Here is a 121,947-nt window from a genome sequence, read left to right on the forward strand (position 1 = left end):
GTCTTAGACCTCAAGTCCGGGTACTATCAGATTGAGGTAGAGGAAGCTGACAAGCCGAAAACCGCCTTTGTTTGTCCCATGGGATTCTGGGAATTTAATAGGATGCCCCAGGGGGTCACAAACGCACCCAGCACGTTCCAGCGACTAATGGAGCGCTGCATGGGGGACATTAATCTAAAAGAGGTTCTAGTATTTATAGATGATCTCATAGTCTTTTCTGCAACATTAGAAGAGCATGAGAAAAGGCTTCTGCGAGTTCTTCAGCGTCTGAAAGACTATGGTCTCAAGTTGTCACCAGAAAAATGTAAATTTTTTCAGACCTCGGTGAGATACCTTGGGCACATTGTGTCTGCAGATGGTGTTGAGACAGATCCTGACAAGATCAAGGCACTAAAAACCTGGCCAAGTCCGACAAACTTGAAGGAACTCAGGTCTTTCCTTGGATTCGCAGGGTATTACAGGAGATTTATCAAAGACTTCTCCAAAATAGTGAAACCTCTAAACAATCTTACCTCTGGATACCCTCCGCTTCGAAAAATGAAGAACACCCAAGACACAAAAGGTCAATACCTGAATCCTAGAGAGCCATTCAAACAACGTTGGACAGCTACTTGCCAGCAAGCTTTTGATGAAATCATTGACAAGCTTACCTCGGCTCCTATCTTGGGGTTTGCAGATCCTAAATTGCCGTACATCTTACACACGGATGCAAGCACCACAGGTTTAGGAGCTGCATTATACCAGGAGCAGGCAGGAAGCATGAAGCCGATTGCTTTTGCAAATAGGGGTTTGTCACTCAGCGAGCGTCGCTATCCAGCGCACAAACTGGAATTCCTCGCTTTAAAGTGGGCTGTGACTGAAAAGTTCCACGATTATCTTTATGGTAGTAAATTCACAGCCGTCACAGACAGTAACCCGCTTACATATGTCCTAACTACTGCGAAGTTGGACGCAGCCAGCTATCGCTGGTTATCTGCTCTTTCTACTTACTCTTTCTCCTTGAAGTATCGGGCAGGGAAACTTAACCTTGATGCGGATGGCTTATCTACGCGTCCTCATGAAGTAACTGCTGACCTTGTCTCAAAAAAGGAACAAGAGAGGATTGATAAGTTCCTAACCTTATATCTTGAGAATCCAGGAACAACAAGCCTTTCACGGGATGAGGTTGAAGCCATCTGTGACAAGCATATGATCTGCTCTGTGCCTGGAGATGTTACGGAAGGTGCAAATGATCAAACAGTGTTAGTTCAGTCTCTTGCTATGAGTTCTAGTGCTGTGCCAAGCAGCTATGAGGAAGAAAAGCATGAAATCTCACTCATACCTCATCTGTCAGTTCAGGATCTCATTGATAGGCAAAGCGCTGACTCAACCATCTCTCAGCTTATTACTCACCTGAAAACCGGAGAGAAACCTTCACCCACTTTGAGATCTGAGCTCCCGGAGCTTTCTCTTATGATGAGGGAGTGGAATCGTTTTGTGTTCCTAGATGGGGTGTTGTACAGAAAGAGACAGGATGGAGAAGTTCTGACTTATCAGTTGGTTTTACCCAAAGAGTTCAGAGCAAATGTCCTGACCAGCCTCCATGATGAGATGGGCCACATGGGGATGGACCGGACCATTGATCTAGTAAGGTCCCGGTTTTACTGGCCAAAAATGGCTTTTGATGTTGAACAAAAGATCAAAACTTGTAATCGTTGTGTGATTCACAGAGCCCACCCAGAGAAAGCAGCTCCGCTTGTCAACATACGAACAACTCGACCCCTAGAGCTACTGTGTATTGACTTCCTTTCTTTGGAGCCGGATCGCAGTAATACCAAAGACATACTTGTGATAACAGATCATTTTACTAAGTATGCAATGGCCATACCAACGGCCAATCAGAAGGCTCGAACCGTCGCCAAAGCTCTATGGGACAATTTCATCGTCCACTATGGGTTCCCAGAAAGGTTACATAGTGACCAGGGTCCCGATTTTGAGTCACACACTATTAAAGAGCTCTGTGCCATCTCCGGGATTAAAAAGGGAAGGACCACACCCTATCATCCACGTGGTAATCCTGTGGAGAGATTTAACAGAACACTTTTGAATATGCTAGGTAGCATGAGTGACGTACAGAAAACTCACTGGCATGACTTTGTTAAACCTCTCGTCCACGCGTACAATTGTACGAAGAATGATGTCACAGGATTCACCCCTTACGAACTGATGTTTGGGAGGCAGCCCCGACTACCCATTGATCTAGCTTTTGGCCTACCCATCACCTCCAAGCAACTGTCACACTCCCAATATGTGTCAAACCTTAAAAAGCACCTTGAGGAGAGTTATCAAATTGCTACTCGCAATGCACTCAAGAATGCTGATAGGAACAAGATGAGGTTCGACAAGCATGTTGTTGAGTCTACCTTGGAAATTGGTGATAGAGTCTTAGTGCGACAAGTCCGTTTGCGAGGAAAACACAAACTAGCTGATAAATGGGAACCATCTGCTTACATTGTAGTACGTCGGGCTGGTGAACTTCCAGTATACACAGTAAGACCTGAAGGAAAAGAAGGATCAGTGCGTACCTTGCATCGAGATCTTCTGCTTCCCTGTGGATTTCTCCCTGTGGCAAGTGAAATGGTGTCTAATTCACCAAAACCTGTTTCAAAGCCTAGAACACGTCAACAGTCCAGAGATGAAAATTCTGATGAGAATGGTGCAGAAGAAAACACTGAGTCAATGGAAGATGAAGTTCCAGAGTATTGGCTGACAATCCCTACCGTTGAAAAGTCTCATGGAGAAGCATCGGCTACTTTAACACCTACTTTGCATCTTCCCGTAGGATGTGATCCTCAAGTACCTTCAATAGCTCCTGGTGATGAGCATCTTCCAGTGGTGATGGATCCTGCTGGACATGAGGCATGCTTGGATAATTCACACACTCAAATGCCTGATATTATGAATCAGTTGACTGAATCAGATAAAATGCTAGAAGAAGATGAATTGTCAGAGAATCAGCTAAGTGGAAACTTACCTGAAAGTCCAGCTGAGGAAGAGCAAAATGGTAATGAAGTGGAAATCGGAGAGGAAACTGAAATACCAGTGGATAGTTCGTCCAACGCTAAAAGGATTGAACTGTCTCAAGAGCCAGAATGTTTAATAAGACGTTCACAAAGGCAAAGAGAAAAGCCCGAAAGACTGCAGTATAGAGAATTGGGAAACCCGCTAGTATCTGTTGCCCAAGCACTTTTCCATGGCCTAACCACTGCCTTTACAAACTCTCTAAATGGGCTTAACCTTGCTGAAGCACCCTTACCCCCAACATTTGATGTGCCAATTACATCCCAGCCAATAAGAGCTAATGCAACGGGACGTGCATAGATTCTGGAAGGGAGGGTGTAGCACAGGTGATTTAGCTACATAGTGACAAGAGATACAATACATAATGCACAATAGTGATTTAATTCATTTATGTTGATTTTATTAAAATCTCATAATTTGTTTGATTACAAAAACAAGCAAAAGAAACATTTCTGAAAGAAAGAAGTGAAAAGAAATTGTTTTTCTATGTGTTTTAATTTATTTTTGAGCTTTTCATTTGGTTTTGTCATGTATGTGAAAATAGAGTACTGCCCCTTTAAGCCTGCTCTTTCTAGAACATGCTCTCAGGCAGAGGGAGAATTGAATCCTCCATTTTGAGAAGTGTTAGAGCAGAGGTCCTGTGGCTGTTTTTGTTTGAACATCGGTATTTTGAGCCCAAATATTTGAAGTTATAGAAGTTATCACTAAACAAGGATTTGGTGAGTGTTAATGTTTTTTGTATGTATATGGTTGAAATGAGATCAGCGATCAGTAAATGTGTTTACATGTGACATTAACTGTGTGACGAAATCATAGAAAGCATGTGTTTTAAGTGTAGTCTTGAGTTTATTTAAATGTATATATGGTTTAATTTGAGTTTTATCTTGACTTCCTTTATGTGAATGTTATATATGTAATTTTATTTGGGTTATTATTGCTATAACGAGACAATAATGCAGCTCTCCGCTGTCTTAATATTGTTATTTCTCTCAGAAGTAAGAAGATTGAAATCAAAATAATTGTATTATCATTTTGACCTAAAATACAGGTCAGGTTTTTTGTTCCTGTTGAAACATTTCTGGATATTCCCTTTGATGGCGAGCCCCCATGGATCTGGACCCTAGACCATCTGATTGAGTAGGCCTAAGCCCTATATCGTGAACTCTATTTTCTTCCAATTTGAGGTGGGATCTTCACTCACACTTTCTCCATTTTTCCTATCACTTGAGACTGAGTGATTAAAATCTTCCTGGATTGAGTTTAAAGGGCTATTTTTCCCTTATTCTTTTCTTGCGCTTTCACGCAACAAGACTGGACTTTGTTTTTTCCCCCAGTGAACTGTTTTCCTTAACTGTTTTTTTGAGGAGAGACAAAACTAACATTTATTGGAAGGAAAACTCAGGACTGTTGAGCTCAAATTTCATTGACTTTGAGAATTTTTTCTGATACACATTCTGATTTTTGTACTCATACCAAACTATTGAATGAATGTGAACAGAATTTAATTGACATACAAATAAGTGTGTGTTATTTACAAAGGTGCACCTATAGTTTTTTTTTAGATCTAACTTTTGTATATTTTTTCATACCGGTATATTGTTCATTTCATTTGTTATTTTTCTTGTAATTGTTCTCATTGACTGTTTACAACAAATTTATTTCTTTATCTTTACATTTCAAATAGTAAATAGTCGGCTGACATCAAAAGAAGTTCTGATTCATCTTATCTGTACATATTTCTAAATCACAGTTAACTCAGGCTCCCTAGTCGAACCTAGTGGCCCACACGACAAAAAATAAATAAATCTGCCTACCGCAATTAACTATTGCGGGTGCTACACTATCATCATGGCTTACGGAATGTCGTTAACAAGGCGGAGTTGACTGAGTTTTGAATTGAAGATGTTGATAATACCATCATAAACTTCCCTTGGCATACAACCTGCCATTTCTAATGCAGTTGGCCTATGCTTATTTACATTTCAGCATTACTTGCTCACACATGCAAATATTGCATAACTTATCCATGATGCAACAACTTACCTTACCTTGTAGGCTATCATTCATGGGTTAAGCCTATGTCGTTAACAAGGCGGAGTTGGCTGAGTTTTGAACTGAAGATGTTGATAATACCATCATAATCATCTGTTAGTTGACGTTCAAACTAAGTGTTGTGGAGTCTTAGGTGTCATAGACTTTTGTCAAGACGAGCTTATTTTATAAATGGCAGTTTAGCCATTTTTTAATAACAAAAAGGGTGCAGTTATTAGCATATTTCTATTAAAGGTCCTGTTCTTCGCGATTCCATCTTTCAAACTTTAGTTAGCGTGAAATGTTGCTGTTGGAGCATAAATAATACCTGTAAAATTATAAAGCTCAAAGTTAAATGCCAAGCGAGATATTTTATTTAACAGAAGTTCCCTTTCAAAGCAGCGAATGGCCAGACTAACTTACTACGGTTTGGACTACACCTCTACACTTCCTTGCTTGAATGACCTCACTAGAACCGTTTGTTGACTAACCCTCCGCCCACAAGAACACAAAATAGGGGGCGTGGTCTTGTTGCTCTCCCACGTGGAGAAGAGCACGCATTCAGCACTTGCATCTCCCCATTATGGTAAGAGGCGTAATACGGAGTGATTTTTGTGCCATAATTAAACAAACAAATCCAGCATTTTGCAAACAAACACGATCTGCTTTGCAAAGGAAAACTCAACTCGCAAACAAACAGAAAGCGATGTTTTCGCACTGAATCGAATGATAAATGTATCGCACTGCAGGGTCGTAACCACCATAGACATTGAAGGGGAAAAGTCCCCCCCAATAATTAGAAAGGGCCAAATGACCCCCGCAGAGGCTCTGTATGTTGTTGTTGGGATGACAAAAAAGTTTAAAAGTAACATTTTAGTCTGTTTTGCCTCAGGTCTAACTGCGCTTGTCACAATGTCAAAATGATTGAGATGGCCAATCAAATCAAAGTAGGCGGGGTTTGCGTTCTCTTTTGGCTTGTGCATGCAGCCTTCACACACAGACGAGCCAATCTATCGCTTAATGCCGTTGCGGAGAGAGACACTCTATTCCCTGTGTCCCTGCTCTTAATATACAATCATTGAATATCTTTTTTTAATGATTTTAATGAAGAAGAAAAGAAAAAAAACTACATAAGAGCGGATTAGAACCAGAAACCTTTGACACGGTTAAAATAAATTCTACCACCAGACCAGCAAGGTATATAAGCCGCTCGATGTATTTATTCACTAAGGCGAAGAATCTCGGGACTAATATTATATTTAACACAAATTAATGCAAATATTGTTTGTGAATAGTCCCAAAAGGCTTATCCCCTCCCCCCAAAAAATGAGTGAATTATTACATGCCTGAAATCTGCTGTTTTGGAAGAGAATTGCATTTGTGAGAAAATCTACACAAAGTGCATTTGTGAGAAAATCAGCCTGAACTGCATTTGTGAGAAAAGCTGCTCGAACTGGATTTGCATATCGCTCTCTGTTTGTTTGCAAGTCGTGTTTTCCTTTGCAAAGCAGATCGTGTTTGTTTGCAAAATGATGGATTTATTTGTTTAATTATGGCACAAAATTCATTCCTTAGCGGGACCTTTCCGGGCAAAGTGCACTAAGCTGCTGTCCAATCACAACACGGGAAGTGCTGGCCCAATCAGAACTCGTTACGTGTTTCTAAAGGAGGGACTTCATAGAACAAGGAAACCATCAGGTCGTTTTTAGGACAGAGGAAACAGCGCTGTACAGATAAGTAAATTGTGTAAAAAAATACTGTTTTTTTACACGCGAAACATGAACTCATGTTATATCGCACACTGTAAACATAATCAAAGCTTCGAAAACACGCAAAGAACGGGACCTTTAATATTAGAATAGTTCTAAATCATTAAAATAAGTATTAAAGAATTGTAAAATGTTAGAAAATTGTATTTATTTATAAATTAAATATATATATATATATATATATATATATATATATATATATATATATATATATATATATATATATATTCGGCCAACAACCGAAAATGTTCCAAACGAAGCAGTCTGCAACACACAACAGCGGTGTTTCCTTCCTGAATTAATCTGGTTGCATCCAGAATCACATGGCCTCTTTTGAGTAACAATTAGGTAGGCTACTTATAAGTAAAAACATACAAGCAGCCTTTCCTCGGCTAGTCCTTCTAACTTTTGCCGCTGGCCCTGATGTTTCTTTAGTGGTTAAACATGAGATCAAATTTGTTTTGTAAAGATCTAACAGGTGATTTTTGGTCTCATGAATCTATAATTTGTTCCCTGGCAAATCATTTGACTGAGTTGCGTACATTTATTTTTTAGAATATTTAACTTTACTTAACTTTTTGTTTTTTTGTTTACAGTGTGGCTATCAATGTTTTAAAAAAAATTAAAAGAGGCAGAGTGATGTTTTATGACATATTCCGTTTTATTGTAGCCTAAAATTTAAATAAACGGAGTAGCCAGAGAGCGAGCTGAGTGACACTATAGCGGTGCTGATCCAATAGCAGAGTTTCCCGTCCTCAGGAGTTGGCTCTCCTGAGTCGAATTTGGTAAGTCTGAACTACCAAGTACGCAAGTCAGAAGTTGGCGTGGCCTACTTGTATTGAGAAACGGCCACTGACTCACTCATACAGACAGCCAATGTCGCCACCTATCGACGTCACAATGTATCTGCTAAAAGAGTCACTGAAATCTCCACCACTAATAAATACACAGACTGGAGCTCTCTTAATTTATACAATGCATGGAACTAACTATAGGCCTATAGCCTCTATAATGGCTATAGCATTAATTCTCTGTCACAACAGATTGTTCTGCTCTTGGCTTGTCCTGTCTTTTGTGTCCCCTGCAAGGTAGGGCCCCAGGATGGAGGTTAAGCCATATTCACTGCTTCCCATGTCTTTGCCCTGACTGTTCTGTTTGCTCACTGACATTTGTGTGAGGATCTTTTTAGAGGTTTAGTATCAGCTGTACCCCTGGCTAATATCCAGATGTGGCTTGTGCCCAACTCTCTTTTTCGCTCGCTCTTTCTCCAGGCTGAATAGTTTGTTCCCCGCTTCCATTCTCTCTCTCTCTCTCTCTCTCTCTCTCTCTCTCTCTCTCTCTCTCTCTCTCTCTCTCTCTCTCTCTCTCTCTCTCTTTCTCTCTCTCTCTCTCTCTCTCTCTCTCTCTCTCTCTCTCTCTCTCTCTCTCTCTCTCTCTCTCTCTCTCTCTCTCTCTCTCCATGTATTATTTTTCTACAACTCTTTGCATGTACCCTGAGGCTCCACCCACAGATGCTGGTTTTCTGCTATTGTAGCAGATTAACGCACTTGTCACCGCAGATTATACCGTCAAACAGCCATTTTTTTAGCAGCAGGAGTCTGACACAGCAGTGAATGAAGAAACTGCAGCGTCGTCATCTCTTGTAGAAATCAATAACGTGTGATCACCGGAGGAGAACGCCGCTGCAGCAGCGTGGTGACACTTGAGTTCCGCAGCAGCCAGACCAGGAAATCTCGATTCAGCTCCACTTATATTCTAAAACTATCAGTCTAATCAGATTTGCTCCCTGGGCATTCTGGAATTTAAGTTTTAAAAGTGTCTGACAATTGTGAAGGCCATTATATTTAACAAGAGTTCAAATGGGGCCAAGAACTTTCTCATTAGGGCCCGAGCACCAATGGTGTGAGGACCGTATTGGAATTGTTCCATTTACTGGTTGTTGTAACTCTCTTAAAAAACGTTTAACACTCTCACTATTTGTCAATTAAAATGTCCAACAGTGTATAATTATGCATCACAGGAGATTTGTGTTATTTTTGCAATTTTTTTTCCTAAAAGTCCCAACACAGTCATTTCCACTACAAATTAAATTATATATTGTTTAATATCTGAAGTGGAAATTATATGCCAGTGAAAATTTTTGGAAATGGCTGACTCTTGTCTTATTAAAACATCTCATGTATATATTTACTCAGCATAAATACTAGTGCTGTCAAATCAATGAATCACATCTAAAATAAAAGTTTGTGTGTACATAATGCACACTATATATATATATATATATATATATATATATATATATATATATATATATATATATATATATATATATAATATACACTAACCTAAAGGATTATAAGGAACACCTGTTAAATTTCTCATTAATGCAATTATCTAATGGCAGTTGCTTCGGAGTGTGGTCCTGGTCAAGACAATCTCCTGAATGTCAGAATAGGAAAGAAAGGTGATTTAAACAATTTTGAGCATGGCATGGTTGTTGGTGCCAGACTGGCCGGTCTGAGTATTTCACATCTGCTCAGTTACTGGGATTTTCACGCACAACCATTTCAGGGTTTACAAAGAATGGTGTGAAAAGGGAAAAACACCCAGTACTTGGCTAGCCTGGATGCCAGCCTAACTTAGCCCCGCCCACAATTGTTTTAGGTCGGGTGGTTCAGTCTGGCCTCGATCCATAGAGGAATAATTATCTCCGAACAGAAACTGTTCGGACCAATGAAATCATCAGGGCGGGCTTTAGATGATGATGGACAGATGATAAACAGTAACGTAATCATACATGTCATCAAAGGCGCTTGGATTATATTCGTACGAACAGGGGCGTGGGACTGGGGGGGATAAAGGGTACTGAGTAACCAGGGCCCAAGGCAGGGAAGTCCGTTTTCTATACATACACATACATGGTACGGGGGCCCAGCAAGATGGTTTGTACCCAGGGCCCAAAATTTGGTGCTACGCCCCTGCGTACGAATCCTAAACGGAGAGCTTGTTTGTATATGCATTCACCTTCACAATTTCTCTCAAAAATTATGATCATGTTGGGTAAGTACTCTGTGTATCATTAAATTATTTTATTTTTTTACAACACCGGCTAAAATCGTTTATTCCAGCGCGTGTGCAGACAGGGTTGCCAAGTTTTTACAACAAAATCCGCCAACTACTAGCCCTAAACAATAGCTTCTCGCGGGGTGGGGTGGGGGTGAGACAGAAACAGAATGAGAACATGGACCCATCATGCCTTGTTACCACTGTGCAGGCTATATATATATATATATATATATATATATATATATATATATATATACACTCACACACACACACACACACATGCAAATATTTCTTGCAAACAAACTTTTATTTTGGATGCAATTAATCATGGTCTAGTGTACACTTATTTTTGAAAAAGCTAATTTATATAATTGTAATTAAAAAAATAAAGAGATATTCTATTTTTATATAATTATAAATATGGTTTTTGTTAAAATATGAAAAGTCACCAGAAACTGAACCTTAAAAAGGTCTAAACAGACTATGTAGGCTACAGTAATCCAGAAAAAAAAGAAGAAGAAGAAAACTAAAAGTGTCTTAGTTGTGCAGTGCAGAAAGAGGTTTCGTCCAGTAAGGGACGGGGTCCAGATATGTGCTTTCCTCCCGGCTGGCTTATTAAGATCTTACATTGCTATTGTTCCATTTAACTATTTTTTCCTGTTATCTTCTCTTTATCTGTTCTTTAATAATTGAAAAGACCTATTGCACAGATATCTATTTCTGTTTAATTCTGACACATGCTCCCAAACGAGAGTTCACATTCAATCATTTGGAAAAATTACAAATTACTATTGTCAGTGTTTTCTGTCCATTCCACCTGCTGCGGTTCAGAAGGGCTGTGAGTCAGAGCACCGTGCACTTTGTACTTAGAACTAGACGTACAGACAGCAAACTTCAAAGGTCTGTGTCTTTCAGCAGCGGTCCAGCTCAGCCCAACCCAGCAGAGTACTGTGAATTAGTCAAATCTCCTTTTGGAAAACCTTGACCGTTATCACATGACTCAATTTCACAGTAGTGAAGGCTGCTGACGTACATAATTACCATTCTGGGGATTATCCATGCGTTTGCACTTGAACAGTGTTGACCTGCGTTAACACCACAGTCTATGGTTAACACACACACACACACACACACACACACACACACACACACACACACACACACACACACACACACACACACACACACAAACGTATCAGAATAAAAGTAAAAAAATATGGACAAAAGAAAGGACTTTCAAAGCGGCTGATGAATTATTGTCTAAATTGTTCTGACCGAGCATGTGTTCTTGTGTGATTGGGCATTTCAATGACAATCTAAGACTGCCATGTAAAAATATTTTTAACAGAAAATGATCTACATATGTAATATAAATATTTCATGTAATGTAAATATTTTACAATGTGTATTCTGCACTTTGAGATTCTTCAGAATGAAAAGTGCATTATAAATAAAATCTATTATTATTATTATTATTATTATTATTATTATTACAATGTCTACCAAAATCGAATTCTTTTTAACACAGTAACAGTGAAATTTTAATTGTATAAGATGGTAATATACTGTAAAATGCATGTTTAAAAAAAAAGTAAAAGGTGTGAATTACCTTATAGTTTACACTGAAAATATGTATTAGTCAGTAAGATCATGCATGTTGTATGACTTTTACAGTAAAAAAACAAAAACAAAAAAAAGTCAAGTGAAAAGTGTCATCTTACGATTTTTCAAGATGTCCATGGATGGTGCATTACAGTTTATAAGGATACATTTTAAATGGTGAATATATTTCTATTAAATATTTTATATTTAAAAAAGAAATTTTAACCTGTTTTTTTTTTCCATTCACCCCTCCCCTGCAGCCCAATGTTTACGGAACATGCTGGAACCTTGCGTTTTCTCTCAGTTCTCTCAGAGAATTAAACACTAAATCAATACACCTGCACACAGACATCATTCGGTTTTCAATTACAACGACCTTGTGGATTACTTTCCTCAATGATTCTGGCAAACGCACACATAACACCTGTGAGGCTTTTCTCAGCTTGATAGTCAAGAAGCAAAACAACATTTTTTATATTTAGTGTCATGAGATGGACAATAAAAGCATCGGCTTCAAAACATCAGCCCACTGCTGGCCGGGATTCCAGTGCAAGAAATCCATCGACTGCGAAACAGGAAGACAAAAAAAACCCTCTCCAGATGAAAGTCTTTCCGGAACTCTTTGTGGCGTGTATGGCTGTCAGCGAGGCGAGTGTAGAGTTTTTACGTGCTGTTTGTTTCCGAGTGAGAGGGAGGCATAGGAACAGAGAGCCAGCAGCGAGGAGCCTCTTCAGCTGCCAGTGTAAAGAGAGCCTTTGATAACACCGACACGCTCAGTACCAGCTACACTGACTACACTGAGCCACTAGACACCGAGACACACGTGCCGTCACTGAAAGACACACAATCCTGTCATACTGTAGATATGGTCCAACCTCATCTCCATAGAGACGCTGGTAATGCGCTTGAGTGCCGTTCAGTGGGCCTGTCCTCATGCGGGCGTTTCGCTTCAGTTTTGAGTTTTATCCCTGTCAATGTTCGTCTTAATCATTCCGAAGTCTGACCTCTGTCGCGTCTTTACAGTCAGCCACACAAATCCCCTCTCTTCTCATCATGTCACTTTGCAGTTTTGCTCCTTTAGAGTGCTGATTCTCCATATGTGCATATCTGTCACACATCTCTCTGGGTGGCACCACATCACACCACACCCTGCTGATGCGGCAAGATGAACACAAAGACGTGTTTAATGTTCGTTCTTCTTCTCCCGCTGAAAATGTATACAAGCGATATCAATTAATTGTTACCAAACCACGCTCTTTCACACACACTTGGTGTCGCATTTACTCATTCTCCTATACAAGCTGACAGTCTTTTTGTGCACATTCAGGAAATGTAGCTCTCAGCATAAACATGCGAAACCAATTTTGTTTCCAACGAATGCAGTTTAGTGTTCAAAGGGAGCTCTATCCCAATGGCAATAATTGGAGAATTTACAAATCCTGACCTCCTGTGGTGTTTTTGTCTTTTTTTTTTCTCCAACTAACACTCAGTCTAGGTTACACCTCATTCGCATTGTTGATGCAAAGTCCTTAACTTTACTTGTACTATAGTGGCTGAAAAAGATGGGTTCTTCTTACTCGTCAAAAAGTCAGTCAGAATCCGTAAACCAGTGGGAGTTTAATAATCAAACACAAAAAATACAAAAATGTACAAATCCTATTGTTTCCTGTATCCTATGACACTTGTCAAACCCTATCTTGTATTACCTTAAACGTTTAAACACAAGATTTATCCATAATTGACAAGATCGACGAGACGGTAAGAAAACTGTTTCTCCCTTCTTTCTTCCTAAACTCAATCTTCTGCGCACGCGAAGTGGGCATAAACCATTAAAGAAACAGAACAAAATTATACATTATAAACATAGGAAATAATATTGAAATATATAAACCACAGGAAATATCAGAATTGCTTCTCAAAGAACGTTACATAATACTTTCAGTTATTAATGGCAAAAAATCTGCAATAATAATATAAACTTTATTGCTATGTTAAATTGGCTCTTACATACCAGCCCCTAATTGTCTTTGTGTTCAACAAAACAATTACCAATCTATTTACTAAAGAGCCAAGTAAATTAAAGATGCAAAAATATTCTTCACTAAATTGGAGTAAAAATGTTCCAATAAGACCTGAATTAACGCATCGGACTCATACCAGATACTACATACAGGATTATGTGTACGTGATTATAAATCTGCCTCTAAAAGTAAACAAAGCTTAGTAACAGGCCGTAAAAGAGTGCTCGTGTTGGTTTTCACTTGGGCTTGCCGCACAAGACCCTTGTTGTCTGTGAATGTTTGTAGCACACGTCCCATAACCCAAGAGTTTCGTGGTGCAGAATTGTCTGCAACCAATACAATGTCCCCAGGCTTGAGATTTTTCTTTAGGCTTTGCCACTTTTGTCTTTCTTGCAGGTCTGGTAAGTACTCTTTGATCCAGCGCTTCCAGAATAGGTCAGCCATATACTGAACTTGGCGCCACCTACGTCTGGAATACAGGTCTTTTTCGTCAAATACCCCAGGAGGCATGGACGGCTTTACTTTGAGCAGCAGCAAATGATTTGGAGTGAGGGCCTCTAAGTCATTTGGGTCATTGGAGACCTTAGTGATGGGACGACTATTGATTATTGCCTCCACCTCACATAAGAGCGTTTGAAGACTTTCTTCATCGAGAGACTGCTGTTTTACAGTGGAGTTCAGAATTTTTCTGACAGTCCGTATTTGTCGTTCCCAAACTCCTCCATGGTGGGATGCAGTTGGGGGGTTGAAAATCCACTGTACACCTTTTGCAAGCAATGTGGTTTGAATCCTGTCATTATTCAAACTTTGTATGGCTGTTCGCAACTCCCTTTCTGCCCCAATGAAATTTGTTCCATTGTCAGACCTGATTGTTTGAACCTGACCCCTTCTAGAAATAAATCTTCTTAGTGCATGAATGCACGAGTCCGTATCCAAAGAGCTAGCAATCTCAACGTGAACAGCTCTTAAGGTCAGGCAAGTAAAGATTACCCCATATCTTTTAATCAATGTCCTTCCTCTTTTGATTTCAAATGGGCCAAAATAATCAATGCCCACATTTGTGAATGGGGGTTCATCTGGCAAAAGTCTGTCACGGGGAAGATCAGCCATGTATTGTGTGCTTGTAATGCCGTGCTGACGTTTACAAACTGTGCATTGAGACAGAATTTTTCTGATGGCTGTTTGCGATTTTGGAATCCAATATTTTTCTCGCAACTTTGACAACATGTGATTACGGCCGCTATGACCTACATCTACATGAATTGATCTTAAAATCAGATGTGCAACATGATGGTCCTTTGCTAAGATAGCAGGATGCTTCGACTCCTCAGGCATAGCTGATCTGCTTAGTCTGCCACCTACTCTTAGGATTTTATCTTGCAAAACTGGTGACAACCTGTAAAGAGGGCTACTGCGTTTCACATTTTTACCTTGCTGGAGGGTTTTTATTTCCCCGGGAAACATGACTGTTTGGCTGTAGCGAATGATCTCTTTCTCAGCTTTTTCAACATCACTTACAGTCAATGTACCACCTGACAGTGAAGCTTTGAAGGTTTCCATTTCCATTTCAAGATCAGAATTCACTCTTAGACTGTGGGACAGCTCTTTTCTTTTTTCTACCAGTGCCTTCAGAATGGTTTTTAATTTAAGGAACCATGCAATGGCTCTTCTTAACCTGTACCACTCTGAGTAGTGTGAAAAGAACTGAGAAGTATAGTCATAATTATCTGCACACACTGCATTGACAGAGACTTCCTTAACTTCCAGATCATTGCCAGTTATCTTAAGAGTGTGATTTGGCATTTTTGGCCATTCCGATTCTGGCTTAGTCAGAAAGGATGGACCTGTGAGCCATGAATTTGCTTTAAGGAAAGCATCTACAGTGACTCCTCTTGAGGCAATGTCGGCTGGGTTGTCAGAAGATTTCACATACCTCCATTGCGACACCTTTGAGAGCTCCCTGATGGCAGTTACCCTGTTGGCCACAAAAGTACGGAACCGTGTGCTTTCATTGTTGAGATACTTCAGGACTGAAGTACTATCTGTCCAAAATACAGACTCCTGAAGAATCAAGTCCAATTCAGATATCAGCATATTGTCCATTCTAGAAGCCATTGTAGCTGCTGTGAGCTCAAGACGTGGCACAGTAACTGACTTTACTGGAGCAACCCTTGCTTTACCCATTACAAAGGCACAATGTTGATCACCTCTGCAGTTCTCCATGAGCAAGTAAGACACCGTGCCATAACCCAGTTCACTGGCGTCTGCAAAATGGTGCAGCTGTGCTGAGGTGACTTCTCCAAAGTCAAGTGGCTTCATGCATCTCTCAACCTGAAAGTCATTTAAGTTCTGAAGACTAGCCAACCACAGGTTCCACTGATGTCTGAGCGGTTCTGGAATACTGTCATCCCATTCATGTTTTGTTCTACAAAGCTCTTGCAGTATTTGTTTTGCAGGAAGAATGACTGGAGAAAGTATTCCAAGGGGATCATAAATTGAGCTGACCATGGACAAGATTCCTCTCCTTGTAAGAGGCTTTTCCTGTAGAGTTACTTTGAACTGCAAAGTGTCTGTCTCTACACACCACTGAACCCCTAGGGCTCTTTCCAATGGTAACTTTTCTTTCTCCAGATCCAAGTCTTTCACTGTCTTTGCTTTGCTGTCTTCACTTATGGATGCAAGAACAGTCCGACTGTTGGACATCCACTTGGTCAAGTTAAATCCTCCTGATGCACACACCTCCCTTAATTCATGCAATAGAGCAATACCCTGCTGTTCCGTAGCCACAGACGTCAAACAGTCGTCCACATAGAAATTTCTAAGGACTGTCTGAGTTACCTCTGATCTGTGATGTGCACTATTGTCTTTTGCACACCTTTGCAGAGCGTAGATTGCACAACTTGGGGAGGATGTAGCACCAAATAAGTGCACAGTCATTCTGTATTCCTCCATTTCCTGCGCAGTGTCTCCTTTTGGCCACCAAAGGAATCTTAACAGGTCTTTGTCTTTATCAGGAACTCTGACCTGATGAAACATTCCTTCTACATCTGCTGCGAGGGCAATCGGCTCATGTCTGAACCTTGTCAGCACACCAATGAGAGAACTATTTAAGTTGGGTCCTTGTAACAGTTGAGAGTTAAGTGATTTTCCTTGGTAGGTTGCTGCGCAGTCAAACACCACTCGAAGTTTGTGTTTCTGCGGGTGATACACCCCGTGGTGTGGAATGTACCAGATTCTGCCAGAGTTTCCTTCAGTTTCACATGCAGGGATTTTCTCAGCATGACCTTTGACTAACATGTCATCCATGAAACTACAGTAGTCATTGTGGAAAGCTGAATTTCTTTTGAATTTCCTTTTCAGAAATTGAGCACGCAGAGATGCAACAACATAGTTGTTTGGAAACACTACATCATTTTTTCTCAAAGGAAGGCCAATGCAGTAATGTCCATCAACAAGCTCTACTGACTGTGATACAGACTCCATAAACTGTCTATCCTCTATAGACATTTCCAAATTTTCAGCTTGCTTACATTCAGGAAAATCATAACTCATTTGCTGTTGAATTAGGTTCTCCAAGCTTACCACTGAAATCCTGTTTGCCATCACCTGTGGCCATCCTGTGCTTCTGTCAGTTTGGATGTTCTCTCTTTCCAAAGGTCCATTTACAATCCAGCCCAGGATGGTCTTGACAGCATAAGGCCCATTTCCTCTGCTGTTGATAACTTTCCATGGCTCAAGAATCTTGGGTACATTTGTTCCTATTAGTAAGCCAATACCTGAATTGATCTGAGGAAGATGCACCTCTTCAAGGTACTTCCATTTCTTAACATCCTTCTGTTGCGGAATGTTTTCTCTTTTAACTGGAATCTCTTTTTGTGAGAACACCTGAGGGAGACCCACAAAACTGTTTTCATTCAGTCCACTTACTTCCAGTTCGGTGAAAACGTGTGTACTAACAGACCTTTCCTGTCCCATAGTACGCAGTAGGATGTTTGTTTTCCTACCAGTTAGCTTTAACTCCTTCATTAGTTGTTCTGTGCAAAATGTTGCAGAACTTCCTGGGTCCAAGAAGGCGTAGGTCGTTACCTCATGATTACTTTTTTGGGATTTAACTCTGACTGGTACAATGGCCAAAGAGCACACAAACCCACCAGCCCCCGTACAGCCGCAAGTTTCGCTGGTTGTGGTACATGATTCAGTGACAGTTGTGGAACTGTCTCCATTTTGTGATCCTGGAAGCGCTGGCTTTTCCGGAAGATGAAGAATGGTTGGATGCTTTAGTGAGCATTTTTGACAAACAAGTCTTTGCACACAACCTTTACTCATGTGACCTGGTAATAAGCAACCATAGCACAAGCCCTTAGCTTTCAGAAAGTCCAGCTTTTCCTTGTGTGGCTTGTGCTTCAAAGCGTTGCAAACGTCCAATCCATGCTCTTTATTACAGTATAAGCAGTGAGTTCCATGCCTTGCCTTTGCTCCTTCTTTTACCATAATTCTTTGTTTATTGAGCTCTGGAACAGGTGTCACACTTGTGGCAAATGTTGTTTTCCTTTCTTTCACTTGTAAGTTACTTGATTTGTTTGGTTTAAATCTGAGATTGTCTTTACCCATTTTGTTATCCTGGATATTGCCAAACAGTGGATGTGAAACAATTCTTGCCTGTTTGTCTACAAAACTAACCAAGTCGGAAAATCTTGCTCTCAAGCCAGTCCTTTCCTGAAGCTCACAGGCAACTACTCTCCACTTTTCTCTCAGTTTAAAAGGAAGCTTGGTAACAATAGCACGCATGTTGCTTGGACTGTCCATCTCCTCAACATATTCCACACTGTCAACAGTATTGCGACAACCAGTAAGGAAAAGAGCAAAATCTGTTAAGGCTTTGTTATCCTCAGGCTTTAAATCTGGCCAGTTCAGTGCTTTTTCTGTATAGGCAGTGGCAATTGTGTACTCATTGCCAAAATGTTGGTAGAGTAGTCTCTTAGCCTCATTGTAGCCCTTTTCAGAAAGCATTTGTTGACAGCTGCGTACCAGCACCTTTGGTTGCCCTGTGGTGAACTGCTCTAAGAAGTACAATCTGTCTCTGTTATTTGTGGTCTTATTCTCTACTCCATGCTCAAATGCTCGAATGAAGAATGTGAATTCTAGCGGGTCTCCACTAAATACTGGAATGTCCATTGGAGGGAGAGTAGATAAAGACTGCTGTTTTATGAAAATCTCAGCAATGTCATTTTGACGTTGCATGATGTTGAACAAGCTCCCTGTTTCAACATGTGAAGGAATGCTCACATCTGTTCTTGGTGGCTGTGATTTAGCAAAATCCTGTTGCACATCGCTGACTCTTGGTACGTCATCAGTATCAGGTGCTAACTCACGGAAAAATGTTTTTGGCCTTACTGCTTTGTCAGATGTAGCTTTAAGATTCTCTTTAGTTGTGGCGGCTCTTGCTGCACTACCAGATGCATCAGAAACGCTACGCGATGGTTCATACATTGAAAAAACCTTCAGTTTGGCTTCAGCCGCAGCAATAGCAGTTTGGAGCTCTAAATTTTCCTTTTTTGCTTTGAGCTCAGCTTCTTCCCTCTCAAGATCTTGTTTCTGCTTCAAAGTATTAGCACGTGCCAACAGTTCTGCCCTTTCAGCTTCAATTTTCAGCCTAGAAGAAGCTGTAGATGAAACCCCTGAGGCCACCTGACTACCAGATTTTTTTTGAAAGAGAGGCAGTTGTGAAGAAGAAATAACCATTGAGGCACTGTCAGTACATTCGACCTCTGCATCACATTGCTCTGCCTCTTTAGATTGGAGATTAACTCTTTCAATCCAATCTTTGACCTTGTCTACAAAGTGCTTAAATGCTTGAGACTTGGGTTCAAACCAATGTATCTGATCTAAATATGCCTCATCAACGGACATAAGTTCTCTGGTTTCATTATTAATGTCTTGAAATGCAATAAAGGACTGTGCAAACTCACCATTTATGCATTCATTTACAGTGTCAACATTACCAGAGTCCTCAAGCAAAGTTTCAATTTCTCTCATTTGCCTTGTTAAATGTCCCAGTTTGGCTCTTCTACTTCCCATCAACTGGTTAAGCCGTTCCTCTTGTGCTTTAACAGTCATCTTCGGCACTCGTTTAGAGGTCGCGTTCAATTCCTCTGTTTCCATAGTAATCAATGTTCGTGTTCAAAGCGCGCATTGCATTCATCACGAAAGCAGATGAGATCGCCCTCTTGCGACATTGTTTGACGGAGCGCACATGGCGAGTCCATGACGCAGCACAATTCAACCATATCCAAAGTCCAATAATATCCCTAAACGTCCAAACTATTGCCAAAGTTCACCAAAGTCCGATCAGCCAAATCCGTTGTGTGTGTAATCCCAAATGCCATCGGAGAATCTCAGCCGCGATGGTGCATTAAATCCAAGTATAGTCCGATGATGGTCTCTGATGATGCGCGAATCACTCGACAATCCTCTTGTTAAAAACAAAAATATTGCTCATCCAATTCGGACGAAAAGAGAAGTTTTCTTACTTATATGTTGATGCAAAGTCCTTAACTTTACTTGTACTATAGTGGCTGAAAAAGATGGGTTCTTCTTACTCGTCAAAAGGTCAGTCAGAATCCGTAAACCAGTGGGAGTTTAATAATCAAACACAAAAAATACAAAAATGTACAAATCCTATTGTTTCCTGTATCCTATGACACTTGTCAAACCCTATCTTGTATTACCTTAAACGTTTAAACACAAGATTTATCCATAATTGACAAGATCGACGAGACGGTAAGAAAACTGTTTCTCCCTTCTTTCTTCCTAAACTCAATCTTCTGCGCACGCGAAGTGGGCATAAACCATTAAAGAAACAGAACAAAATTATACATTATAAACATAGGAAATAATATTGAAATATATAAACCACAGGAAATATCAGAATTGCTTCTCAAAGAACGTTACATAATACTTTCAGTTATTAATGGCAAAAAATCTGCAATAATAATATAAACTTTATTGCTATGTTAAATTGGCTCTTACACGCATAGATAAAGGAACGTAAATGTAACGTAATGTGGCAGTACCTGTTTGGCTATTTAAAGCATTGCAAGTTAACCTGGTCCTGTGATTCAATGTGGCAGCTCAGAGGAGACGAAAATGAGAGGTTTTGTTTTCATGGATTAGATTGTCAGGCCTTATAAAGAAAGATATGCTCGGAGCTCCAGTAACATGGGACCAAGCTCTCAAATGTGCTTTTGATGAAGACAAATGGTGGAAAGGCTCATTTAACCATCAGCATATAAAATAAGGCTCATTTTCGTGTGCAGTGTGGAGAAACATACATATTCAGTAAGTAACTGATAAATATTCAAAATCGCCCCAAAGTCTGCATGTGATTGGCTCATTATATTGTACAGTGTGCAGTATACATATTATCATCATTCTGGAGAATAAACAAAAGGAGTTAGAAATACTGGCAATGAAACAATGAGATACAAAAAAAGAAAGAAAAAAACAATTACTGAGGATTGATGCTCTATAATGTATGAAATCAGTCGTATTGATTTTTCTATGTCAACCCTGGTTTAGTCTGTTAACAATCTTCACTGTCAAGAGGCGGAAAATAGGGTTCAGTTCTGTTTAAACTGGAACACTGGCACAGTTTTCTTATATGATTGTGTTTCACTCAAATCATTTGATCTGAGAAAAAAACTTTTTGAGGGTTTTAGATAGTGACAATTTCTAGATGAGTTTAGTAATGTAAAAGAAATGTGAGCCTTTAATGACAAACTCGATTAACTGGTATAACCAAATACATACTGTTTTTGATATATTGCATTTAAGATAATAGCCCACACCTGGTCCATGTTGTGAAAATAAAAATTAGGCTGAGGGATAGCACCAACACCATTAATGAACATATAGTGCTACAGCAAAATAAATCATAATTTACCCAAGGTGTCCGTGTATCAACATAATGCCAAGAAAGTGTATCTTTTTAAGGAGTTGTCCTCGTGGTACAGTTTCTCCTCTGCATGCAAAAACAAACATATTTTGTCATGCCCAGTTTTGTCCAATTTATAAGTTAGAGACTCTTATGAGCATGTTCTTTTAATGACTTTGTGGCAAGCAGGGAGGGGCAGAGAGGCTGGTTTAAGTCCCTCAGAGGAGATCCAGAAGGATAAAAGGAGGAGTGATGATAGTGAATGTCGAGAGAGGACATTTTAGTGTTTTATGCTGCAGTTTTCTGTGAGGGGCTAAAAGTGTTTATTATTGTTATTAAAACCTGTCCTGGCTACTCCAAGCTTTATAATTGTAGTGAATGGTTCTCAAAACTTGAATCCCAAAAAAGTGCATCCATCCATTGTAAAAGTAACCCACACGGCTCCGGGGGTTAATGAAGGCCTTCTGAAGTGAAGAGATGCGTTTTGTAAGAAAATATCCATATTTTAAACTTTATAATTAGGTAAGTCAAATGTAAGTCAAATGTCCAGAACACCTTCCATCTTCAACTTACACGCAGTTACGTCCTAGTCATATGTCGCGTCATTTGCTCTTTTTCCATAAGTTAAATACGGAAGGCAGTCGGCTAGAAACTAGATCTTTTATAACATGTTAAAAATGGACATTTTTTTACACTAACACACTAACTTCACTTCAGAAGACCTTTATTAACCCCCCAAAGCCGTGTGGATTACTTATAATGGACAGATACACTTTTTGGGGCTTAACATTTTGGGCTCCCATTCACAGCCATTTTAATGCTTGGATAAGCCAGGGCTTTTTTTATAGATTGTATAGTACTACCATAAACACCATGGCTTGAGGGTGAGTAATTCATGGGGTAATTTTCAGTTTTGGGTGAACTATCCCTTTAACGTTGGTTCCCACCTCCCACCTCCTTCTTCCTTTTTTTTTAAACATTGTTACAGACTTGTTCAAAAAGACTCATGCCTTTACATGTAGTTACAGGATTTTACGGGTTTGAACAATCATTGAATCCGTCAAACCGGTTATACTTAATATGAATTACTTATTTAACCACAAATTTATTCTTGGGCTGTATTAAAACAAGGTAATCGACAAAATTATTATTATGTTGCTGCATACCGCCTTGCACGCCATCCTTTCATTCATAGTGGTGCACTTTTGTTCCTCAATAAAAGGCCAAACTCGACATCCAAATCAGCTGAATAATTTAAAGTTGCAACATGCAGTCTATTGTAAACAGTGTTATTAAAAGCGCATTAAGGCGTGACAGAGATACTGTTCCCTAGTTGTTCCACCTGTTCCACAGGTTCTCTTCTCCTGTGCCAGCGTTCCGTATTCTGTTGGCTTCAGATATGCACCTAAATCGTCAAATAGCCTAAACCCAATTATGTTAAAATGCTGTTTCAGTAAGTATCCTCATGGAAACAGTCGATTATGTCTAATGTGACTGTAAACACTGAAAAAGTGTGCATGTAGTGTATTGGGTCTGTGTGTTAAAGTGACAACAGCTTAATAAATCTGCTGAAGTCATTGTTAATCAAACAACAAAAGACTAAGATGAAATCAATCACTCCTCTTGAATGGATAAACTGTAGTTTTAATTAGGATTAGTCTATATATTTAATGTATACAGAATTTTACATTTGATTACTTTATTTGATTTCTGTTGTAGGCTATTATCTGAAAACCACTGTTAATATATCTTCCTGAAAAACCAAAAGCATTATTTATTTATTTATTCTGTTGTATTTTTTGTCAGTTGGTGAAGTTTCACTGCACGTTTAAAATTACTAATATCATGAAATAAGATTTTAATCAAATCACCCACCTATAATCATGATTTCAATATTGAGCAAAATAATCATGATTATGATTTTTGCCATAATCGAGCAGCACTAAGCTAGTGACCTCGAATTGCAGTACTGAATGATTTTGAAACTTAAAATCACTTACCAGTTGTTTAATTGTATTTATTTAATTATTATTTAATGTACCTAATTACATGTATTTCATATAAACAATATAATCCATTGAACTGACATTGTACAATCCATTGTACACCTATCCCTCACAACATTATTACATTTTTTACAAATGAAAACAAAGTGTCTATCTTGAAAAGGGTTATCAGCTTCAAATAAAGCACCTCTTTCCAAAAACAAAGCAAATGCAGTTTTATCAAATGCAGGCAGTTTAACAGTTTGGATTCAGTACTCGCCCAGAATTTCTAATGCGTGTGAAATGCCAACAGGGGGCATTTTCATGGCAGTACCCATGAACTGGTCCTCTGCACTGGCACAGTGTTTGCTGACTACACTAACTCTCGCGCTGTGGGCCAGATGGCAACACATGTTTGCAGAATACCGCAATCATGTTGTTTGGTCACAGTGGCCATGGAGACATGCAGACCACCAGCTGGTAATCAACCAGATGCCCAATCACATCATGGAATAATGGTGAGATGTTGGGAATTAGCGTACAGCTCTGATGATTACATTGTGTTTGTTTAGCAAGTAGTGTACTGACAAAGTTGATTCTTGGTGTCCCCCTTTTTTGTAATGCATTAGGGGTGTAGTTAACTATATCCAAACAGTTTGTTTAAACTGGATTTCCTGTGGCCTTTGTCTTGATTAACACCGTCACATAAGGTTTGTGAGGCTCGTCCAAACTCTGCAAGCCATCTCTCGATCCATCATTTCTCCCAACACCTGTTCGTTGTTCCTCCATGTTCATGATAAATCTTTCTGTCTTTCTTGCTCTCTGCTGCTCATCCATCCATCTTTCCGTTTCTGCTCCCTCACTCGCGTTCCCCATGCTGGGTCAGGTCTGAGAGGTCTGAGTGTGCGGTTGTTAGCTGATGCCCTTTGCATAGCAGCGGGGTTCTGGCCCATCTGCCCGTTTCAGCTCTTTTACCCCTTCTACTGTCAGAAAGCAATGCGCTCCAGATGCAACTGCTGTGACTGCTGAGCCCTCTGAGCCAAAATGGCTGCCAAGGCTCAGAGCCCTTGGTGGAAGTCGATTCAGAAAATGATCCAAGACCAGATTACTCTATGCAAACTCCAAACCTACAGATGCGCAAAACGGATCTAACCCAACGGAGAAGGTGGGATTGTCTTCATTTGGATGTGGAAGCTGTGACAACTTTGGCAGTTGTGCGAGGATACTACGATTATAAATCATGTTCTTTGAGGTTAGAGACTGAAAAAGTATACATTTTTGTCTCCGATTTTTGAAATGCAACAATGACATATGATGACAGGATATCCTGGGGTTTGTTTTCTATTGCTGCGCTAGCACCTGATGCCTAAATGCCATGTGCTTCCAAGCCTGGATCTTTAAAGCATACCAATTTATAAGGGAGAGCAGGGATTTTAGTGTGTGTGCGTGTCATCGTCCAGTATGAGCTTGGAAAAGCAGCAGTGTAATTGCTCCATCCACTTGAGTACATGCGAGATGACACATAAGCTCCGATGATTAAAAGATAAAATTTCAAAGACAACTGTTTCCCGCTCAGGCAGCTTTTAACTGCAGGTGCCAGTGAACTCATCTGAGCCAAATGTCCTTCCTTTTTACTCTCTCCATTCCAGCAAAATCCACTGCCAAGAATAGACATAAAACACCCATCTTATTTACCCAGCTATATTTACATCCTGGAGGCAAGTCCATATTATTACAATGCACGGTTGATGGTATACAATAAGCAGCATCGTTCCACCTCCTCAAATTGAAAGTTTTAAGTCATGCATAAATCTTTGAAAGTCACTTGTAAAAATGAATAAGTATTTATAAATCAACTTGCCCATGACCCTTCCAATTTCTCTTTTCCACATTACCATCTGTCTTTTTCTTACTGGAAGCATTTTTTTGCCTGAGAAATAAAGGAGGGTAAAAGGATATCTTACATTTATCTTACTTCACACATCTGTTTTATTTCAGAATAATTTTATACACTCACCTAAAGGATTATTAGGAACACCTGTTCAATTTCTCATTAATGCAATAATCTAATCAACCAATCACATGGCAGTTGCTTCAATGCATTTAGGGGTGTGGCCCTGGTCAAGACAATCTCCTGAACTCCAAACTGAATGTCAGAATGGGAGTCACTTGTTGAGGCTTTCACCCCAGAATTAGGTCCATAGAAACTTTCCAGGTCTGGAGTAGAACAACAAGTTCACCCATCTTATTGCCCATTGGACACCAACACTGATCTGTAATATAGAATATTGCACACATACACAGTCTCTCCCAGTTCTAACCAAAACATACTGATAACGTGCTTTCTCTCAGTGAGAGGTATAGACAATAGTACAGGCAATATGTATCTTGACTCCTTAGTGTTTCAGTAAAAGGAAATATAAAAAAGGAATAAAATATAATAAATTCAATGAAAGACAAATCCATACTTCATATCTGGAAGCCAGGCTTCCATATCTGGAATATATGGCTTCCATATCTGGAAGTGAGCAAACACTGTTTCTGCACTCCTGACATGTTAGGGATGTGTGATGCCTAAAAAATCCAAACACACGACACCTGTTTAGTGACACATCACACATCTCTAGGCCAGATCCTCAGTCACTCCTCAGAGACCAAATACACTTTAGAAAGCATGAAACATAAAGCAAAACACAGTATTAGTATGGTGTTCCTAATAATACTTGGTGTAGGTGAGTGTCAATCGATATTATAATTGCGCCTGTAGATCTCACTTGTGTCAATTGTGATTTTTTTTTTTTAAATCTCAGAATACTATATAATTGTGGCTATTTTACATAATTCGTAATTGAGGTTTTTTTTAATCTCACAATATCTTAAAATTATCACTATATCTCACTACTGTTTTTTTCATGACTCTGTTTGTACAAAATAGCCACTTTTCTATTTATTTATTTTCTCAAAATTGTGACTTTATCTAACAATATAGCTATATATCCTATATATCACAATTGCGACCATTTATTGTAATTGCATCTTGATTTCTCACATTGGCAACTTTGTATCTCACAATTGCATATTTCTTCAAAATTGTAACTTTTTATCTCACATATATTTTATATATCTAAGAACTTTCTACTTTCTAAGACTATTTTCCATAGCTGCTACTTTATTTGTCCTAATTTTGACTTTATCTCTCATAATAGTTACTTTGTACATCACAATTGCAAGTTCATTTATCAAAATTGTGACTGTCTCACAATATGACTTTCTTGTATTGAAGGTTATCTCATGATTTCCCTTTTTTATTTTTACCTCTGAATTTCATAAATATTTAATCCCTGCTATGTCAGTTCACCCCATTCTTTTTCACATCACACACTCTTACCATAATGAGAGGTATAAGTCAATAGAGCTCTCCCCCAACAATCAGTGTGTTCGAACAATATAAAGAGCCCTGATATAATGAGACAGCGATTTTAATAATTCAGAGTATTTCCCTAGTGGGACACCTGGTTTGTTCGTTTAATTTCGTACACCTGACATTCATTCCACATTAACACTCTAGAATACTGTTGCCTGATTTCTGAGTTAAGCCAGTGCTGACAGCCGTTTAATTTGCCCTGGGAAAGCTCTTGGAGAAACCGTCTATTAATTATAGGAATCAATCAGAGAGCTCTTGGCCAATTGGCCATGCCCAATCCAGACTGATGAGAGGACCGATCGATGGGTCCACAACGCTGCCTCCTTCAGACCCCATGAATCAGCACCTGTTTGAAAGCTGGAATAAAACATTAGGATGTTTTTCGTGAAGAAGACAGAGTGCTGGAGTGTACAGAAACAGTGACTAACAGTCTGTTCTGTGAATGACTGTCTAAATGACATAAGGAAGACGAAACTTCCCAGATTTAAAACAAAGGATTTATAATACCAGATGGAAGCCCGTTGGCGGTACAGGAGGTTATCAGTAGGGCTGCTTTATAGGTTCCACTGCCTCTGAACTGATTTAACTCGTTCCCATGAGGCTGTGTGACTCTACTGGACAAAACCTCTCATTTCTATCAGTTTCCTTTTAAATTACATTACACATGAGGCTATGTTTTTGCTAATGAAGTTCATCTTTATTATTGAGAAATTTTGCTGTATGTTGACCAGGAAGGACTCACAGTGTGTCCTCTCTATGCGGGTATTTTAAACATTGTTCTTGGTTTTTACATATATCTATGCAAGGAAGGTTTTTTCAAGGCCATTATGCTAAGTCCCATAATGTAGGTCCCCTGTAGTATCCCAGGGTTAAGTGCCTTCCCCAAAGCTCAGCCAATGGTCAAACGAAGGGCAGGGACATTAAAACAGGCACTCATTTTGAGTTAAGTCAGCATGATGGGATGCCCTGCAGGGAGTTTGAACCCACAACCTTCCTTTTACTGCTTTTGAAATGTTACCCACATTTAACACATTTTTTCTACATGTACACGCTCGCATCTATTTATGCGTGCACGCTCTTCATTGAGTTCCCACTGCAAGGTTCTCAAATGTAGACAGTCACTTTTACTGTCCAAGAAGAGAAAAACATATCAGAAAAAAACCTTACTGTTGCATAAAGGAGACCTGTTATACATTCTGAGTGTTCTCTAAGCCGTAAGGAGCTCTCACTTTTATCACAGCATGTGGAGACTTTCATGGTGATGTCTTTTTAAAGCATTACAGGTGCTGCTATAGGCAGGATTGTAGAATTGCAGAAAAACATCAAATTATGACATATAATGGAAAAGTGAAATGCATACTTTTCAGACATTTCCTAAACTTTGTCTGGTTTCTACAGACTTTAAAAGTCAGCGTGAATTGCTATATGTAGCTCACTTCTATAATCTGACATGCAGCTGAATTAAACAGGATATTGAATAAGTAAAAAAAAAAAAGTTTTTTAAATCAGATCAAATGTAAGTTTGCTGAAATAATATCTAAATAGCTTTGTGTGTGTGTGTGTGTGTGTGTGTGTGTGTGTGTGTGTGTGTGTGTGTGTGTGTGTGTGTGTGTGTGTGTGTGTGTGTGTGTGTGAGCCTGTTTATGTGGTTTATGAGGACACAAATTTGTATAACTACATGGGTATTACACTGGTATTACACTATAAATGTGGTTTATGAGGACATATCAAATGTCCTCATAATTCAAATGGCCTTAAAAACTTACTGAATGATGTTTTTTTGAGAAAGTAAAAATGCAGAATGTTTCCTGTGATGGGAAGGTTTAGGGGCAGGGGCAGTGTAAGGGGATAGAAAATACGGTTTGTACAGTATAAAAACCATTACGCCTATGGAGAGTCCCTGTAAACCACATAGACCAACATATGTGTGTGTGTGTGTGTGTGTGTGTGTGTGTGTGTGTGTGTGTGTGTGTGTGTGTGTGTGTGTGTGTGTGTGTGTGTGTGTGTGTGTGTGTGTGTGTGTGTGTGTCTGTGTGTCTGTGTGTCCTTGTTTATATTACATTGTGGGGACCAATTGTCACCATAAGGATTGTAAAACCTGAGATCACCTACATTGTAGGGACCTGTCAGCGGTCCCCACTTTTCAAAAGGCTTATAAATCATACAGGATGAGTTTGTGTGTCTGCGTGCGCATACAAGTGAGAGAGCAGTGAGCGAGTACAAGTTTATATGACATTGTGGGGACCAAACATCCCCACAAGGATAGTAAAACCTTAGATCCCCTATTGTGGGGACCAGTCAGCAGTCCCATGACGGAAAAGGATTAATAAACATTCTAAATAATGTTTTTTGAACATGTAAAATGCATAACGTTTTCTGTAATGGGTAGGTTTAGGGTATAGTTTTTAATGTAAGGGGATAGAATATACAGTTTGTACAGTAGAAGAACCATTATGCTTATAAAGAGTCCCCACAAAGATAACGAAACAGAGTTTATGTGTGTGCATTCGTGATACCGGAACATGAAACAGCAGGTATTTAACGTGACACCGTAACACTGTAACTGATGGTCATTTGCACTGATTATCCCATCATGATCTGAAGACACTCATGTGATGACAGAGGTGATATCTGAAAAGCGAGTGTCACCATTGATTATAATTCAGCTCTAAAGACCGGTAGCGTAAGAGTCAAAGCACTGTCCCTCTCCCAGACCTGTCATTTAAATAATGAGATGAGAGCGGTGGGCGTTGTGAAGTACAATTCCAAGGAAAGAACAGTCGCATATTCTTTGACCTTGACTGCAAACAACTAATGCATTCTGAGGATAGAATGCATTTTTCACTTAAAACAATAATGTGATTCCATGTCATGCATCCTGAATGTCAGTCAGTATAATAATTCACTTCCACACCAAAAGATCTCAGCGCCCTTGATATTTTGACTGATGGGTGTCAGTGTGAGTCTCCATGTTAGTGGTAACTGATGATTTGATCATAAAGGTGTCAGCTAACAGGGACAGTTTAAGCACCACAAAACAACATAAAGGTACTGTGTGAATATTTTAGGCCCTATGTTTAATAACCATGAAATAGAAAATAGAACGTTTTATATATATATATATATATATATATATATATATATATATATATATATATATATATATATATATATTGCTGTGCTTATTACGAATGATTTATCCATGCTCATTTTTTTCCCATTTTTTTTTTTTTAATTGTGGTATGATCCACACGGAGATCTGATCTCACCATCTTCGAGTCAGTCTGAGATTACATGAAGAAACTGAGACAGACTAAATCCAGAAAAAGTGGAAGTGTGGCAACGTCTCAGACGCTTGAAGAAACCTACCTCCAAAACTACCTGAAAAATGATGTACAAGTGTACCTAGACAAAAGCTGTTAAAGGTCCTGTTCTTCGCAATTCCATCTTTCAAACTTAGTGTGAAATGTTGCTGTTAGAGCATAAATAATACCTGTAAAATTATAAAGCTCAAAGTTCAATGCCAAGCGAGATATTTTATTTAACAGAAGTTCCCTTTCAAAGCCTACAGCGAACGGCCGGTTTGGACTACACCCCTGCACTTCCTTCAGGAATGAAGTAACTAGAACCGTTTGTTGACTAACCCTCCGCCCACAAGAAAACGCAAAAAAGGGGGCGTGGTCTTGTTGCTCTCCCACGTGGAGAAGAGCGCGCATTCAGCGCTTGCATCTCCCCTTTACGGTAAGAGGCGGGACTTTTCCGGGCAAAGTGCGCTAAGCTGCTGTCCAATCACAACACGGGAAGCGCTGGCCCAATCAGAATTCGTTACGTGTTTCTGAAGGAGGGTCTTCATAGAACAAGGAAATCATCAAGCCGTTTTTAGGACAGAGGAAACAGCGCTGTACAGATAAGTAAATTGTGTAAAAAATACTGTGTTTTTTACACACTAAACATGAACTCATGTTATATTGCACACTGTAAACATAATCAAAGCTTCGAAAAAACACACGAAGAACGGGACCTTTAAGGGTGGTCAGACCAAATAATGATTTAATTTAGTTAATAGAAATATATAAAAATCAAAGCATTTTTAACTGCCTAAAACTGCTCAGGGTTTCTGAACACGATCACATGGTAATGCATATAAATAGTACGAGTGTGCAATCTTGTGATATGTATATGCCAAAATGAGTTTTGCTGTGTATCTGACATGCACTTTTTGAGTTTTTCGCCTGCATATGATGCGCACTTTATGGCGTGCATATGACAAGTTCTTGGGTAGGTAGGGGGTGGGGGGGTGGGTGGTTCGTACATATAATAGGCCAAAAAGTGTGTATCATATGCACTTTTCTTTTCAAGTGTCTTGGAGACACGGTTCTTGTGGGTTTAGTCTGTCAGTCACTTTCTGATGGTGAGATCAGATCTCAGTGTGGACCAGCTGTTTTCAGACTCATTGTGCATACAAAAATCTCACTGGATAATTACAATTAATAGCAAAAGAAATGTTTTGAAATACTGACACTCTACAGCAAAATATATAAATTATTGGCTTAAATTATATATATATATTGTATGATAAATCATATTTTTTCTTGAGCACCAAATCAGCATCAGAATTCTAAAGGATCATGTGACACTGAAGACTGGAGTAATGGCAGCTGAAAATTATATTTGCCATGACAAATCATTTTCATTTTAAAATATTAAAATAGAAAACAGTTATTTTAAATTGTAATAATATTTCACATTATTACCATTTTACTGTGTTTTAGATCAAATAAATGTAGTCTTGCTAGTCAGAATGTGTAAATCGTGCTCTTTCTATTACAATGCACTTAAACTAAATTATTGACTAAAAATCTTTAGGTTCTTGTTTTTGTCTCATCAAGACAAAATTATCTACTTAAACAAAGAAACTGTAGAATTTGGTGTAAATACATTTGAACAGAGGGAAAGTGTGACAGAAAAGAAATCTTTAATCGGTAAGGGGTTCAGTCTCTCTCTCTCTCTCTCTCTCTCTCTCTCTCTCTCTCTCTCTCTCTCTCTCTCTCTCTCTCTCTCTCTCTCTCTCTCTCTCTCTCTCTCTCTCTCTCTCTCTCTCTCTCTCTCTCTCTCTCTCCTCCCCCCCCCCCTCCCTCACATAGAGAGAGCACCTCTATGTGCACCTCTAGAGGTACGGTTTTTTACTTTGATCTGTTCACTTGGCCCACATTATAAGGTGGAGAGAGAGGTTAAAGCTTTGTTCATGGTGTTTTTTCTAGATAAACACACACACACACATACACACTGTTTCTAAGGTCTCAGCACATCCCTTCAAGTTTGAATGTTTGTGTGCTTGTGTATGTAATTTATATAGAATTAGGAAAGCATGTAATCACTAAGGAGACATGATACCGTATTTATCACAAACAGTAAAACCCCTCCCCATCCTCCACCCCCAGCAAAAACATAAAGCACTCCCCCCGAAAGCGAAAGAACAATAGGACCACCTTTCATGTACCGTACCGGCGTATGCGAGCCCCAGAGATACGGGATAGTTTCATAGTATACAGTAACTCCCACATGAGAGAGGAGGAGGTATTGATTGCTCTGAACTGCAGAAATTTTCTCCCTTGTATCTTTCATCCCCCCCTCTCTCTCTCTTTCTCTCTGCCTATTGTTGACCTTGTAAAAACACTTTTTCCCCAGGCTGGAAATGAGATGTCCAAATTCAATCTGGGTGCTGACAGGCAGTGTTTGGATATAACAGAGTAGGATGGAGGCAGGCAGGCCAAGGCATTGTTGCATCACAATGGCTTTACAGGCTTTTGAGTGCACTGTGGGGGAGATGCCACTCTAAACATTGCCATCTGCTGGAGATGACAGTCATATCTTTAAGACTTTCAGATGTCTAAAGTTACCATGAAATCACCATCAACCATTTTTATTGCTTTTATGTAATATTGCAGTATTTATAATAAATTTAAGGGATAGTTCACCCTGAAATAAAAATAAAGCCATCTTTTACTCACCCTGTTGTACGACGTCACAAGAGCACAATGGCCGAGCTCAGTTTCGACTTAATAATATGGTTTCTTACATGCAAAAGCAAGATCATCGGGATGTGTAACAAGATCATCGGGACTGATATAAGGACCATTAAAAAAATTTGAATATAGGGTGACTAGGAAGGCACAGTTAGTCCATTCAGATGTTACCCACCCATTATGTACTGAATTTCAAATGCTTCCATCGGGTCGGAGATTTAAACCCCCTCTGTGTAAATCTAACAGACAAAAAAACTCCTTTATACCTGCTGCTATTACTTTTCTTATGATTCGTTATGAATTTGTTATGTGTTATTTGATGTGTGTTATTTTACTGTGTTGCTATTCGAACATGTACTTATGCTGCTATCTGCCCCTTTTAGGACAATAAAGTTATAAAGAAAAGAAAACCTTATAGTATGCCTCCTGAGCTCTTTCCATAGATGCCGCATGTCTCACTGTATCATTGCATGATACTTTTGAATCATTTTGTAATGTTTTAGCCTGGTCGCTATTTACTGCCATTATAGGAAGGAGTACTTGCAGGACTATTTTTACAATTTCTGCTTTTGAGGTCCGAAAAAAAATAGAAGGATGTAGGACACTGGAACAGCGGCAGGGTAAGTAAAAGATGGCTTTATTTTAATTTCAGTGTAAACTATCCCTTTAATTCATGTGCCTTCATAATGTTACTCTCCCCTGTCTGATGACGCATTTACTGGCGCAAGAGCGGGACAACCTGTTACTCATAAGATCGCAGCAATAGCACAATCATTAGAATATACTCCTGGGTTTCTACTGATACAAAGCCATAATAGCTGAAGTAACTCTTTGACAGTTATATATTTTTTGACTGTTCTGTATAATTCCAGTTGTGTTTGCCTGTTCCAGACATTCTATGGATCTGTCATTATAGTGTTAGGAATTTTTATAATTGTATTATTTTCTCTAGATTAAGGCAAAGGTGTCCAAACCTGCTCTTGGAGGGCCATTGTCATGCAGAGTTTAGCTCCAGCTGGCCTCAACACACCTGTCTGTAAGTTTCTAGAATGTCTATATAAGACCTTTATGAGCTGGATCAGTTGTGTTTAATTTGAATCACTTTGACAGTGAATAACTTTATATCTGAGGCGTTTAAAGACTCTGTTTGTCCATTGTTTATTAAAGAAACACGACAATGCATAAAAGGCTCCATTACCTTGTATCTTACACTATCGCTCCGTAGAAGCTGTTTTTGTAAAAATAGGCTAACGCTTGCGTCATAACCAACGCGACTCCGTCGCACAGTTGAGAAATTACCGTATAGACACGAGGAGACGCTCAGAAACAATCTTTTACTGTCTATGAGACAGTCGGGGGGACGTGGAAACATAAAGTCTGATAAAGTCAAGGGAGAAGAATGAGGAGAAGCCCATAGTGTGACAAAAGCAACGGGAGAAAATATTTAAACAACGTGATTCAGATTTCACTTTCCACAACTACTAGAAGACCTACAGCTGTCAGACAGGTTGCTCACGTCACATCTACGTCGTCAAGCTCAGTCTGAGCCTGCGCAGTTCGCTCCGCCATCAGGAAGTGAGTGCCTCTGATTGGCCTCATTTTTCCGCTGTTGAAGTCAATGGGATAGCTCTGTCCATTTCTGTCTATGGAAATTATTAATTTGAATCATTCACTCAACTGATTCCTTTAAACTATCTCCAAAATTGCATACTCTCTTGAGTAGGAATTCTGAAAAAAAATATATATATAAAGTATGAATGTGTGTAGTATGAATGTAATCCAGACATACTACATCCGCCATGTTGTCATTATCATGTGACCTATACCAATATCAGTTGCGTTGCTTCACTGACATTAACAAATCTGTGGCCTCATGAAATAGTAAAGTTTCCATTGTATGTAGATTTTGTTTATTGTGCTTCAATGATTAAACAATTGCTTCTAGTAAGCTTCATGTTGTGTCTCCTTCTTTCCAAGCATTAGACCCCGTCCACACGGAGACGGGTTTAGCTGTATACATATACATTTTGTACTGTATCAGCTTTTCCTCCACACGGATCCGGCGTTTTGGAAGCATGAATCCGATATTTTTTGATACCGGGTCCCAGAGTGGTTAAATCTGTAAACGACAATCTTCCGTTTTCGTGTGTACAGCCAATCCGTATATTTTGTTAAACGGTGATATCATCACACTACGTCCAGCACGGTGAAGGATACGCCGCATACGGCACATCAATATCGCGTCATTTCATTAACGTATCTGCATTATTGTAAGTGTAGGTTTAGGGTTGGGGTAGGTGTAGGTGTAGACGTTAATAAAACACAACTGTTAAGTAGCAAATGTATTTATTGTTATTTTATCGTGAGATTTTGGCTCACCTCCTACCACTGCTATCCCTTCTAGCCACAACTCTTCTTCTCCATTTTTAGTGTATTTCTGTGGCAGAATTACAGCACCACACACTGGCCTGGCATGTAAACTACATCGTTTTGAGTCGGTTTCGGTGATCTCGTGTGGACGCAGATATTTCTTGAAACGAGAAAAAAAAAGATCGGATCAGGAAAGCTCTGGCTTCGTGTGGATGGGGCCTTAGAATAAAAATAACATGCCCATACCTTTGCTACTGTTCACAATCAATCAACCCTGTATGCTACTCTGCCGTGAGGTCGAATACTCTGAGCTTCCCCACCAGTGTTGCCAGATTGGGTTGACGATTTCCAGCCCAAAAGCTCACTAAACCCGCCCAATCCACACAAAAAAACCGCCCAAAATTTTTACTAATATAATAATGTGATATAATTGTATTGCCATGTCAGTCAAGATTGATTAGCACCATTTTATTTCCTTAAAACTAAATAATGATTAAAAATGTGAAAATTTAAATTAAAGAAATAAGCAATTTCCCAGCAAAACTGATCAGATATGGGCAAATACATTAAAATACAGTCATGTATGACTAAAATTTCCGAGTGGAAACTGTCAAAATCATAAAATTAACCGATGATGACACATGTAGGCTATCATTTTCAAATGTCAACAGTAAGTATAAACTAATTTAAGTGCAAAAAGTGCCCAGTATAAGTAATTGAAATAAACAACGTAGCCTAATTAGCAGGCATTACACATACATTAATGCACGCCCACCACAGCCAAAATGTGTCATTCACTGATATGATAATCCTACAACCAAAAATCAACAAGAACGCGTTTATCGTGTTGCGCTTCTTTATACAGAACTACAGTAACGTTATGTATTTCGTGAAGTACATATTTATAGGACATAACGCAGAAAAAATTGATTAATCATTGATTTAAACCTCTTTCAGCAGCTGTGGGGACAAGTAGAAGGCAGTCTCGGTTTAAAAGGTGCATGTCCTGATCAAGCCAGTGTGCAGATGATGGACAGGAGTCATACAGTATTTGAGTCATTCATCTTTGCTCTTAAAGAATCTTTGAGTCACAAGTGTAATCCATGTTTTTAGAGTTGGTTCACGCTCCCACTCATTACTGTATATTTATGTCACTTTTGCACAGCGATCAAATTAAATACCCAATTGAATACCCAGCTACAATTTCGCGCTAAAAACCTGCCAGCAGAGGGAGCTATTTCCTCATGTTTTCAACCCGAGCATGGGGGATGGGAGATCACACTCACAGCACAGCTAGCAGCTGCAGGCATTCATTTAAACGGATGCTAAGCAATGTAAGTGTTTTTACTTCTCAAAATAATTTCTATGAAAGTTAAGCTTCCATAGGCATAAACTGAAAACGCGCCAGACTGAACACGCGTTGTGAATGTATGCCGCAAGTGCTGTCGCGATTACCTCAGCTCTCATCACTCATTAGCTCATTTATGACGTTAAATGTAATCTGACTCCTAATCTGAGACTCACGAGGCAACTCGACCATTATATTGAACAGACACGTTCAGTATTTAATTGTAGTGTCTGTTCTCTAACTCAGTCACTGTAATCCAGTAGCGGTGGCATTGGGAATGGCCTCACAGGGCAGCGAACCATTCTGGGAATTTGTAGTTTAAACATTATTAAAAGATTTTGTAAGCATATTGGGTAATTGTGTGTGTTATTTCTGATGACGCAGTGAAACATGCCAAATAGTGCTATTTTCATGATTTATCACATTTTTTATGTGGTTCAGATACAATATTTTGAGTTTCTATTTATTAAACAAATTTCCTTCATTGTATCAACTCAAATTTTTAATTTCAATAAACTCAAAATTTTAAGGCAATCAGGCTACTTACTTACTTACTAAGTTAGAAACAACAAAAACCAACAAAAAAAAAAGTACAGTGTAGAAAAGTATGCAATTTTGGATGCAGTCTGATTCATTCAGGAGCGAGAACATAAGTCACTGAATCATTCACTCAAGCAATTGTGTGTTAAAGGTGGGGTAAGTGCTATCTGGTAACAGTTGTTGGTATTTCAAATCACCAAAACAAACACGCCCCTACCCCCAAAAGGGTCTCGCCCCTATTTTGATAGTGCCGCCCCACACATAAGTAACCAAGAGGCATCAACGGCTATGGCAGAATCTCCGTGTATCTAATCCAGGTCGAATATTCAATGAAAAAGTCATCCCTTTTATCACAAAAACACAAACCGTTCTTGTGAACAACTCAATAGTACACAAGCAAGACAGTCCAACTAACGAACATATTACAATTATGACAAGATTAGAGTCATAGCGATCAAACTGTTCTCATGAACAACTCTTTCACGAGTTTGTGTGCCCATATAATCTTAGTGAAAGTGGTAAACAGATTTGGCTTGCTGTCTGCTATAGAGGGGCTCGGAGAGGATATTCTACCCGAGCTCCGATTGCCCCCCTATAACAGGCAAATTGAATGAATAAAATAATGAATGAATGAGTCATTTATATAGCGCTTTCATATGTACTACTGTACACCCAAAGCGCTTTACACTCATGTCAGGGATCTCTCCTCAACCACCACCAATGTGGTGTACAAAAGGAGGAGCAGGGGAGGAGGAGGGATGCTTCAGGAACCAAAAAGGGGAAGAGGTAAGCTGCTGGTTTTATACCTTGGTATTAATTGAAAGATTAGATGGGCGTACTCCTCCCGAAATTACGTTTATTAACTTCACTTCACGAGTTTGTGTGCCCATATAATCTTAGTGAAAGTGGTAAACAGATTTGGCTTGCTGTCTGCTATAGAGGGGCTCGGAGAGGATATTCTACCCGAGCTCCGATTGCCCCCCAAAAACATAATGCAGAAATAGACAGCAAGCAAGAATCATGGAAATTTGAACAGCTCATGATTACGGGAGGAGTCTGCATAATTATTCCCGAAGACCCCCCAAAATTGTTAAATAGACTGAATGGAAGATGGCACTGTAGCAGTACTGAGGTAGGTAACTGCTGTGGCAGTTTATGAAAAAGGTGAGGGGTTGCAGCAGCATCAAGCAGAGCACTGCAGCAACTTTCTCGAATTGGCGAGGCACTGCAGCAGCATCAAGCAAAGCACTGCAGCAACTTTCTCGAATTGACAGGGCATTGCAGCAGCATCAAGCAAGGCGCTGCAGCAACATTCTCTAATTGACGGGGCACTGCAGCAGCATCAAGCAAAGCGCTGCAGCAGCATTCTCAAATTGGCGGGGCACTGCAGCAGCAGTCTCAAAAATGGTGGGGCACTGCAGCAGCTTTCCCAAATTGGCAGGGCACTGCAGCGGCAGTCTCAAAATGGCGGGGCACTGCAGAAGCATCGAGCAAAGCACTGTGACAGCATTCTCAAACTGGCGGGGCACTGCAGCTGCATTCTCAAAATGGCGGGGCACTGCAGCAGCATCGAGCAAAGCACTGTGACAGCATTCTCAAACTGGCGGGGCACTGCAGCAGCTTCAAGCAAAGCACTGCAGCAGCATCGAGCAAAGCACTGTGACAGCATTCTCAAACTGGCGGGGCACTGCAGCAGCTTCAAGCAAAGCACTGTAGCAGCATTCTCAAACTGACGGGGAACTGCAGCAGCCTCCAGCATTCTCAAATTGGTGGGGCACTGCAGCAGCTTCAAGCAAAGCACTGCAGCAGCATTCTCAAACTGGCGGGGAACTGCAGCAGCCTCCAGCATTCTTAAATTGGCGGGGTACTGGGGCAGCAGTCTCAAAATGGTGTGGCACTGCAGCGGCAGTCTCAAAATGTCGGTGCAATGCAGCAGCATTGAGCAAAACACTGCAGCGGCAGTCTCAAGATGGCAGGGCACTGCGGCGGCAGTCTCAAGATGGCAGGGCACTGCAGCGGCAGTCTCAAGATGGCGGGGCACTGCAGCGGCAGTCTCAAGATGGCGGGGCACTGCAGCGGCAGTCTCAACATGGCAGGGCACTGCAGCGGCAGTCTCAAGATGGCAGGGCACTGCAGCGGCAGTCTCGAATTGGCGGGGCACTGCAGCGGCAGTCTCGAATTGGCGGGGCACTGCAGCGGCAGTCTCAAATTGGCGGGGCACTGCAGCGGCAGTCTCAAATTGGCGGGGCACTGCTGCGGCAGTCTCAAATTGGCAGGGCACTGTAGCAGCGGTCTCAAATTAGCGGGGCACTGCAGCAGCAGTATCAAGCAAAGCATGGCAATGGCAGTCACAAATAACGAAGCACTGCAGTGGCAGTATCAAATTGAGAAGCACTACAACGGCTGCATCAAATTGGAGGAGCACTACAGTGGCAATATTAAATTGTGGAGCACTGGGCACTGCAGCGGCAGTATCAAGCAAAGGATTGCAGCGGATGTCACGAATTAGCGAAGTACTGCAGTAGCAGCATCAAATGGGAGAAGCACTGCAGCATAAAATTGGCGCAGCACTGCAGTGGCAGAATCAAATTTGCGGAGCACTGCGGCATTGAACTGCGAAGCACTGCAGCGGCTGCATCAAATGGTGGAGCACTGCAGTGGCAGTATCAAATTGTGGAGCACTGGAGGGGCAGCATCAAAAATGGAGGAGCAGTGCAGCGGCAGCATAAAATTGGAGGAGCATTGCAGCGGTGGTATCGAATTGCGGCTCACTGCAGCATCGAAAAGGAGGAGCACTGCAGTGGCAGCATCAAATAGGAGTAGCACAGCAGAGGCAGCATTAAATAGGAGGAACACTGCAGCGGCAGTATTAAATAGAAGGTGCACTGCAGTGGCAGTATTAAATAGGAGGTGCACTGCAGTGGCAGCATTAAACTGGAGGAGAACTGCAGCATCAAATTGGTGGAGCACTGCAGCAGCGTCAAATTGCGGAACATCGCAGCAGCAGCATTAAAAGGAGGAGCCCTGGAGTGGCAGCATGAAACTGGAGGAGCACTGTAGCGGCAGCATCAAATAGAAGGAGCACTGCAGCGACAGTGTCAAAAAGGAGGAGCACTGTAGCATCAAAATAGGAGGAACACTGCAGCGGCAGCATCAAATAGGAGGAGAACTGCAGTGGCAGAAACAAATAGCAGGAAAACTGCAGCATCAATATAAGAGGAGAACTGCATTGCAGTGTAAAAGTGGCGGAGCACTTTAGCATCAAAATAGGAGGAACACTGCAGCGGCAGCATAAAATAGGAGGAGAACTGAAGTGGCAGAATCAAATAGGAGGAAAACTGCAGCATCAAATAGGAGGAGAACTGCAGTGGCAGTATTAAACTGGAGGAGCACTGCAGCAGCAGCATTAAAAGGGGGGAGCCCTGCAAGTGGCAGCATTAAACTGGAAGAGCACTATAGCGGCAGCATCAAATAAGAGGAGCACTGCAGCGGCAGTGTCAAAGTGGCGGAGCACTGTAGCATCAAAATAGGAGGAGCACTGCAGCGGCTGCATCAAACTGGAGTAGCAACGCAGCGACAGCATCAAATAGGAGGAGCACTGCAGCAGCGGCAAAATGACAGATCACTGCAGTGGCAGCATTAAATAGTAGGGGCACTGCAGTGGCAGCATCAAAGTGGAGGAGCACTGCAGTGGCAGCATCAAAATTACGGAGCACTGCAGTGGCAGGATAAAATAGTAGGAGCACTGCAGTGGCAGCATTAAATATTAAGGGCACTGCAGTGGCAGCATTAAACTGGAGGAGCACTGTAGCATCAAAATAGGAGGAGCACTGCAGAGGCAGCATCAAATAGGAGGAGAACTGCAGTGGCAGTATCAAATAGGAGGAGCACTGCAGCAGCAGCATTAAACTGGAGGAGCAATGCAGCGGCAGCATCAAATAGGAGGAGCACTGCAGCGGCAGCGTCAAAATTGACGGATCACTGCAGTGGCGGCATTAAATAGTAGGGGCACTGCAGTGGCAGCATCAAACTGGAGGAGCACTGCAGTGGCAGCATCAAATAAGAGGAGCACTGCAGAGGCAGCATTAAATAGTAGGAGCACTGCAGTGGCAGCATCAAAATGACAGAGCACTGCAGTGGCAGCATTAAATAATAATAATGGGCACTGCAGTGGCAGCATTAAACTGGAGGAGCACTGTAGTGGCAAGCGAAGCCCTGGAGCATCAAGCAGGGACTGTGGCATTAAGTGAAGGACTACAATGGTGATATCTAGTAAATCCAAATACTGCAGCAGCAGTATCAAATCAAGCGAAGATGGCTTGTTTGATGAGGCTGAGGTCCGAACAAAGTAAAATCGAAAGGCCTCTATGGACCACCAACCCAATAGTTTAATTGATGGTGTGGCAGTCTTTTTTGGCCTGCGGTGGAGTCTGCTCCATTGCGGAAGAAGTGAGGTGAATATAAGTAAGCCTAATTACCAGAGTGGGTGGGGATCTGCTGAAGCTTTTTAATGAACTTCACTGCCTGGTGACAGGAAGGTTGTTCTCATCAGAAAACAGCGGGTCGAGAAGTGAGGAGATCAGCACCTCCCTGTGGCAAGGGAGAAGGAAAGATATTGATATTGCTGGATGGGTGTCGGGAGATTGAAGATAGGAATAAAAAGGCAGTTTTTTAAATTGATCCGTTTATTGCTTTTGATGAGGAAACGGATGGTGTTCTTGTTTAAAACTTAGAGATCATAGATGGTCGGATGGATGGTTGTAGATTAGAAATTTAAAGCAGCCGAGATAGACTTTGATGGTACTAGATTGGGTGGACATCTCGTATGACATCAAAAATTGAAAAAGAGGGAGAATTTGGGAAAACAAGTTGGTTGTAGGAATTATTTGAAAAAGCTCTCCAAGTTGTCCAGTAGGATTGCAATGCTGGGGTTGGAACGGTGTCCACCTTCGGGCTAATGCTCTTAATATTTATGCCAAAATCTGGGAAATATAGAAATTAAGATAAAAACTCCACTCTTCTCCTGAAAAAGTCTGCTGGTTCCTCAGTGACAACTTTTATAGCGTCAAACAACTAACTAAGCTAAACTTATTTAAAACAAATACTTGAAAATCATAGTGATAAAACTGCCTTAAAGGACAGGAAACATCTTGGAAAATATAAAGTGTAATTTGATTGTTTAGTTCAACTCGTATCCATTAGAAACCATGGAGGGGCGGGGCTTATGAGCTATACTGGGACCAACCACCTGGGGTGATTGAGGCGCGGAGGCTTGGTGGAGACAGGTGATGGATCCATAGCAATGATGTAGTAGGAACTGTAAGAGCAATGCAGCTGAGAAGGAGGCAATAAACTGTAGAGGAAGCAGAAGCTGGATGGAATAAGGTTGGAGAATAGAAAGCTTGGGGAGCAACCCCATGCTTGGATCGGCTCCAATGGCGGCGGAGAAAAGAAAAGAGAGGGAGGGGCATGACCATCTGCGGAGGCAGCCTCACGCTTTGGGTCTGCACCTATAGCAGAGGAGAAATTAAGGCAGAGAAGAAATTAAAGGGGGGGAGGGCAGGACCGTTTGCGGAGGCAGCCTCACGCTTTGGGTCTGCACCTATAGCATAGGAGAAATTAAGAGGGGGGAGGGCAGGACCGTTTGCGGAGGCAGCCTCACGCTTTGGGTCTGCACCTATAGCAGAGGAGAAATTAGGGGGGGGGGGGGGGGGGGGGGCAGGACCGTTTGCGGAGGCAGCCTCACGCTTTGGGTCTGCACCTATAGCAGAGAAGAAATTAAAGGGGGGGGGGGGGGGGCAGGACCGTTTGCGGAGGCAGCCTCACGCTTTGGGTCTGCACCTATAGCAGAGAAGAAATTAAGGGAGGGGGGGCAGGACCGTTTGCGGAGGCAGCCTCACGCTTTGGGCCTGCTCCAATAGCAGAGGAGAAATGTATTATATAGCTTTTCTTGATTTAACAGAGAATAAAAGCCAGAAAGCACAGAAATAAAGGAAGCGTGGAAAGAAGAACAGAATAAGCTATACTTACCTGTGGGAGGGTGAAAGGTAACAGTCGAAGAGGCCGTGGAACTATTGCGAGCAGACGCGGAACTAATGTCTGCGGCCGCGATAGTGCCGGCCGAATTAAGGGGCGGACGTGAAAGCGTCGGCAGCTGCGGCTGCCGGCTGAAACTGAAACTGAAACGGACCGTATAGATCGTGCAGTTGTTTGTGTTGTTGTTTGCGTGTTGCTGCGAGAACGCTGAATGCGGCGTGAGAGTGAGAGTGAGAGTTTTTGGTGAAAACACACGAGCAGATCGTGAAGTTGCGCTTTGAATTCCTCTGGGTGAAATGGAAAACCCGCGCTGGATAACGCTTGCCTGAGCGCGCTGACGGACCATTTCTCAGCAGGAGGTACGAGGCTTAACGTTACTGCTGAAGAGGATGATGTTGATGATGATGAAGGCCTCGATGCATCACGATGAGGATCGACCGAGCCCCGTGATGATTCTAGATGGAAGAAGAGAGAGGTTTTCTTGAGCGAGGTGTTATATGGAGCGGAGAGACCGGCGGTCTGGAGATCAACAGGTGAAATGAGCAGCGCAGGCAGTCAAGCAGAGTTGGGCAGGCCAAATGCTTCAGGAACCAAAAAGGGGAAGAGGTAAGCTGCTGGTTTTATACCTTGGTATTAATTGAAAGATTAGATGGGCGTACTCCTCCCGAAATTACGTTTATTAACTTCACATAGAACACAAGCACGACAGTCCAGCTAACGCCATATTACAACTATGACTGGATAAGGGTTATATAGATCATGAAAAGAGGAAGGAAACATATATTAGGAGTATAGTATCTTACTTGTCGGAGACATTGTGTGAGCTGATGCTTGAAGCACACAGTGATGAGATTTAGATGCTCCATATGGTGTGGAATTGAACGGGTCTTTATCTGATAATTGAGTGAGACATTATCTTTAAGTGAGACACAATACGATCGCAAATGGACTAACAAGTGAACATGACAATCGAGCATAGTCAAGCAGCATATATTAGGCTAGTTCGCGGCTAATGACCGTCATGTGTGACTTGTGTGTTTTGAATAATGACGTGCACAGAGCGAGAGCGAGCACTCTTCTCACAAATCAATAGTAGACATGCCCCTTACCTGATGATTGGCTGCAAGTTTGTTATTCGGCCTGTGTCCTTTTGCTAAAACGGTTTTGTAATAAGACTTACCCCTAGCCTAGAAATCTAGATGCACCTGTTAGGGGTTACAGTTTTGACCCATAGACCAGATATGCGAAATGAAGACCAGGAGTCAGGATGTTCAATCATCGGAGAGAATTTTACTGAAGAATAGTTTGCAGTTTCATCGGTAGAGTCAGCTTTAGAGTCTCTCAGGGCGGTGTCAGGCCAGACTCTACTCTACACAAAATTACCACACCAGTTATACCAATTTCAAGGGCATGATTTACATCATTACAAACACGTGGAATATTACTGATTGGCATAAAGTCTAAACAATGTGTCACGCGAGAATAGATAGGAGATGTTGTTGTTGTTAATCAGGATGTATACATCAGACAATCCAAAGATTTGGGGTAGTGTTGACTTCAGGGGAGTCCTAGAAAGACGCCAAGAGGTCTAGGGTGTGAGAAAAGCGGTCCAATCCATTCGAAAGACCTGCACAGAACATGTAACACACACACACAAGACTCTAGGGCACATCTCTCCTCCAAGGTTAGCGCATCAGTGAGCTTATCAACAGAACAAGATATCAACACCACATGACAAACAATCTCCAGAAAGAAAAGTATGAGTTATATCATCTACCTAATTCTATAAAGAAATATTAAGACAAAAATGTACTTCTATTAATGGGAAAAATCACACTATATAAATGGAAAGAAATCACAATTGGGAGACTCAAATCCTCCCACCCCTTCCTGTTCTGGGGTTACTAACAACAGGCAGGATTCACCTCTTGGAAGTTCTAACTTTCTCTCCAAGGCCCTGTTGGTCAGGACCCAGAGATAGAGGTCAGGCTATCTATGTCAGGGCATATAGATAGGGGTCAGACTGTCTTTGTCAGCCCGTCTCTGGAAAGCAAATTAGACACCATACAGCAGACATAGAGTCAAAATCATATTAAATAATAGTTATGTGTATTAATGATCACATAAAATTGATTGTCAATAATTCATTATTTTGAAAGGATAATAACCGATTATTTAATTCATGAGGTTATTAAAAATCATTCAAAAGGATAAGATGCATATGATGAAGATGCATATGATGAAGAGGCAAGGGTGTCGGCCCACTCCCCCCTTCACACCCTAGCGGCAGCAAATTTAATCTGCCCGCAAGTGTCGTCTAGGAACTCTCAATACCCTTCTGAGCTGTATTCCTCTCAATCTGAACGGGCCAATCACATCGTGTATAGACTCGGTGGACGGGGCCATAATGACGACGGCCGAGTTGCATTTGCGTGCTTCTAGTAAACACAGAAACTGGCGAACGGCGGTCTTTCGAATCAGCTTTGACCGTGACTCTGGAAGACTTGGAGTTAAGCTTTTCTCTGAGAAAAGAACGGCACTGAAGTCATTCTTAAAAAGGGAAGATGTGTTTGAAGTTTTGCTGACCGGATACGGCGAATGTTTAATCTATCAACAAGCTCTGTTTCACCTTCGTTGTTCTGGTTGGTGTAGCGCTATCCTATCACGTGCAGAGGGAGTTTGAAAGACAACCGTTTATCCCGCCCCTCAGATTGAGCCCTGTCAATGGTGAGTTTCCAGACCAAACATCTTGATGTGGGTCTGGCTTGTCAGGCTAACTTACCCCACCTTTAATGTGTAACTAAAAAATTATTACTCTGTCGCGGATAGATGTTTTATAGATAAATTATTTTTAATTTAATTAATATTGTAAATTTAATTAAAATTAATGGCAGTGCAAACGTAGAGGGTAACTGGCAATTTTGAGTCTAAAATGTAAGTTATACAATAGTGACCTTTGGTTTAATTGATAAAAAATATTAGGTCCATGAATAATGAACTTGCAGTGTGTGTATTTACAGCTCATACAGCAGAATAAGGCCAGCGAAACTCTGACCCTTGATTGATTGCATCATAAATGTATCTTTTCGTGTCACTGTTTTTATGAACAAAACCCTATCATTTCACTCTCTGTCTCTTCCATTGTATTTATCTACCTCGCTGGACTAGAGCGATCTGTATGGCTTCTCTGGGCTTTGAATGATTCTGTCTGAATCAGTCGTGCTCAGCTGTGTAATCCCTCTCTCCGTTGAGCAATGCATCTTTATCTCACTCCTCCAGTGTGTGTGTATGGGTGTATGCTCTTGCAGGTTCCTGCAGCATCTGTCAGCATGTGCTAGCCTTTCCGCTGAACAGAGCACTTTGAGCTGCCTTTGTAAGACAATATGCAGCCATATAGCCAAGGCATATGCATTATAGATTACCTCTCATAAATAGACAGGCAGAAAGAGTGAATAATTTTTAGGAGTTCATAAAACTTCACATGCTCCCATTATTTGCATTACGTATTTAAAGTTGTGTGAAAGACAGATGAATGGAATCTATTAGAGATAATGAGCTGATTATGAAACGTTCATTTAAAATGTCTGCTCTGAATGAATGATCTCTTTCTGGAAATTTGAGAAAATGGAGTATTTTGATACGATGTATATAAGCAAACAAGGAAAGGATTCACTGAATGATTTAATAAATGAACGAACAAATAAACACCTTAATTGAATCTTTTTAATTACTCATTGGGCAACAGACCGTCAGAGTAAGGTTTTCTGTTTGATGTCATAAAAGTTTGACAAACATACATGATGATACACACTCTAAAAACTAATACTATGATTTACTCAAATTTTTTGGTGAAACATTTTTACACTAAAAAAATTGAGTAAATTTTAAAGCAGTGAAATCAATTATAGACACCATAAGAACTGAGTAAATGTAAGTAAAAAAAATTAAGTAGATCTGAGTAACTGCATTTGTTACATTAACAAATTCAATTGAGTAGAAAAAATTGGGTAAAAAGCATTTTAAAAACCAATATTTATGACTAATATGAACTGTTTTTATTTATGAGTATTACTAACTTGTATAGTATAACTTTAATTTCCTCTAAACCTTTGTAAAATACTCCACAGTCCACACAAACACACTTATACATGACATGGCCTTTTATTGTCAACGAGTACAGCAATAACGTTACAGCATATAACAGTTATTAGGCTACTGTTTTGACATGTAAAGAATAACAGTTATTTTACAACATTTAAACTCATGTAACAAACATTTTAGAAGTAAAAATTAAACATTTAAAAGTAATTCAAGTGTAATCAACCGGTCTGTTATCCCATTTCCACCGTATCAGCGCTGTTTCTCGAGCCTGAGATGGACTAACGTTAGTGGTCTGCGGGTGGACTTTGAACTTGAGACCGCTGTCCTGCGTTTCATTTGTAGCTGAAAGATGCTGCGAGGCGCCAGACTCCATAACCTGACAATAAACAAACAGTGCTCATAAGTGCTCAGTGCTCATCTTTTAATAAGATTTTATCATCCAAATTCATTATATTCATTATCTTTACGAATTAAAGTTGTGTGCTTTGAGCAACACAGCAGGCGTTTCAAAGACCAACGCCACACGTTAACTTAAGGTGAGACACACTGTCCCTGTATGTTGTTTTGAATTAAATAAAATGCCTTTTAGCACAGTAATGATTATATAGATAAAAAAAAAACATACAAACCTGAATTTCACAGAGGAAATGCCCCAATTCTGCGACGCTGAGAAGAAGAAACTGCTCTGGTGACTGAGGAGAATTAAAATATCCGCATCACTCAACCGTCGAGCTGTCGTCACGTCAGAGGGTGGGGGAGGGGTGCATTGTTTTAATCGAGTAAACTGACTCAATTTCTTCAGTGTGTGTTAAATATTAATAATCTTGATTTTAATTAAGTAATATTTGTGGTTCTTGAAACAGATCGGTTTAATTCTCCATTCTCAAATATTTTGAAAATTTTTTCGCAAATGTATTAAGTATATTCAAAATAAAGAATTGGTTATTTGAATACTAAATTATTTTAGTGAAAAAAACTTAAATATAACTATACATTTTAGACAAAACTAACTGTTGGATTTTTAGTCAATTATTTTGGTATGTTTAACTAAAACCATCAAGTAAATGATATTGAGAGATTTTATTAAGTTAATAAAGTTAATTATTACTGTGATATTTACTAAGCCACTGAATTATTTTTTAGAGTGCAGAAGAAGCTTCTTTTGTTTTATCTATTTATTTATTCAGGTGGGAAGAGAGAAGAGGAAATGGAGTAAAGAGGTGGAACAGAAATATGAAATCTTGCCTACCAGACTCAAAACGGCATTGCCCACATCAGTGATCTCTAGCAGATCTAGGCAGGTGGTGCTGGGGAGGTGGAAGACTTTAATAGGAATTTGCATAGCTCACAAATTAAATATTTAATTGCTGAACTATTCATTTCAGTCAAAATAATTGCCAGGCAAAACTCTACGCTGAACTCGAAGACCTCAAAAAAGAAGACCTCCCCCCATCCGGCACAGTAATTATAAAGCACATATTAATGCCTTATTTTGCAGGACCTTATTCCAGAGGTGGACAGTAACTACGTAAATTTACTATACTTTACTGTACATTAGTACACTTTTTGAGTATCTGTACTTTACTTGAGTATTATTTTTTCTGGAAACTTATGACTTTAACTTCACTACATATAAAAGACAAATATCATACTTTTTACTCCACTACATTTCTATCAAGGTCCTCGACGTCAAAAGTCATTTCTATAGCAGCTTTGCAAGTCAGCAGATGATTTTTTTTCTTCTTTAAAGGTTGTTTTGGGTTTTTTGCAGAAAGCCTATCAGGAATCACTCCTGTAGGTTCACGTGAAGTTCATTGATTTCCCAGCATTTTTTGAACACTGCTTTATAGCTTATAGCAAAATGGAAGACGGATGTCAAAATGCCAATTTTGTTGAGTATTTACATAAACATAAACATAGACAGATTTACATAAAGTTGATTATGTCAGGTAAATCATTGGGAGAATATCAGATGTGTATCAGTGTATATGATCCGTGCATTCAGCCTTAAAGTGACAGCAGCTTTGTAAAGAGATTTGTAACTTATAAGTATTTAAATTAGTTTAAGTTAGTATGCTAGCATGTCAGATGGAGCATCACTGACTGGCTTAAACCATGACAGCATAATGTGCATTTATACAACAACCAAAATAATGCGTTGACATAAAAAAGGAAATTGACTTTTGATACTCAAGTACATTTGAAAACAAATGCTTCTGTACTTTTACTTAAGTAAAAATCTGTTTTTACAACTTTCACTTGTAAAGGAGTAAAATTGGACCAGTAGTACTTTTACTTTTACTCAAGTAATGAAGTTGTGTACTTTGTCCACCTCTGCCTTATTCTACAACCCCTAATCCTACCTAAACCTAAATGCTTCGAAAACTACCTTATTAACTATTAATTTGTAGTAAATTAAGAGCTTATTGAGGCAAAAGTCGGAGTTAATGGTGAATATGTGTTCCCGATACTAAAGTGGTAAAGGGGTGGAACAGAACTTGGAAATCCTGCATACCAGACTCAAAGCAGATTTATAGGCAGGTGGTGCTGGGGAGGCGGATGGACTGAATAGGAATTTGCATTGTTCGCAGAGATAGTGCATTCGTTTGGATGTGTCGGCGGATCTCACGAAAATGCGTATAAATAGTAAAATTGTGCAATGTCGTGGAATGTATATGCCAAAACTCATGTTGGCGTTCATATGCTACGCTGTTTTTCGCGTGCATATGATACACACTTTATGGCTTATTATACGGACAACCACCCACCCCACCACCCTAATCATACCCAAGAGTGTATCATATACACGCAATAAAGAGCATATATTCATGCGAAAAACAGCGTAGCATGCACGTTGTATACATTCCACAACATTGCACACTCGTGCTATTTATACGCATTTACATGTGATCGGGTTGTGGTTATAAAGGGAAATGGGAATGGATCAATGAAATTGTTTGGCTGAGAAAAGCACTTATTAATGCCTTATTCTGCATGACCTTATTCTACATCCCTTAATCCTATACCCAAAACCTAAATGCCAAAATGTGTTCACCATACTAAAGTGTTACCAAACCCTCTAATTTGGAGCTCTAAAATGTGCAAGTATGTAATTACCAGCACGAAAATAGATTTTCAGTTTTAATTTTGTGGTGGTGTGTCACCATTTGCTCAAAATTCTGGAAGTTAAGTGGCGGAGAGGGCCTCAGGTGGAACAAGCCAATCCACAGGTGGATAAACAGAAATCGTATTACTATTCATGAGGCAACATGCATGCTTTCTCTGCCTAGAGACCTGTCCATCTCATCTCTGCTCAACAAAACACAAACTGTGACAACACAATTATCAGTTTTTAATTAAACAAACATCAACAGAGCGTACACCGCGAGCGCTGAAGAAAGACAAAGTATGCCTGAGAGAGTTTGTACATGAATGTGCGTGTGCATGTATTTTGGCAACCAGACACTTGTGGGTGAGGTGAACCCATTAGAAAGGAAAATAAAAAAGTGGTTTCTTTAAAGTCTCAACTAGACAGCTACATAATTCAAATGGAGGGATTATTCATCTACAAATGAAAATTTTGTTATCATTTATTCACCAGCATGTCATTACAAACCTGTATGACTTCTTTCTATTGTGGAGAACAACGATATTTTGAAGTTTTTTTGTTTTTTTTAAAGTCAATGTAATTTTGGACCTCATAGACTTCCATTATATGTACAAAAACGGTTATTTTATGTTCCATGGAATAAAGAGAGTTTTGGATTGCATGAGAATGAGTAAATGATAACAGAATTTCCATTTTTGATTAACTATTACTTTAAGTCTCATCTTTCTCGTGTTCTTCTCTGGAAAAAAGTAATATTGTGTCGAAGGTGTGTATTTTATTTGAAGTAACAAATATAACAAACTACTATGTTTTTTTAAATAAATTTTATCAGAAACATCTGAGAAATGGACACTACAAAGAAAGAAATATATCTGAATATATAAATGTGTCTTTACTGGGTGGTATAATGACGTTAATATAATAATTTGTCCTTTGTCATAATGATGTCAGTATAGCAGACATTATTTCAAAGAATCAACCTGTCAAATGATGCATGGAAGTGAGCAAGCATGGGAAAGACAGAGACATATACACTGTAAAAAAAAATCCTAAAATTACAGAAAATAACTCTAAATTTTTTACAGTATTTTTTTGTAATTTTTAATTATGTTTAAAACTATGTAAAATTACAAACAATATCTGTAAATTAACAACTTGACCATTATTTTAAGGATTATATCATTAATGACAAATTACAGTAATTCTTATTTTTTATACAAGAAAATTACTGTATTTTTTAAATAATATTTTTCTGTTTTCATAAATTACGTACAAATGCATGTAAAATTATAAATAATATTTGTAAATTAACAACTTGACCATTATTTTAATGAATATATCATTCATGACAAATTACAGTAATTCTCAGTTTTTTTATACAGGAAATTACCTTATTTTTACAGTATTTGTTTCTATTTTCATAAATTACGTAAAAATTCATGCAAAATTACAAACAATATCTGTAAATTAACAACTTGACTATTATTTTAAGGACTATATCATTAATGTCAAATTACAGTAATTCTTATTTTTCTATACAGAAAAAATACTGTATTTTTTATATAGTATTTTTCTGTTTTCATAAATTACATACAAATGCATGTAAAATTACAATTAATATCTGTAAATTAACAACTCAACCATTATTTTAAGGATCATATCGTTCATGACAAATTACAGTAATTCTCAGTTTTTAATACAGGAAATTACCTTATTATTTATACAGTAATTTTTTCTATTTTCATAAATTACATAAAATTCATGTAAAATTACAAACAATATCTGTAAATTAACAACTTGACTATTATTTTAAGGACTATATCATTAATGACAAATAACAGTAATTCTTATTTTTAATACAGGAAAATGACTATTATTTATAGAGTAGATCTCTGTTTTCATAAATTTGATAAACATTAATGTAAAATTACAAACAATATCTGTAAATTAATATTTTGACTGCAAGTTTTAGTATTAAATCATTAATGACAAATAACAGTAAATCAAATATTTATGAGAAAATCACTATATTATGGTATTTTTTCTGTTTTCTTAAATTATATACAAATTCAACTCTGGCCTAGATGAAGAAAGCCAAGAATTCTGACAAAAGTAAAATAAGTATCAGGAAAAAACAAATGATAGTTAAACACGTTTATTTTTGTCAAAACCTTGGAAAAAAACACATTTGAAAATAAAGCATTCTTCTATTAAATTCGGGAGTTAAAAGGGATGGTTCACCAAAAAAATAAAAATAATTGTCATTATTTACCCATCAAACCTGTACAAGTTTCTTTTTCTGTTTGAACACAGAAGCTGTTATGAAGAATGTTGGTAACCAGACAGCTAACTGACTTCAAACTGACCTCCATAACAGTAGTCGATGACAGTCAGCTGTCTGGTTACCAACATTCTTCATAACAAACAGAAAAAGAAACTTGTACAGGTTTGGTGGGTAAATGATGGCCTTTTTTCGCCATGATTTGCACATGAGCATCAGAATTGGACCACAAAGCACGAATCCTGATGAATCATGTGTGCTTTTACATCACGTGGATGGCCGGGTGCGTGTGCGTGGCTTACCTGAGGAACACATGGCCCCAGGATGCACTATGGGAAGAAGGCGAGCCGGCGGAGGCAGTGTGATGCTTTGGGCAATGTTCTGCTGGGGAACCTTGGGTCCTGCCATCCATTTGGATGTTCCTTTAACACGTCCCACCTACCTAAGCATTGTTGTAGACCGTGTACACCCTTTGATGGAAAACGGTATTTCCTGGTGGCTGTGGCTGTGGCTCTTCCAGCAGATAATGCTCCTGACACGTGTTGTCTTGGCCTCAAAATTCCTCAGATCTCAATCCAATCGAGCATCTGTGGGATGTGCTGAACAAACAAGTCTGATCCATGGTGGCCCTGCCTCGCAACTTACAGGACTTAAAGGATCTGCTGCTAACATCTTAGGGGTCAGGGCTGTTTTAGCAGCAAAAGGGGGACCAACACAATATTAGGAAGGTGGTCATAAAGCCTCATCTGTGTATGGTGTAACTTGTATGGAATTATGGCAATATTAGCAAACAAGTGTTGCTTTGGACAGAGCATCCACCCTAAATCAACAAGTTATGTTATAGTGCCACACAGTAAAAGGGAAAATGAAAGTTGACAATAGGCAAGATTATTTCTAAAGGAAAGGTCAGTAATTTGTACAAATGTAAAAGGGTCATTATAGGTCACATGAATGTAACTGTAATGCCACCAAAGATGCAGAAATTGAAATTAATACATATGCAGTGTTTACGCTGTATGTGTTTAGCAGAGTAGGGGTTGGTATATATATATATATATATATATATATATATATATATATATATATATATATATATATATATATATATATATATATATATATATATATATATATATGTATGTATATTTATGTATATATATATATATATATATATATATATATATATATATATATATATATATATATATATATATATATATATATATATATATATATATATATATATATATATATATATACACACACACACAATTTAAACAATTCATTAATTCATTGTCTCTCTGTATTGCTTTGAGCATGATTGGTTATTCTGACTGTCATCCGGTATACTGGCCAATGACAAATGCGCGCGCCTTTTACAGGTCAAATTTGAATTATACGTTTGTTGTAGAGTGAGTGTGTGCGCTGCTAACGTTAACGTTACTGCTCGGGCATCTGTAATGCAGTAGCTAACTTCGGTTCTGTTCGGTTTTACATGGATTTCTACATTGGTTATTTTTTTAAAAAATGTTTTATATTTTGGGCGAATTTAAGTTGCGGGATGTTAATGGAGGACAAACAAGAAAAAAATTCATATGGGCAACTTTTACCAACGTAACGGACATATTGGAACTGCAGAAGGTAAGTTAACTAACGTTAGTTTTATTTTTATTTTTTAAAATCTTCTGTTACATCAAGATATAAATGTTTAAGTGATAATCAAATCGCGATTACCCCAATAACGACATTAGTAAGTTACATACTGTAATCATTAACTACCAGCTATCGTTATTGTCGTTGTTTGCATGTGTTAATATTATAAGATAGGTTTGAGATTAAAAAAAATCAACATAGAAGCTTTGGATTGAGTGAACTGACTTTTGAAAATACCTCTGTTAGTAAGTAAGTTAAATAGCTAATATTGTTGTGTGTTTGTTTCCCTCATGAACCAGACATTTTGGGAAGAAAATCCAGCCTCACGATCTTCAGGGGTGGTAAGTATTGTAATACTAACACGAAGACAGTGAATTGATAACGTTACTGATATGCACAGTAGTAACGTTAGTCATTTTATTGGAAGTTTGCGTTATGTTAATATTTAATTTCATTTGTTGAAGATATGAAGGTCATTCGTGTGGGAGACAACACATGAAAACAGAAGTAACGTTTCACATGTAACGTTAATTCAGGTTTAGACAACATATGTGTGAGTAAATGATAAGAGAATTCTCATTTTTGGGTGAGCTATGTTTTTAGGGTCTTGTTTCCAATCTTGGAGTCATTAGAGCATACTTTATATCTTTTGGGGATCATAGTCATGTTTCCCTTATGTGCCATATAAACGTGGGGAACATAGGAATGACCCCCAATGAACCCAGAGTTGCCAAATTATAAGTGTTAAAGGGATAGTTCACCCAAAAATGAAAATTAGCCCATCATTTACTCACCCTCAAATCATCCTAGGTGTATATGACATTCTTTTTCTTTTGTAATATAATTGTATTCGTCTGGAAGAAGAATCATATACTTCCTAGGATGATTTGAGGGTGAGTAAATTATGGGCTAATTTTCATTTCTGGGTGAACTATCCCTTTAAACCCCTCCATTCAAATATAAAAATGCACATAGTGCCTCTGGCACAACCTGAATATGAATCCCTATTCTCTATGACTATTACATCATGCTGGCCGCTAAGATTTGTTACACTAGGGGTGTCACTCCCACAAAATATTCAAGGATGTTGTTCAGTTATTTAGTATTATTATGAATTCTGGTTAAAATCATTAACTTTGAATTTTCTGAACTTCGAAATAAGCACATTGCATGGCATCATTACTCCAGTCTTCAGTGTCACATAATTAAAATATGCTGATTTGCCATTGAGATTTGGGGAGTTTGGAGGCCAAGTCAACACCTCAAACCCGTTGCTGTGCTCCTCAAACCATTCCTGAACCACTTCGCTTTGTGGCAGGGCACATTATCCTGCTGAAAGAGACCACAGCCGCCAAGGAAAGGGTTTCCATGAAAGGGTGTAAAATAGTCTGCAACAATGCTTAGGTAGGTGGGACGTGTTAAAGTAACATCCACATGGATGGCAGGCCCCAAAGTTTCCCAGTAGAACATTGCCCAAAGCATCACATTGCCTCTGCCAGCTCGCCTTCTTCTGGTGCCATGTGTTTCCCAGGTAAGCAACACACCTGGCCATCCACGTGATGTAAAAGAACACGTGATTCCTCAGACCAGGCCACCTTTTTCCATTGCTCCGTGGTCCAGTTCTGATGCTCACGTGCCACTGTTGGTGCTTTCGGTGGGGTCAGGGGTCAGCATGGGCACCCTGACTGGTCAGCGGCTATGCCGCCCATACGCAACAAACTGCGATGCTCTGTGTATTCTGACACCTTTCTATCAGAACCAGCATTAACTTCTGGAGCAGTTTGAGCTCCAGTAGCTCGTCTGTTTGATCGGACCACACGGGCCAGCCTTCGCTCCCCACGTGCATCAATGAGCCTGTGCCATGAGCCTGTGGCCGGTTCTCCACTGTTCCTTCCTTGGAGCACTTTTGATAGATCCTGACCACTGCAGACCGGGAACAGCCCACAAGAGCTGCAGTTTTGGAGATGCTCTGACCCAGTCGTCTAGCCGTCACAATTTGGCCCTTGTCAAACTCGCTCAAATCCTTACGCTTGCCCATTTTTCCGGCTTCTAACACATCAATTTTGAGGACAAAATGGTTACTTGCTGCTCACTTCAATTTTCACTATATATATATATAGTATACACGGTGTGTACGGCTTTCTTTTATATATATATATATATATATATATATATATATATATATATATATATATATATGTATGTATGTATGTATGTATGTATATATGTATGTATAATTTTTTTTTTTTTTTAGCAACATAAAAATATGATGAAGCTTGTGCTTGTCTTTGAGAGATTAAAATTATGTTTGACTGCCTGTTTCTTTCCAAGTATTTTTGACATTTCCTTTTCCAACTGTGAAAACTGCTAATGATAAAACTTTAAAAGTAGATAAAGCTCATTTTAACTTTTTTTTATTTTATTTTCCTTTTCTTTAGATCAAGCATCGGAACAATGTTTACAGGGCAGAACAGGTACCAACAGAGAAACAAGTACATCACTAGTAAGTATCAATGCAGTATATAAAACCATAGACCATAAAGGTATAATGCACTCCAAAATGCTCTATTTTCCCTTCATCATGCCATCCCAGCTTTCCACAGATTGTTGGAAAAGTGATTCATCTTTGTGAGTCCATATAGGCCTACAGTGTGTGCATAATTACACAAGGTGATATTCTGATCTTATTTTTTTCCAAGCACATTTTACCCATTTCACACAAGTGTGCCACACAAGTCCTAAAAACTGACTTGTTGTCCATCTTTTTTACAGTCTATGATTCCACACCATATTAATCTTGATAACTACTATTAATTTATTAAATCATTTATAAGGGATGTATAATTAAAGAAGGCTGAAAGTGAAAAAGGCTAAAAGGTAAAATGGGCTAAAAAAGAGATTTAACTCAGACTGAAGAGTCAAAAATTATTAAAATGGAATGATGCAATACTAATGCAATAATCAAAATTAAGGTGTGACCATTGGACAGCAAAATGCTTATTGATTCAGCAGGGTCATACAAAAACAGGCCGATTTTCCAGAACTGCAACCTACCTGGAGTCTCCTGAAGTGCAAGGTGTCAGGATCTCAGACACTTCAGTTAGGTAAAGAATCCTAAAAAACACCATTTAATAAGAATCAAACATGAAGACATACATAATAGACAGATTGAGAGTGACTCTTGTGATTCTTATTAAGTGGGGGTCATATTTCAGGGTTCTTAAAAGTCTATGATATCCTGACACCTTGCACTTCTGGAGACTATGTAGGTTGCAGTTCTGGTGGTGTCTGGTCCTGTGGTTCTGGAGACTAAAGGGTTCCTGATGGTTCACAACTAATTCACCTTAATTCATATTTGTTTTAGAAGTTAATTTATTTCTTCACCTGTTTTTTTTATGACCCTGCTGAATCGATGTTTTGCTGTCCAATGGGCATGCCTTAATTGTGCAATTTCTAGTATTGCATCTTTCTCATGGGTATTTAAAAAAGGACGTTCCAGTCTAAGTTAAATCTTTTTTTTTGCCCAGTTTATCTATAAATGAAAACCTGTGTAATAATGATGCACACCTGAATACAAGACATTTTTCACTCCGAGCCTTTCTTAAAAAAAATATATCACTTATAATTTTGGATTTGAATTGGTAAAATGTGCTTAGAAAAATAAATCTGAATATAAACTTGCATTATACTAAAGCATGCTTCAGAAACTACATAATAATAATAAGTTATCTTATCATGTGAGCTTCACAATTCTCTTATGTTAATGTCAATTATTGTCATGATGTGTATACTGACGTGTTTGTTAAAAAAATGTTATACAAATGACAATAATTTATTGAAAAATCCCTGTTTGCACAAATCTACGAAAACAACTAAATAACTCTGTATTAATACATTCTAGACAAGTGATTTGGCAATTTCATTGGTAAAGAATGCATATGTGCGCAGACCTACCTTGTCTGCGCACATATGCATTCAAACACGCATACCTATAAACTAAACATGTAATGCGCATGTGTGTCCATCACCATTAAGTTTACACAGAGATAACGGTATTGTTTTCAAAAACATTGTGTTTTCAGGCCACCAGAACTCCATTGTTGTGTAAATGAATGTCCAAAACGCGTTGTGTAAACGTCCCCTTATAAAGCATATATATTTTTTAAAAACCTTGTCATTTTTTAATTGAATTTGCCTAATTAAACTCATCTGAACCTAGGGCTGGACAATAATTCAATATCAATATATATCGCGATATAATTTTTTTCAATAACGGTGATATGATTTTTAAACACATTTCCGATATTTCGATATGACTGAAGTTCAGGGCGCATGCCATCAGAAAGAGCAGAACACGATTGGCTTCTTGCGTGATGACGTAGGCCTACACCACGGACACGCAGCCAGTGCTCAGCAGCAGTAGACTGACAGATCCAACGCGGCACGTTTTAGCTACAAAGAGAGTTTCCCTGACCGCAACACAAATGTGACTGAACGAGCTTCCACAAGTAAGGAGAAATAAATAGTTGATAAGAGAAGAAAGACTAACTTTCTTTAGTGGCGTGGAAGTGGTTCGTCTATCTAAAGCACTATTCGCACGGGATTAGTATTATCTAGGGACCTCTGTGATTTAGAAATGACTCCTCCACATCTGAGTTTTGCGTGGCGCATTCGCACGGGATAAGCAAAGCCTGTGATTTTACTCGAATTTACTGACTTCTCCCGGATATGATGTTCGTTATAGATAACTGTATGAAATCATAAACAGGCATCGATATCGTTTTGATTATTTTACAGTAGCCTAATAAATAAATATAATTTCGTTCAGTTAGCGAACAGACGCCATGAACTGAGCTCAGACCAGCGGCAGGAATCAGATTTCATTTATCACGAGTAGGAAGCTGACAATATAGCCTACGGCGGAAGATTCAGTTTCAAAACTAAATGTAAAAGCGCCTATTTAAACAAGATTGTCATTGTACTATACTGTTCTGTTATGTTTTTCATTCAGAACAGTATTGATGTTAATATTAAACACACCATTCAATCAGATTACTCTCAAATTGATACTCATTCTAAAGTGAAAGTATAATCCGTGTGGGCGCGGCTGCACGGGAATGACTGAACGGTGCGCATTATGAATGCAGACTTTATTCTTCGTGAAAGATAAAGATAGAAATGCTCACAGGGAGAAAAAAAGCTTGCAAAAAGTATATACAATCCGCCTAATCCTGGCCAAATCACAGAGATGTCGATTCGCACGGGACTAATGTTATCACAGGACCTCGGTGTTCGGCGAAATATGGTAGGTAGGCTAATTTGCGGGGGAATTTTTACTTTACAAATTACAGACATGGCCGATTCGCACGGGATTAAGATCACAGACATTCTCTGCAATTATTACAAATCACCAGAGGTCCCCAGATAATACGAATCCCGTGCGAATGGGGCTGATATTAAACTTGTGCCGGAGAGGTGCCGACTAGGGGTGTAACAATACATCGACATAGATGCATCAATCTAATGTCTAACAATACGATGCCAAGCGTTACAAATAATCCATGTAGACTATTTATGTAAGAGGCAAGTGGCACATTTGTTTTAATACTTTCCACTAGGGCTGGGCGATAAATCGATTTTATGGATTAATTCGAGTTTTTAGTTTACGACGATTTTTGTGAATGAAAATCGGTTCTCTCTTTCAAATCCGCCGACGCTCCCCTCTGGGCTCCCGTAATGGCTCAGCCCTCCCCGCGCGCGTTTGCCACAGAGGTACACAAACAACAAGGATCGCGTCTAACAACATACAGTTTCATTCGTAATTGCTTCAGTTTTTCACAGAACAATTAACAATACCCCGCTGCAAAGTGTGTTTGAAGTCTGAACGGAACCGCGCTAGGCGCTACTCATTTAAAGCTGCGCTGACACGAACGCAGCGCGAGCTCACACACGGGCCAATCTCGTGACAGACACGATACACTGCAGCGCTGGTGATCCAGTGAGAGAGCGTTTAAATTCACCACAGAATTAATAACATCGCTACTGTGATCTAGTGGAAGCAGTCGGGGCAGAATTCTGTTATAAACCACAGATATCAGCTCTAACAGAGCTGAGCGAAGGTCAGGGGTTTCAGTCACAAAACACCAACATTTACCACGATTGTACTGTAGTAAAACCACATGGATTTAATGTTGTTGTTGTTGTCATTATTTATCTCAGGATTCGTACAACCTTTTGAGATTGAAATTCAAGCACTTTCCAATGGTTTTCAAGAGCTTCACACTTATTTCCAGGACTTCAAAGCTCTAGATATCCGACTGTAATGTTATTTTTAATGTGATGGTTCGTAAAACTAAAAGTTTAAAGGGGTCTTGTGAAAGAAATAGTGGAATGTTTTTTTTAGTTTATTTTTTTAAAATGTGTAATCCATTTTGTAGCATTTTTATTTAAAAAAAGATATGAAATGCCCACCACTATAACCAGCAGAAGAGCACTTATTGATTTATTAGCGATTTCCACTCCCTAATGTATGGAGAAAAGTACGAAGTCACAGTCTCAGGAAAAACTAAACTTTTCTTCAAATTGTGACTAAATTACAGTAAAGTAAAGAGCTCCTTTAATAATCACTGAAGTTGTCGATCAGTTCAGTGTGAGACTATTGAAGAACAATGCTAATCTATATTTAATAATAGCATTACATTTAAATTTTCCCTATACTTTTTTTGCACATTACTGTTGTTAATAAAAGTTAATTTTATCTGCATATCAATTCATAAACCTTTGATATGTATACTGTATATTGCAAAAGATATGGTGCCCATTTATACTGTGGAATAGTCGGGGGGTTATTCACATGCGGAAAGTTTTGCACCCCAGGTGGCACTTCTACCAAGCTGCAAATATTTAATTTTACCTAAACAAAATAAAGTTAAAACTTGTTTTGAACAATTTCTTTGTCATCTGCAGATTGATTTTAAGTAGGAAGGGGAAAAAAATCGTTTTAAATCGTAAATCGAATTTTTGGTGAAAAAATCTGGGATTTTTTTTTTGGGCCATATCGCCCAGCCCTACTTTCCACATTTGCACACAATGTCATGTATTAACACCAATGCGTTCATTCTCGTTTAAATTACCTTTCAAAGCTTGTGAAAGACGGTCAGACATGGCTTCACGAAAATGTATCATTTTCTCCTGTTTAAAGCCTTGCAAAAAGCAGCGTGCACTCATCTCAAACAGAGCACAAATAGGCCACTGAATTGAGTCTTATTTTTGTTTGTTTTTGTGCATCAGTAGATAAAGGTATAGTTTTGCATAAAAGGAGAATATAGCGCTATGAATCGTTCTTCACTGAAATGTATAACTTAAAAGAAAATGCTCAATAAACTGCGTCTGCGAAGTGAGAGTCTTGTTTATTTGACGGTGATTTCACATTTCTTGTTCGTATAAAGGCTAAATACAAATAAAAGGTGAACATTAATTTATTTGTACCGTTTTTATTTCTAAAATATTATATAGTTTTATAGGAGGAGGTTTCATAGACTTGGCAAATTAATTTGTCAGAAGTTTGTAGGTACAGAAATCCTTTGTGGCAGTTCTTGGTAGTTTTTCTAAAGCTTTTATATAGTTCATATCGATATCGAAATTATATCGTATTGACCAAAATTAAGAAATATATCGTGATATAAATTTTGGCCATATCGTCCAGCCCTATCTGAACCACCTAATCAAGGTTTTCAGGACTACCAGAACATTCCAGGCAGATGTTTAGAGCTACACTCTGCAGGAAATTCTACACACAAACTGAAGGGATAGTTGACACCAAAATTAAAAGTCTATTAATCACTTACTCACCCTCATGTAAAGGAAAGCACAAAGGAAAGCAGTTTGGTTGCCAACATTCCTCAAAATATATCAAGAAATAATTATACAGGTTTGAAACGACATGAGGATGAGTTAACGATGACAGAATTTCCATTTTTGGGTGGTAAACCATCTCAAGTATTTTCATGTCTTTTTAGTTAGTTAAAAAATATGCCGTCATTAATCCTATATTTAATTCCCTTAAAAATATTGAGGGAAAGACCCTCAGCTACCAGACCCTACCAGATGAAACAGAAGACAAAAAGAAAACTTTAATTACATTAAATTGAGCTTGTTTAAAGTAAAAAATAATAATAAAAAAAAAAAAAACATTTATTAAAAATCTTTTTTTTTTTTTTTAAGACTTTTCAGAGAATCATAGTGTTCTTTTTTTCTTCCCAGATGCACCAAGGACCCTGCTGATTACTGGTATTTTGAAGGATTGTTCTTTATCTGCTTTATCTTCTGGTAACAAATCATGGATCTTTTTTTTTTTTTTGTTACTTCTTAAAACGCTTGTTAGAATTCTGAATAAAAGACTGTTATATTTGTAATCAGATATCTCGAGTTAGAGACGGTTTGTGGATTGTACCCCCCTCATTTGTGTTGAAATCCGATGGCTCAGTGAGGCTTGCATAGCCAGCAATGACATTTCGTTTCTCAAGATCCATTAATGTACTAAAAACATATTTAAATTAGTTCATGTGTGTACAGTGGTTCAATATTAATATTATAAAATGACAAGAATATTTTTTGTGTGCCAAAAAAAACTGACCGATTTCAAAACTGCTTCCTGAAGCTTCAGAAGCTTGACACGCTGATCGCGTGTAAAACCGCCAAACTGCTGAAATCATGTGACTTTGGCTCTCCGAACTGCTGATTTGACACACTGATCTATAATGCTCCAAAGCTTCTTGTTTTGAAATCGGGCATCACTATATAAGTCGTTATTTCGTTTTTTTTGGAGCACCAAAAATATTCTCGTCATTTTATAATATTAATATTGAACCACTGTACTCACATGAACCGATTTAAATATGTTTTTAGTACATTAATGGATCTTGAGAGAGGAAATGTCATTGCTGGTTATGGAGGCCTCACTGAGCCATCGGATTCAACACAAATATCTTAATTTGTGTTCCAAAGATGAACGAAGGTCTTATGGGTGTGGAACGGCATGAGGGTGAGGAATAAGTTACATTATTTTCACTAACCCTTTAACATTTAATAAATAAATGCTGTATAATTTTAATAAACGTTGTACATTTTGTAAAGTGTTACACAGTCTTGTATAGCCATAATCTAAAGTTTGAGAATTTGATAAAACTATTGTTAATTACTGAAGTAGTTTAAATGTTGTATTTTATTTATATCAATATCAATAATTTAATGATGGAATCATTCCATTTTATTTAGATTGTTTTACATAATTTAAACACTATTAAATTGTGTAAACAAATGCTGCAAATCAGAGTTTGAGTTGATTTGAATTCTTTTTATACTGTTTTCAGACTTATTTTATCTGCCAAAATAAAATTCTTAATTTTAAATCTTTATCACGTCTTTGCATTTTATTGAAAGAGTTTGACTGTAATAATCTGGAAAATGCTTGTAAAATAACAGTAATTTTCTGTAGAACTACCATTACCGTCATTTTATTGAAAGAGTTTGACTGTAATAATCTGGTAAATGCCTGTAAAATTACAGTAATTCTGTGTAGAACTACCATTACCGTCATTTTATTGAAAGAGTTTGACTGTAATAATCTGGTAAATGCCTTTAAAATAACAGTAATTTTCTGTAGAACTATCAGCGCCGTCATTTTATTGAAAGAGTTTGACTGTAATAATCTGGTAAATGCCTGTAAAATAACAGTAATTTTCTGTAGAACTATCAGCGCCGTCATTTTATTGAAAGAGTTTGACTGTAATAATCTGGTAAATGCCTTTAAAATAACAGTAATTTTCTGTAGAACTATCAGCGCCGTCATTTTATTGAAAGAGTTTGACTGTAATAATCTGGTAAATGCCTGTAAAATAACAGTAATTTTCTGTAGAACTATCAGCGCCGTCATTTTATTGAAAGAGTTTGACTGTAATAATCTGGTAAATGCCTTTAAAATAACAGTAATTTTCTGTAGAACTATCAGCGCCGTCATTTTATTGAAAGAGTTTGACTGTAATAATCTGGTAAATGCCTGTAAAATAACAGTAATTTTCTGTAGAACTATCAGCGCCGTCATTTTATTGAAAGAGTTTGACTGTAATAATCTGGTAAATGCCTGTAAAATAACAGTAATTCTCTGTAGAACTATCAGTGCCGTCATTTTATTGAAAGAGTTTGATTGTAATAATCTGGTAAATGCCCGTGAAATAACAGTTTTAAACTGTAAAAAAACAATCATAAAAAAATGGTAATTGACTGGCAGCAGCGGCTGCCAAACAAAAACCGTAAAAAAAAGGTAAAACACCTTAATTTAAACAAGGAAAAAATCTGTAAAATAACATTGTTTTTCAATAAATCTTTTAATGAAAATTTCTGTAAAATTATTGTTTTTGCATTTTATTTGAATTAAGATATTTTACTTTAATTTTACGGTTTTTGTTTGGCAGCCGTAGCTGCCAGTCATTTACCATTTTTTTACGAGATTTTTTTTTACAGTGTAGAGAATGCCAGCGATATCGGGAGTCAAGTCCTTGACTGAACCGCAAAAGTGCTGACACCCGTGCCACCCGTGAAGTGTCTATCAGTCTGCCTGGATCGCAACTGAGATAAACTAGCTTTCGGTCCCTAATGACTGAGTAAATGTGGCATCCCTGTGATAAAACATGACGTGCCACTACGCCACGCAGGATTGAATGATTTCTGCCTCACAACTTCATTACAAACCCAAGGACACGCTTGCAGCCGGGCACATTCCTCCTCACCTCAGGCCTACACAACCAAACACCCCTGCCAGCTTGCTCTGACAGCCCTGACAGAAGAGAGGGTCACAAGTCATGCGGCCAGGCATAAAATACAATCAACCTGCCACTGAAATGTATAGAATTAATCTTTCTCTGGACCCTATTTCATACGGGGGCTCGCAGCCAAGTGAAACAAGCGGCAGTATCTTTTTCTGAGGAAGCTGAGAATGAATAGCAGCCATACAAACTCTAATGTCACATTTTGATCCTGCTGTCCTGGCCAGACTTTGAGTGTCTGAACTTACATTGATGCTGCTGACACAGAATGATCAATTAATAATTAAATCTTTTTCTTTTAAATGCACGGGAACCAAAAAAGAACCTACTTTCCTACACCAAAAAACTGGATGGCTGCACGCAACACAGTCGGATGCAGCATCCAAAAAGTTGTTTCCAAAATGTCTCTCACTCTGATTTACTGCAGAATGTTTTCTTGTAGTTTACTTTGCAACTTTGATAAGAGGGGAAGTGAAATGTTCTGCCTCGATGAGCACTGAGCATCTTAGGTAGCGGTTGTCTGCACACTGCACATTTTTCTAGCTTATTTCCACCTGTTTTTGTAACTCCTAGAATAAACGGGGAATCAAATATTTTGGAGTCACACAAAAATCCTAAACTCAACCATTACTTCCAGTACCAAATTTACTAAGGTTCTAGGATGTGATCAGTCACTTGAACATTTTCAATTGGAGCCATAATACATTTTATTTGTAATTTATATTAAACAAAATCTCAAAGTGCTACAGAATTAAAACAATCAACAACAATAAATAAATAAGTAAATAAAATAAAATGAATAAAACTGAAAAATTAGGAAGTAACAAATTAATCAAAAGCTCTGCTAAAAAGGTGGGTTATATATATATATATATATATATATATATATATATATATATATATATATATATATATATATATATATATATATATATATATATATATAACCCACCTTTTATTTTTTTATATATATATATATATATATATATATATATATATACAAAAATATATATTTTAAAGATCTACTGTGAAGATCCCAGATTTAGTATTTTTAACATCCAGAAAATTTTAGTAGGCTACTGCAGTAGCTTAGCCTATAGTGAAACTGGTTATGTTAAAGGGACAAAAAAAGAAAAAGAAACAAAACTGTCACATCATTAACTCGCATGCTGCTCCAAATCAGGATGACTTTCTTATATGAAAAACAAAATAAGATGCGAGACAGAGACTGGTGTCAGTCACTATTCACTTTCATTGTAGCCTATTGAAAAAAGACCCAAATGAAGTGAATCCGGACTGGCTTACTTTTTTACTTACTTTTCAGAAAAGAATCATACGATTTTCAAATTTTGACAAAACTTGTTTTATATTCGTTATAAAGGTCATGTTTTTTGTCTGAAATATCACAAAGTGGTCTGTTCAAAGTGACCCTCATGGCAGCTTAGAGTTACAGTATTATACACTACTGACTCCTATTGGCTTAGACGAGTCGTTTTACATGCCACAGCGAACGCGGAACTAGATCCGGGGGAAAGTCGTAAACTTGTCTGAGATTAATTTTATTAACAAACGTGCTAAAGTCCACACTCAATTATTTGAGTCAGACACCATGATTACAAATCTTGCGTCAGCCTAATAGCTTGCAAAACAGGGGCTTTACGCAAAAGCTTGTTTTTCCGGTCGCAGAGCCAAATGAAACTCCTGCGTGGACTTAAATTTGTTTGCTGAAGGCTTGCTGTAAATTAGCTGGAATCATGATTGACAAGGATGATTTTCGGCCCATCACACGGAGCCGTAGGCGCGCGACCATCACGAACGCAAAGAGCGAGACTGTGAAACTCAGAAACGGCGCGACCGCAGCAGCCAGTGATCCCAAGGCACGGGAGTCTCTCACCAAAAACTTACAGGCACCGCTGAATCAAGACAACAAACGAAAATGCGAACCCTACGACAAAATGAGGTGAGATGTAGTCTAAGCCAAGACGTCATGCAAAAACGTAGGTTGTTTTCGTTTTGTGGGCATTTATATGTGACAACGGGGACAAAGATAGACGGTCACTCACACAGAGCGAGGATTCGCCAGTGTGCATGTGGCACAATACCCCTTTTAACCCCTTTTTACCCCAACTACCCTCATTTCATTTATTCGACAATAACTGAAAAACTATACCTAAAACTGAACAAACTGCAAATGTAAGCTGTGATGATTTCAGGATTCAATGGACTAGCCTATAACTCTGAAACATTTTTAAAATGGCTAGATGTTGGGGATGTTAGCACACATTCCAGATTATAGGAGAGGAAATTTAGTAAAATATAGGGTGAATTCAGGTAAAGTGGGCCATAAGTTCAGAAGAAAAAAACCGGTTGATCTGCGATATCTTGGGTGGAGGGGCGTGTCCCCTATTATTTGAGCGCAACAGTCGCAAAGTAACAATTCAGTGTAGGCTACTCCATATGGGAAATGGTTTTGAACAATAACTTTTAAGAATTTTTTTAAAGATAGACCTACTGCGAGCAATTAAGTTGTTAATCAATGGAATATGGTTTTGTGAAAGCAATCAGCCAGCTCCCCCCAATATTTGAAGTTCAACTTATTTATTTTTTTAAATTATGTTTAAATAAACATTGTTATCAGCGTAATTCTTGGTGAAAAACTACATTACCCATGATTCTGCAAAGAAATCTCCACCAATCAGAGAATTATCATCCTTTTATTACTTGAAGAAATAAAGATACCAAAACAGATTTCCAAAAGCCAAAGCTTTTGTAATTACAATGATCCAAACAGCAGCAAACAAATAAATAACACAAACCTACAGAAACGTGTAAAAAAAGAAAAAAAAGAAAGAAAGATAAAGAAATACTTAAATAAAATATTACACAAGGTGGATATCGTCATAAAATATCAGAAGATTTACATGGTTTAAGGGCTTTTTTGTTACGCATGAGTCTTAAAGATTTGTAGAAGATCATTAAATCTTTATGGAAAGTACAATTGTGGGAGGATTCTCTAAGAATCTTCATTTATGTACGAAGTAATTGGCCAATAGCACAATATTGTTAACCAAAAATTCCCCATCAGAATTCAAAGAAAGACAAATATTTTACGTAGAAGAGTCAGTCTCCCTTCCCTATCAAACTACTTAAATAATCTTTAGTTTTAGATTTATCGTTTTTTAAATCAGTTGTCATTCGCAATGATTTATAAGATTGTAGTTCTTTGTCTTATTAAAACCTGTTATATCTTATACCCGTTTTTTTTTTCTTCTTCTTCAAAGTTTGTAATGCTGTGTGTGATTCACATCATTGCCGGTTAGTTTGATTCATGGCTTATAACTCTTAAATAAAGACTATTTTTTCCCTATGGGAAATAAATAAAGTCCCAGTGAACTGAATAGAGTTTGACTTCAGCGCTCCTCCTCTCCATCTCACGCTCATACCGGACTAATGGTTCGAGAAGAGCGGTTAAGGATATTCAACCCCAAGCTCAAACTGACATCATCTGAGAAGGAACGCCATTCCAGACCGGAAATTACTTTTTACATTTGATTAAAAACATTTTTTTTCTGTGTATTAACTTGCACTGAATAATTGCTCACCCTAAGACCAGTAATATTTGCTAACAAAGTAAATAAGGTCGGTTAAGCAATCAAGGCAGCTGAAAAAATGGGCGGGCACTGTTATGCTGATTTCATGCAGTGACCACCATTTTGAAAATAAATCCCAGGTAAGCAAAGGTAACCAACAACGTCATGGGCAGAGGAGAAACAACAGCAGGATAAACATATGAATCTTACGAGGTGGATGAGTGCCTCTTCTAAACTTTAAAGTCCTCATGAAATCAAAATCGATCTTATTTACTTTGTTAGCACATATTACAGGTCTTAGGGTGAACAATTAATCCGTGCAAGTTAATACACAGAATTTTTTTTTTTGCCGTAGTAATCTTTAATCAAAAGTCTGGAAACGGCGTTCCTTCTCAGATGATGTCAGTTTGATGGCTTTCGGTTTAAAACTCCCCTGAAACGTTCATCTGCTATGAGCGTGAGATGGAGAGGAGGAGCACTGAGGTAAAAACGCTGCCCTCTGTTCAATATTCCGTTTCACTTGGAAATACGTCACAGCACTGAAGAAAACTCACTCGCTACTTCCGGTTCAGTGGGACTTTAATGCTTTTAAGTAGGTTGCTGCTATTTGGAGCCATACATTCTACATACTAAAGATCTTACATTTACATTCACACCCCATTTAAAAAAAAAAAAATATATATGAAATTATGTAATTTTATTTACATGGACAATCAGAAACCAGTATCCATGTCATAGTGACAATTACTTAAGTGTCTCAAGAGCAAACATGTTTGTGATTTGTTTTTCCATCAGCACTGCACCTTGCATGCATAATCAATAAAAAAAACACTCTCACCTAAAGCAGCGAAATCTAATGGTTGAACCTGCCATGGTATCCAACAAAGTGCCAACTTGAAAAACTGTGCTTGCTTACCAACTTGTTTTCATTCCAAAATGGCGGATGCAAATAAGCAAATCAGCCCTAGATCCGACCAAAATCTTGGTTAGGTCAACCTTAGACGCATATTTTAAACTAACCGTTTTGCATTGCATTAGCAACAAATATACGCCTGTGTTTTATAAATTGATATGGTGTTGTTTGATGCTAATTCATGTTTAAGGAGAAAAAAATCAAAAAGGCCCTTTAGCCTTGTTATACTCTATGGATTTAGTGTCCTGTAAGTGGCTTGCCAATGATTTAGATTTATCTAATACATAAAATAAGTAAGTTGACCAGAATTCTTGTAGGGAGGAAAAATGTCCTAAAGTAGTGTAGCACTTTTCTTCAGCAGAGTTGTTAGCGTGTCTGCCTTCAAAAAATCTTAACCCAAAGTTTTGGGAACAGAACTTCATGCATGAAGACAAAAGGGCTACAAACAAATAGATACTCTAAGAGAACATTCCACTGGAGATCCTGCAATCTACCCTGAAAAAATGCTGTTCCTTTGTTATTCTAATTGTACAATTTGGTTCACGCCTTTACAGGCCCCAGAAATCCACACAATCTTTCAATACCAATTTAGGAAAAATCCTATATCTAAATAAAGAGAACAGTACTATTACATTGTAAATAGTTTAATAAGTATTACTGTTTTTATTTCATGTTGTCTTTATTTCACCCTATAGTTGCCACAATATGCAGGAGTCAATGCTGAGTTCTGCAAGCAGCTTCAAAAATTACAGAGGAATCCTGAACTGGTGTGTTGTAATGCTGGTGAGTCTGAAACCGTCACATAAGCTGATCCCTGTTGGACTATGCTTTGGCTTGCCTACTTATTCTTCTAGTTGAACTGTGTCACAGATATCAGTGTGGATTGTAAATATTTCCCCTCTCTGCCAAAGATTAGTACTAATAATGTTTACTGCCTAACATAAGTCAGATTAAATACGGTTAAATGTTATTTTATGGTAGAAGCCAACTTGTGGCTCAGATGTCCACTTCCAGATCATTGTTACTTTCTGAAAGTATATGTTCATATAATCGAGCCTTGTGGAAACATTTGTCTTTCTGGCTGAAATGGATAAGCACATGCGTATAGGCCTTATAGAAGCTAACATATCTCCATTTGGACTTAACAGGCTTAAATTGAACACTGGAAAACCCACACTAGTGACAGAATTGTAATGCAGTGACACATTTTAAGTAACATCGGATGGTGTGTGGCAGTCATGTGGCATGTGAAGAATCGTTGATCAGTATGTCTGTTTATGGAGACACACTTAATGCCAAGTGACACCCAAAAATAAACGTCCCAAAACAGCTTGTCTGTCTAAACACTAGCTGAACATGGAGGACAGCCAGCCAAGTCCTTGTCTTCAAAACTGTGAAGAATGCATTCACGCTTTTCAATTTACTGTTAATGTAAGCTTTGAGACGGCTCAATTTTGTCCTCTGCATATTTTTTCAGCCAGATTTTTTTTCTTTCATCCTTTGTTTTTTCTGATTCTATACATATGAATAAGTGTGTCTGTCTTCTGTATAGATTTATGGACATGGATTTCAATATATCTCTGCAAACTGTGTACAGACAGTGAATAAGGATCTTTGGATGACTTGGTTCTGGTTGTTCTGACATGTTTAGCTAGCATTAGTGATGTATTTGTGTGTTGGTTTTCATTTGTTTTCTTCATGAATGTGTGTGTCTCTGCTCCTTTCCAGGTTTTGAGCAATGCACGCCTGTTCTTGGAAAACCTTCTCAGGTATGAACAGTATGCATTGTTTTGTTGTTTTTTTTGGGAAATAGCCATAACATACCATTTGAATAACTAAAGTCTGCATGATATGAGAATTCACCCTATCAATTGAATGATTCATTGTTTAATTTTTATTTTGCCTTGTGATTTTTTATCAAAATGTCATAACTCAATCTGCTCTCTGGTTACATATGCTAGACTTCTCCAATAATTTTTTAGGCTATGTCTACATTAATCCGGATACATTTGAAAATGTTTTTTTGTTTTTTCATTTTAAAACGCTATCCGTCCACACTCCAAAAGTTTCTTGTCCTCACTGAAACATCAAAAAAAGCTAAATTCACCTTACTGGGCATGCGTTAAACCTCATAAAAGCTCACCGAGATGACAGGCAGAACAAGACATTATCAAGTTGTCACACAATTCTTCTGGCAGGATCATTTTATTAAACAAAATATCTCGCCTTTCACTAATGCATTCAGGTTGCACTCGCTAAACATTACATATGTTTGGTCTGAAATGCAACTGCTGTCATGTTTTGGCACATGTCTTTGCTGGACTGTGATATGACAAGTGTGTGAAGTAATATATTTTATACACAGCACTGTATAACAGGCACAATAAACATGAATTCCTATTGGTGCAAAATGCATCACATGACTAAACGATGTTTATTAACAAAGATTCGGGAGGAGGGCTTTCAGATAATTGACACAAGTGGAGAGCACTCAGCTAATCAACAAGAGGTGTATATATACACGCAGCAGTCTTACCTCTGTTCTGTTGACAGTTTATCAGCATCCCTCCTCCACATTTTGCTCTTTTAGTTCTAACCACGAAGGGGGGGGGTACTCTGGGTTCGGGCCAAGTTGGAGCTCGAATCCCTCCCCCCGGACAGCACGCCAAATTTATATTTATACACGCATTTATATTACTCTATATAATTATATGTAAGTGTGAACTCGTGAAAGATGCGTCATCGTTTTCACAGTTGTTTTCAAAAAGCTACGTTTTCGTTGACTTAAAACGCCGTCTCAGTGTGGACGGTAGGACAAAATGGAGAGAAAAAAATAAAAATGTATTAGTGTGGACATGGCCTGGCCATGTGTCCACCAAAGTATTTTTTCACCTGGCCGACTGACGTATGGGAGTGCCACATTTTTAGAATGCCATGAGCACAACTAGGCGTTGAGCGTCTATTTCACGCTCAAGCACTCAGCGCTCAGAGAATTTTACCGGTCGCAATGAACTTTTACTCAAAGAATGTTCAATTTTGAGTAAAACGTAGCGCTCACTTTTTACCCAGTCGACCAATCACAGTGGAGGAGGGGGCGGGACAAATACAACACCGACCAATCGCCACATTCTGCGTGTTCAACACCAAAAGATGACAACAAGAAGCATAATAATGGAACAAAATAATTTAAAACAAGTATTTTACATTGTATCATCATAGGCCTACAGAAACCAACTATCTGTGAAAAGAGATTCCATTAACACTTCCGTGTATATTACGTATCATAGCGGGCAAAGTGTCTCAACTGGATAAAAAACCCGCTACGCTGCCAAAACCCTCTCAAGTGCCCACAGCTAGGCGTTTTCAGCTGGCTAAAAATGCTTTGGTGGGCCTAGTCTGCTTTAACCCCGCCCTTTCTTACAGCCGAATGTAAACTAGCATTCAGATTTTTTTTCAAGGCCCTGCTTTAAATTTGTTCTTTTCTGTTACTCGGTTTTATTTAGATTTACATCACAATATGAAAGAAAGGGTATGTCGCTACTTCGATTTTATTGTGACGTTGATGAAATAAAAATGGGAGATTTGTGGATTTTAGTCCAATTATTTTATCTTAAAATTGACACTATCAGTATACATACTTCAATATCAATCACTTGCACAAAAGGGCATATACAAATCAAATAAGATTGTCCAATGAAATACAACTGAAAAAGTTCAATGTCTCTAACAATAGGAACTGCAGAATCTGGTCCTCAGACATTTACAACTGACCTTTACCTCCAACTTCCTGATTAAGCAGGTGTTAAATGAACACAAAAGTGTTAAAACACATTCTCCCCAGCTCTGCTCTCTCCGTGTTTTGAGTGTCATGTGGATGAAAATGAGTCTATAGGGTTTGTTTGAAAGTGTACAGGCCTTCCTCTCCCTGAGTAGAATGAAACACTAAACCCCATGCTGAGAGAACCATATGCTTTCATCATGTTGCACACTTCTGCTTACAGACAGTATGTATACAGCTGCCCGCTGAAACCATGGCAAATAATCTGAGATTCAGAACAACACAAATGCAGGAATAAAAAAACATGATACGTCAGTTGTGTAAAGGTTTGGGGAACATGTCTGGTTTGTAATTCACATCTATTCTTTGTGTCGTAGGTATGGCATTTTAGTGGACCCGATTCAAGTGGTGTCATTGTTCCTCAAGGACCCTTATAGCTGGCCTGCTGCATGCCTGGTCATTGGTATGTATTTTAAGGGAAGCTTAGATATTTCCCCCTTTGATCTATTCTTTTGTATTTCAGACAGGGACATTATTTAAATCAGGCTGGTAGAGGACACTCCCACATATTCAGATAATGCCCGTTTGATTTGCAAATAGCAAAAATACTACTTACCGGTATCTACTTAAATGTAGATTTTGTGTATAATTTTGTATGTAATTGTTTTTGAACCCATAGTCTTTATAGAGGGGCAGGTCATTTTATCGTGCTTGTAGCATGTGGTGTGATTCATTTTACAGTGTGTGTGTGTGTGTGTGTGTGTGTGTGTGTGTGTGTGTGTGTGTGTGTGTGTGTGTGTGTGTGTGTGTGTGTGTGTGTGTGTGTGTGTGTGTGTGTGTGTGTGTGTGTGTGTGTGTGTGTGTGTGTGTGTGTGTGTGTGTGTGTGTGTGTGTGTGTGTGTGTGTGTGTGTGTGTGTGTGTGTGTGTGTGTGTGTGTGTGTGTGTCTGCCTTGTTGCAAGGTTCATCTTGAGGGTATAATTTTGACCTCATCTATTTCATTACAGGCTGGGAAATACTTGTATTACTAAAACTGCATTCGTTTTTTGAAATTGTAATATTTGACATTATAACAATTTGTTTCTTACAGTTTCTAATGTTTTTATAATCGTGGCGTTGTACACAGAGAGAAAACTAGCCATGGTGAGTTCAAAAGCCATTCACATTTCTACGTTTAATCTGTTTATCTTAATGAATAAAGCTATTGTCATAAAAATGCAAGGGTTTAGTCACTTCACACAGTATAATTTGGCGTTTGAAATTACACTGAGAGGTTGTGAAGAGTTCATTTTAGAGGGCGAATTTGATTCATTGCGTTTTAAAAAGTCTGACATATTTGAGAGAGCTTGCAAATGTGAACCGAGTATCAGCACATTTACTCAAATGGCTGAATTGAAAGTGAAGGAACTTATAAACAGTTCAGGCATTTTGCTGATGTTGTGTAAGACTTGCATAAAAAATTAAGTGTTGGGCATTTAGGGAGGAGATGCATTTTTATGTGCAATTTCTGTTTTATGTCATTTCTTAATTTGTAATGTTGATTTTGTTCATTTGCCTCGATATCCTTGTTTTTTTATTATAGTTCTTTATGGTGTTTTTTATTGTTAGGTCTGATTGTGTTGTCATCAGACATGTTGTAAATGTTTCTTTGGTGTGTTTTCCAGGGGTCGTTCAGTGAGAAGGTCGGCCTGCTGATCTACATCTTTAATTTAACATTCGTCTTATGTTTTCCGATGGTTGTTGTGTTGAAGCTGCCATCTATTACACCAAGTGAGACTGTACATTATACACACACTTTCATGATGCATTGTGTACATAATACAAAACTTACACAACCACATATATAAAAATGAGAGGTTAATATCATATTTGAGATCTTTAGCAGATATCATCAAATGAAATACTGTAATATGCTGTATACTAAAATACAGTATACTGTAAATTAAAATATTGTGGTATATTACTATATAAAAAAATATAAATTAATTCAATTATATCATGATTGCTTGTAGTTTTCAGTATTTTATTTGTGTTAAGTATTTATTGAAAGTAGTGTAGAATTCATTTTAAAATTAAATAAATAAATTCAATAAATAAGTACTTTAAATGAGATCATATCATTTATAATGTTTTGTCATTTATACACTGCCATTCAAACAAAGAAGAATAATGCACCTGAGGTGGTGATGCGGTCACGACGCAAAGCAAAGTGGCCGTTTCACCTCGTTGTGCATTAACACAATCATTCACAATCATTCGAATATACTCCAGGGTTTCTACTGATATAAAGCCATATGTTAATTGCTGAAGTAACCCTTTAAGCATTCAACCCCATATATAAGCATATATATCCCTAATGTATTCATTCACTGTTTTTTCTGGAAAATCATAAGCATTGTTGTTGCATTAATAAGCCTATCAGGTGATCCAGCAGAAAGGCATTGGGCATTGGGCACAACAAAACTATAAATTACAGACTGAACTAATCTACCCTTTAACCAGCATGCAGATCTCATGTGCTCAGCTGGGATGGGAATTCTATTTTTATCCTCAATAGAATATAGAGCAGTAATTGCATTATCAAAGCAATTGTGGATCCGAGCCACAGCCTAATCTGTGGTGCTCATCCAGTGGATGCAGGTTTGATTCTGACCCTCATTGTGCCCTACTTATTGATAAAAGTTTAAACCTAAATTCAGGGACAGTATAATGATGCATTTTTGTAGGAAATACACTCCCTCACTTCCTCCTCTCCATACCACAACTTTCTGTCCACTCTCATCTGTTTGTACCACGGGAGGTGAAAATGTGCCTCCATCTGTCACCCTAGTGCTGCACACACTGCTCCTGTACCAGACAGCCAGGTCATTTCAGGGGCCGTCAGGGCCTTTGCTGGTCCTACGGCCCTTGAGCCCATCTCTCTAGGGCATAGACGCACTCCAGAGCCCCTGCATTGACCATTTCCACCCAACATATGGCTGCTATTGATAAAGCAGTAGTGGAGGGAGCATATGAATGTGAGCCAGGTCTGTGCACGCTAGAGTGGTGATGGGCTATGAGTCTGGACATGCTTGGCCATGTGACCGTAAGTTATGAACCACTGAAAGGAGGCATGCTGCGGTGTTGTGATGGAAGTGTATTTGCCTTACAAACCACTTGTGTTCCTATATCCAGGTAATAAAAGAAAGAAGTGAGTTCTGTGCTGAATAGGTCTTTCTAATAGCATGTTTCTGTCATTGTGTCCTCTCTATGCAGTCGGAGGGGCATTCGCCTTAGGAATCTACACCATCTTGTTTTTGAAACTGTACTCGTATAAAGATGTTAACAAGTGGTGCAGAGAAAGAACGCAAGCCAAGGCCCGCAGCCTCTCCAGATCTCTTTCCTGTGAGTAAATACATCGACTCCTTATCATTATGTGCACCCTCTTCTGGAGTATGAAAGGTATGAAATAAACATAATAGTAGTTTAACTAGTTTAACATATGTAGTGCACTATATGGCTAAAACTCTGATGACATTTTTGAGCCCCCCGTTGGCTATAATAATTCAAATTTACAATATGATAAACACTATGCTACACTATGGACGTTGTTCCGTCCCCTGCGACGAAGGTACACCATCCGTGAAAAATGTTCCTGGGCAATGAATAATGTGAAATTTGCACTGAAAAAGGCTAAAGGAAAATGTGCTATGCAAAAAAAAAAACATTGTTATAAAGGAATAATAAAAACATTCAAAACTCACAACTAATTATTATGTATTTATGTAAGATGCACAATGCAAATAGTGGCACCAGTATAGAAATTTTCAGAATTCTGCTAATATTAGAAGACATCATATCATGAAAGAAGATATTTTGAAGAATGTTGGTAACCAAACAGTTACATTTGTATTCTTTGTGTTGAGTCAATGTGAACAACATTCTTTAAAATACCATCTTTTATGTTCCACAGAAGCAAGATAGTCATATAAGTTTGGAACAAGAGGAGTGTGAGTAAATGATAACAGAATGTTCCATTTGCAGTTGCAAGACCACAAAATACTGGAGGGTCTGGTTATAGGATCAATAGTAATCATTTTAGTGATTTCTTTGGTGTTTGGTTGATAGATCAAATATGTTTTGCAATAAAAGCTTGTATGATTGTATAGTGCGAGTTGCAGAATCCTGTTTTCTTGACCGTTCCTGTGTTCTTAGGTCCATCATCTCAACCTGCGTCCAGCGGTATGCAGTCATATGTGTGTTACCCAGGAAATCTCTCTCTTAGGGGTAAGCTACGGTATTTTTAAGGCAATAAAATTTCCTAATTCTACTTTGCTAAAATACAGAATACTGTTTGACACTGATTTTGTCATGATATCTAACAAATATAGTATAACCTAACTTGTAGTTAGTATTTCAGCTCTTTCTTTTTTTTCTTTCAGACATGTATTATTTTGTTTTTGCTCCAACCCTGTGCTATGAACTTAATTTCCCCCGCTCTGAATCCATCCGAATGGGATTTCTGTTCAGGAGGCTCTTTGAGATGGTAGGCGATTGGCTTGGACATATTTCCTGACATTATTGACATTTCCATACATAGATGAGTTGTGCTACAAGATTTGTTCACAGTATATTTATGGCTTATTTATTTTGTGAATATTGCATTCTTGCCTAAATCGGCAATAAATCATAGGAATTAGCTTACTGTTTGCACACAGTTCCAGGATTCATGGCAGAAATTATGAGGGTCATTTTTATGTATGAAGGTGCTTCTTGTTAGACTGTTACTTTCGGTTATAGCTGTTGCAAATTACAAATTAAATCCACACACACACTTCTATTGTTCACATTTAAGCTTTATATTTAGTGAGAAATTAAAATTATTTTCGCTTGTCTGTTGCAGTTGCTCCTCACTCAGTTATTGGTTGGTTTAACGCAGCAGGTAAGCATTACAGCGCATTTGGAAATCACATCAAACCTTCATGTCTTTGAGACATATTTCATGTCTAATGTTCTTTCTATTGTCTTTTAGTGGATGGTGCCAATCATTCGAAGTTCAATGAAGCCATTGCAGGTGTGTTCATGTGCTTTATCATCTGTTTTTCAGTGCTTTAAGCAAGCTTTCATTCTATAAAACCATCTTTCATTTTTTTCAGGAAATGGACTTCTCTAGAATGACAGAGCGTCTGCTTAGATTGGCAGTAAGTAAAACGAACGTTCCTCCTCAGAATAGAAACACATCTTTCCTTACATCTGTGTCGTTTTGATGGAAGATTTGAAGCATGAAACAAATTATAGAGTAAATACTGATGTCTATTTTTACACTAGGTGCCCAACCATCTCCTCTGGTTGATTTTCTTCTACTCGTTTTTCCATTCCTCAATGAACTTTGTGGCTGAGCTGTTGAGGTTTGGAGATCGGGAATTCTACCGTGACTGGTGGTGAGTTATCTTTTTTGGATGTCTTTACAGTTATTTCTCTTTGTAAAAGCTTTGAGCGGCTAGAGGTACCCATTCCACACCTTACTGCGTTTGATGGGCTTTGAATGCAGTCAATCCGGTTTATATGCGCCATCTCTGCCTCTCTCACTTCTATTTTGTACTGTACGTAGAGTTTTAGTCTCAGATGGATTGTGACACCGTGTTTCTTTTAGGAACTCCGAGACGATAACGTACTTCTGGCAAAACTGGAATATTCCTGTGCACAAGTGGTGTCTCCGGTGAGTGAACGGGGGTTTTGAAAGAGACCGCAGACAGCTGTTGGGAGGCGAGATAAAATACGACACAGTAAAACTCACAGAGACTATAATGAAGAGAGACTATAATGTGATCTGTCCACAAGAAATATATGGTTATTTACAGTTCACACTGGCTGTGAGTTTATGTGCTTCTCTCCTGTTTTCAAAGACACTTTTACAAGCCGTTGCTGCGAAGAGGTGCTGGCAAGTTACTGAGCCAATCAGCTGTATTTTTCGCCTCTGCTTTTTTTCACGAGGTGAGATATGCATAAATCACACACTGTTTTAAATATTCTGTCGGGTCATGGCAAATGAAAGTTAACAGTCTGAGCAGGGTAACAACCTGTGTGAATTATTCCCATTTTAGAAATGTGCTACTTCTCATAAGCAACAGCAATACACTGTACTATTTCAGAAGCTAGTGTGTTTACTTTGAATATTTCACTATTAGTGCCATTTAAAATACAGATAAAATATAAAATAACAAAATTGCATAAACTTAAACCATCATGTACTGCTCACTTAAAGGTGCACTATGTAGTATTTTGTAGTAAAATATCCAAAAACCACCAGGCCAGTGTTATATATTTTGTTCAGTTGAGTTCTTACAATATCCCAAATGTTTCCAACTATTTGTAAATTTTGAGAAAATTGCTATTTTAACCAAGGAGGTTGTGAGGGAGTCGCCTGTCAATTGCGTCATATCTTTACCCTCGTTTCCAGTTTTATTTGGCAGAAACGCTTTACTCTTAGCAGTGTGAACAAGTGTCACAGCAGCCGCCACACGAATGCACAGAGTAATGTCAAAATATCATTTTAAATGTATCTAATATGATAAACAGTGCTGCGTTACCTCATACTCATGACCAGAAAAGTGAAAATGGAGCCCGCGACTGTGTCCCGTCACAATAAAAGTCCCGTTGCTCGCGAGGCGTGTGTTTGCATAACAATCACTCCAGCGGCCTTGCTCTGCTTCACACTACAGTAACGTTAATAACCGAATCCATGAACATGATTTCTGCCCGAGTTCTATTTTCCACCGGCTGTGAGGTGAAGACCACATGTCCCAAGATTCTGAGCTCAAACTTGGCATCACTACGACTTTGTTTTGAATAGGTGCCCTCTAGCGGACGGAAAAGTTACATAGCGCAGCTTTAAAGTTAATATTTAAAAACACTATTCAATAATATTGTTAAATGTAATCTTGAAAATTCCCTTGTAACATCGAAAGAATGTTAGTTGATAGGGTCTTATTTTTTTATGTTATCGAATTTTATTATCAGCCATTTTTCAGTTATATAAAGCTGGTTTAGAAGAAAGTATTTTAAAATTATTACACACTTCAAAGAAAAAAGAAATGAACATAAAAACACAAAGAATAATAAAATCAGAGACCTTTTGAGCATTGCGGGAAGCAGCTGTTCTTTGAAGCAGCTGTGGATTCTCGAATAATTTGTAAAATTGTAGATGTTCACCACTCCCGAGGCGTCGTCTCATTTCCCTGACTCAGAAGCAGGTGCCCAGCGTTTTGGCTGGCAGCCACACTTCTTCAGAGGAGATGAAGGTCAGAACGGAGGGATGAGGAAGACGAAGAACAGGCTCCTATCAGGCTGCTGTTCTCTGTGATAAGCTGTGAGCTGAGCTGGGGGAAGGGAGAGAGAGGGAGAAATCAGGGAAGAAGATGTGTCCAGTCCGCAGGTGCAGGCAGATAGTATTCTTAACCGTCTTATTAAAAAACATTGACCTTCACAGGGCACCTTACAACCGGACCCAGGATCACAGTAATGACTCAGAAAGCTCAGATGGAGAGTGAAGTTTCATCTCAGGAATATCTTAAACTTGAACTGTAAAGATATACTGAAATTTTAAAAAGGCTTTATTTATTTAGGGGTGATGTGCTTAGGGTACGACCTAGCCATGATTTAGTGAGGGGTAACAGGAAGGCCAGTGTTTCAAGACCCCTTTGGTTAAATAGAGGTTAAGGACTTAGTTAAAGGACGCAACAGCAGTGCTCGACCCTTCTGTGCTTAATCAATATTTTGTGGCGTGATCATGGGGAGTTACCAGCCTCATATAACTGGATATATTCTTTTTTTTTTGTTTTTGAAGTCTACCAGAATGTTCTCATGCTTCAAATGTTCCAAGAACACATTCATTTCCACACATTCCACATTTTACGTGCACTTCTTTTTCCAGTCTGTCAGTATCGCTCTGTTCCTGTATCTGTTCTGTCTCTTTCCATGCTCTGATTGGCCGACTTAAACCAGTGTGCTGTGATTGGTCAGCTGCTTCGAACGCATATTCGAAACGGAAATATCACGCATCTTCCTCAAGTTACCGCAAGTTTCAACACACTACTAACGCAACTCAACCAGGCCTCTGCTTTTTTTCATATGCCTTTGCATAAATTATTTAAATAAAAAATAGTGACGTGTGTGTTTTTTACAGAACATTCAAGTGCACACACTATACATATATATATATACAGTTGTGCTCACAAGTTTACATATCCCTTGCAGAGTCTGCAAAAATGTTAATGATTTTAACAAAATAAGAGGGATCATACAAAATGCATGTTATTTTACCAAAAGGTTTAAAAAAATAAATACATAAATGATTTTGTGAAAATTACCCAGTTCAAAAGTTTACATACCTTTGATTCTTAATACTGTGTGTCATTACCTGGATGATCCATGATTTTTGTTTTGTGATGGTTGTTGTCTTGAGTCTCTTGTTTGTCCTAAACAGTTAAACTTCCCAGTGTCGGCTCTTAATGCATCGTGTTTACTTCTGGAGCATCAGGGAATGTTTAAACCTTTTTCAATAGTTGTGTTTGAGTCCCTCAATTGTCCTCATTGTGAACCACAACCGTCCCCAGTCCCTGTTGGAGAGGGTTTAAATATGCAAAAGATGCACAGGACAAACAAGGGACTCAATAACAACCATCGCAAAACAAAACAAAAAATAGCTGTGGGTCATCCAGGTAACAACACACAGTATTAAGAATCAAGTGTATGCAAACGTTTAAACTGGGTCGTTTTTATACATTTAGCCTGGTTTTGTGTTGTGGACTATATGTAAACAAGTTTTTTTATGTAAAATATCGTATTCAGGGCAGTTTTTATTAAGTATGAGTTTTTAGCTAAATATTATATTGACAATAAGAAACTAATTTATATTCCATTTTCCTCGCTTAACTCTTAAATGAATGACTGACTTCAAATTATTCAATCGGTTAGTGTTGTTCTTTTTCTTTAGTAGTCTTCAAACATGTATGCTGTTATCCATCCTTGTGTTTTCCATCAAACACAAAAGTAGACCTCTTGAAAGACGTCTTACGCAACTCTTGGCATAGAGCCACAGTTCTTTGTGACCTATTAAGCTCTAAATGGACATGTTGATGAATCTTCAAATATTTCTACTTTAGTGTTCGATGAAACCAATTGCAGCTTTAGATTGCCAAAGAGGGAGATTAAATAATAATTGAATTTTTATTCTCAGGTGAATAAATCATTTGAACTGGTTTGTTGAATCAGACTCAGTTGAACACAGGACTCATTCTCAGCAGTAAACTTAATCAGCGAGTTAGCTTTGATAACTCGCTCGTCCTCAAAACCGTAGGTTTAAAATAAACGAATGTAAAAAACCTGAAAATGTAATCCTTTTTAGAAACACTTACCTGACCATCACTCAGTAGTTAAAGGTGTTTAATGCGCTGTTTAAATACACATATTCACATATTCAAATATTTGAAATATTCACATATTTGAGGTCTAAATGACTTCATTTTATTCTTGCCTAAAAAAACACCTAAAACTACATACTGTGACACAACAACAGTAGTATTTGTAAAAAAAAAAAAAAATAAGGTGGATTTGCTTGACCGGTCGCCAACTGTGAAACAGTTCCAGTGCTGATACTGCGGGAATATCACATGGCTGGAAAAGGCTCTGAGCCAATCAGATTTAAGAACCAGACAGAACTGTTGTATAAATATATATATCTCTGTCTGCAGTACTTGGTCAGTGTCCCACTCAGGATGTTCAGACTATGGGCATTTATGGGCATGATGGCGCAGGTAAATCTTTAATCTTTACATAAAAAAATTACATTAATATTTATTTTCATGCATTCGCACATAAGAAAACTATATAAGTTTGTGATGATCATCTAAGCAGGTAGCTATAAATAAATGAAATCTTTTTTAATGTCAATACACAGTAGTTTTTTCACTTTAAAATACTTTTTTTCAGCTTCCACTGGCATGGTTTGTGGCCAGGTTTCTTCGGGGGAACTATGGAAATGCTGCTGTGTGGCTCTCACTCATTATTGGTCAACCTATCGCAGTGCTGATGTATGTTCATGACTACTATGTCACCCACAACAAGGACGACCCGACAGTCGCTGAAGCTCTGTAATCACACTGTAAAGCCCCATCGTTTGATCGTAGACTTGGCTAAGCAGCCACACTTCGAAATTTGCCGTAAGACTATGAACTATACTGCAGAGGTAATGTTTGGAGTACATTGATACAGTTGAAGATTTCCAGAACAGTCAGGTTTCCGTGAAGTCTTCAAATACATTTGCAGCTCTAGGCTATATTTAAACCTCCATGAAAAATTACAACAGCCAATCTATGCGAATCTGGCCCAGAACGTCCAATAGAAATGCACACAAGTGTTTAAGCTTCTGAATGTGACTCTACAGGTGTTAAGTGCTTTTAACTAAATGAAACTGGACATTTTTGTGGGTAGCCTATGTTACATGCATTAACAGTAGGACTTTCTCACACTCAGGTCTGTGTTCTGTCACTTTTAACATTTTCTTACAGTTCAAATATTCAGAAAATTCCTTAAACGGATATTACTATAGAAATATGTTGTTGTTTATTAAGTGCCATAAATCTACATAATGCGGTACAGTATGCAAAGAGATTATGTACAGGTAGAAATGTGTCATTTTTTTAATTAATAGGCTATATTTTTTAATATAATATGTGGGCAGACACTTTAATTGTTGACTGTTTGACTTTTTGCAAAGGGATACGAGAGAGAATGTTTGTTAAATCCAAAATGTTACGTCCATATTTTTTAATCCACATTTTATTTGTTAAAATTATATTGAATTGCATTTTTTTGTGTCTAAACTGTTGTACAGTACACTGTTGAGATGCCATCTGCGCTCCATTATCGGCATTATGGGACGTACTCATCAAAAGTGCGCCACCCTGTGGGGACTGTTGAGAATAAACAACCCTGCATATGATGCTACTGTGGCGCCGTTATTTGTTTTTGTGGAGGCATTTATCAAGCATAATTGTATTCAACTGGAGAGAGCCGGATGCATTGTAATCTCGCAGTGTGTTATTTTTCACAGATCAGGGCCTTCCAGTGCAATTTGTCCTCACATGATGAGGGTGCCAGATCCACACAATCAGTGCAATTTTGTGATAAATGGCTTTGGAGATAAGTCTTATAATAGCCTCGGGTCATATTGTATGAACATCCTATCGCGTGTGCCGCAGTGCAACAGACGCACTTCAAGAGCCTTTGCTATCTAATAGGCTGATAGTGCTTCGCTGTGCTGCGATCTCTTTAGTATACATTGCCATACATACAAAAGATTGGAATGGCTGAAGAATGATTACGGCGCAAAAAAATCAATGCTGTATATGTCACTGTTTATTTGGTTAAATAACTAATATCAAGTTTAAAACATTACCACTTTGGACTAAAGTTTACTACAATAACTTAGCTATTGCAGGTAGGCTATGCTATTGTTCAAAAGTTTAGGGTCAGTAATATATAGGCTATTTTTAAAGAAATAATACTTTTATTCAGCTAGGATGCATTAAATTGATTAAAAGTGACAGCAAAGACATTTATAATATTACAAAAGATTTCTACTTTGAATAAATGCTGTCATTTTGAACTTGAAACATTGAAAATATTTTTGAAGGTTCACGTGACCCTGAAGATGATTGAATTTAAAATGTTCACACAATGTCGCAATTACAACTTGCTGATAGTGTCCACGCGTCCTCGAAGAACTCGTAATTGCAATTTGCAAACTAGGAATTTTCTGAGCTCTCCTACATGAACGCAACATATTGGCATTGATGGTGTTATGAAATGGCGTGCTGGAAAATTTGTTTTGCCAAGAATAAATACATTTGAACATTAAATTAGAAAACAGTTAGGCTACACTGTTGTTGTTGTTTTTATATAAAAAAAAATGCTTAATTTGGTGAGCTAGATAGTGAGATGCTCTATGTTCTGGAAATTTGGTCAAACATGCTATTTTCACTGTGTATCAGTTCACATGTTCGTTAATATAGTAAATAGCTTCAACAACAAGACAAGGTGATGTATATGTTTTGGGGAAAAACTGAATAAAACCTATACCTTCCACACACTAGCAATCATTCTGCCCTTCACTCTATTAGACTCACTTAACATCAAGAATCAGTGTATGAAACTCAATAATGGTTACATGCTGCAGTGCATTCTGGGTGCATCATAAAAAAACTCATCCATGACTCCCAGAATGCATTGCAGCATGAAGCGTGTCACCATTTTTGAGATTCATAATCTGATTTTTGATGTGAGTCTAATAAACACATTTTAAACAAAAAAATGTTGTCCAATTTGTTTTCAAAATCCTTCAGACACACCTTTTCTGACACATATTATCAAAGTTTAGATGAGATCAGTTAATCAGACCTGTAGATGTTTGTCACCATCATTTACTAGAAAACCACCAGATCATATTTTATCTTGGCTTATAAACTCACAGTTGCAGCAGCCAGAGAAAAACTAATGAGGGTCAAGAGCCCAACTAAAGTAAACACTGATCACCATAATGGTGACTTCAAATGAAACATTTTTAATAAAACATCAACAACTAGGCTAAACCTATGTTACTTCTCAATAGGAAATAAAGTCAATCTGGTTTGTAAGTAAAGCTGGTAATGTTATTTATGGAGTTTTCCATGTCCAGTGCCCGCTGGGAAACTTCCTGCTAAAATCTTTATTAAAATTTGAAGGGATAATGTATAACAATGTTATCACTAAACATATTTTAAAGTCCCCCTGTGGTAAAACAAGTTTGTAATGTTGTTTATATGTATATGTGGTGTTTTTAATATGCTTTTAGACAAACCATGTGCAAATTCATAGTGGCTGAGTATTTTATCTTTTTAGAAGTCCAGTGAAACAAAGACAGTCTCAAAAACACGTTTGAAATCGACGGTGTTTCTGACGTCCCAAAACACTAGGCTACTTTGTATACAATCACATCAACATGCAGGTGGGTTTTAGCATATCATCATTACTTTGCTGTGAAGCAGGGGAGTCTAAAGAAAGCCAGGTTATCCCAGTATATTTGTCTGTTGATATGAAAAATCATATACATTTAGCCATATAATGGGGGATTTATATATATAATGATATATATATATATATATATATATATATATATATATATATATATATATATATATATATATATATATATTTCTGTGATGCAAAGCTGAATTTTCAGTATCATTCCTCCAGTCTTCAGTGTCACATGATCCTTTAGAAACCATGATGATTCATTTTCAAAGTTGGAAACAGTTCTAATGCTAAATATTTTTTCATAACCTGTGATACTTTTTTAATAATACTATGATGAATAAAAAGCACACAAAAAATAATGTTTTAAAAAATAGAAATCTTTTGTAACAACAATATACACTGCTGGTCAGTAATTTGGGGTAGTCTTTTTTTTCTATCTATTTTTGAAATAAATCAATAATTGTATTCAGCAAGGATGTGTTAAATTGATTAAAAAAATGATAGTAAAGGTGATTTAAATTATTAGAAAATGTTTCATTTTTATTTTTTATAAATGCAGTTCTTTTAAACCTTTTTCATGAAATATATTAGGCAGCAGAACTGTTTCCAACACTTAATAAATCAGAATATTAGAATGATTTATGAAGGTTAATGTGATAGACTGGATGTCACACTGAAGACTGGAGGAATGATACTGAACATTCACCTTTGCATCTCAGAAATAAATTATAATTTAAAGTATAATAAATTGGAAACCAAATATTCAAAATTGTAATAATATATCACAATATACAAAAAAAATCTGTATTTTTGATCAAATAAATACAGGCTTGATGAGCAGAAGAAACTTATTTCAAAAACATTACAAATAGTAATGTGTCCAAACTTTTGGCCTGTACTACTGTATGCCTTTCTCCACTGACATTCTATGATGTTCACAGCGTCTCTAGGGATGCTGGTTTTCAGAAGGATGGCTGAGATGGTGAACGAGAACATGGTTTGTGTAACATTAGCAACACATTATTAGCTGTTTGATAATGTAGTCGAAGCAAAAGGCTAATCATATTAATTACAGTTATGTGTCCGACGTTATAAAGAGCAATACCTGCAGCGTTTACCACAGTAACTTGAGTAAAAGTTGGCATAGTGGATCTCTGAGCTGGTGTGAGTGATGGGAGGTGGGGCTTATTTGCATATTCATGGTTCCACATATACTAAATGAAGATAGGGTTGCATTCAAGCAATTTTAAGATGTGAAGATTTTTTTCAAAGGAAAAAAACATTTAAATATGTAATTTGGGTGAAAGTTTTAAGGGATAAAATGACAGGGACTTTATACGTTTTTTGAGAATGTTTTTAGGAAAACATTCTAGAAACAAAAATAAAACTTGCCACTGAATTAGAAGAACAAAAAAATAGCTGGTTCTTGTCCTATTTTCAAGTAGGAATCTCGTAATTATGATAAGCATGTGAACGAAGCATTATTATTTGTTAAGAAACAACGTTACGATGTGGTGAATGTTGGACTGATAATGTCTAATATCTAATGTTTACTTGAGTCTGGTAGGATGACTTGAGGATTGAGGGCCATTTGCAGGGCACTGACGGAATCTGTCTATTCTTTTGCTCCAACTGCACCAGAAGAAAAACAGAGACACTGGACATTGATGTATCATCCAACAGGGAGATGACGTTTTTTTCCACTCTGAAAAGGGTACCCAGTGTTCAGCTATATGTTATATGGTATATTTCAGCACTCAGCAGGTAATTGGCCTGTATTCAAGCTGTTCACTCCCAGTGTGATTCTGTCAGGCAGCCAAAACAGTGGTTAAAAAATAAAGCACAATAAAGTTTTAAACCACTCATTCTTTCATCTTTCTATAACCAAGCCACTGAGACACTATGCAGTGTTCTTTAATAAGAGTGTTTATCTTTTTGAGAGTGTTTTGGGACCCATTCAGTGCCTATTATTTTAAAAGGGGTTATTATGTTTAAAAATAAATGTGGTGTATATGTCCACAGTGTTTTTCATTTTCAAGGGAAAGCTTATTTTACCAATGGCACCTCATTTCTAATTACTATTTTAGATGCATTCACTGGGAACAGGTAGTTGCCACACTTTTTACTCCAGTGATTTTTCTCTACTGTAAGGCTGGAAGTTTACGCTGCTTTGAATCAATAATCGGAAAAAAGAGCAGCTGAAGAATGACGTGCATAAGTCCGTTATTTATCTCCTTATAATTCATCTGACTCCATTATAGATGTTGTTATTCTTAAAATAGATATATTAACCTCAAAAAGTAAGTCTTTAGACTGATCAAAAAAACATATAGATAACAAAAGTTACAATCACTTTAGTTTTTAACCATATCAGTGATTAATGGAAATATTCAAAAGCAAGCAGGCAAAGTCATTTATTAAGTAACGTTTAAATATAGAGTCAGGAGAATGGAAGAACATATAGAAAAACTCTACTGAAGAGGAAAACAAACTGCCTTTTTGGGAGTTTACACACCAGTGTGCTGGAGCGCATGAGTGGCAGCCTTTCCCCTAGAATAGATTAATAGTTGCCTTTCCTTCTTATACCCTGAGCGAAGCATTGTTAAACACGAGTGGAATACCAACACCAAAACTAACTGCAGGAAACCAAAGACTATAAACTTGAAGGCAAATGGGTGTTGATCAATAGGATCAGTCTATGATTTACATTAGCATAATGTAATGTCTGTTAAGGTCACTACTATTGATTTAAGTTTATATGCTGTCAGATGACACCAAACATGATATGGTTACATGTTAGAACACATAAGTAGGTAGGCCTATGTAGTGGGAAGCATGTGTATCCTGTGTTGTGTAACAACTTTGACTGCCTGCCACGGCCTACTGAACTTAATAAAACTACAATATTGACTTCACCTGCGACTGGTCATAAAATTACCTTTGAACATCGACAAATTAAATTTCTGTGAATTTAATTTGATCATTTAATTTGTGGCAACAGATAGTTAACATGGGCTCAATTAGAAATAATATGTTGAGCCAATGGAAAAATGTATTTTACCAACACTGTAAAACATTGCAGGCCTCTTCCAATTTAAAATGTTCTAGTGACTGATCACATCTAAATTATTCAGTCGGCCATATTTTAAATTGGAGAAATGTTTTACAGTGAAACTGTGAGGTTTGGTCCAATTAAATCGTTTAAATTGTAGTAACAATTGTTTATTTCTCACTGTCCCAAAAGACAAAAAATACTTAAAACAAATATAGTAAGCAAACTGAACACAGAGACCACATGATTTCAATAAGGAAAAAACTCTGAATGCATTCAAGAAGTTTACTGCATAACAAGATGTCTTAATGTGGTGAAGTAAATGGGGCCCTGCATAGGCTAAAAACCTGCAAATAAAAATACAAGAAATGACCAAGTTCCCCTGCATCACATCTGGCAAGTGGAGCAGAAGTTACTTCATTATATAATGAGGATGAGACGTATGAATGGATGAATAACAAAATCACGAGCTTGACGTGTTTGATATTAAAAGGCAATAACTTAAGCCCTGAAAGAGGACAACGGCAAATTGTCACCATGTTCAAAGGTTGCATATGCCGCACAAATCACACAAATTACTTATTACCTTATTTTAGACATAAAACATGAGGAAAATAAAACTATTGGCTACCATTGGATAATTATGTGAACCGAGAAAACAAATGCATGAACTATTATTCATGTCTTTTAAACTTCATACCGGGTCATAACGCAAAACTCTGGAGAATAATTTCAGTGCTCAATACTCACCAACGTCTTGACCTCTTGACCTCCATATCTGAATATCTCTATTCTCTTGGGAATGTTTGTTTCGGTCTTCAGCAGCACCGGCTGGTTTGGCTCTGCAGCAGGGCCGGCCCTGTCCAATTTTCTGCCATAGGCAAGATTTTACTTGGTTCCCCTTGTATCAAGGTTTAGCATTAATGTTACATGTTATCAGTCTAAGTTGTAGAAACACTGCACAATGGTGGAATTATGATGAGGCATGATGTGTCCATGTTCTCATTCTGTTTACGCCAAATTCTGACTCTACCATCTGAATGTCTCAACAGAAATCGAGACCAGGCCACATTTTTCCAACAGTCAACAGTCTTCAACTGTTTCATTTTGGTGAGCTTGTGCAAATTGTAGCCTCTTTTTCCTATTTGTGGTGGAGATGAGTGGTCCCCATTGGGGTCTTCTGCTGTTGTAGCCCATCCGCCTTAAGAGTGTGCATGTTGGGGCTTCACAAATGCTTTGCTGCATACCTCGGTTGTAACGAGTGGTTATTTCAGTCAAAGTTGCTCTTCTATCAGCTCTAATCAGTCGGCCCATTCTCCTCTGACCTCAACCATCAACAAGGCATAAAACCTTGCGCACGCACATCCTTCGCAGCTTTCCCTTAATAAATCACAATCAATTCTAAATTTAGCGCAGCTTTTATGGCTTTATGTCACGCACATATTTGCCCATAAATAGTATACATAAAACGCCCACAAGTTAATATTCATTGATTGCGAAATCATGGCAAACACTCAGAAAAAGAGGAAATCAAAAAAACGTAACCCCACTCAATGTGAAGTAGAAGTTATCATTGGTGAGTTGGAAAAGAGAAGGAAAAATGTTTTTTGGAGGGCACAGTGTGGGCATTAATAATGCCAAAAAGGCACTTGAGTGGCAAAAGGTTGCAGGTGCTGTAAATGCTGTAGCCTTACAACCTCAGACCATGGCCGAAATCAAAAAAGAAATAGTCGGGCATCAAAGTCGAGGCAAAAAAGCGTCTAGCGCTCCATTGCCAGACTGTGTGTGTGCCACGGGTGGGGGAAAGGGGAAACGCTCTTGATGAGAATTTTCTTCCTGAATGGTTGAGAGATACGTCATTATCAAAAATAAAACAAACTTAAGGCATATGCATGATGCTTCCATATCTGAAACAACTTTCCCCAGTGGACAATTAATACATCTATCTATCTATTTAACTATCTATATAATAGCCTTAATTATCTATCTGTCTATCTAATTGCATCTATTGTGGCAGGGTGAAGGATCACGCAACAATGAAATTGGTGCAAAGCCCCCAGAGGGTGGATTTATTAGTGTGAACTTTGACAAACGTGATGTGTTTAGGTGCAGGTGCGCTGTGAATGTCCTTCTTCCGGGTGCCCTGGTGCTAGCGGTGACGTGGGTGCGGCGAGGTGGCCGGAGCGTCACAGGCTGCAGTCTGGGTGAGAGAGAGAGAGACAGGTTAGCGTAGTGCTGCATGGAGATCGTGCTCCCACTGGTGTCCCAGAGTCGAGGCTTTTAAGCCCGGGCCTGATGGCCTGCAGCTGTGACGATCCGGCCCGTGCTGATCGTGTGCAGGTGTTTTCCATCAATTGCCAGGGCGACGCTGATGAGAGCTCGGGAGACTTGTCACACTCCCCCCCCCTAAGCGTCGCGCTGGTCCTGTAATGACAGTTAGTGGCATACATTGGGGAACATAGGGGTGGGCGGGGAGTGCGCCCTGACAGACCTGCGTAAGCTGACCACAGCCTGGAGAGTCCGTCGGCGTTGGAATTGGCCGTCCCGGCCCGATGTTCCACTGTGAAGTGGAAGTCCTGGAGCGCCAGGAACCACCGCGTCACTCTGGCGTTGGTGTCCTTAGCGCGGGCCATCCACTGAAGCGGGGCGTGATCCGTCATCAGAGTGAAGCGGCGTCCCAGCAGGTAGTAGCGGAGCTCCAGGACCGCCCACTTAATGGCCAGGGCTTCCTTCTCCACCGCCGCATACCTGGTTTCGGCTGGGGTCAGCTTACGGCTGATGTAGGTGACGGGGTGCTCCTCACCCTCCTGGACTTGGGAGAGGACCGCTCCGAGGCCCGTGTCGGAGGCGTCCGTCTGCAGCAGGAAGGGGCAGTTGAAGTCGGGCGCCCTCAAGACCGGTTCCGTGGTCAGCGAGGTCTTGATGGCCCGGAAGGTCTTATCCAGCGCGTCATCCCACTTCACCTTCTCCGGCTGCCCCTTCCTGGTCAGGTCTGTCAGGGGAGATGCTAAGGAGGAGAAGTTAGGGATAAAACAGCGATAGTAGCCCGCCAACCCCAAAAAGGCTCGTACCTGGGTCTTGGTCTCCGGGCGGGGCGCGGTCAGGATGGCGTCGACCTTTCTTTGTTGTGGCTGGATCAGCCCTCTACCCACCCGGAACCCCAGGTACTGAGCCTCGGCGAGGGCCAGATGACATTTCCGGGGGTTGGCGGTCAGCCCAGCCCGCCGGAGTTCCAGGAGCACCCTCCGGAGCCGCTCCAGGTGGTCCTGCCAGGTCTCGGAGTGGATGACCACGTCGTCGAGGTAGGCGGCGGCGTAGGCTTGGTGAGGACGCAGGAGGATGTCCATCATCCTCTGGAACGTCGCCGGTGCCCCGTGGAGGCCGAAGGGGAGGGTCCGGTATTGCCAGTGCCCACTTGGAGTAGAGAACGCCGTTTTCTCCTTAGCGGAGTTCGTGAGGGGGACTTGCCAGTATCCTTTGGTGAGGTCGAGTGTCGTGATGTACCGGGCCCTCCCCAGACGTTCCAGTAGCTCGTCGACACGGGGCATCGGGTAGCCATCGAACTCCGAGACCTCGTTGAGCCGGCGGAAGTCGTTACAGAACCGGAGGGTGCCATCCGGCTTCGGTACCATGACGATTGGGCTGGACCAGGCGCTGCGGGATGGTTCGATTACCCCTAACTTGAGCATCTCACAAATTTCATCCTCGATGGCCTGTCTCCGAGCCTCTGGGACCCGATAGGGCCGCTGCCTCACGATGACCCCTGGTGGCGTTCGGATGTCGTGCTGGATGACGTTGGTCTGCCCGGGACGGGTGGAGAACACATCAGAGAACTGACGGACCAGATGGTTCAACTCCGTCTTCTGGGCGGCCGCCAGGTGGTCCCCGACGTCTACAACCAGGGGATCGACGGAAGCCAACGCGGCGAGCTGTTCTCGGGTCCCCACCCACCTCTTCAGCAGGTTAACGTGATATAGCTGCTCTTCTCGCCGGCGACCCGGCTGGCGCAGCCGATAGTTGACGGGCCCCACTCGTTCCACGACGGTGTACGGACCTTGCCAGGTCGCGAGGAACTTGCACGTGGAGGTGGGGACCAGCACCAGGACTCGATCCCCTGGTTGAAACTCTCGTGGCTGGGCCGCCCGGTCGTACCTTTGTTGTTGGGACTGCTGCGCCTTGGTGAGGTGTTCCCGGACTAATGGCATGACCTTCTCGATCCGCTCACGCATCTCTCTCACGTGTTCAATGGCGGAGCGGAGAGGTGCCGGCTGCTGCTGTTCCCAGGCCTCACGGGCCACGTCCAGAAGACCCCTCGGCTGACGGCCAAAGAGCAACTCGAATGGGGTGAATCCCGTGGATGCTTGAGGCACTTCCCTGATGCCAAACAGGACGTATGGGAGCATCAGGTCCCAGTCTCTCTTATCTTCCGCTGCCACACGCCGGAGCATCTGCTTCAAGGTTTGATTAAACCGTTCTACGAGGCCGTCTGTCTGTGGGTGGTATACCGTGGTGCGGAGTTGCTTTACCTGCAGCAGCCGGCAGAGGTCTGCCATCAGCCGGGACATAAAGGGGGTCCCTTGGTCCGTCAGTATCTCCGCTGGGATGCCGACTCGGGTGCAGAGGAGGAACAGCTCGTGGGCGATGTTTTTGGCCGTGGCCTTCCTCAGGGGAACTGCCTCTGGATACCGGGTGGCGTAGTCGACGATCACCAGGATGTGCTCGTGTCCCCGGGCAGACTTAGGCAACGGCCCCACCAGGTCCATTCCGATTCGCTCGAAAGGTACCCCGATGATGGGAAGCGGAATGAGCGGGCTGGGGGGAGGCGCTCGTGGTGCGGTCCGTTGGCAGGTGGGACAGGCCTGACAGAAACGCTTCACTTCCCCATCCAAGCCTGGCCAGTGGAACCGGTCCCGGATCCGCTGGATGGTGTTGGCGACCCCCAGGTGACCGGCCATTGGATGGCCATGGGCGAGTTCCATGATCATTTCTGTCTTGGTCCTCGGCACCACGAGGAGCTCTTTGACCTCCCCCCTCCGCTGGGCGACACAGTACAACAGGCCGTTCCGAACGATGAAATGCGGGAGAGGATGGGGTGCTGGATGATGGTCCTGGCCATCGACTGCCCGGACCTGAGTCCAGCAGTTCTTGAGGCGGTCATCCTCCAGCTGGGCCTTCGCGAAGGAGCCCCCTCCCTGGACCTGTTGGAATACATCAAAGAAGACATTAGGAGTTTGGGAGGGGGACTCACCATCTCTCCCGCTGTCCGATGCCAACAGAGCGGCCTGGGTCGTCCTCCTTCTCCGACCGCGCCGCTCTCGGGGGCGGCTCCCGGCCTGGCTGGCTGGCTGGGCGGAGGTCTGCAGCAGTTCTTCGAAGCCCGGCCAGTCCCGTCCGAGGAGTACGGCCACGGGAAGGTCCTTCACAATTCCCACTTCCAGCGGCCAGGTGCCCGGGCCAGCGGAGATCGTCACTCGGCGGGCCGGGACATAACGAGTGTCGCCGTGTACACAGGTGATCGGAAGTTGGGTCTTGGAGTTCCTCTGGGGCGGTAGGATGGCGGCCTGGACGAGACTGACCGAGCTCCCCGAGTCGAGAAGGGCCAGAACTGGCCGCCCATTTAGTTTCACCTCCGATCGCGGGGCTCCGCGGGGCGGCTCTTGATGGACGACACAGCCAGCCAACCATGTACGTACCGGTGGGACCGGTTCCTCCGTGGGCATCGGCTCGTCGATTGGGCCGGGAGCCGCAGGCCTGTGTACTGCGCGCTGGGTACCTTCCGGCGCGCGTCGCTCCTGGACCACCCTCCGGGGGAAAGACGGCGCTCGCTCCCCAGGGTCGCGGTGCATCGCCGCCTCCGCCAACTCGATGGCTTCGACGAGCTCGCTGATGGAGGTTGGATTCGTCATTCCCACCGCCCTCCTCGTGGGCGGTGGGAGAGCTCGGAGCAGACGGTCGATCGTGACACGCTCCGCTACCTGACCCGCGGTGGATGTTCCTTCGAGCAGCCAGTGTCGGGACAGTCTGGAGAGTTCAGCGGCCTGGGCGCGGGCTGGGCGACGAGGCCTGTACTCCCAGTCGTGAAACAATTGGGCTGCTGAGATGGACGACAGCCCGAGGCGTCCGAGGATTTCTCTCTTTAATGCATCATAATTATCAGCCCTTTCAGTGGGCAATGAAAAGTATGCTTGTTGTGCCTCACCGGTCAACAGGGGTCCCAGCAGCCGCGCCCATTCGCTCCGGTCCCAGTTCTCCCGAACCGCCGTGGTCTCAAATAGCTGCAAGAACAGCTCGATGTCGTCATGGCCGGTTAACTTTGGCAGTATCTGGGTGGCGCGGACGCGCGGATCAGGCAGCGGAACGTGCTGGGCAGGGGCAAGGCGGAGAGCGGCGACTTCCTCTTCAACTTTTTGCTGGCGAGCCGCCAGATGCTCGGTGATCTGTTGCTGCCGCAGACTCACTTCGGTAAGGCATTTTAGCAGGTCTTCCATGATGGGGGAGGAGCGCCGCCTCTTTCTCCGATCCGGTTGACTGCGTGGGTGAGAAAAAAAACAATGTCAGTGTTCAGGGGGTGGTTGGTGATCCTTCACGCTCTTGCCCGCATTCTCCACCAGTGTGGCAGGGTGAAGGATCACGCAACAATGAAATTGGTGCAAAGCCCCCAGAGGGTGGATTTATTAGTGTGAACTTTGACAAACGTGATGTGTTTAGGTGCAGGTGCGCTGTGAATGTCCTTCTTCCGGGTGCCCTGGTGCTAGCGGTGACGTGGGTGCGGCGAGGTGGCCGGAGCGTCACAGGCTGCAGTCTGGGTGAGAGAGAGAGAGACAGGTTAGCGTAGTGCTGCATGGAGATCGTGCTCCCACTGGTGTCCCAGAGTCGAGGCTTTTAAGCCCGGGCCTGATGGCCTGCAGCTGTGACGATCCGGCCCGTGCTGATCGTGTGCAGGTGTTTTCCATCAATTGCCAGGGCGACGCTGATGAGAGCTCGGGAGACTTGTCACACTATATCTGCTCCGCCAGACAGACACAACGAATATCAGTTTTGTACATTATTTCTTCTGTTTACCATGTTATTTATGAGGATGACTTGCATAACATGCCAATATTATTGCAGAACATGTTTCACTTTTCTTTTTGCTAATATGTGTTAATTTGCATTTCTGTTGTAATTTTCGTTTGATTTTGTTTGTCTTACACTGCAGACCGATCAGACGGGTGTTTGTGCTGTTAATTGTAAGACTTGCTTCGTGACGTCTTCATGTTATTTATGAAAGGGCAGTATTGGCATTTCTTTTACACCACGTTGTCTACAGTTTCACACACTTTCACGTGTTTCTTCCACCTGCCGACGATGTCGCCATTTCTCATTTCACCCGTTTTTGTGAGTACACCTGGGTCAGAGCTTTCGTGAAGGGCCGCACATTTTCCCTACAATTTTGCTTTTTATAAATACCAATTATTGCGCATAGAGCTGCGTACGCCTTCTTTTGCGCGTACACAGCGTTTATAAATGAGGTCCCTGGTGTTCTGTTTCTGGTCTGGTACCAGACGGCTGGGGCCTATCTGCAGGTCTCTTCAAGAGATCTCTCAATTGTATTAAAAGGGTTGTCAGATCCTCCCATTTAAAACATTAGAGTTAGCTTTAGAAAAGCTTCCGACTCTGAGGGTAGCTTTGCTGATTACCTCTCTAAGGTAGGAGACTTGTAGGCCCTATCTGTCACCTTCTCCTACCTGGATCTGCCCCTGGACTGATCAATGGGATACTGCACTCTATGCCAGATTTCATCCCGAAGGTGCATTTTCTTTCTGTGTTTTTTCAAGCCTTCTCTTCTGCTGGTTGAAACTCAGGAGCAGGATTATCTTATGTCTAGTTAGGGCTCTTAGGATTTACGTCCTCTACTTTGATTGATTGCCATAAATCTGATTTGTTTTTTGTCTACAATGGGAGGTGAAACTGAGGTTCTGCTGCTTTAAAGCAGGTTTAAAAGGTCGCTTCGCCTTAGTCAGGGCCCATTCTACCTGAATCATTGCCTCTTCTAAGAAGCTAACAAGAGGTGTTCATTGTGGGATGTTTGTGCTGCGGCAGGCAGGTCCTCTCTGTAGGTCAGGCTTTATAGTGTGGATGTGGACCCCAGGGTCTCAGGTCCTTCGAGGCTTCCCCTCAGCATGACAACGTGGGTATTGTCATTCCCATTGCATCAACGCCATGATGCGGCATTGATGTTTTCCAGAAAGGGAACATCTTTGAGTTTTGTATATAACCCGGTTCCCTGAGAATGGTAATGAGACGCCGCATTGCCAAACTTTGAGTACGCCTCTGTAGCTTCTTCAGACAGGTGAATCTGGTGACTGTCGCGCAGGTGTTATTTATAGAATTGTACTGTTTTTGTACTATTTTTGCTTCATCTGACTTGGTCCTATAGTCCAGTATTTGCCGTGTACCGGCACACTCTGAAGGCATTCCTATTAGGTCAACACTATGATTGTGTGTCTCATTCCAATTCTCAGAGAATGGGATTATATACATAACCCAGAGACATTTTGCTCATCAGTGTAACATTTAAAACTTGTGACAGCTTGCCCCATCCTGACATTTATGAAAAATACAAAGTACAGAATTCCCAAAATTACGAATTAGGTGTTTGTATGATTGGCCTTTTTTCTCAAAAAATTTTAGCTACTGAGGTATAACCTTCTTGAGAACTAGCCTTTTTAAAATGATTTTTAAAACTAAATCTTGACAAAAAGGTAAAATATTATGGTTGACAGCTGCACACAGTTATTTAGTTACCATGTGGGCTCAGGATCCTATTGAATAATGTGTATGACTTTCAGGAGTTTATGCTCATATTGTAAATGCCACATACAAATATGATTCACATGCTTCAAATGCTGTAAAACAATGTTAAGACAAAGGACAGCACACAGTTACAATGATTTAAACTCACTCTCAGTCACATTTGAACTTAATTTACCGACTTCATATCTTTGGTTGGAGAAATTTCGGAAACATCAGGACGGAGACTTGGCAGATGGTGATGGATGAGTTTCCAGACAGGAAATGTGGAAAAACTGTCGACACATCCAGCAGTATTAATACATCCTGTTCTTTTATTTTAGCTATCTTGCTGGCACTCTGACAACTTTAAAAAATCTTTTAAAGGACTTATGGAGTTTATGACAATTTATCAGGTTGATCAAAATTAGAACTTTGCATTATATGCAGTTTTATTGTTTTTCCAGCTCCAAAATGCTACTGTAAAATTTAGGGCTTCATTTTCATTCAAATAATCCTAACATTGCATTTAACGTATGCTGTTTTGTATTTCATTAAAACAAGTAATCAAAATGAAAATTAGCCTATCATATCCCAGAATCCACTGTTTGTAATGTCAGGGTTTATCCAAACTAACTCAAACTTCCTGTGAGCCAGAGGATGAAGGGAGGGAAGGAAACAAGAGAGACAGAAAAAAGAGACATGCAGCACAGACAATGTGGAGAGACTTTCTCCTTTTCGTCCCTTCAAACTGAAGATGTTCAACATGTTTATAGCACAGGGCATTTGGTCTGCATCATTTAAGGTTCTTTAAGAGGTTTAGGTGGTGTTTTATGGTTTAATTTGGGTGTCAAGTCTGTGGCCTTCATTACAACGTTTCTTTTTCACACTCCAAGTCTACTACTCTTCCTTCTATATGTGCAGGTAAGCAATTCCCTTTTTTGTGCTTTTATTGATACAAAAGTTGCATCCCATGCCATTGTTTGCCATGCCAACATAACATTTTAAAATCTTAAATATTGTGTTAACAGTTTTTTTTTTTTTTGTAAAAATAATTCAACACCAACTAAAAAAATGTAATACATTTACTTAGCCGTTTATCAACATTGTTATTAGTAAAATTTAGACAATTGGATGATTTTTTTTTTTTTAAATAATGATATATATCTCGACTATATATATATGGGATATATATATATGGGTCATGGGGGTATTTGTTTTGCTTTTTTGTTGAGATTTATACACCATCTGAAATATTTCCATTAAATGTATGGTTTGTATATTTGGCCGAGATACAACTATCGGAAAAAAATATGGAATATGAGGGTGCAAAAAATATCTAAATATTGAGAAAACTGCTTTTTTACGTTTTTAAGTCCCAAATTAAGTCCTAAGCAATTCATATTACTACTAATACTAAATGTTTGGTATATTTATGGTATACGTAAATATATCAAGTTACTTAATATCTTAATGATTTTTGGCATTAAAGAAAATGTGATTATTTTGAACCATACAATTTGTTGTTTGCTATTGCCACAAAATATACCTCTGCGACTTATGTGATCCAGGTATAATTTTTAGATTTTATTTAATTTTTTCTATTTGCAGTTATTTTATGGATTTTCCCTTAATGTTTCCAAATCTTGTACATGTTCTTCTGTCACAATTGAATGTGCCAAAGCAGTATTTTGCTACAGTGAGGCATCATCCTTGAGCCAAAGACAACCAGCCTAAATCAAAGCTCTGATGGCAACTCTCAAAGAGATATTTATTTGGACATCATCAATGCATCGCTGTCTCTCAGAGAGGGCCATTAGTTTTGTTGTTGTCTTAGAGAAACGCATCCCCTCTTTATATCTGAGAGTCTGCTTTTCGTTGATGATTAGCTAATATACTTTCTAGACAGAGGGAATGGTTCTATAGAGGTCGCCACCTCTCGCACAAACAGTTGATTGGCTTGTCAGTCTTCTGTCTTTTTTATACTTTCAGGTATAAAAAAAACTCATACTTTCATTTTTTTACTGCCAGTGTAAAACTGCCATAAAATCAGGGTTTTAAAGAAAGTCAAAGGTTATTCATTTTAGAGGAGTGTAGCTTAATTTTAATTATGCAACAGTGCATGACGTTGTTCAAATATTTAAATTCATTCTAAACAACTTTATTTTGGTCAATAAATATTGTATATTGTTCTGTCTTTCCAATTAAGATGTAAATTGAGCAGAGGCCCGAGTAAATAAACACACAAAAGATTCAGAAGTCTGATGCTTTTAGAAGCTGCTCAGAATTCATTTGCGTAATAGTGGGATAGATGTCTATTCCCACGAATCTCAGTATCCAAACAAATCCTTCCCATTAGTATTAATTATAAACACCATCTGAACTATGCCAGACTGTAGGTAACTCTTCGTCAGAGGCTTCCAGGCTGTTTGTTTATCAGGCTCATTCTTCCCTGGAAGGAGAGTATATTTGTTTTCGCAGACAATTTTCCATTATGCCACATTGTACCATGTGACATGGGTTTGAGATGTGGACACACGCAATCTTAAAACTGTCAATAACTTTTATGTCCTGACTCACCATACATATATCATAGCATTCTGTCTATTTCAAGAGTATACTGTCCATACAGCAGACAATTTGCAACTATACTTTTTGTATGTTGTATATTAAAATAGTTATTATAAAAATATATTATAAATTATATAACTATATAATATATATATATATATATTTTTAAACAAACATCAGAGCCACTGAATATGGTTTGTAGTCCTGGAAAATTACAATCTTACAATCGTATTAATAAAAATATTTATATTTATTTATGTTTTACTTATATTGTACTACATACATATTGTGCTGTACCTCAACTTGTATTCATTTATTTTGATTTATCTGTTTATTTATACATTTTTTATTATTTGTGACCCTGACCGCACAAAACTAGTCATAAGTCACATGGGTGTTTGTGGCAATAGCCAACAAAACATTTTATGGGTCAAAATTATCAATTCTTATATGCCAAACTTTATTCAGCTTTCAGATGATGTAAAAACCTCAATTTCAAAAACTTGAACCTTGACTGGTTTTGTGGTCCAGGGTCACATTTATTATCAGCATTGAGGCTGCTCTTGTCCGGGTCACACATGACCTCACTTCTGCTCACAAGACAAGGGTGCTTGCATTATTTAGTTTTGTTAGACATTAGTGCTGCTTTTGACACTGTATGTCATTCCATCCTCATTGAAAGGATGTGTGGGTGTTTAGGCATTGATGATGTTGTGTTTGATTGGTTTAATTCCAATCTCACTGATTGTTTCCAGTATGTATGTTTGGGGAAAAATAAATACGAAACAATACTGGTGCAGGAGGATGTCCCACAAGGGTCTGTGTTAGGGCCAATTCTGTTTAATATAGATATTGGACAGATCATTTGAAAGTTGATGCACCTCTTGATGGAAATAAATGTTGTGATGTTATTTCCATCAAGAGGTGCATCCATTTTTGGTCAAGATATTGTATTGAAAATGCAAACTCTGTAAAGTCTAATCCTCAATACTTACAATGAATTTAGAAAAGGATTCTTCATGCTCCTTTCCGATGAAAAGCTACACACCCCATCAATTAGGGTTATAAAGAATGGTTGCCAAGTATATAACATGCTAGAAATACGATAATCACTGCAGCAAGACTTATAAAGCGGTCCTTGATTATGATTTCATTTTTTTTTTTACTTTATTGTTAATGTTGCTGTTTGAGCATACACAACATTTGCAAAGTTACGACGCTCAAAGCAGGACCGGCTCTATCTCTTTTGTTACCCTAGGCGAGATGGAATTAAATACTAAGTATTTAAATATTATAAATATTAAGTATTTATAAAACTATACAAACACAAATGCTCTTATAGTAATATTAATAATAGTATACTTGTTATAGCACATATTCTCTGGCTTCCTCAGTTCCCACACGAGCGATTTATAGATTATCATGAGAGAATATGCTAATCGATGCCTTCGATAATTAACTCCACATCAGCATAAATTCATTAAATAACCATTCAGAAATGTCCTGTTGCATTCTACATGTTGTCACTTCTTAGTTAGTCTCTCCATCATTGTCCGACTCCGGTTTGAACATAATGGCTGAACAGTTTCTTATCTTTTCAGTGTGTGTTTCTGCTGAGGTAATCGGAGATGCTAACATGAGCTCTAGAAGCTCCGCCCTCCTCCTAAAAGAAGGGAGAAGGGTCTGACTGCAGAGCCGCAGAGCCACAGTTTCACCCCAACCACAGTTTTACCACAGCAGTTCTGATCGCGCATGCGCATTCCGTCTTCAAGATGCATGTTACGGCACTGGAAGGGAATAAAACTACAATTTTATTTGTTTATTTATTGTAATTGCACTTGTTTGATTTTATAGTTATTAGTTATATAGTGATTAGCTGTAATGGTAAAATAATAAAATGTTTAAAATGTAAATTGTAAATGTAATAAATAAATGTAAATTAAATTAATTTCTTGGTTATGTCTCCAACAAATTAATAATATGATCACACTTTCAGCCTGTTTAAAAGTATGTTTTATTTGTGTAAAAGTTTATTAACCCCAGGCAGAATGAATCAACTTGAGGAATTAGTTATCTTGAGTTTAGACTAATAATTTAATAATTATAAAAACCTTTGAAATGTCTATTCAAAAGTTCGTTTTTTTTTTTTTATATACCACGCACTAAAAATACATGGTGTGTTTAGTATACCAGGCTGTTAATTTTTGGGGAAAAACGTAATAGAAATATTTAAGTGTTCATGACAGCATTGTTCCATAAGTAAAGGAGCCTGAAGGCCTCCGTGCAACACCAGATGCAAAAAAATAACAGCAGGAGCAACAATAATCGATTGATAGTTTTAGGACAGAATTAAGATTTAAAAATCAAATGTATCAGCGTGAAACCGCTGTAGTGAAACTGCACATGCACGGACAAAACCACTGTAGTGAATGTGCGGGCAAAACCGCTGTAGTGAAACTGCGCATGTGCGGGCAAAACCGCTGTAGTGAAACTGCGCATGTGCGGGCAAAACAGCTGTAGTGAAACTGCGCATGCGCTGGCAAAACCACTGTAGTGAAACTGCGCATGTACGGGCAAAACCGTTGTAGTGAAACTGCACATGTGCCGGGCAAAACCGCTGTAGTGAAACTGCGCATGTGCGGGCAAAACCACTGTAGTGAAACTGCACATGTGTAAAGGAAAAAGTAAAGGAGCCTGAAGGCCTCCGTGCAACACCAGATGCAAAAAAATAACAGCAGGAGCAACAATAATCGATTGATAGTTTTAGGACAGAATTAAGATTTAAAAATCAAATGTATCAGCGTGAAACCGCTGTAGTGAAACTGCACATGCACGGACAAAACCACTGTAGTGAATGTGCGGGCAAAACCGCTGTAGTGAAACTGCGCATGTGCGGGCAAAACCGCTGTAGTGAAACTGCGCATGTGCGGGCAAAACAGCTGTAGTGAAACTGCGCATGCGCTGGCAAAACCACTGTAGTGAAACTGCGCATGTACGGGCAAAACCGTTGTAGTGAAACTGCACATGTGCGGGGCAAAACCGCTGTAGTGAAACTGCGCATGTGCGGGCAAAACCACTGTAGTGAAACTGCACATGTGCGGGCAAAACCGCTGTAGTGAAACTGCGCATGCGCGGGCAAAACCGCTGTAGTGAAACTGCACATGCGTGGGGCAAAACCACTGTAGTGAAACTGCGCATATGCGGGCAAAACCGCTGTAGTGAAACTGCACGTGCGGGGCAAAACCGCTGTAGTGAAACTGCGCATGTGCGGGCAAAACCGCTGTAGCGAAACTGCGCATGTGCGGGCAAAACCGCTGTAGTGAAACTGCGCATGTGCGGGCAAAACCACTGTAGTGAAACTGCGCATGCGCGGGCAAAACCGCTGTAGTGAAACTGCACATGCGTGGGGCAAAACCACTGTAGTGAAACTGCGCATATGCGGGCAAAACCGCTGTAGTGAAACTGCGCATGTGCGGGCAAAACCGCTGTAGTGAAACTGCGCATGCGCGGGCAAAACCGCTGTAGTGAAACTGCACATGCGTGGGGCAAAACCACTGTAGTGAAACTGTGCATATTCGGGCAAAACCGCTGTAGTGAAACTGCGCATGTGCGGGCAAAACCGCTGTAGTGAAACTGCGCATGTGCTGGCAAAACCGCTGTAGTGAAACTGAACATGTGCGGGCAAAACCGCTGTAGTGAAACTGTACATTCGTGGGGCAAAACCACTGTAGTGAAACTGCGCATATGCGGGCAAAACCGCTGTAGTGAAACTGCGCATGTGCGGGCAAAACCGCTGTAGTGAAACTGCGCATGTGCTGGCAAAACCGCTGTAGTGAAACTGCACATGTGCGGGACAAAACCGCTGTAGTGAAACTGCGCATGCGTGGGCAAAACCGCTGTAGCGAAACTGCGCATGTGCTGGCAAAACCGCTGTAGTGAAACTGCGCATGTGCGGGCAAAACCGCTGTAGTGAAACTGCACATGTGCGGGGCAAAACCGCTGTAGTGAAACTGCGCATGCGTGGGCAAAACCGCTGTAGTGAAACTGCGCATGTGCTGGCAAAACCGCTGTAGTGAAACTGCGCATGTGCTGGCAAAACCGCTGTAGTGAAACTGCGCATGTGCTGACAAAACCGCTGTAGTGAAACTGCACATGTGCGGGGCAAAACCGCTGTAGTGAAACTGCGCATGCGTGGGCAAAACCGCTGTAGCGAAACTGCGCATGTGCGGGCAAAACCGCTGTAGTGAAACTGCACATGTGCGGGGCAAAACCGCTGTAGTGAAACTGCGCATGTGCGGTCAAAACCGCTGTAGTGAAACTGCGCATGTGCGAGCAAAACCGCTGTAGTGAAACTGCGCATGTGCGGGCAAAACCGCTGTAGTGAAACTGCACGTGTGCGGGGCAAAACCGCTGTAGTGAAACTGCACGTGTGCGGGGCAAAACCGCTGTAGTGAAACTGCGCATGTGCGGGGCAAAACCGCTGTAGTGAAACTGCGCATGCGTGGGCAAAACCGCTGTAGTGAAACTGCGCATGTGCGGGCAAAACCGCTGTAGTGAAACTGCGCATGTGCTGGCAAAACCGTGGCTTTGTGCGCATGTGCGGCTCTGCGGCTCTGCAGACAGATATTACTGGAAGAAGGGGGCCGAGAGCAGCAGCTCATTTGCATTTAAAGGGACACACACAAAAACTGTGTGTTTTTGCTCACCCTCAAAAAGTAAAATTTTTAACATGCTATAAAAATTAACTGTGGGGTATTTTGAGCTAAAATTTTACATACACACCCTGGGCATTAAAGACCCCTTTAGCATTTAAACAGCATTTTTTTTTCGGCCAGGCAGTGTATATTAACTAATAATCCATTAATCATTATATAATGTTTGCTAATTATTTATTAAAGAATGTTGTTATAAAGTGTTACCAGTTTTTTTTTATTCAATAAGTCAAAAACTGAAATTCTACAATTTTTTTGCAATTTTTCCTTTCTTTTTGTGTTTTTGTGCAGATCCAGCCCCCAAACAACAAGGATGACCCTTACAGAGGGTTTATCGAATCTGAACCTTACATCAACATTGACTCCCCCCCTAACAACCAATACTTCTCTGCCATACCGAGAACCATATTTACACAGACTGGCCCACTTGGATGAGGGTCTCTATAATGACTTTTACAGCCTGTGGATAGCTCTGGTGGTCATCAACACACTTATCTTTATGGTAGGGATGACCCTGAACAGTCTGGCTTTGTATGTCTTCTGCTTCAGGACCAAGCCGAAGACTACATCAGTCATCTACACCATTAACCTGGTTGTGACGGATCTGTTGGTTAACCTTTCCCTCCCCACTCGTATCATATTGTACTACAGTGGAGGAAAGTGCCTCAACTGTTCCTACATGCACATATTCAGCTACTTCGTCAACATGTATTGTAGCATCCTCTTCCTCACCAGCATCTGCGTGGATCGCTACTTGGCCATCGTGCAAGCTGAGGCCTCACGGAAGTGGAGGAACCCTGGTGTGGCCAAAGCAGTGTGCGTCTGCATTTGGCTGTTCGCCATCATCGTGACCTACTCGCTTCTCACGACGGCCTTCAAGCACTCAGGCTGCTGCCTCTCCAGACTTTTCACACTGACCGTGTTCGAGTTCTTCCTGCCAATGGTGATCATCGTAGTGTTTACTATTCGAATCATGTGCGCCCTTTCCAGCCCAGGCCTCATGCAGCAGAGCCGCGACAGACGCATGAAAGCCGTACAGCTGCTGTCGACAGTTCTGGTGATCTTCACCGTTTGCTTCACACCGTTTCACATCCGTCAAGTTCTGTTTTACTTCCATCCTGATCTGCCTCATCATGTGATTGTGTACCACGTGACCGTCACCCTCAGCAGCCTGAACAGCTGCTTGGATCCTGTGGTCTACTGTTTCGTCACCACTAACTTTCAGTCTACCATGAAGAGATTTTTCAGGAAGATGGAAAGAGAACAGACGAGTGGGGACATTATCAGCATGCAGAAGAGCTCAAAGGCTTCAGGCACAGTGATTGCTACAGCTAATAGTATAAGGATAAACATGAGCCCTGTCCTGCAGGGAAGCCGACCCGCATAAGGGAGCGTACATGAGTCCTTTACAGTATGCAGATGGTTGCCATTACCATGTGATACTAAGGCAAAACCACTAATGGAGACTTTGTTTCCCTGTGTACTGTAAATACCTTAATGTAGCGATTTTATGGACATTTCATTTCACGTTCATTTCATGATTGTAACTACGACTATGCCACATAATATGCCACAGCATTTTTAAGCTTGCAGTGTTTTAGAGCAGGGGTTTTAAACATTTTTGCCAAGATCGGCCAAATATGATGATCCCTTTGCGAGGGACCCCTTAAAAGGCTATAATGTGGGTATGTATGAAGATTTATATTATGGGCTATCATATTGTTACTGTACTGAAGCCAAAACAAATTATTAAAACACTTTCTGGAAAATTTTCTTTATATCTAGTTTTTTTCTGACCACAAATAGAATGCACTATCGTTTGGATTCGGTTTCGATATATTTTCAGATGTAATTTATTTTTTTGTAATGGCAAAGCTGAATTGTCAGAATCATTTCTTCAGTCTTTAGTGTCACATGATCCTTCAGAAATCATTATTTGGTGCTCAAAAACATTTTCTACTATTATCAATGTTGAAAATGGTTGTGTTGCTTAAAGAGATAGTTTAATCAAAAATGAAAATGTTGTCATCATTTGCTCACCCCCACGTTGTTCCAAACCTGCATGAGTTTCTTTCTTCTGTTGAACACAAAAGAAAATATTTTAAAGAGCTGAATCATACAGCTGACGGTAGCCATTGACTTTCATATAGGTGGGAAAAAAGGGGACACAAAACTATGGAAGTCAATGGCTTCCATTAATTGTCTGGTTACCAACATTCTTTAGAATATCTTCTTTTGTTAATTAGATAGAAGTTTTCTTGGTCAAATTATGGGCTCTAGTTGAATAAAAGTATTAATTTCTTTCAAAAAAATCTCCAAACTTTTGAACTGTAGTGTATATGCCGAGAAACATTTTTTGTTTTTGCACTTTTACATTTTCCATGGACCCCTTATAACCCTCTTGTGTGTCGAGACCCTGCTTTGAAAACCCCTTACAGACTGAAAATATAGCCTAAATAATAAATAAATTAATAAGTTTTTACATGTCATAAAATCTTTAACTTTTATAATGGGTGGATACACTTTTTGGGCTTCAAATTTTGGACTGCCATTCACTGCCATTATAAAGCTTGGAAGAGCCATGCATTTTTTAATATGACATTTTTTTTTAATTGTTTGAACGAAGAATGTCATTCTCCTAGGATGGCTTGAGGGTGAGTAAATCATGGACTCATTTTCATTTTGGGGTAAACGATCCCTTTATGCAATTCAGGCTGAACTGATTGTATACAAACAGTATACAGCCTATAGGCATAGTAGGCTACTAGTATCTCTAGGCTATCTGTCAACTGAGATTTTCAACCTGCTTTATTTTGTTGCATTGGTATTTTATTATCAAAGGCTGTCACATAGACATCAGTTATGTCTTTATGACATGGTTAAACTGGAATGACTTAAGTAATGACTAAGTCTTGACGGCTTTTTAGTTTTTAGTTCACATTTTTGACAGCGACCATCCTGCGAGATTACATCACTGATGACGAGGGGGTTTGACGAGCGTAACGACTGGCAACCTCGAGAAGACAATACAGCAGCACATCCGTGACCTGAGAGCAGGTACATTTTGCTCTTTAACATCTTACTCCATTTACTTGTGGATGCTGAGAATCTTTCTCTAACAATAAATGAAGATGTATTTTCTGAATCGGACCGCTCGTCGAGCTGGGAAGGTGAAGGTATTCTCTAAATTTGCTGCAGAAGTAAGTTAATTTAGCAGGCTAGCCGTCTGGGCTAACAGACTGTCTAAGCATTAATCACTGATAATTCATATAAAGTTCAACGAAATCCCAAAAGCATGATAACTGCAACTTTTGCTTGCCCATATTCCCATTAAGATCACTTCACCCTTCCAGGAAATACAGTTTGTAACACGATTATCGTGTGTAGGCTATAAAGTAAAATATCCATAACATTAAACATATCATACATGCAACAGTCCGATGATCTGGCAATCCTTTGAATCCAATCCAGAAAAAAATCATAGGTAATGGGGGGGTTATGTTGATCTAGTGATGTTTATACCATTTATTTCAGCCAGCGAGGTTGTTTATCTGTCTACTATCGCTATATCTCAAGTTAATGACTGAAATTGACTGGGTTTAATAACTGGGTTAGTTTTCCATGCGTATTTTCAGTAACAAACAGGAAACCGTACATGTTTAGGCATGATCTGAACTCCTTCAGAGGCTTCAAAAGGGTTTTGCACGTGACTCAGCGAAAGGCACCTCTACGCCACGTCGTCACCCCCTATTAAATAACCGATGCCTTGTACTTCTTGTCGTAATGTCATGTCACTCTTTGACACAGGTGTAAATTCGCCCGCCTGACTCTTGTCACAGCAGGTCTGGGCTGCTCAGGGGGTGAATGTTACCTGGCAGAAGCGTCTGGGTGTAGCCTTATCAGTACAGTGCACGGGGGACGGCGAGTCAGCACGAGAGTCTTATGTTATCAGCAATTTTAGCTAGTGACACATATTTTAGCTCTGTCACTGTATGTGTTCAGTTTGTTCCCTTCTGGTGTATGTATGCCTTTACACTTCACTTTATCTGAGACCATATTGCTGGGTTAAAGGGATTTGGGCATCAAATGAAACACATGCTACTTGAGGAACAAGGTAGGATATGTTTTTGATTATTAGCTACATGTGACTTGGGTCTTGTAACCAAATTTGTTACAGATACCCTACATGTTCAAATGAATTAGCTTAATTTTACTTATTTAACCCTGTTGCTTATATACACACATACACACACATACAAATAGTCTATTGTGTAGGTAAATTATTCAGTAAACAAATTATTAAAATCAAATTAACTAAATATCAAAATTAAAGTAATATTACAAATGTAGGCACATTGAGCATACATTACTTTTTAATGAATGGGTTGATCATATCAGCTGCTTATCCACCATTAGTTCTTGCGTAAAAATCTTTTAGCAGCCTACTCACACATGCTGTTAAAGGATAATTTATAGCAGGATTGTGTAATGCTAACTCATTTAAAATAACCTTTGGAACGTTACACACTTGCTGCCTTTACCATATGACTGTAGAAGGTATAAATAAACTTAAAAGTCCATATTCTTTTTGCATATGTGCTTCTATACGTTTTTAAACATTGTTTTAGAGCTTGTGCTTCTTGGCAAGAAACGGGTTTGTGTGAGGACATGACCATAGCAATGATCGATAAAAAATTGCACATAATACACTTTTTGTACACTGTATCTCCTTCTATATTAATATTCTTATTTTGTTTATGAAGTCTTTAAAATATTAAACCTGTGGGTTGGGGTGCCAGAAAAGAAATTTAAGTTTTGTGAGATGACCCATCTAAAATTACAAGTGGAAATTCATTTAGAAATATGTAAATAGCCTCCTTGGTTTATAAAATGCCAATGGTATTTTTGTACTTAGTATTCAGGATACACCCATAATGTATGAATTTCTTTCTTCTGCTGAAAACAAAATAAGATATTTTGAAGAATGTCGGTAACCAGTTTATGGAACCCCACTGATTTCCATAGTGCCCAAGTCCAACCCCAGCATATTCCTCAAAATATATTGTTTTGTGTTCAGCAGAAGAAGGAAATTCATACAGGTTTGGAACAATTTGAGGATGCATAAATGACAGAATTTAAATTTTTGTGTGAACTATCCCTTTAATGCTTTAAAATGTTCTCTTAGAAACAAGTATCAGCATTCAACTATCTTTTCAGTGTCTATTCCCTATTTTAGTTACTTTAATATTTCATCTGCCTTTCTCCAGGGATTACAGATATGCCAAATATGTCATGCTTTTGGTAAAACTATGTTTATTGTCATAATGCCAGAATTTTTCCGGTCTGTTTTTTCACTGACATTTTTCCACTGCCTTGATCTTTTGGATATCATTTTTATGCCAAGATTTCTCTCTATCTCTCATTCACTCACTCTCTCTTTTCCCTTCTCATCTAGATTAATAAGTAATTCCATGGAGGCACACAGAGGAACATCCACCTGTTCTGCTCTCCATGCCCTCCCCCTTTTCCCTTTTTCCGTTCAAGAAAACATGACTTGTGAGTTACACCAACAAAGCTCTATATTGACTGGTATTCATTACAACCATTGGTAGACCTCTCACTAAAATATATGGAACGACATGACCTCTCTGTTGACTACGGGTTAGTGTTTTATAAGGAAACTGCTGTGGATTATGAAAGATCAACTTGGAGGTCTTAAGCAGAACAGAGTGTGTACTTGTGAGGGGTAAGTACTATAGGAATCACTTCTGGATCAAGACCCTGCACCAGAATCGCATATGCAGGCCAACATGGCACCCAAGAATGCTGTCACAGAGTCCGTTCCAGTGCTGGACCTGGCAGTTATGCAAGCGAAGGAGCCGAATGTTGGGCAAAACGCAGAGAAGGAAGTGGAGATGTCAGAGGACTCGGCCAGTGAGGATTCTGTAAACCACATTCCAAAGCGGTTATGGGTCATGCACGGTGCCATCATGTTCGGGAGGGAGTTCTGCTATGCCATGGAAACGGCGCTGGTTACTCCTGTGTTGTTGCAGCTAGGTTAGTAATCAACCGTTATCCCGACAAACATGTCATGTTTGCCATAAAATGAAAGTCAGTGAGGTGCAGTGTTGTTTTGGACCCCATTGACTTTCATTGGATGGGCAAAAACATTCTTCAAAATATCTTCTCTTTCACAGATGAAAATAAACTTAGCTAACTTAGAATTTAGCTAAATCATTTTGTAAAATTTCCTTGCACTATTTTTGATATGATGACAACATTTAGATCTTTTTTAACATCCTTTAGATTTGGATAAAACATTTAAAAGGCTGATGCAACCCCAACAGTCACCCTCTCATGTGCACTTTCTAGAACAGGACATTTTGCAATCTCAGGTCTGCACTTTGCATCCACCTTATTTTGTCATTTGTAAATTGAATGAGGCTAGCTTCTGTTGTCATCCAGTTATTTTTAGCTCTACAAAAGAGCTTGTTATGCTGCTTGATATTGCAAACTGGTATTTCTTACCATATTATTTTAATTAAAAGTCTTAAACATTTACAGAAGATAGCTTCCTTCCATGTTGCAAAATAGGGAGGGTAAATGGGTGTAATAGTGATAGTGTAAATGGGTGATATAGTGTTTTTTAAATTATTATGATGAATTTTTAAGACCTCTGTTCATAAACATTGAACAGGGACATTCCTTTGGATTTGGTAAGGACTTTCTATTGTGCCAATGCAAACCCTCTCATAGTAGGAAGATTTTTGTTTCCACAGTAGCATGCAAAAATGGATGAGGTAGAGTTTGCATGGAATTCAGAGAATGCGTGAGTGTGCGCATTTCTCTTTCTCTCAGTTTTCCGTCCATTTTTTAAATAAGATCAATGTCAATAGATCCTCTCAGGAAACTGCAGGGTTATTACAAAAGGTTTGAATTGCTCTGAAGGCCATCTTATCTCGTACTAAACACAGTTTTAGTAGATATAACAGCTAAAATATACTGAACATCATCCAGTAAACCCTAAAAGGCCATTATCCCAGATGATTTAGTATATCGTAGCCTAAATCACTCTGTAATTGTCCTTTTAATGTGCATGTTGACACAAAATATATGCATCACTTATAATCTTAAATAGCCTACTTGATTAAAATAGATAAAATAATTGAAATGTTGAGTGTGGTTTAATAGCCAATTAACCAGAGTCTGTTTTTAGAGTAAAAAGGATAAAATCCTCTCCTGTGATGGATTAAATACAGTGGGCATTGACAAAACCATCTATTTTTAGTTCTGGCCCATGAGAGTGTTAACACTGAGTGTTAGTGCTTTATAACACAGGCTGATTACTTCATTACATCATACTGCACCTTAACCTGATCTGTAGAGGTTTGAGTGTAGTTGAATGGATGCTTGTTCATCTTTAAAGCTGAAGAGTTATGATTTGACATGTGACATGTCTTTTGTCTGCACTTTCTGTTCTCACATTCTCAGTCGGCATCTCACTTTACACATGACCTGTATTTTTTTTGCACGTTTGGACTTCTTGAAAAAAGGAGAAGTTTGACATTTATAAGTTTCACTTGAGTAATCAAGTGTTTGGGTTTTGGTACATCATCAGTCCTAGCACGAGTTCTGTGTGCCAGACTAGAAAATGTTCGACTCATGGAAAATTCCCTCAGCTGTTTTTATTATTAAAAGTGCATGCTAGTAGCATTACCACCAAATCATGTCAAATATTATTTTCAGGTTTCCCACGCCCTTATTATTTGTGAGTCATTGCATTTGATAATAATTTTATTGCCAGAGGCAATGTGATTGCTTCATTACTATGACATGGTTTTAGATCTCTTATGTGAAAGGTTTATAGTGTTGTAAATGGCAGGTTAATGAACTGCAGACATGCTGAAACGCGCCTGGTCATCCGTTTCAACGGATGAGAGTTGCTATAGTTGCCATATTAGTACATTTCAGCAAAGTGGTTATTAAAATTTGTTCTGCCTGAACCTTAGAATTTAATTGATTGTGGTCCTTTTTTTCCTTGCAGGTCTCCCAGAGCAGTATTACAGCTTAACCTGGTTTCTAAGCCCTATTTTGGGTTTAATTTTCACCCCACTTATTGGCTCAGCAAGTGACCGCTGCACTTTGAAATGGGGTCGGAGGAGACCCTTCATTTTGGCGCTGTGTGTAGGAGTGTTAATAGGAGTGGCCTTATTTCTTAATGGATCTCTTATAGGTAATTTTTAAAAATATTTATAGATTATTTAAAACTGTACTATTTATATTATATTGTAAATGTGCATATATCTACAGGGTTGCTTGCCAGTGTTATTTAAATTTAGTCCCATGATGACTGTATTTATATATATATATATATATATATATATATATATATATATATATATATATATATATATATATATATATATATATATATATATATATATATATATATATATATAAATTATTTGTTCTTACAGCTTATTTTATTCTGTCTGTAAAACAGGTCTGTCTCTGGGTGACGTCCCCAGTAATAAACTGGTTGGGATCGTGCTGACTGTTATTGGTGTGGTGGTTCTGGACTTCTGTGCTGATGCTTTAGACGGACCAATCCGAGCCTACCTCCTGGATGTGGCTGATAGTGAGGAACAGGACGTGGCTCTAAATATCCATGCTTTCTCAGCAGGTATATATTTTGGGACTGGAGGGAACTGGAATAGAGATACTCTGTTCTTTAGCATCATATTAAAATTATCACAGCTAAATAATACAAAATTATTTAAAATTTCATTAAAAAAGCATGTTTTTATTAGATAATTATTCAATGGTTAAGTTCTAATCATAATAACAAGAATGGAAAAAATGATTATACATTACAGTTCAGGATCAGTACATAAAAAAAAAAATATTCAAAATATTTTTTATTATTTCCATTTCAAATAAATACTGTTCTTTTGAATTTTTTAATTATCAAAGAATCCTGAACAATATCAACTGATCAGGCATAACATTATGAGGTGAAGTGAATAACACTGATTATCTCTTAATCACATCACCTGTTAGTGGTTGGGATGTATTAGGCTGCAAGTGAACATTTAGTTGATGCGTTAGAAGCAGGAAAAAGAACATCAGAACAGGACCACAGATCAATGAAAAAAATTGTGGCCTGGTCTGATGAATCACGTTTTCTTTTACATCACGTGGATGGCAGGGTGCGTGTGATTCGCTTGCCTCGGGAACACATGGCACCAGGATGCACTATGGGAAGAAGGCAAAGCCGAAGGAGGCAGTGTGATGTTTTGGGCAATGTTCTGCTGGGATTCCCTGGTGGCTGTGGCCTCTTTCAGCAGAATAATGCGCCCTGCCACAAAGCAAAAATGGTTCAGGAAAGGTTTGAGGAGCACAATAATACGAGCTTGAGTTTTTTACTTGGCCTCCAAATTCCCCAGATCTCAATCCAATAGAGCATTTGTGGGATGTGCTGAACAAATAATCTGATCCATGGAGGCCCCACCTTGCAACTTGCTGAACTTGAAGGATCTGCTGCTAACATCTTGGTGCCAGATAGTGGAATCTATGCCTTGATGGGTCAGGGCTGTTTTGGCATGAAAAGGGGGGTCAACACAATATTAAGTCATAATGTTATGCCTAATCGATGTGTATATAAATTCATTAAATGTTTCTTGAACACCACATCAGCATATTAGAATTATGTGACAGTCAAGACGGTTGCTGAAAATTCAGCTTTGCCATCACAGGAATGGAATATAAATAATAAATATATTAAAATAAAAAAAGTTATGTTAAATTGAAATAATTTCACAATATCACAGTTTTACTGTATTTTTGATCAAATGAAAGCAGACTTGGTGAGCAACTGAGCATAATAAACTTTTTTCATAAACATAAAAAAAACATGCTGGGTGGAGATTATATTTTAATCATAAGATATTTATTCTTGTAGGCTGCATTAATGTTGTATATTCTGTTGTTGGCAGTTTGAAGTGATGTAATTCCTGTCTTTCAGGGCTGGGAGGTGCTTTAGGTTACATGCTTGGAGGGCTAGACTGGACCAATACCGTCCTGGGTCGAGCTTTTAAGGCCCAAGAGCAGGTTCTCTTTTTCTTTGCGGCCATCATCTTTATCATTTCTGCAACACTTCATCTTTTCAGCATCAAGGAGCACCTATATAACCCCAACCAGCCAGGGGTATTGAAGGATGAAGATGAAGAAAAACCACCTCCTTTCCAGCTCTATGGAAGCTTTCCATCCGCTCGCCTCTTGCCTCAGCTAGAAATTATCCCAGAGGAGGAGCCATTTTCAGCCCATGAGGATAATCGGTCTGAGTGGGATGTTTCAACTGACTTTCTAAACATCGACCTAGTGCGAAGTAAAAGTGACTCGGTTTTAGCCATGGTAGATGCTACCATAGAGCTTGATGCAGACTTGGATCGCGATGGGCAGTTTCTGTGTGACATCGAACCAAATTTATTCCAGGACTTTCAGTGTTTACAAGACGATGGAACAACATTGGATTGCCACAACACCAGCCAGCTAGGTCAGTGCACTGACCACCACCACCACCAGAAGTGTGATAGCAATGGGGAACACTTCTGTGGAGCTGTCAAAACGGTAAACGGAAGCTTTGCTGCTTCCGGAAATCCAGTCAATGGAGCAGCAAATGCTACTAATCAACCAGGCAAAGTTGGTTTACTACCATGCAGTGGGTCAGTTCACCGTCGCCACCCTTCCTTCTACCGCCAGCCCGCCTTCACTTTCTCTTATCATGGACATGTGGGCTTTCAATGGCGGCGCCGCTACGCCAACATGGCCGGGCCAATCAAGTCATCACAAAGCCTGAATGACCTCGACAAAATAGCTAGACATCGCGGAAGGCAGAAGTTGCAACCAAGTCGTATCTCTGCATCCCGTAGGAATGAGGATGATGAGGAGAGCGAGGATGGAGATGGTGGTACGACAGTCAGACTGCTCTGGTTGTCCATGCTGAAGATGCCGCCCCAGCTCTGGCGTCTGTGTATATGTCACCTGCTCACCTGGTTCTCCATGATCGCACAAGCTGTGTTCTACACAGACTTCATGGGCCAGGTTATCTTTGAAGGAGACCCGACTGTAAGAAGAGCTCTTTATCTTCTCCTTTAATTATATAGTTAAATATAAATTACAAATAAAATACATTTGTAAATATATAAATAAATTAAAATACCAAATCATCCAAATCAAGTACCAAATTGTAAGGCCAACACTGTGATACTTTTAGGGCGTTTTCACACCTGACTTTTTGGAGAATTTTTTCCAGAACCTGGCCTGCTTTTTCTCTTAGCTTGTTTAGTTTAAGCATGAACTCGTATCCATACCAGAAAATCACATGAACGAGATGGTCTCGGCCTGCTTGAAACTGATTTTAACTTGTAAAACTGTCATGCGCAAGATGCTGCAAAAGCTGTTACACACGTCCATCTAGCGCGTTTACGCCTTCTGCTCAAAATGATAAAGTAATATAACAATAGCTGGTGTCTATCCTACACGTACATTCCAACCAACATTTATTCAGACACCTTCAAGATTTTTTCACATCACAGTTTATTCACTATTGTTTAGAGAATGGTAATAAAATATGACAAGAACTCAGTTAAACTGTCAGAACAAATTCATCTTTATAATGTCAGGTAACTGATAGAAAGGTATCCCTTACGAAAATGAACCATGGTTTTACTAAAAATTAAACAAAAAAACATGGTTATTAAAGTTAAACCATGGTAACCACAAATTAACCATGGCTTTGCTACTCTAACCATACTTAAACCATGGTATTTTTGGTTATATAAATGGTAATCAATTAGTCAAAAAACATGGTTACTACACTTTTACTCTAATAAAACCATGATTAATTTTCATAAGAGATGTATTGGATTGCAATTAACCAATCAGCTGTTAACTTCAAGTACACAATTAGATGATACAAATTTAGCTCAACCAATTGCAAAGCAAATTTTGTTCAGTCTTTGGAGTAAAAGCAATCGAAGACTAAACATGGTCAGGTCAGTGTCTGAATAATTTTGGTCCCAAATTTGTATACATTTTACTGGTAGTAGATTGTATAAAGATTTTTTGGGGTATAATATGTCATAGTTTACTTTATTTTGCTATCCTCATAAATTAGGGTACATAAATGAACTGTGGTGTCCTGCACCCACTAGAAAATATATATACTGCAGCAGATGATTTTGCTAAAATAACATAATACAAGAGAAAGGCGTTAGCTAACAGGACATTCAAAATTTACCATAATATAAAAACCTGTAATATTGAGTTATGATATAATTATGATCTCTGCATTGTTGTTTTTTTCAACCAGAGGCTGCGCAATTTTGTTGTGGATCTTACTGGTCTGAAAACGCCCTTAGTCTTATACTTTTGTAATATGTAGTTTTGATATGATACAGGCTCTATTTTACAGTATCTAACACTGAATATATTTGTATATATACATACTTATACTGGATATCCTGTTCCTGTTTTTCAAAACTAGGCTAACTCCACCACCCTCCAGAACTACAGTAAAGGTGTGCAGATGGGCTGCTGGGGTCTTGTGATCTATGCAGCTACAGCTGCCCTCTGTTCAGGTGTGTGTTACATTCGTGTTGTATTTGATTAGAACATGTAATGGAATATCATATTTGGGTTTTTTCCATGAGTGTGATCAGGTTTCAGTTCTGTAGTTAGACACTCACATGACCATGTTGTGGAATAAGCAGGTTTTTGTGTTAGTTCTTATACATTTTTTTCTTGAATCTGTGATTTTGATGATCAGGATGTTGTGTATATTTTCTTGAATTTGGCATGTAAAGATTAAAATTGTGTATGATTAATATCGAGAAATGATAAATTGTCCCACATTTTATGTAACACACTACTGGTCAAAAGTTTGGGGTCAGTATGTTTTTTGTTTTTGTTTTTTTTTCTCAGCAAGATGCATTATTTGATCAAAAGTGATAGTAAATACTTTTAGATTATTACAAAACTTTCCTTTTCAAATAACATAATTCTTTTAAGGCTTCTATATTCTAGCCTTTTAGAATCCTGAAAAGAAATCTCGCGGTTTCTACAAAAATATTAAGCAACACAACTGTTTTCAACATTGGTAATAATAAGAAATATTTCTTGAGCACTTAATCAGCATTTTAGAATGATGTTTAAAGAATTGTGTGAAAATGAAAAATGAACATTGAATTAATTCAGCTTAAAAATGCATTTTATTACAATAGAAAGTTACTTTTGTATTTTGTATCAAATAAATGCTGCTTTGGTGAGCAAAAGACCATCCAACAAAAAATTACCAAGCCCAAACTTTTGAATTGTATTGTAGATTTCATATAGTTTCATAGTCTGCTCCTTTTGTTTTGTTTGTTGGTGTACATTCTGAGTATTATACAAACTTGTTTTACAGATGTGCTCCAAAGGATCTTAAACAACTATGACCTAAGCATAAAAGTCATCTACATGTTGGGGACTCTAGTCTTTGCTCTGGGAACAGCTGTCATGTCCATCTTTCCAAATGTATATGTTGCTATGGTGATGATAAGCACCATGGGAGTCATCTCTATGAGCATGTCATACTGCCCTTATGCTCTTCTGGGACAGTACCATGAAATCAAAGAGGTCTGTATAACTGTATAAACTTTTGTTACCAAATATATATTACCAATAATATATACACACTACTGGTCAAAAGTTTAGCATTATCAAGATTTATTTATTGTTTTTGAAAGAAGTATCATATGCTCATCAAGGCTGCTTATATTGTGGAAAATTATTTCAATTAAAAAACACTTTTGTTAATTTATTATATTTTGAAATTTAATTTATTCCTTTGATGCCATGCTGAATTTTCAGCATCATTACTTCAGTCTTGAGTGTCACATGATCCTTCAGAAATCATTCTAATATGTTTTCAACATTGATAATAGTCTTAAATGTTTCTAGATTCAAATCATCATATTAGAATGATTTCTGAAATCATCATATTAGAATGATTTCTGAAGAGTCATGTGACAGAGTGGAGTACTGATGCTGTAAATTCAGCTTTACATCACAGAAATTAATTGCATTTTAAAGTATATTCAAACATCAAAGTTATTTTACATATATAGTATTTTTCATAAAATAAATGCAGCCTTGAGCATAAGAGACGACTTCTACAAAAATGTAAAATCTTACCGATCCAAAACTTTAGAATGGCACTGTATATTGATATATATTTGTAAGATAAGCTTATCCAGAACTGATTTTCACTACCGGTAGCACCAGTAGATTTGTTACAGCAGTTTTCCCTGCAGCAGCAGTGCTCTCAATGAGTGTCTTTCATCTTTCTTTTACATTGTCTTAGTACATTCATCACAGCCCTGGCAACTCCCGGCGAGGCTTCGGCATCGACTGCGCCATCCTGACATGTCAGGTTTACATCTCTCAGATCTTGGTGGCTTCGGCGCTTGGTGTGGTTGTAGATGCCGTTGGCACAGTGAGAGTGATCCCCATGGTGGCATCGGGAGGTTCCTTCCTTGCTTTCTTTGCTGCGGCTTTCCTCGTCATCTACCCTGATACGCTTGACGATGAAGACGACGACGATGAAGAGCAAGGCCCAAGTTCTGTTAAAGCAGAGGCGGAGTCCAGTAACGGCACAGAGAAACTCAGTGTTTTGAAGTCAATGCCAAGGACCAGTTCCAGCAAGCCAGAGGTTGAATCCTCAGTTTGAGTGTTAGAACGTAAAATACTTGAGTTTTTGAAGCACAAATCCCAGAATGCACCAGCAAGTGAAGACGAAAGACTAAACGAAATTCTCTACCATCCATATACTCTCCCACATGCTGGATATTATTCTGTGGATTTGGTAAAGAGACAAACCTATTTGAGTAAAATATTTGATTTCTGAGATTATTTCTCAAGCTATTTATTATTTGTGCCCAAACATTTTTATTGTCTGAACAAAATTAAAAAAAAAAAAAGGTTTACATCACTACAATGAAAACTTTGTTTTGCATGCTAATAATTTCCCCCACACATTTCATCACTCCACTTTATAAGTCAAAATTGAAATATTCAGATGGATGTTTTATTCTGTGTTAATAAATGTCTGAATATCATTATATATCATGAGGAAACACTCAGGGTAAAGCTGCTGCTTTCGAGCACAAAATGCTCACTTCTGTAAGACTAACTATGCACAAGGCCAAAATATTTTTTGAAACATTTCTAGACTTTAAATAAGTAATTGGTTTTCAGAATTCCCTTAAGTTCAAAAATGTGATTTTCTTATCGGTACACTATTTTAAGGAGTGAATAGAATGGATAGCTGTGGGTTTATGTAAAGAAATAGCTTTGCATTTTTCAGCAGTGATTTGTGTTGGAAAAGAAGAAGTGTGTTTAGCTGTCATGGCAATTTTTTCTGTCTGTCAGCCTCTGTCTTAAGTGATGACACTCCAATAGTGGCAGTATTTTTCACAGCCAAATTCATAATACTGTTCCAGTACTGTTGTGTTGCTGAAATACACAAGTTTGTGAGATTGCTTTTCAATCAAGATGACAGGCCAAATATTTTCTCCACTTGTTAGTCACTGAACTCCACTCTGGCTAAGTGGACCAACTAAGTTATATTCATAAATGTAGTTTAAATACATTGCTGGAAATGTGACATCTGCAGTTGATGTACAGAGGTCAGTAGCCTGGCTTTGTATTTTATTTGTTCAAGCAAAAAATCTTTATGTGTGCATGTTTCATAAGCAAGGTGGACATTTTTTTTTTTTTTTTTTTTTTTTGGTGTTTGAATCAAATTGAAAGTCTAGGTGTTTATTTTGGACTTGTGTTCAGTTTTGATAAAGAGAAAGTTATACACTTTTCCGTGTTTGAATGATTGTTTTTGAATCTGAAATTAATTGCATTGTGGTTGTTGACTATCCGTATGCCACCACAAGATGGCGCAAGTACATTGGAAACTGGGTGACATTATTACATGCACGAGCTCGAGGTAGTCGGTCGCTTTTAAAAACGCTAAATATTACCGTGAAGTTACAGTGAGCGATTTATGCAATACTTACTTAAAAATTAAATTTAAAGGGATAATGGACCTAAATAAATCCTGTCATCATTTACTCACCCTCAAGTTGTTCCAATCCTGTGGGGATTTCTTCTGCTGAACACAAAAGGAAGATATTTTGAAGATATTTTTTATACATATTTTTCAAAATATCTCCTTTTGTGTTCTTCAGAAGAAATTCATACAGGGGACAACTTGATGGTGGGTATCCTAAATTGTGA

At 39.2% G+C, this 121,947-nt stretch overlaps 4 protein-coding genes and 2 long non-coding RNA genes across 9 annotated transcripts; 5 read left to right on the top strand and 1 right to left on the bottom strand.

Moving 5' to 3' along the window:
• Positions 1 to 2,222: 2,222 nt before the first annotated feature.
• On the top strand, positions 2,223 to 4,838 carry LOC137083677 (uncharacterized). The gene is made up of 2 exons (XM_067449620.1): positions 2,223 to 3,779; positions 4,109 to 4,838. The coding sequence occupies exon 1, from the start codon at positions 2,371 to 2,373 to the stop codon at positions 3,358 to 3,360; it is 990 nt and encodes a 329-aa protein (XP_067305721.1). The 5' UTR covers positions 2,223 to 2,370; the 3' UTR covers positions 3,361 to 3,779; positions 4,109 to 4,838.
• A 49,814-nt stretch (positions 4,839 to 54,652) lies between these two features.
• Positions 54,653 to 62,871, top strand: LOC137083678 (uncharacterized). Its single transcript, XR_010906572.1, has 3 exons — positions 54,653 to 54,696; positions 56,794 to 56,858; positions 62,618 to 62,871. It is a non-coding gene; the product is annotated as an uncharacterized lncRNA (long non-coding RNA).
• Positions 62,872 to 66,660: 3,789 nt separating this feature from the next.
• Positions 66,661 to 85,377, top strand: dgat1b (diacylglycerol O-acyltransferase 1b). The gene is made up of 17 exons (XM_067448473.1): positions 66,661 to 67,138; positions 70,377 to 70,464; positions 71,410 to 71,450; positions 73,837 to 73,922; positions 74,549 to 74,601; positions 75,123 to 75,228; positions 76,714 to 76,842; positions 77,653 to 77,724; positions 77,880 to 77,983; positions 78,341 to 78,379; positions 78,470 to 78,511; positions 78,594 to 78,638; positions 78,766 to 78,878; positions 79,091 to 79,156; positions 79,344 to 79,431; positions 83,190 to 83,252; positions 83,428 to 85,377. Exons 1-17 carry the CDS (start codon positions 66,933 to 66,935, stop codon positions 83,590 to 83,592), a joined length of 1,506 nt encoding a protein of 501 aa, XP_067304574.1. The 5' UTR covers positions 66,661 to 66,932; the 3' UTR covers positions 83,593 to 85,377.
• On the bottom strand, positions 79,444 to 110,427 carry LOC137082905 (uncharacterized). Its single transcript, XR_010906422.1, has 3 exons — positions 109,989 to 110,427; positions 107,659 to 107,695; positions 79,444 to 80,816 (listed from the first exon to the last, which is right to left on the bottom strand). It is a non-coding gene; the product is annotated as an uncharacterized lncRNA (long non-coding RNA).
• Positions 105,884 to 107,248, top strand: gpr20 (G protein-coupled receptor 20). Its single transcript, XM_067448474.1, has one exon. The coding sequence runs from the start codon at positions 105,932 to 105,934 to the stop codon at positions 107,003 to 107,005; it is 1,074 nt and encodes a 357-aa protein (XP_067304575.1). The 5' UTR covers positions 105,884 to 105,931; the 3' UTR covers positions 107,006 to 107,248.
• On the top strand, positions 108,542 to 121,628 carry slc45a4b (solute carrier family 45 member 4b). 4 transcript variants are annotated; one of them, XM_067448471.1, is made up of 8 exons: positions 108,542 to 108,675; positions 111,074 to 111,675; positions 113,663 to 113,851; positions 114,122 to 114,301; positions 115,643 to 116,745; positions 118,166 to 118,259; positions 119,084 to 119,295; positions 120,023 to 121,628. In XM_067448471.1, exons 2-8 carry the CDS (start codon positions 111,417 to 111,419, stop codon positions 120,386 to 120,388), a joined length of 2,403 nt encoding a protein of 800 aa, XP_067304572.1. In that variant the 5' UTR covers positions 108,542 to 108,675; positions 111,074 to 111,416; the 3' UTR covers positions 120,389 to 121,628. The 4 variants fall into 4 exon arrangements, with proteins under 4 accessions (XP_067304572.1, XP_067304573.1, XP_067304571.1 ...); XM_067448472.1 differs by having other exon boundaries at positions 108,659 to 108,788; XM_067448470.1 differs by lacking the exon at positions 108,542 to 108,675 and adding an exon at positions 108,682 to 108,818.
• Positions 121,629 to 121,947: the final 319 nt, after the last annotated feature.

The sequence above is a fragment of the Pseudorasbora parva genome, chromosome 7, assembly GCF_024679245.1.
Source record: "Pseudorasbora parva isolate DD20220531a chromosome 7, ASM2467924v1, whole genome shotgun sequence".
NCBI classification, from domain to species: domain Eukaryota; kingdom Metazoa; phylum Chordata; class Actinopteri; order Cypriniformes; family Gobionidae; genus Pseudorasbora; species Pseudorasbora parva.

Excerpts from the sequence above, each read along its gene's own strand:
- slc45a4b (XM_067448471.1), top strand. The coding sequence starts at position 111,417 with ATGCAGGCCAACATGGCACCCAAGAATGCTGTCACAGAGTCCGTTCCA. Across the intron at positions 113,852-114,121 it reads TCTTAATGGATCTCTTATAG|GTCTGTCTCTGGGTGACGTC; the intron begins GTAATTTTTAAA and ends TCTGTAAAACAG. Across the intron at positions 118,260-119,083 it reads TACAGCTGCCCTCTGTTCAG|ATGTGCTCCAAAGGATCTTA; the intron begins GTGTGTGTTACA and ends CTTGTTTTACAG.
- dgat1b (XM_067448473.1), top strand. The coding sequence starts at position 66,933 with ATGATTGACAAGGATGATTTTCGGCCCATCACACGGAGCCGTAGGCGC. Across the intron at positions 78,639-78,765 it reads AGCGTCTGCTTAGATTGGCA|GTGCCCAACCATCTCCTCTG; the intron begins GTAAGTAAAACG and ends TTTTTACACTAG. Across the intron at positions 78,879-79,090 it reads GAATTCTACCGTGACTGGTG|GAACTCCGAGACGATAACGT; the intron begins GTGAGTTATCTT and ends TGTTTCTTTTAG.
- gpr20 (XM_067448474.1), top strand. The coding sequence starts at position 105,932 with ATGACCCTTACAGAGGGTTTATCGAATCTGAACCTTACATCAACATTG.
- LOC137083677 (XM_067449620.1), top strand. The coding sequence starts at position 2,371 with ATGAGGTTCGACAAGCATGTTGTTGAGTCTACCTTGGAAATTGGTGAT.